Consider the following 130,457-nt stretch of genomic DNA (forward strand, 5'->3'; position numbering starts at 1 on the left):
GAAGGAAGGAAGGTGAGTGGATTTGTTGGGGTAAACACTGAACTATGCTTAATCTTGCCCCCTCAATATCTCCTTCGCCAAGAAACCCCTCTCAGAAGTTACGAGGAGGGAAGGCCCTCTTCCTCTAGTTGGCCAAATTTGTCCCCAGAAAATAAAGCCTTTACAACCAGTCAAGACTTCTAGCCTTCTTGTAATTCATGAAGCTGACCTCACCTACATCCACTCGACACAACCTCCTACCCCAACACAGCCATTCAGCCACCTTGCTAAAGAAGGCATCCTCCAGAGCCCTGCCTGGGCCTTCTACTTGCGAGACCCTGTCAGTGTTTGACTGTCACCTTCAGGACATCAGAGCTCAGCACTGCTATCTGGCTGAGAAAGGTCCAGCTTCCTGCCTAAGCAGTTAAACAAAGCCCTGTGACTATGTCCTACTGGTGGTGTCTCCCTACTCTTCTCTTAATAAGTGATTTTCCCAAGTTATAGCTGGGCACATGGATGCCGAACAAAAGGGCTACATTTTCCAACCTTCCTTGAAGCTTCGTCAGCTATATGACTATATTTTGGTTAATGGAATGTGAGTGGAAAGAAGGTATGTGATTAGCTTCCAGGTCATTCTCTCTAGTTCCACTTTCCTTCTTCCCACTGGTGGTGATGGTGAACCATCTTCAGTCACGTGGACCAAGGTAATACCTCATGGGATGGCAGAGAAACAAGATATAAAAAGCCTGAGTTCCTGAATAACTTCAGGGATTAGAGGTGCTCTGCATCGTGTGATCACTTACCGACTTGTACTTTTAAGTGAAAGAGAAATTTTTATCTCATTTAAGCCACTGTGTTTTGGTGTCTCTTAAAGTGCCATTATCTTAAGCAATACTATAGCCAGACAATTTTCAAACAGAGACCTATCTAGTTCTAAATTTGGATAATTTTCACTACAACTCCCAGTATCTAAACTCGGGATTACAAACTCAAATGCCTACAGATGCTAGCTTGATAATCAATCAGTGAAAAAGTCTAGGTGTGAACTGTGGTGAAGTGGAGAACACATGTGGTTGCTCTGTGGTTACCAAACTCTGTTACATTTTCTTCCTGCTAGACTATATTTCTCAGCTTTCCCTATAATTAGTTGAGGTCATGTGACTGAGTTCTGGGCAGTATAATGTAGACAGAGGAATGAATGCCACATCCAGGCCTGGCCTATGAAAAATTTCCCTCTCAATTATGCACTCTTTCTTTTCCCCCAACTGAAGTAGAGAAGATATCCAGAGAGATCTCAGGGGCCATCCAATGTATATGGCAGAGCCACAGGATAGAAGAAGCCTGGATCTCTGGGTCACCACTTGGAATAAAACTACCTAAATTACATTAGCATGTAAATTTTGACAAAAGTAAGAATCAAAAAGTTTTCCCATGTTGACTCATTACATGCTCAGGTCTATTGTTACCATAGTTTAGGATAGCCTACACTGACTAATAGGAATGCAGACCCCATAGAAATACAGGTCCAATATTATCAAATCTTTTGCTTGTTTTTCTTTAAAGAGAAGATGGAAATCCTGACTATTATGAGGAAGCCGCTGACTATCAGTGTCAGCCAACACTGTGAAAGTCAAACTTGACTACGATCCATCTCTATCCCAAGGACTGCAAGTGTGCCACCTCTGCCTCAGTATTACAGTGGGTTCACTGATCCTGGGACTTTAACCAGTCCCCCCTACTGATTTCAGGTTCCCAAGGTACAGATTCAGCTGTCCCTGAGAATCCATTTAAAGCTGCCAAGATTTCCCCTCCACTAGTCATGCAGGCTTATTAAACTTTAAGCCAATGGCTGTTGGAGTAAAACTGTGAAAAGCTGCCAAATACTTATCTACAGCTAGTCTCTCATTTTGATACAATTAGTCTTGCCAAGCACTTGGTTAGAGCTCCAGTGTTTCTCTTTCCTTCGTATATTCTTAAAATTAAACCTTATAATGTTTACATGTCCAACCACATTCACCAAAACAAAACTATTTCTAAACCTTTCTCTATTTAGCCATCTGCCAAAATTCTTTCCATTCATCAAGGCCCAACTCAAAGGTTATCTCCTGCATGGGGTCTTTTCCATAGAGGTCATTGCCTCTCTCAGGGCAAAACTCACTCATCTCTCCTCTACACACTCCTATAGGGTATTCTTACTTGCTGAAGGTGGATGTTCCCCTTCTAAGGTGTGAAGTCCTGGAGAGACTAGAACATTTTCTTCTTCATAGTATCAGTTCCTGGAATGACATCTGGTCTGGCTAATCATAAGTACTCGATATAAGGACTCAATATATGTGTTAGTGTTTTTTGGTTGTCTTCATGTTATTTTGTTGTTGTGTTGTTCACTCCATGTGCACCTTAATCATAATTGTGCTTTGCATTACATGGAAAGAGGCTGTCAAGGAGCATTGAAAGCAAGGGCATTGTCTACAGTAATTGAATTCAGAAAGGTCAAATATTTTAGCTACTTAGAAGAGCAAACTTTAGAGCCAGACTACCTAGGTTCCTATCATATTTACTAGCTGTACAACTTTGGGCAGGTTACTTAACCTCTTTGTCCTTCATTTTCCTCAACCGTAAAATGGGAGCAATAATAACAGTACTATTGTATTAATATGCTAGGGCTACTGTAAGTATGTACCACAAACTGGGTGGCTTAAGCAAGAGAAACTTATTGTCTAACAGTTCTGGAAGCTAGAGATCTAAAGTCAAGAAGTCAGCAAGATTGGGTCCTTCTGAAGGCTGTGAGGGAAAAATCTCTTCCAAACATCTCTCCTTGACTTGTAGATGGCCATTTTCAGCCTGTGTCTTTTCACGTCATCTTATCTCTATGTATATCTGTCTCTATGTCCAAATTTTCTTTTTTTATAAGGACAACAGTCATATTGGGTTAGGGCCCTCCATTATGATCTTATTTTAACTTGATTACCTCTGTAAATATTGTATCTCCAAAAAGGTCATAGTTGAAATATTAAGGGCTCAGGACTTCAACATATCATTTTGGGGGTACATAATTCAACCCATACCTATGTAACCTGATCAGATTTTTACATGGGCTAAATGAGTTAATACATGTAATACATTTAGAATTGTACCTGGCACACCAAAAGCACTGAAAAACATTAGGTGGTATTACTATGCATCTTAAAATCTTGTTATACCAAGGTGACCCACCCTTTAAAATGTCATTAAAAATTATGCTGTTTGTTTATAGTTATTTTGGAGGTATGGTTGGAAAGAGGTGGGAGTAATTTGAGTCCCTGCTTTCAGAATACAGTAAAATGAAAGAAGTAGCAGTTCCTGACATTAGTAATACAAAAGAAGGTATGACAAGAGATAGCAAGTTATTACACTCACCACAAGCTTAAAAATGACTCAATTTGAGGGGTATATCATACATTGAGAGGCACATCATAATTATAATTTGTCCTTTGGTTTATTATTAGGTATTTTAATTCATTTTTAGCAATAATCACTGAATCAAAAGTACAATAAAAGATTGTAGTTTGAATTTTTCAATTCTGGAATTTGACCTCTCTTAAGCATAGAGATTGGTTTCAAAGTCTTCTAGATATTTTAGAGTTAGAATTTTAAAATGAGTCTCAGCCTAGTTGATGGTTGCGTGATTCAAATAGACTGAAATATAGCCCAACAAGCCATTCAAAGCATAAGATTTAAAACATTGGCATTTATTAATAATGCCCTGGGATTCCAAAACCGGAATCATAAGAATTCCCACAAAAAAGAGAAGACTCTTTCTGATAAATGATAGTTATCCATCTTTTAACAAAGGAGAGAATACAAAAAGCCACTTTCCAATGTTTTGCTCCCTTTTTCTTGAGAATATATCAAAACTTTACTTTTAGTCCATATCCTAGATCATCCATGAATGCAATTCTGTGGCAATGTGGTTTATACATTCCTTTCAATCCTGACAGCATTATAAATTCCAGCCTCTGAGTAAAAATTTTAACACAGGTCCCGTTGAATTTGCTGATTTTACAAATGAATAGATGTGCACTAGGGAGAAGTAGGCCTCCTCTCAAAAGCCCTCTTCAAAGCAGAGGCTGCTTGGGTGGTATGGGTGATCTGAATATTGCCTGTTTAAATGGGCAATCATTGATGCACATACCATTCAACCACATGTGTAACTTATTTTTGAAATATTATACCAGGTTAAGAAAACTAGCTCATTAGTATGCACCACAGTAATCCTCAAAGTTCAAATGTCTAATTTCAATTATTTTCCATTTGCAAATCCAGACTATTTTTTCCGAAGCCATTCCTCCATCATTGATGATATTTGAGAAGGGCAAAAAAGTACACTTGTGGCCTCTTCTCTCTGCTTTTACCTTCTTCCTTATATCCTCCCAACATTCTCACCCTGCTCCCCTCCACATCTCTTTTCCATCACATACTTATCCAAGTATGTTGGACCAAGTGAATTACGGAATTTAGTCTTTTCATCTTAGCTATAGCCATCAGCCTGAGGGTAAAATTGCTTTTTACTTTATTTTGTTTTATTTGCTACTTTCTGTTATGTTCGACATGGTAAATGAAGATTCAGAAGCAAGCTTTATACAAATACATTAAAAGTAAATTATTTTCTTATTACAGAAGAAATTGTGTTCGTTGTAGAAAAGTTAGAAATACATATATGTATTCTTTAAGAGGAAAAATAATGTTCCACATCTTGAAACCCAGAATTGAGCATAGCTAACTTTGGTACATAGTTTGTCAATGAGCATATACTTTTAAAACTCTGAATATTCATGCAGTCAGATTACCTGACGGTTCTATTAAAAAGGTAGATGCTAAGAGGGCCAACTACCAAGTTAATAAGCTTTCTCCTCTCCCCTTCCACTGCATCCACCTTCTAGGAGCACCCTGAAGAGCCTCATCAGTCAGTTTCCAAACTCTTGCAAGTGTTTCTGTTCTGGCTGATAAATCTCCTTATTTGGCTCCTGTCGAACTTATCTCCAATATTGGCCACTTGGCCTCAGATCATCAACTGACATGCAGAATATAAATATACAATAAAAAGTAAAAGGCCTTCCAAATTTTTGAAAGAGAATAACAACTTTCACTAAGGCTAATTCAATGCAGCAGCTGGCCTAGTTAAGTGAGTAAGTACATATTTTGAACATGTGGACTCCGTATTTGGAAAAATCAGCCCATGCTAAAAAAATTTACATCTACCATGAGGAAAAATAATGTCTCTTGGTAGATTTTACAAATGTCAACAGTTGAAAAATGTATGTCCATGGTCATGCCCACACTTATTGTCCATGCAAAACATACACAAATTTGTACATTTTAAGAACATTTACTAGAAAATGATATTTTTAACTAAGTTATAGTCTCAGAGAGAATAAGTAAAATATTGAGGCTGTAATTCAAGAACTGGGTGTTATAAAAAAGACATGACCTAAGACTAAAAAACAGTTCTTAGAAATTAAAAATATGGTAGTTTAAGACGAAATTTCAGTAAAGAGACTGAAAGATAAATTCAAAGAAATCTCCAAGAAAGTAGAAAATACAAGTAGAATAAAAGTGTGAAAGAAAGGCTAAATTGTAATGTATAAATCCAAGAGGCTAATATCTAGTGAATAAAAGCTCCAGGGAGAACAGACAAAATAAAAGGAGAAAATAAACAAAGAAATAAAAAAGAGAATTTCTCAACTGAAAGACATGAGTCTCTAGATTAAAAAAAGATGAAAAGGCATTTTTATAATGCTAGACACAGTGAATGAAAAATGACCCATATGTAGAATGGTGAATTTCAAAATATTAAAGTTTTTTTAAATTAAAAAAAAAAATTTCAGAGAGAAAAAAATGTCTTTTTTTAAAAAATCAGATTGGCACCAAACTTCTTTTTAACAACGTTGTATGCTGTAAAACAATGAAACACTGCCTTTAAAGTTTTGAGAGAAAATGATTTTAAGTGAAAATTTTAACACTCAAATTTTCAACCAAATGAGAGTAAAATAAAAATAGTCTAAGTCATGAAACGGTTCAGTAAGTTTACATCCCACATCCCCTTTCTATGGAAGTGATTCAAAGATATGATCCAGCAAAACACAAAGGTAAACCAAAAAAGAAAAATGTGGAGTTCAAGAAAATATTAAACCAATCCGGAGAAAAATGTAAGGCAGACCCAGGGTAACAACTTTTCACCAAATCTAGAGCACAAAGGTCCAGTTTGAAGCCAGCAGAACAAAGACTTTGGAGGCAAGTACCTGGAAAGAAAATATATATGAGCAGAAAGAATTCACAGATTTGCTACTATCTTTAAGAAGTTAGGATATCAAGCTGTGAAGAACACAGTAATACAGGAATTGGGGTGGGTAAGAGATGATGGAAATTCCAAGAAACATACAAGACTATGTAAAAATATATATAATTATAGTATACTATGTGTCTGAGCTGTAAAATCTTTACATAGTCATAATTTTGTAAACACTGTTAATCAATATTCAGCTCTTGGAATCAACCTACAGGCCAGGCAAAAGGAAGACTTAGGTCTGGTTGCAGAACAAGATCTTTCTTGACAACATAAGTAAAATCAAACATTTGATTATGGTAAGAAGGAATACAGTAAGAACATTTGTATGTTTATCTCGCAAAGTGAAGAATGAAAAGATACTATCAATAGTTGATAGAATTAAAAGGATGTGAATATATAAAACTATATATAGTTAAAAGGCAACTAATAGAAAAGATCTAAAAATAGTGGCATAATTTTATTAGAAAGTGGAGGAAAACAAGGTCAGGTTTGGAAGATGGAAGATAAGTGAACTAAATCTATATCCATCATCAGAGAAATCAACAGATAATGTCTAAAATTGTTAAACAAAAAAATAGGAAAATAATAATAACATATTGAAGGGTTTATAATAGGTAGAAGCAAAATGTACAACACCCATAACACAAAGTCTGGGAGGGAAAGTAACAAAGCTATACTGGAAGTTTTTACACTATATATGAAGTAGTGTGGTATCACTTAAAAGAAGATTATGATAAGTTAAAGAGGTATGCAATATTCCTGCTTCCAGTCAAATGAAGTAAGAGGGATCCTGCCTGGAACAACTAAAACATCAGACAAAATATATGAAACAATGGTACTCAAGACCATGGACATTACATAATAAAGGATGATTATCATTGAAAGGGAAGAGAGAAGAAAATATAAGTCCATAAAAACATTAGTGAACAAATGTTCATAGCAACTTTATTTCTAATAGGCCCAAACCGGAAACACTAATGCCCATCAAAAGATGAATGTATAAACAAATGAGCTACATATGTACAATGAAACATACAATTTAGCAATAAAAATGAATTAAAGATATACAAAACTACATGGATAAATCTCAATTTAATTATACTGAAAGAAAGAAGCCAGAAAAAATAGTACACACTATATGATTCTATTTATACAGAGTCATAGAAAATAAAACTAATCTGTAGTGATCGAAAGCAAATCAGGGGCAGCAAAAAGAGATGGAGAGGGTGATTTTCAAGGAGCACGAGGAAACTTTCCGGGGTGATGGGTATATTCACTATCATGATTGTGATGATAGTTTTATGGTACATACAAATGTCAAAACTTTTCAATTCGCTTAAATATAAGCCATTTATTGTATGTCAATTATATACCTCAATTTAACCTCAGTGGTTAAAAAAAGAAAGATATGACATGAACATATTATGGCAATAAACGATAAAAAAATAACAAATACATCACATATCTTTACATGTATATTTACATATAATAATGAACATATAAAAACATAACAAATAAATAGCAAATAATAATAAAATATATCAATAATAAAAAATATGGCATAAACATATTATTTTAAATATGTGGAAGTAGCTGCCAAAAGAACTAAAAAGAGAAACTGTTAAAAATGGTTCCCCATGTGAGGAAGTGGGGAGAATAGGTTAATCAAGGGGAAGGGGCAGGAAACTGTTGCTTCTTAATATAAGCCTTTCTGGATTTGGTTCATTTTTAGCAACATACATGTATGTCAGTTTGTATGCTCACAGAAGCAGGTGCAAAGAAGGAATTTGATATGCAAATGATCTACTAGGGGGATGGCTGTGAAGAATAGAGGGAGAAGGGAGCAGGAATAGACATAGAGCAGTCAGACTGTGATCAGGTCTGCTGCCTGTGAAGTGAGAGAGAAGCAAAGATTGATAGGAAGAGCCTTAGAATTCAGAGACGTTCTGAGAAAGACTTACCAGGCAGATGGGGAGATGCTAGTTGGAGGAATCCTTTGTCAGCAGGATGGGCCAGCACTCATACTGTTCCTGGGCAGCTACAGTTGTTGTCTGGGAGCAGCCCAGGAAGATGGGGACTGCAGTGGTTCCAAAAGCGTGGCAGCTGGGCTTGTCACTCTGCTATGTATGGGAAGCAGGTTTTCTTAAACGAAAAAGTGAACAGCACATCTCCATGGCTGCCAAAGGAGATATTAATTTGCTTTTTAAATTTTGAAACGTTTTTTAAAAGAAGAATAAATTCCTCTGATCACCAGGTGAAATGAATAAACATTCAAAGAATAACACAATCTTTTATAGTACCTGGTTGGTACTATATTGCATGTTTTGTTGTTATTGTTCAAAGGACTTGCACTGAGTAGGCTGAATTTATTTGGTTCTTTCTTAATTGAGGGGTCAAAGTGGACAACTGGAGAGGCAGCCATTTTCTTCAAAAAGTATCCATAAGTCAAAGAATGGGGTTCTGTGAGCATAAAGAAGAGGGCCTCTTGAAGACCCGTGGATTCTGCATACAACCATTTAGAATAGCCTGAACTCATTAGAAATCCTTTAATTCTGTAACTCTTATAGTTCTGAGATTACCAATGACTTAGCACTGATTAAAGTTTCTTACTTTTGCAAATTTTGTAAACATATATGACCATTTGAACACATTGCCAGCACCCCTCTTTGGGCCTTGGGATGGTCCCTGACACTCATGCTACATCAGCATCTCAGTAATCCACATCTCTAAGCAGTCCTGTTTGAAGAGGAATGGAGAATAAAGGAGTGTAGATTCCCTTAAGAAGTCCTTGATATACATATGACTTGTTGGGGGGAGGAAATGGCCCTTTACACACATGTTAATACTGAAAATAAAAAGAATGTGCACAGAGGCGACTGCTAGTTGGTATAAATCATCTTCCTTGTGTCTGGTGCTTTTAGGCACTGATCACTTCCTGCCAGGGCCTGGCTCCAACCTCTCAGGCCTTCTGCACACCAAGGTCAAGTTGAATCTGATTTTCCAGAGAACCTGTCACTCTGAGCAGAGAGTTGAATGACAAGAATAAATAAGGCACATTATTGTGTTTTATTATTAAAGAATTTGGCTTATTGAAAACGTGGCATACAATATATGCTTACAATTTCTTTTTAAACACCCTGAAAGAAAAATAGAAGGAAGTACACTCAAATGTTAACAATAGTTTTCTTTGAGTGTTAAAGCTTTGGGTAATTATTTTTTAACATTTTTTTATAGTTCACTTGTATTGTCTTTAAAATAGAAAATAAGTTTTGAAATGTTAATAAAATGCTTTAACTTCATGTGTGTTTGTACATATATGCATACACATGGATAAATGTACTGATTAGTGCATGTTAATATATAGGGCTCTAAGGAGATTTAAAATTTCCCGAGACTCCCAATAAGAATATTTTACATGGCAGATATTAACAGTGTGATATGAGAGAATCAATGAATCTCATTGAAAGGCCTTGTATTAGTTATTTCCTTTTGTTAGTTATATATTGCTGCATAACAAATTACCCCACAATTTAGCAGCTTAAAGCAAATTATTATTTCATACAGCTTCTATGGGTCAGGAATCTGGGTGTGACTTAGTTAAGTGGTTCTGGCTCAGGGTCTGTCATCAAGCTGTCAGCAGAGACTGCAGGCATCTGAAGTCCTGTCGAGATCTGGAAAATCTGCTTCCAAGATGGCTCATTCATATGGCTGTTGGCTGGAAACTTCAGTACCTTGCCACATGATGATTCACAGGGCTGCCTGTGTCCTCACAACACAACAGCTGATGTCCTCCAGAAGAAATGATGAGAGAGAGAGAGAGAGGCAAAAGCCACAATGGTCTAGCTTAAGAAAGGACATACCATCACTTCTGCCATATTCTTTCGTCACACAGACCGATCCTGATACAGTGTGGGAAGAGACTACACAGAGGCATGGATCGTTAGGAATGCTTAATGTCCCATCCCCGTAGCATCCTTGAGAAACTAAATTTTTTCCATAAAGCAATAAATATTGACATTGTTAGTCAAAGTAGTTTAAGCCTATCAAGGAAATAGGTATTTGAATCCCATCAGAAATGGCTCTTCTGAAAATTTACTATATTTCTGGTTATGAGTATAAATGTGACCTTTTACAAATTTAATTGTTTTTCACTTCTTGGAAAATTATAGACGTTTCCCCTCCTTGGTTTATAGAGGATTGGGTAGGACAAAGCAGAGGGGTTTTTTTGTTTGTTTGTTTTTTTACAAATCTTTATATTTTAGTTGTATGGCTGCCAGATAATATTCTTATAGGCAAAGCAAACAAACAAAAGCCCTTTAGTCATTATTTTCAGATTGGCTAGATGTCTAACTGATAAATAATCTATCTTCTCTAACAGGTCAAATCTTTTGTGTTATTGATGGATTTCAACCTATGGAGAAGGAGACTCATGAAATCAATAGAGAAATCATATTATTAAAAAACAACAATCAGAATGGAAGCTTTCTCTGACTTGGGATTTTCTTTTCTTTTCTTTTTTCTCTCTTTATCCTGATCTACCTCCCTACCTCCATCTTTTCCCTCTGATAACCTTAAACTGTTGTCCATGTCCATGAGACTCTATCTTGTTCATTTGTTGCTTTCAGTTTTATATTCTATATACGAGTGAAATCATATGGTTTTCAACATTTTCTGACTTATTTCGCTTAGCATGATAATCTCAAGATCCATCCATGTTGTTGCAGGGATTTTCTTTTCTAATGAATTAATTTATTTAGGAGAAGAAGCCTTATAAATAATATCAACATTAAGCCCACTTTTATACATTTAATGAATTACCTTTATTAAAAAGAGAAAAATTATGTGAAATGAGAAATGTCTTGAAATTAGAGACATAAAATTATAGAAATATGAGGCAGTGCATCACTTTCTCAGAGCTGCTTCTCCTATAAGAATGGAAATGAAAAGTAAGTCAGTATTTCAAATTACCACCAGACTCTGTAAAAGCAGTGATTCTCCTGTATTTACCTTTGAATTCCAAATGCCCAGCAGAATACCAGGTACAGAGAGACAGTCTTGAAGTATTAACTGAATGAATGAGGAAAGGAAAAGCAGCAAATGTTTGGGAGAAGTGGTAGACTACAAAGCCAGTTCTCACCCTAATTCCCATTTCTTCCTTCACCCCACGCTGTGTTCCCAACATCTTCTGACTTCAAAGAAAGTTCCCAGGAAGAGACTGGCCTTGGCATCAGTAAGTCACCAGATTCCCTGATGGCTCCTGACTCATCATTCCACCAAATCCAATTAATTCTCTGTTCAAACTGATGTTTTAAATTCTAGTTCAAATTGCTAAAGGAAAATGAATCTGCCTAAGTTCTTGTTTTTTGTCATAAATTTTCAACACCATTTCATAAATTTTTCTGCATTTACTCTCTTCCCCAGTGTACGAATTGACCATGGATTCTGGAGCCAATGTGTTCTGTTTCCTGCCTTTTTGTGCAACTAGAAAACTACTTACGAATTCTTTATCTTCTTTTAGTAAGAGATCTTCTCCTAGGAATCTGCACTCTTACTGTTCAACTTCCCAGCAAGCTCAAAGGCACTCTCATCTCCCCAAGATCTTCCAGTTAACTTACTGCTGCTACACGGTACTGCCTTTGATAATTTAGCCCTTCCCAGAATCAGGATTTTCTCTGTCTCAAGATTAAAATCAGATTTTATCAAGCTATCAAAGCCCCATATTTTGGCATCATCTCCAAAAGTGTTAAAACATTCCCAAAGGATGTACCCTCTTGAACTAAGGAATCACTGAGGGGAAAGGAATGCAAGCAAGTCTGACAGGATCTGCAGCTTTCCCCTGATTTATTGCACTTTGCTTTATAGGAACTAAATACTCATTCTGATGAGTTCAGTAAAGATGAGACACTCTCTGTGGATTGAGGATTTCACCATGTGCGATTGGGTCATGCTTATCAAAACTCAGGTGTGCTCATTACTGAGTTAGTAATCCCATTATTCATTTAGTTTCAAAATGTTTATCACAGCACGTACTATTTCGCTCTAACATTTTTTGTTTTAGGGCTGAGATTTTTATCAGGCACCATTACAGTTTCTGATGAGCTATTCAAAGTTTAAAGTACATATTTTTTAAAAGTCAGAGGGTTACATCTCCAAGTACAGGCTGGTCCAGGACAAATGAGACTCGCTAAAAATATAAGGATGATGGTTGGTCTTTTTTGTTATTGTTAGAAAAGCAATTGTTCCAAATTATAGAAAGGATAAAAATAGAAAGAAAAACTATACGACAAAATAATTCTATGCTATTTTCTAGTATGTTTCTTTCCAGTTTTTTTAAAAAACATAAACTTTTAATGTTTTTTCATGTAACCATTTTATTCCCATTTTGCTACCATCTGCTTTTGGAGGTAGCTTTTGACAGGGATGGTCAACAAAATTAGTGAACAAAATTAGGCTGGAAAATTTTTTAAGAGAAAAGAAATGGAAAGACATTCAGGCTATCACAAATTTTTCATTAAATTATTTTTATCTTGAAATTATTTTTTCTTTATTATGCTTCCTATGTATTTCAGAGTATTGCTGTTCAAGTAATACTGGATAATGCATTGTACGCATTTGAGGAGAAATCTTGAAATTTTATTCAACCAAGTAAAAATGAAATTTTTTATCTTTTTTTCTTAAAAATTAAAGAATCCAATTATATCAAAGACCATGAATTTCTGAGTTCTATAGGAAACCAGTTAGTTTGAATGTGTCCCCAAAGGTATAAAAATGTTTTGTAGGTTCCAGGGTGAGATCTTATGACAATCTAATGAATGACACAATGCAGATAGCCCATTCTGAGTCCCTCAAGCCCCCAAAATTCAAATGCAGCATTTTACTTGCTCCTCTTTAAAGTTTAATAAAGAAAAATAAGGTGGTATGTTGGAAGATTTTGGTAATTGAGCAAAGAGAAAAGGAGCAGTGTTTTACGTTTGTATTTCTGTTACATTTGATATTCTCCCATATTAGAGAGGGAAAGAAAATATGCAAGAATACGAAGGGCAGTGTTTTTAATAAAACCTTGGCTGCTTTTCTGTAAGAATCAGTGCAAGTAATTTTATCTCTTTGGGGATCATTTCTAAAGCAAAAGGAATAAATAAATTGACAAGATCCCATAAGGTACTTGGAAAAAGCATTCTTTTTGTGCTTTATTTAACTCAGCTAGGGAAAAAAACTGAGTGAAAAGGCAAGATTTCATTAAGATCTAGTTCTGCTTCATATTACTTTTAGGAAAAAAGGAAAGAAGGAAGGAAGGAAGAGAGAGAGGCAGGGTAGGAAAACCCCTCTCAAACCCTATACCCTCTGTATCATAGCATTTACAGTGGACTTTAACCAAAGTAAACATATTTCAGTATTTTATCAACTAAAGTTTGATTAACTGTACAAATCTGAGTTATGGATTTCTTTACTGAAGGAAAAAATTATATTTAGATTTTTCTGACGTGATATGAAAACTCAAGTGAGCATAGAGACCTGGCTGTCAAGTTGGGCTGCCATTTGAGTTCTTGAGGAAGGAAATTCTTGAGAAAGATTGGATTTTATGGTCCTGCCCTCAACAATTCAGCTGTATTTTATTCCAAGGTGCATTTCTGCTTCATGTGTCATAATAACCAGCAAAACTTCTTGCTCTTTGGAGGGGCAAATTTGGAAGATCAAGAGGAGAATATACTTGGGCCACATTCTCTCTTAGGACAGCTGCAAGGCAAGCTGCCTAGAAACAGGGCACATCTGACCAGTTCTGAGTTTTCTTCTGAAGGCAAGATGTAGAACAAGCTTTCTAAAAGGGTCACTGAAGTTTGCAAAATTTTCTCTGCCCCTAGCTGATTGAACGAAACAAAGCCAACTCATATTTTGGATTGGAAATCATATAACTTATTTATGCCATTTTTTAAATTTTCTCTCTTTAACTCACTATCAGACACTGAGCAGAGGTTGCATCCAAGTCTAGAGCTGATTTACAATCATACTGGAAATAAAACTGAATACAGGGTGAGAATCCAGGTGAACCGAAATAAACATGGACGCTTTGTGAACCAAATCACCAAATCACTCTATGCCCCTCTTCAAAGTCTACAAGCTCCTGAATAGTTCCCATAAATCTGAGCTGCATTGAAAGGATTTGCTCCAAGCCTTCCACCAGTAGCTTGCTCCATATGCATCAGATTCAGCTGTCTCTTAAATCTGCAATACATTATCTGCCTCACTGTGCACAAACTACTGTCTCGAACTGTATTCAATTCAGATGGGCAGCTTTGCCAGTTCCTGATTTCCCTTCTATTATAAGTATGAATATTTTGAAATAGGAGGCATATATTATTTGAGGAAAGTGTTCTAGTGGCCATCAAGAAAATGAGGAAATTGTGCCTCCCTAACCCCCAGGAAGTCTGAAATTTTCAATCCCCCAGAATGTGCATCAGATCACAGTTGCAAGAGGGCATTCCATGGGTGTGCCCAGGATCACACTCAATTCTCAGTAAACCAGCTTGATCTCCATACCTTTCCCTCTCATTCACAAAAGCAAATTAGAATATTAATTTGATATCACAGGAATAAGTGATTATCATAGGAATAAGCTATGATAATTTTTTAAAATAATTTATAATTTATAAAAATAATTTGTAAATGCTAGCACTTTATTAATAACAATAATTTACTATGACAGCTGATAGACATGCTGATATTACAGCTCTGATCTACTCAGACTACCACCACTCCCATAAGTACCTCCATCAGGGCACTTATCAATCATATGGTGGCAATTGGTTTATGTGTCTATCTCTTCTTCAGGGAAAGGGACCAAGTCTTGGTTATCACTTATATAAACCAGTGCCCATGCTACAACAAGGATTCAATAACAGTTACGGAAACCAAAGGAAAGGTACATTTATGCCTTGAATATCTTGAGAAGGATCTCCAAGAAATTGGTAACAGTAGTTGTCCTTAAGCAGAAGAACTAGTGAACTGGAGTGAGATACTTGCTTTTCACTGTATTATTTTGTACTATTTAAATATGTGCTCTGTATTTTGTATTTAAGCAAGATTTGAATAAATATTTATTGAATGAATAAACAAATAGGTGAATGAACAAGCTATATCCAGGAACACAAGGTTGTCACTCGAATATTTTTAGTTGTATCAATTTAACAGCTGGGGCTTTTCCTGACCCTAAGTCTCGAATCTTTTAGTGACTCATGTTAAGTTGTGTGCCAGGTCAAAAGAGTGCTGACACTCTGACTGACTCAATGTGTCCAGACATTCTTTACAGAGGAGGAGACAAAGAACTGTCACAAAAGCTAGACTTTCTTGGTCCAAATTTAATTCATTCAGTAGAAATGGAAATGCTCACTATTTTTCTCAATGTTAGATGTCATATCTTGTCTGCGAGGAGCAACTATGTTTACTCCTTTAAGATAAAGCTCTGTTTAATCTAAGCTCTAGGAAAACTGGAAATTTTTAGGAAAAAAAAAAAAACACATTTGTTTCATGTCCTTAGATTTGTGTCTCATTTTAACCTCAGAGAGGCATTTTAATACAGAACACTGGCTTTTGGATCAGGCAGAACTTTCCTAACTATCCTGGGCCTCAGAATCCTCAGCTGTATATAAACTGAGGATGACAGTATCTATCTGTCGAGGCTGCCATTAGTTCTAAATTACCTGTGTTTTTAAAACTCTGGAACATAGTGCTCAAAAAGTAGTAGCTATCATGTTTATCCTAAAATAGTCTCCTAGCCCCTTTCACTCTTTAAATTGGCTGAGAATCAATACGAGTCTGTTCTGAGACAAGATTTGTGGCTTACCTATGAGTGCAACTACACTATGCATTTAAGAATATTTTGCTCCCTCCTGTAATGAATATATTCTGGGTGTGATGTTTTCAACATGTCACTTCATTTGCCTATAGTGTAAAGATTGGCAATAAGCTTACTACTTCCAGTATTCACCAGGTCATTGTGACACTGCCTGTCACAATCTCCATTCAATCACCTTTGCTAGCATCACTTTTTATCTTACCAGGTCAAGATTATATAGAGTTTAATGGCTGCCCCAGTGCTGCTGCAAATTTGTCAGCCCTGTCATTTGGAGGATGGTAGAAAAATGTCGGTGCTACAATCAGACTTTATAGCAGTCTGCCATGCCAAAAGAATTTTTAATGAGGTCTTTTTGGTTTTTGTTTTGTTTTGTTTTGTTTTTTGTAGTTGGGGATGAGGGCGCAACGACCAGACTTTTTGAAACTACAATCCCCAAATTCCTGAATGTTTGGCAAGTTTGCCAAGAAGTATAAGCTCTTGTCTCACTAGTCAGACTGCTCCTGTTGTCTAGGCCACATGATGACTTGAGAGGCCACCAGGGGCCCTGCCTTTCCCATCGTGAAAGTGTGTGGCTCTCCCCACACTCCCTGCCCCGACAATGCCAAGAATCAGAACAAGGGCTGTGAGTGTTAGCAGGCCCCTCATGAGTGGCAGCTTAGAGGGCCTTCATTGTGCTTGGTGCACCAAGAGCAGATTGTTATTCTGCAGGCATCAATTAGAGCCTGGGCAGAAGGCGCCAGGCTCTTGCTCCATGGTGTCTTGCTGCTGCTGGGGAGGAGAAGGGGCTGCTGTACAGAATTTCTGTGGGCCAAGTTCCAAAAATTGTCTGTGGAGGGCCAATCAGAAGAGAAAAACATTTGTTTTCTGAATTCATAACACCCTCAAATTTTATTAGTTTATATTTCCTGCCACCTTTCCTGCCCGACTCAAGTATGATTATATTCTCACTAATTCAATATATCATCATTTGAAAATTTACACTTTACATAAAGCTTTATTAAGTAAAGATGTAAGTTGGAAATGATTCTTCCCATTTTCTGTTCAATTGCCTTTCAGATAATACTCCTTGGCAGGTTAGCTGCTATAGTTTTAACCCACTTGCTGAAAGAATGAAGATAGTCTATTTTTACAGACCTTGTTTTGGACTAGATTGTTCTGAGGCATCAGTCCATGAAATGACTCCCTCTTTCCTTCAAGTATTGAAAACCTAGTTCTCCATGCTTTCTCATTGGCATGAACACATACAACTAAATTCATCTAAAAGATTTCAACTTTAGAGTCACCTATGACAAAATAATCCATTATACTGCAAAGTTAAATGATCACTTTAAAAAAAAAAAAGACTTCCTGAGTTCTCTGCCAACAGAGATATGCTACAATCAATTTGACACTATTCTGGTAGTGGAATGCTGAATGGCTTTCAACAATCAGAAAATGTATAAATGGATGTGGTTCCATAGTGTAGTGGTTAGCACATCTGCTTTACACACAGAAGGTCCTGGGTTTGCGCCCCAGTGGAGCCATGGTTCATGGTCTATGGCCATGCCACCCTGGATATGCCCGATCTAGGAAGCTAACCAGGGTTGGGCCTGGTTAGTACTTGGATGGGAGACCACCTAGGAAGACCAGGTGCTGTAGGCATAAATAATAATAATACATAGGGGAAAAAAAAAAAAAAAACATCTGAGACAGGGTAATAATAATAATAATAATAATAATAATAAGTGTAGAAATACATCTGAGCAAATTGAATGGCAGGAAGTGGTGACCAAAGATCTGAAGAAACCATTTTGGGAAAAACCTGTAAAGGACTTGACATGTGTATATTACCTCCTCTACCTCACCCTTCTTCCTCTCCCCACCTCAGAAGAGGAATTGATCAGCTTTGAAAAAATGAGAAATATCAAGTGCAACATCTAGGATTGAGTCTACAGCATTTTCTACTCCCTTTCTCCTCCAACTCACCCCCCTACCATTCTGAGCCTGGAGTATCAAAGACACCAAAGGTATTGAAACTCTTTTCCACTGACTCAGCCTCACTATCATGGGTGGGGATGGCAGGGAAGTTTGCATGAATTTCTCTAAGCCCTTTTTCTGGTTCAAGCAAAAGGCAAAGGAACTGAAGGAATCTGTCTACGCACAAAGCAGACTATGATTCTCCTCTAAGACATGTACCCGCAAGTAGGGTATCATTATTTGAGGCAACTGTGAGTATAATTAAAAACCTTTCAGCACTCCAGTCATATTTCCTGTCACAAGGACAAGATGACACACTGAGAACTGATCAGGCTTAACTCTGTCGGCAATGAAAGTAAAGAGGATGTTGTATGAACATAATCCCTTGTACACATTACATGTATATTGACAAAAACGAACATCCTTCTATCATTCTTGAAAAATGTTACATTTAATTCAAATAATTTTTAAAAGGAACAGAATTAAGGGGATGTAGACACCTCTCACTCATGCATTCACAATAAATCTTTTTGGAATATGTAATAAAGGATAAGTATCGTTGAATGAATAAATGAATGGTTTCTATAACTCTTTAATTCTACTCCTAAATCATGTATTTAGTGGCTCTATATTTTAGAGTGATATTGAAAATCAGTCCCAATCAAAGGGAATGAAATCGCAAAGTAGAAGTAGATTTTATTCTTTATTTTGTCCTGCTCAGCATAAGAAAAATTAATATGAAGAATAGAAAAAAAAATTGTTTGCTTCAGGTAGCCTTTGCTTGAGAAATCTGATGTATGGTTCTAATGGTCTTCTCTCCAAAATAAGCTGGACGAAGGCATAGCCTTTGGGAAAACTCGCTCGCCAGCGTTCTGATGACTGAGTTTGTAAAAAGAGAGCTAGATATCATAGGTAGAAGATGACAGAACAATGTTAATAGGAGCACCACAGAACTCCAAAGCTGCTTTCTGCCTCTGCCAGTCTAGGATCCAAATCTAGACCAACATGCTTTGCTTGGAATGTCTTCTCTTCAAAATACCAAACTAAGACCCAGGAAATCTAGTTTTAAAAACAGGTGAACTAATCAAAGGCGGGATTTGTTTATCTGCCGCCAAAGCAAGGGCTAACAACAATTCCTTCCCCAGAGTATGAAAAACTACATATAATTCAAGGCCACTTAGTTACCTCTTCTGTACTTGACCTAATTATTAATGCCAAAATGTGGTAAATCTGGTAACAATGGGGATACTGTTGCATAATATTCACTGAGCATTTAGTATTTTATTAGTTGGAAATAGCATTTTAAAAAGCATGACCCCTACCTTGAAGGAGTTCACCTAATCAGAAAGAAAAAATATTGTTTGCTGGCTAGATGCATGATTAATTATAATGATTCACAGTTTCTATTCTGGGCTCTACCACCCGACCCTGGCTAGCCCTGGGAAAATTGTTTACATCTCTCCATGCCTCAATTTTATCATCTGTAAAATAGAATTAAGAATACCAGTCTTCCTCAGCTATTCAATGAGAATTAATTAATGTTTTAGATCCTCAGATCAAAGACTCTCTGAATGTATAAAGTGCTATTACACAAACAATAAAACTGCTTTTACATACAGCTGAGCATGATTCATCTGAGAAGACCCAAATTCTTGTAAGCTCAGCATCCTGTCAAGACCAAGATATATATCTGCCACTTGATGGTGTAAGGCTTAGACTCTGTCCGACAGAAATATAGTGTAACCCACATATATAATTTTAGACCTTCTAGTTGCTAAATTTAAAAGGTAATAAGAAACAGATAAAAATGATGTTAATAATATATTTCATTTGCCTAATATATTCAAAACATCATTTTAACCTGTAATCAATGAGTTATTACAGTACTAATGAGTTATTTTATGTTCTTTTTTAAACAAAGTAATTGAAATCTTTTTTGTATTTTACACTCACAGTACATCACAATTCAGACTAACCAAATTTCAAATGCTTATTATCCACATGTGGCTAGTGGCTCCCATATCAGAAAGTTCAGATCTAAGAGCTCTCACAGCTGCAGGCTGTAAGTGTCATCCACTGATCCATACACTTCTGGTTTCTATTAGGTGGATAGGTCGGCACAAATATATTCCACTTTCATCATCTGTACTGTGGGGCTGCAGAGAAGATGAGGCTAGAAAGTCCCTGCCTCTGGTAACACTCAGAAGATTAGCAAGATGAGAATGGAAGACACTACAGATAAAAAAATGTTCCCTACTTTTCCCATCCTCACAGAGGGATATCTTGAGACATTCAGGGCAAGTTCCCCGTGTTTCTTAAAGTGACCACCAGCACACACTTGGCATCCTACAGAGAAAACAGAATCACAGCATCACCTTGAGTCTTCACTTAAGTAAGAACATTCAGGCAACTTTAAATGATTCCCAGTAAAGATGATGAGATTTTGAAGTACAATAAACAAAATCTAAGTTGCGTTGTTTTTGTTTTGTTTTGTTTCATCTCTTTGAATATTAATTTTATATCTTGCTACTTTACTGAATTCATTTAACAGTTCTGATAGTTTTTTGGTGAAATCTTTAGAGTTCTGTATATATAGCATCATATCATCTGCAAATAATGACAGTTTTACTTCTTCCTTTCCAATCTGGATGCTTATTATTTCTTTTTCTTGTCTAATTGCTGTGTTTAGGACTTCCAATACCATATTGAATGAAAGTGGTAAAAGTGGACATCCTTGTCTTGTTCCTGATCTTAAGGAAAAGACTATTAGCTTTTCCCCATCGAGTATGACGTTAGCTGTTGGTTTGTCATATAAGGCCTTTATTATGTTGAAGTATAGTACTACTTTTCCCACTTTGCTGAGAGTTTTTATCACAAATGGAGGCTGGATTTGTTTCATTTCTTTGGAGGGAGACTGTCCTCATTATATTTTTGTTTGTTTGGCTCATCGTTGTCCTTTTTTCTTCTTTAAATAGAATTTAATCAAATTATTAGGGACCTAAACCATTGTTAATTTTAACCCTAAACTTATTTACTTGAGATAAATTCTAACTCAAAAACTATAAGGATTTTTTGTTGAAATAGTCAAACTATAATGCAATCTTGGATAATGGCTAGCATAGTGCAAAATGTTCAAGAAAATACATGCATTACATGGATAGCTGGCCATTTCATTCTTTACCGTGATCTTTGGGAAACTGTCCTTTCTTTGTAATCTCCAAATTTCATATCAAAACCATTCTGTCTGTTTCCACTTAAACTCATATCTTGATTTGCTCCAGGATTCTGCCTAGTATTTTGCCCTATGATTGTTTTCTTTGGCCCTCTTCACACAAATTGCTGCATGATCTTGAGTCTTTACAAACTGACTTCAGGTCATAAGATACTTACTAAATATCTACTATGGGCAAAACAGGGAATGGCTGGGAATGCTAACATAAGTATGATGAAAGACCTGACTTCAAGCTAACTATATCTGAAAATGGTAGTAGGAAATGTACATTATTAGAATGAAAGAAGGGCCAACCCACAGGAGAAATACAAAGAATCCTTTATGCAAGAGTGTTAGTCAGCACAGGCTGCCATAACAAAATAGACCGGACAGCTTAAACAACAAACATTTATTTTCTCCCATTTCAGGAAGCTAGATGTCCCAGATCAAGGTCAAACAGGGTTGGTTTCTGGTGAGAGTTCTCTTTTTGGCTTGTAGTTGGCTGCCTTCTTGATCTGTACTCACGTGACCTTTACTCAATGCATATGGAGAGAGACCTCTCTGGTGTCTGTTATTACAAGGGCACTAATACCATCAGAACAGTGCCCCATCCTTATGACCTCATCTAATCCTAATTACCTTCCAAAGACCTCATCTCTAAATACCATCATATTGGAGGTTAAGACTTAAACATACATATGAATTTGCAAGGGATATAAAAATTCAGTCCTTGACAAAGGATCTCAGAGCAGAGATCCCACCCAGATCAGAGGATCAGCAAAGATTTTTGTGATGGAAGTTATACTTGAAATAACCTTTAAGATATTCTCTCTTTTGGATACTTAAAGAAGTCATGCACCAAGGACCAAATAGATGAAATAATTTTTGTACAGCAGCACGGCTTTTTCTAGTCAGTGAGTCTGTTACCCTAACATTTGGCTCATGTTGCATTCCCCTCTCCTTCCTGAGCTCCAGGCCTGTATATCTATCTGCCTTCTAGACTTCTCCACTTTCATGACCTATGAATATCAAAAACTCATCACATTCAAAACAAAATTGACTATTAAACCTATTCTTGCTCCTGCCTTCCTAAACTTTTTTGGTACCAATACCAACATCTCCTCCTTCCTCACCCCTACATCTAATCAACTAAAATCCTGTCAAATCCACTCTTTATCTTTCTTATCCCCTCTCCTTCTCACATTTTCCAGTGCCTGTATCTTAGTTCAGACCATCATTATCTTTCTTTTGAAATATAATTTTATATTATAATAATAATATCTGACATGGATTGAGAGGTTTCTATATGGCAGCCTCTGCCCTGAGCACTTTTTTTAAACTTCACAGCTATTATGATCTGCATTTTATAGGTGAGAAAACCAGGTCAACAGAAAGGCTAAGGAGCTTGCCCAAATAAACAGCTGCTAAGTGATAGAAGCAGGTGCTGAATCCCACTCAGGAGTCTGAATTCAGAACTTGCCCTCATTATGACCCCAAGGTTTTCTGCCTTCTCAACAGTAGACTCCCTCCTTCCGGACTGCTCACTTTCAATATTCCTCTATACTGCTGCCATAATAATCTGTCTAAAGTGCAAATCTGATGTTTCCATTTCCTGGCTTCAAATCCTTCAATAGCTTCCATTTCACGTAGTATAAAATTCATAGGACTCAGGGTCACAAAGCTCTCCAGACTGTGGCTCTTCCTTTTCTCCAAGTTTGTCTACTTTCATTCCCCCTACCACCACCACCACCACTCTTTTTACTCTAGCACTTCTAAAGAGTTGTTGTTCTCAGAACATGCCTTCCATTCCATGCCTCCAGATGACACACGTACTATTCCTTTTCACAGAATCTTCTTCAATTCACCATATTCCTTCTTATTTAAACTGTTGTGCGTTCCTTATATTCCACTTTGAACAGAGCTTCCCCTCAAAGAAGTGAGCTAGTTAGTTAAAAATCATCAGAAAATGAATTCCTGAATGCACACTCTGTCCAATTTACCAAATTTATCAAAAACTTAAAAAACTTAAAAACTTTAAACTATTTAGAAAGTTTATAACAATTCATCTTGGATAGGATGGTTTCTACAACTTTTGAAGATTTCTGTAAGATTATAGTTGAGTAGGTTAATTAATCGATCTCAAGATCTTGAACTACAGATTTTTACTTCCTCTCTGTGGTTTCTGTACCTATAACCACACTTGACTGATACACTTATCACCCTGTGCAATAATCACTTTATATATCTGACATCCCTAGGAAACTGTGAGTTCCATAAGGGTCTGGCTATGTATTTTTGCCTCTTGTCCTTGTACCTAGTGGAGTGTGGAATGGTAAAACTTCATTAAGTAACATTTTAATCTGAATCTTAATTCATCAATAAGTAAGCACTTTTATACACCCATAAGGAAAAGGTAAATTATCAAACAAAACAAACTATGCATTCTAAAAACTTAAAAGTCATAGAATATGCATATGCAGGCCTGCTCTGAACATTTTTGAGGCCTACCTTTAGTATAAATGGAGGACGCATATCGACCATATGCAAAATGTATAAAAGCAATCTAACAAACTATTAATTTAAATATATTCTATCTTTTACCTTGAATAATATAGCTTCAAAATTATCTAGAAAGCAGGATTGAATTTAGAGTTCCAATAGTAGTGTTGGTTTAGTTATCCCCAGACCTTGGGTCTTTGTCCTTGGCCCATGGCCTGTAGTCTACAACTCTTTCTACCCCTAGCTCAGTTCCACAATGTGAAGTGCCTTCCCCCTCTCCCCTCACCTCACCCCTACACACATATAAACATCTAGCCACTTGAGACAGCTGCCCCTTGGCTAATTATCAATGCCACAGTGACCTAGCCCACTCCCTTAGGAGGCTAGACCCTGGGGGGAACTGAGGTCTTTGGGACAAAGAATTCTTGGTCCCATGTAACTAGAAGCCCCTTGGGCAACAGCTATTAAATATTATGTTAGAAATAGAAAAGTATTTATGGTATATTAAAATTTAAAAGCAAGGTTTGAAGGTTTTAAGATATCTGTATGATAATCTATTTGTGTGAAAAATTATACACATGTATCAAGGTACATAGAAAAAAATCTAAAGAAGAATACATCAAATTCCTTATGGTTGTTATTATCTCCTGATGGGGGAGTAAGTGTGATATTTTTCTTTTTACTTATCTGTATTTTATATGTTTCCACTATAAAAGTGCATTACTTACATTATTTTTAAAATAATAAAAGTTAAAATCAAAAACATAAAAATAATGTATTTATACAGGGACAATTCTTACACCATTTAAGTGAAACATGATATTTATTAAACCCTCAGAAATTTAGTACTTCCTATCCAGGAGTAGCAGAGGATTTCTAAAATATACCAGAGAACTCACTAGCTGGTGAGGAAAATGCATGAAGCTATTGAGACACTCATATTACAGACATGTGCTCAAGAGGCTATGAATGTATACATTTATCCTGAGTCATATAAAAATACTCAAAGTATACAGTGCATAAGTGTTCATCCTAGTGCCTGGAATGCTGTGGACAGAGAAGTACTCTGTTCTCCATAGAGCCTGTCACTAGCTCACTGTCTGAATGTGGGCAAACTGCTGTGGGCCTCAAACAGTAGAGTCGGGGTATAAAACTAGTTATTAGCAAGATGCTTGCAGAGTCTCACAGAACTATCTATCTGGCTAATATTACTGCACTACCATGGAAGGGAAGGATATTATTTGTTAGTATTCCAGATAATTTTAGTGTGTTTATGTTTTTGTGTGTGCATACCATACCCTACATACATATGCAAATTGCACAAGGAGACCAGATGCTTATATGCATGGCATTTCAATAACCTTAGATATTGTTGAGGTTTGTTTTCCCACTGAGAGTAACCTTCTGCTTAGAGATAGAATCAGAATAATCATCATATATATTTCAACAATCTCAGTGAATACCAAATTGACCCAAATATTCCCTTAAAGTGGTCAAGCTATAAATTAATTCTAAACTAAGCTTCTCTGAACTCATTTTTAAAGTTAATTTTAAATTAGCATTTCCTGCCATATTTGTAATAAATAAGTGTTACATATAAACAAGAATGTGACATTTCTATTTTCAAAGGAGTCTATATAGACCACAAATATTCACTCTAGGACAAATGTCTGGCGATGGGGAAGGGAGTCTGTTTCCAAAAGAATTGTTTATTTTCTCCACATTCCGAAAAATTGATCTGTTCTAAAACAAGTAAGTATTATACATCAGAAGGTTTATTCATGCTATTATCAATTTTGTTTCTCACAATACTAAAATAGAAATACAACTGCCTTTATGAGAAATCAAAAGAACATTCTATGGTGAAAGAGAATTAATAAAAACATTGAACACATTGCCATAACATACAACATTCACAATCAAAATCTTATATTTATCGATTATATTACTTGTCTAGGCAGTTCTCTTCTGATTGTAAGGATGCATCCCAAAAGCTAGGGCATTTTGACATTGGAACACATATGTACTTGGGATCTGTACTAAATTTGGTAGTTGGATTTACAAGATAGCCTCAAAAGCCTATACCTAACCTATAACAAAATGGGCTAGTCTTGGAAACTCACCATTTTTTATAACATTGTCACCATGGGAAATACATTCCAAAACATAGCTCAGGAAGTCATTTAACCAGCCTTTCCTACACTTTTAAACACAAGAATATGGGAGCATAGAAGCTGAGGAAATGCTTCTGGCACTCCAGGGTTATAGGTGGTCTGTCTCTCTGTGTTTGCTGGTGGTTTTTGTTTTTTGTTTTTAGTAAATGTGCTTTGTTTTTCTAATTATAAAATAAATGTATGCCTGTTACTATAAAAACTAGTGCAGAAGGTAGAACTTAAGAAGTGAACAAGTACATGAAAAAATATTCAACATCATTAGCCATTAGGGAAATGCAAATTGAAATCACTTCATACCCACTAGAATGGCTATCATCAAAAAGGCAACAAGTACTAGTGAGGATGTGCAGAAGTTAGAACACTTAAATACTGCTGGTGAGAATATAAAGGGGTGCATCCACTGTGGAAAATAGCATGGCAGTTCCTCAAATAGCTGAAATCGAGTCGCCATATGATCCAGAAATTCCAGCTCTAAAATATCCAAGAGAAATGAAAACATATGTTCACACAAAACTTGTACACAAATGTTCATAGCAGCATTATTCATAATAGCCAAAAGATGGAAACAACCCAAATATCTATCAACTCATAAACAGAGAACTAAAATGTGACATATACAGATAATGGAGTATTATTTGGCAATGAAAAATAAATGAAGTCTGATATATGCTACAACATGAATAGTTCTTAAAAACATTACCCTAAGATACCAGGCACAAAAGGCTACATATTGTATGATTCCATTTATGTGAAAAGTCTAGAATAGGCAAATCCACACAGAAAGTAAGTAGAGATTAATGAATACCAGGGCTGGAAGGAGGAGAAATAAAGATTGAAAGACGAACATGGAAAAGCTTTTGGAGGGGGTGATAAAAATGATCTAAAATTAGATAGTAGTAATTCGCAACTCTGAATTGTGCACTTTAAAATCATAAATTTTATGCTATATAAATTATATATCAATAAAGTATTATTAATATATATATACTAGCTGTGTGAGCTTAGGTTATTTAATCTCTCTATTTCTTATCTCTATAGGGTTCTGTGAGGGTTTATTAATATATATGTTTAGTAAAATTGATATATAATCATTGTTATATACACAGTCACTGATATATGTATATACATATGTAATATGACTATTTTAAGTGATATATCTATATTTTTATATATCACTTAATACTATGCTTGGCACAGAGCAGGCCCTCTGATAAGGATAGTTATTACATTAAGTTCTTTATACTAGAGTAAACCTCCTTTTTAATGTTTTTTAATGTCTTTTCTCAATTCTCACCCATATAATTCTTCATTTTACATTTGAAAATCATAATTACTAATCTACTCCTTAGCTCACCTCTCTTCTTGATTAAAAAACTGAGATTTATAACACCTACCTGACTGGTGATTTTATATTTATCTGCTTGATTTCATTAACGTGTGTCCTGTACTAAACCATTCCAAGAAGGTAGGACCCATGCTTGTTTTCATTCAACTCTGAATCATCAGTGCTAACCGAAGGCCAGACATATATTTAGAGCTCAAGAAAGTGTTAACTGAATTAATGCATAGATAGATATTATATCTGCACATGAGTGGCCTTCCTATAAATGGGTGGTTCTCAGAGAAGGATGGGGTGTGGAGAGAAGGCAGGTTGTCATACAGGATACAGGCTGTCATGTCTGAATCACCAGGGATGATATTTTAAAAGTTATCTGACATCTTCTTTCCAGGGCATACCATACCAGAGCTTACCTTGTGCTACTTAAGGTAAGAAGGCCCACTTCGCCCTAAATACACTTCATTCAACCAATCCAAGTAACAGAAATTTCTTTACTAGGGCACAAAACCTTTCAAACACAAGCAGAGATAAATGTTAAGGAACAAATACCTCAGTCAGTGTGATACGATAGAAACAACCAATGACTACACCAGGAGTCAACAAAGCTGGCCTTTAGACTGGCCTTAACTTTGGATATGGGTATGTGACAGGAAGGGAAGCTTATTATAAGTACATAGGCTGCTGAATGTCCAAAGAAGGTGTGGAGAAGTGGAACACAAGTGGGGACAAACACAAGTGGGATGGGATAAGGTGTTTAAGGCTTCATCTTCTTTGTAATTTTGCTAGCGTCGAGCCTACCTGCTCTTAGGCCCATCTACCTTCTGCACTCAAGGTGAAAAGCCAATAAATCATACTACTAAGGTTTAGGACCTGCCTTGCCAATCAGGATCTGATTGCTGGCCCACCCATTGATGTTTTCACACATAAGCTGGGAGGATCGTTTCTTGTCTACTGTGTGCTAGCTTCATTCTTATTTCCCAACATGCATTAATTGTTTTTGATCTGAACCTTAATTGTTAGCTCATGTTCACTTTGGTCCAGTCTGATTCCCAAGATCTTCTCCTGTATTTTAACTTTTAAACTATAAAATATAACACACATATAGTGCCTAAATATAACTGTACAGTTTAATGAATTATTATCTGTGTAACTAATATATAGGTTACGTTATATATCACATGCACATATATTATACAGATGTAAAATGTTGCATTAATTTTCTTGTATGTAAGTTAAATCTCAAGGAATCATTTTTAAAAGCAGAAACAAAAAGAAATGATATATTGTGAACACCTCTGAAAGTCTTCATCCATGACTCCTTTCCAATCACAACTCCTACATTCATCCTTAAATAAACCATTATTTTTTACTTATGGTATTCACTTTTCTTAATGGATTTATCATCTTACTATGTATTCCCTAAAAAAATAGTTTAATTTTGTTTGCTTTTTAACTTTCCACAGGTAGAATTATGTAATATATACATATATATATATATACACGTGTGTGTGTGTGTGTGTGTGTGTGTATAATGTTCCTTTATGCTGGATTTCTTCCATTCGACCTTGTTTTTAAGATTCATCTACATTATTTCCTGTAGCTGTATTTTGTTAATTTTTATTTATATATAGTGTTTTAGTGAATGAATGATTCATAATTTGTATACACATTTTACTGTTGATGGATACTTGGGTTGTTTCCAGTTTTAGGCTATTATGAGTAATACTGCTGTGAAAATTCATGTGGTTCTTTTGATGTATATGTGCACCTCTTTCTGCTGCCTGCATGTCTAGGACCAGGATACTGATAACTTATCTGGTGGTATGTGTATCATTAACTTTATTAAATAATGTCAAACTACTTTCTGAAAGACGACCAATTTACATTCTGATTAGCAGTGTTTGAGAATCTCAGTACCTGGTATTGTGAGAATTTTTACTGTTAAGTGATTTGGTAACAAGAAGGATCTTGTCATTATTTTGATATGCATTTCTACCCCATTTTTTTGGTCTATTTCTATGCTAGTATTTGTTCTTCCATAACATTTTTCAGATAATTTCTTTCCTACCTACCAGCATAAATTCATTATCTATTGCTGTGCAACAGATCGTATCAAAAATTAATGGCTTAAGGAGCTCAGGTCAAGTTGGAGAAGTAGGTAAACACTGTGTTTGCCTCCTTTCATGACCACATCAAAATAATAACTAAACTACAGAACAATCATCATTGAAAATCACCTGAAATCTAGCTGAGCAGAAGCCTCATGACTAAGGATACTCAGAAGAAGCCACATCCAGACTGGTAGGAGGGGCAGAGACACAGAATTGGGTGGCACCACATCCACATGTGATGGTTAAAAATCAGAATGGATACCTCAGCTGTAGAGGTCTCCCTGAGAAGCGAGGGGTCCCAGCCACACACCAGGCTCACCAGCCCAGAATTCCAGTGCTGGAAAAAGAAGTCCCCATAACTTCTAGCTGTGAAAACCAGTGGAGATTGTGGCTGAGTGAGACAGAGGGCTGCTGGAGTCCCAGGCATTCCTCTTAATGGGCCTGCACATGAACTTACTCGATGACAGACTCACTCACTCATTGACGGACTCACTCACTCTGAGCTCCAGCACTGGGGCAGCAGCACAAAAGGTGCCAGGGACATATGGAAGGAAACTGAATTATCTGGCTTCACGGGGCAGCTTTCTCTCAGACAAAAGTGCTGGCAGAAGCCATTCTTCCTTTTTTGAGCCCTTTTCACAGCCAGTGTGCAGACAAAGGCAACTGCCATATCTGAGTCTCCATCAAGCTAACACCATTGGCCTGGCCCTGGTGATTCCCTGAGACCCCACCCCAACCAACTGGCAGTCCCACCCAAACCACTTTCAGTGGCTTTTCATACAATTGGCCTGTCTTGGATCATGCTACAGACTTCCTTAAAATCTTTCAAAGTTTCATGAACCCCACACAGAGACTGAAAGTAAAGGAATGAAAAAGATATTTTACAAAAATGGAAACAAGAAAAAAAAACCTGTTGGGGTATCAATACTAATGCCAGACAAAATGGTCTTTAAAACAAAGGCTATAACAAGAGACAAAGAAGGGCCTAGTAATCCCACTTCTGGGTATTTATCCAAAGAGACTCAAACACTACTTTGAAGGAACATGTGAATCCATATGTTCATTATAGCATTATTTACAATAGCCAAGTTATAAAAGCAGCCTGGATATCCATCGATGGATGAATGGATAAAGAAGTGGTACATATATACAATGGAATATTACTCAGCCATAAAAAAGAATTAAATCTTGCCATCTGTAACAATATGGATGGACCTAGAGGGTATTATGCTGAGTGGAGTAAGTTAGACAGAGAAAGACAAATATCATATGATTTCACTTATATGTGGGAGGTAGATAACAGGATAAACAAACAAACAAAACAGAAACAAGATACAGAGAGCATTTTGATGGTTGCCAAATTGGAATGAGAGTGTAAAGCAAATGGGTGAAGGAGAGAGAATTAAGAGGTATGAATTGGTAATTACAAAATAATCATGGGGATGTACAGTATAGCATAGGGAATATAGTCAATAATATTGTAATAACTATGTATGTTATCAGATGGGTACTAGATTTATTGGAGTGATCACTTCATAAGTTATGTAAATGTCTAATCATTGTGTTGTACACCTGAAACTAACGTAATATTGTATGTCGACTGCAATCGAAAAATAAATTAGTGACTTAAAACAATAAACATTTATTATCTAGCACACTCAGTTTGTAGGTCAGGAATCCAGGAATGTCTTAGCTGGTAGTTCTGGCTCAAGGTCTCTCATGAGGTTGCAGTCTAGGTGTCTACCAGGGCTGCAGTCATCTGAAGGCTTTCTGGAGCCAGAGGATTCACTTGTAAGGTGACTCTCTTATTAACTCTGCAAGTTAGTGCAGGCCATTGGCAGGAGGCCTCAGTTCCTCTGCACAGAGAGCCTCCATAGAACTGCTTGAGTGTCTTCATGACATGGCAGCTAACTTCCCTCAACTTCTCTCAAATTCCCTCAGCTAACTTCTCTCTTGAGTGATCCAAGAGAAAGAATAAAGAGAAAATCACAATGCTTTTTATGACCTGGTCTTGGGAGTCACTTCTGCCATATTCTATTCATTAGGACAAAGGCACTAAGTGTAGCCTACACACAAGGAGAAGGGAATTAAGCTCTATTTCTTGAAGAATGGGGTACCAAAGAATTTTTAGACATGTTTTAAAACCACCAAGCAACACAATTCAAAATCTCTTGATTTTCACCATTTGGCCAGTACCAAAACAATCAATAGTTAAAATGACTGAGCAAAAGTTTGATTAAAAAAAATAAAATAAAATAAACAGAAAATGTGCATATTATAAAAGTATCTTCTCATAAAATACTTACTAATTACACAGGGAATCAAAATAAATTTCCAGTGAAAACTTAGCAAACCCGACCTTGACCAAGTTATCGAAATTAATATCACCAATAAGACATATCATGTGACTTCCAATACGATGCACTGAGGACACATGAATATTAGGTGGCAGGGATCATTGGAGCCATCTTAGAAGCTGACAACAACAGTTTCACTCAGGAGGTCAGATGACCCAGGAGTAGACTTCCTGTCCACTGAGAATTACCAGAGTGAGTTTTAGATGAGCACACCTTCCGTGTGCTGCTGAATTGTTTAGAATGTCAAGTTTTCTTCTATTGTTTTAATTAAAGGGAGATTCATGGATCTAAGGGATGACTATCTCATAGAACATCAATATGTTAAGACTTTCCTTTTCTAATTTTGGGATGAGGCACACTTTCCAACTACACCCTAATCTCAAATATAAAATCAGAACAAATAACTGGCCATCCCTGCAGATTTTTACAGAAGGTCCTCCCATTACTTAATAGATGTGTACGTGGCCTTATACACTCATCTTGTCTTTTTGTCTCACACTAGTTCTCTATATAGATTGTTCCTTTCCTTAATTTCTAACATCAACCTATTGTAATTCTGGCCAGTTCTAGTTCCAGCCAAGTATCTGCTCCTTCAATAAGTTTCCCTGATTATTCCATCAAGGAGTCAGCTTTCGTACTGAACCAATCTATCTCCTAATTTGTTTTACTCTTACAGCATTCGTGGGGTTTTTTAAGTATTTAGGTGCATGTAGGACATGTCAGACATATTTCTATTCTCTACTTCTCCAAAACAAATATTTCTTAAATGAATAAATACATTTGATTTTCTTTAATAGAATAACATCTTAAAAGGGTTCTTTACCCTTGAAAACTCTAAAGTAAATACTTTTGTAATATTCAAACTATTTTCCTTTTTTGTTGTTGTTGTTTTATAGTTTGTTTTTGCTTTTGGTTGTGATTTCAAATTTTTTACAATTACACTCTTGAAGGCAGGACATCGATACTGTAAAATTAACCAGTTACACATGTGCAGTGTTAATATGCTTCTTCTTTAACAAAATTAAATTCAGTAATCACATTCATTTCTAAAGCCCTTTGAAAATGTGTGTCGTGCTTATGGGTGGCCACATTCCAGAGAACTGAGTATGTGCTATGAAATAAAAGGAAGCTTGGGGGTGGGAAGAAACCCTTACAAGGCAAGAGAGCTGAGTATGTGCAAAGCTCTGTACTAAATGAGGGGAATGAAAAGAGAAAGGGTCCTAATAAGGGAGAGAGAGTTGTTTGCCCACATTCAGGAGATCACTTAGAATCCACGAATGAAGAGGGTCAGCTCAAGGAAGAACGGAAGAACATCTCCTAATCAGAGTGCTGCTGACTTCCAGGACCCTTCTGGCATCTCATTTCCAGGCCCCACCCTTGGGGGATACCCAGACCTAGATAACACTCCTCACACTCAGTGACTCCTGAATTCCCAGTCCTTTACCTGACATATATTCTGGCACCTGCATCAGAATTGTAGCTTTGGATTTTTGAAGGGCACTGTGGTATGGTGGAGTTCAATGGATTTGGAAGAATTCTGGCTCTGCTGCTTAGAAGTTGGCAAGTTGTCTCAATTCTTGTAGCCTTGGTTTTCTCATCTATACATTGGGGGTGATAATACCTATAATGTAGGTATTATCGTGGGTCACAGGTACCAAAGGTATCACAGGATTGTTGTGAGGGTTACACATTAGTAAGTACTCAATAAATAGTAGCTATAAAAAGCAGTGCAGCATGGTGGTTAAAGGCATGGAATCTAGGTCTAGATCATCTGGATTTAAATCCTTGTTTCATTACCTACTCTCCATATGACTTATTTTCTCTGTGCCTCACTTTCTTAATCTATCAAATGGGAATAATAACAGTATAGTTTCTATCTCACAGAGTCAATGAAAGGATATGACAGTTTTAAATACAGTGGCTATCACATAAAAAGCATTCAGTAGATGGAAGTAGTAGTGGTAGTAGTAGTAGTAGTAGTAGTAGTAGTAGTAGTAGCAATTGTTGTTGCTATTATTACTATGAAAGATGCAGTGGTGGGCAACAGTTAAGTGGTGGGCAACGATGTAGTATAGTGCTGAACTACCTGGGTTCAAGTTCTGGTTCTACTCTTTACCAGCTATATGATCCCAGAATCTTCATTTTCTCATCTGTAAATTGGGAGTAATAATATCTACTTCATACGATTAAATAAATTCATATATATAAAGTACTTAGATAATGCTTGTGCATAGTAAACAATAAACGTTAGCCATTATAAATTTCAATCAGCTATAGCTCCAATTTTTTTTTACAATTCTGTGGGTAACTTTAAAGCTTTATATTTTATACAATTAAATAAGCTTATGTATTCTGTCCTTTATGTATGCCATGACAATTAACATAAACTACCAGTGCTCTTGGAAATGAGCCAGGTTTTTAACCATAAAAGATTTTCAACTGGGTCCCAGCTGACTATCTCTTCAGTGTCTATGTGTATAGCATATGGTGAGCTGCATTTTTTTAAAACAAGTTCCTTCAAAGAGAAGACTATAAAGTTCTCAGAAAAATTAAATGCCCTCATTACAAAAGAGTGCCATTGTCTCAGCGCTCTCACCCCACACATTAATGACAGGCACTGTGGAGTCCTACATAAAAAAAGAGACGTCATAATTAGGCATGTTGGAGAATCTCTCCATGTGTTCCATACTGCAGTTTTCAATGACACACCAAAAGCCACCCATTTCAACTTACATTTTCACTTTGCTCTCTGGCTGTACTGCAGTAACTCTAAGAGTCATTTATTCAGATACTGGAAAGGCTGACAGTTCAAGAAACTTTTTTCGTTTCTTCAGCCAATAATCTTGTAGCACAGTGATGTCATCCAACAGTAATGCAATATGACTTAACTGTTGGATAGGTGACAGAAATTCCACTGACACCAAGATCACAATGAAACTGCTTAGCTGCTAAATTAGTCATATTGTACATTACTGATAAGTCACTTTTAAACCGTGATTAACTGCCAGTTCAAACAACACTATTGTCTAGTTAGGGAAGTCAGAGCTCATAGTTTAAATGATCACATCCAGTTATTTCAGTGTCTGAATCATGCAAGTGAGGTGATTGTTGAACTTCACAACAATTCAGGCCACTCGAAAAGGGACACTGTGTAAAAAAAAAAAAAAATCTTTCTATTTCTATTTTTTTTTTTAGTGGGAAATTTATACATTTCCTTGACTGTATCCTAAAATTAGTCATTTCCATCTCTTGATGATTTTCTCAATCCAAATAAAATGATAATAGGATCCTGTTCCTCAGTGAAGACAGAGATTATTTAGTGTTGTTTTCTTTTTCTTACACAAGCTGGCCTCTGTCCTGCTATTCAACTACATTGTGAAAGGGACTTTTTATTGACCACAAACCACGAGGTAGATATCACATATTTCACAAAATCAATTATTAAATAATGCTTAAATTTTCCCACTTGAAAAGTACACGTGTGTTAGAAAAAATTTAGGAAATACTGAAAAGTATGAATAAGAAGAAGAAGGAGGAGGAGGAGGAGGAGGAAGGCCCCCATAGCTTCACCCTCCCCAAAACAATCATAACTAAAACTTTTTTTATTTCTTCCATTCTCAGTAAAGAATGACTACAATTTCTTCCAGTATCAATAAAGAATGACTACAATAGCCTAACAAACTCCTTACCTGGCAAGTGTGGTCGCTGCTAAGCACAGAAAGATAAATAGGATTCCATCCCTCTCGCTTAAGAAGTCCACAGCTTAATGTAATGGGGTATTTGAACACAAAAGAGGCATTTAGAGCCGGCTGTAGAGAATGAAATGTAGAGTGGAAGAGATGGAAGAGATCATCTGGAGAAATTCTAGAGCCAGGCTACTCAAAGTGTGGTCCACAAGGTGAAACCAGATTTTACATGCAAACTACAGAAATTGAGGAAAAGCATTTAAACCTTTTGGAATAATTTGTATATCTTTTGAATCTAATAATTTTTTTTTTACTTGGACTTGTATTTTGTATGTTTTTTTATTTCATTTTTGTTGTTTATTTTTATTCCTTTTTTAAAAAATCAATTCACAATGGGTTAGAAATTAAAAGTGAAAAACTCCTGTCACTCTAGTTAGAAAACCACTGTCCTCAGGGACACAATAGCTGAGCTAAGAGTAGGGTAACCAACCATCCTGGTTTTTGATAAACCTGGCAAAGCCCCAGGCAAACCAGTATGAGCTGGCCACTTTACAAGTATTTAATTTCAAGTAAAAGTTAGCTTCATAAGAGGAGAGATCAGATGAAGAGGAAGCAATCATCGAAGAAATAAGAGAATAAAATTTCCCTGAGCCAAAGACAGCTTTTAGTCTTTAGGTTAAGAGGTAATGGCCAGATAAGATTATTAAAGAGAGCTACAGCTAGCTATGTCCAGATGTACTTTCTAAATTAACAAGAGAAAAATTCTATAAGATTATACACACATAAAACAGAGTGAAATGAACAAAATAAATTGTAAGGTGATAAAATAATATTTATAATATTATATTCTTTTAACAAAAAGGTACTTGCTTTAGCTTTCTAAGTTAAGGGGAAAAAAGAAGAAAGAATTGTCCTTTATATGCAAATATAACAATGATGGTAATAAAATGGAAATAGAAAACAATACCACAAAAGAGGAAAATGCAAACATGTTAACATTATTAACACAATGTATTTGATTTGACATCAATTTTGGCTTGATGTTTCCTGGTTGTTGATGGGGATGTTAGGAATCGCGATCATTCAAATTGCTGTTATAATGAAGGAAGAAGTATGTGATTTTTTTAGCAAGACATTTTTTCCTGGCACTAAAATTTGAAACAAATTCTCTCAGAGTTTAATATTGGGAGCATCAAGTGGTGTGGTAGACACTATCCTCAGTATATTTCTTCAGCAAGTGTAGGAGCGAATTTCACATACATGCTTCCTATAGGGTTTCTCATTAAAATCAGAGAATGGTTTCAAGATGTATAAATACATGACAGCCTAAAGACCTTATTTGATCCAAGGATAAACTTCAAGTACCCTAGAAGATGAATAGCATGTCACTTAGCTTTCTATGAAAATTATTTCTCTCAGCCCGACTAATGTAGTAACATTTTGAGGTCTCAGAATATTTGAAAAGAAGTTACTCTTGTGGTCTTTATTGCTGACTGAGGGCATATAAAATTTCCAGTTTCAAAGAAAATACAGTTAGACTTCATGTACCCAGAACTTTCAGCCTTGAGATTAGCATTGGACATCAAATTTGTGTGAGATTAGACTAGTATGCTTTGGATAATAAATATTATTTTAGTATATATAAATAGTGTTAACACTCATTAGTTTTGCTTCTCCTCTGGCATGCTCAGTAAATTTAATAAATATTGTAACACTTTCATTAATGCAAATGGAACAGTTTATCAAAATATTGTTATAATATCAGTCCTAATTATTTTAAGGTACAAAAATTTCTTTCACATGCCATCTGTTTGAGTGAACAAAAATCAGTTTGCAAATCAAAGATGTATGTACATTATAATCATTTTTTGTAAAAAATATTTGTATAAACCTAATATTTATAAATACATAAACACGGGAAAAAAGCTTTAAAGAGATATAACGAAAATGTTAACCCTGCTTACTTCTGGGTGGCAGAACTTGGGCGACTTTTATTTTCTTCTTTTTACTTGTTCTTAGGTTTGAATAACGTGTATTATCTTTTCAGTCCAATAAAAGGGTTAAAAGAATAAGGAAGCACAGTCTCTCTTTCCCATGTTCACTAGTTAGGAGTAGAAAGGGAGAAAAGAGACTTACTGAGGATCTACTATGTATCAGGTAGTATGTGGTATGTGTTATTTTGCTTAAGGAAAGCTCCATATTTTCTAAAACACTTTAACATCTGTGAAGTCTCAAGTTTCTGCCTTACTATTAATGCATTTACCTCTCGTATAATATAAGAACTACCTTACATTATACAATCATTCACCCTAAAACAGCTTCTTTATTTCTGTTTTTATTTTCACAAACTCCTAGTTGTGACAAAGAAGTTTCGTTGGTCATTATCACAGGTCACATTTTCAGAACTTGATTTAATAGCATTTGGGACCCTAGAAATGTAAATTGTATTTTTGTATCACTTTCTCTACATGTCAAAATATCTCTAAATTTATTTTTTACATTAATTGGTTTGTAATCAGTCTTTCTGATAGATGTTAAGCATGCAGTTCTTAAATAAGCTTTATTCAATTACAAAATTAGACAGAAACATAATAAAATGGATATCTCTAATAATCTCCATCTCCAGTTTTGAAAATTTGACAAGGTTTACCCTTTTATAAAAAACTGAACCTCGTCAAATTTATAATGCAGACGAGCATTCCAGTAGGAGAATGTTTCTGGGTCTATGACTTCTCTTTATAACTTTACCTCAATGTTTCAGACAGAAATAGATAAGCCGTCGCAGAGAGGCCCGCGAGACTTGGGAATGAGGCCCTCCCTCTGAATGATCTATTGCAGTTGTATTGCACATGGATTGCACAACAAAGGTTTCTATTTTCCTACTTTTTTTCTTTATTGTGTGTCAATTAAGTCTTTTTTTCACAGAGCCTTAAAACTTCATCTTTTCTCATCTTGTATGCTTTTGTTTCCCTGACATGAAAACTCAAAGAAGGCAAATTGCTAATTGTAACCCTCAAAGCCTCAAATAAATATGATATAATAAACATGACCTGCATCTTCTCTGCTAAAAGCTTTCCTAGCAATTTATCTACTAGAGCTTGGGTTTTCTACAAATACATTTCCTAGGAAATGTCCCCAGATGGCATGTGATCTTTCCATTTTAGACAAGCTGCCTTGATCAGGTGTCACCCAACTGACCTGCTTTTCTCCGCCTTTATTCTTAGCACAATGTTGTCTCAACAAACTATCCACTAAGTCTTGGTTTTTCTGCACTGAATTCCATTCTCAGCTCTATCCCTAAACCACACCTGCCACATGCACTGGTTGCTGACATACCTTTTGTTAGTTCCTCATGACTCTCACAGGGCCTCTGGGAGACCTTGAAGCTCCATAATCATTTCCCCAGTGTTCTCCTCTAATACTTTGGCTTTATGGAGCTTGACTCCGGCCTTGTCGTCACCTCAAATCCTTCTTTTAGTTTTCAGGTGGCTAAGAGCCAGCCTTCTGCACTCTACCCCATCCTCACCTTGCCAGTTACCTATCCAGGTCATCTTTATTCATATTTCTTTCACTATGCAAAGGAGTAAATCCAATCTAAAGCAGTAAAGACAAGTAACAGAGGGAGAAATTAGTGGGGCTCTGGGATGCTCTTAGGTCATAGATCAGAGAGCAGAAAGGATCCTTGATAACATCCAGTCCAAATCTGCCATTTCACAGATGATAGAGTTAGGACCTTAGAGTCTAAAGTCATAGACCATTCAAATGAATCAGTGTCACTTGCCAAGAAAAGCATTCCTAAGTGGTTAAAATCATTGATTTTGGAATCATATAGACCTAGGTTCAAATCCCTAGTTGTGTGGCCTTGTTCAATTAATTTAAATTCTCTAATCCAGAGGTCTCCAACCCCCAGGCCATGAACTGATACCAGTCCATAGCCTGTAAGGAACCAGACCATATAGCAGGAGATGAGCAGCTGGCAGGCCAGTAAGCAAAGCTTCATCTGTATTTGCAGCTGCTCCCCAGCACTAGCATCACCGCCTCAGCTCCACCTCAGATCATTAGATTCTCATAGGAGCGCAAATACTATTTTGAATTGTGCATGTGAAGGATCTAGGTTGCACACTCCTTATGAGAACCTAATGCCTGATGATCTGAGGTAGAGCTGAGGAGATGATGTTAGCACTGGGGAGCAGCTGCAAATACAGGTTAACATTAGCAGAGAGGTTTGACTGTACAGAGACCATAATAAATCAATTGTTTGCAGACTTACATCAAAACCTTATCAGTGGGTGGCAAGTTACAATTAAGCTGCATCTGGTGGCAGGCTTTATAGTGGCAAGAGAGTCGATGTACTCCAATTGCACAGCTGCATCTGGTGGCAGGCTTTAAATCAGAATCCAACATTTATGTTAGTCCGTGCATGGCCTGCCCATTATTTTATTTGCCATTTCTGTCTGCACCTCTTTCCCGTACTGCGCACTTGTATCGGTCACAGTTTTGGTAATCCCACAAGCTAACCCTAGTGAGTAAAAAACAAAAGTCACTGGAGAGCTTCTTCAAAAAGAGAGAAAGACCCAGTGATGAGACAGGAGAAGAGTCTAAGACTGCCAACAAAAAGAAAGCTGCATTTAAAAGAGCTGAAGAGTTGATCCTGCCTGTTGCTAAGGACATTTGTCAAGAACTTTTAGGAGACGCTGCAGTTCAAAAGGTGGTACATGTTCCTCTTTTGGCTAGCACCATAACTAGACAAATGAATGAAATAGCAGTGGGTATTGAGGCACAATTGTTAGGGAAGATTAAGGATTCACTGTGGTATGCAATCCAGGTTGACGAGTCTACTGATGTTGACAACAAGGCAACAATGCTTGTTTTTGTGCCATATATTTTTCAGAAGGATGTGCATGAAGATATATTATGTGTACTTTTGTTGCCAACCAGCACCACAACTGCAGACCTATTCAAGTCTTCGAATGGTTATATATCAGGAAAACTGAATTGGTCATTTTGTGTCGGTTTATAGTGGCTGCCGTGACCGAATAGCTTTCTGGTTTCACGACTCAGGTCAAAGAGGTCACTTCTGAATGTGAGACTACACACTGTGTCATTCATACAGAAATGCTGACTAGCCAAAAAATGTCACCTGAACTTAACAACATTTTGCTGGATGTGATTAAAATTATCAACCACATTAAAGTACATGCCCTTAACTCACATCTGTTTGTGTAGCTCTGTGAGGAGATGGATGTAGAACACACAAGTCTTCTCTTATACACAGAAATGAGATGGCTTTCTAAAGGTAGATAACTGGCCAGAGCTTTTGAGTTATGAGAGCCGCAACAGAGATTTCTTTTAGAAAAATAGTCACCACTGCAGCACACTTCAGTGACACAGAATGTGTTGCAAAACTTGCTTACTTGTTTGACATACTCAACCTGCTTAACCGACTCAATCTGTCACTTCAGAGGAGAATGACAACTGTATTCAATTCAGCAGATAAAGTGGCTACATTCAAAGCCAAACTGGAATTATGAGGGTGACAAGTGAACATTGTGATTTTTGTCATGTTTCAAAACATTAGTAGAGATTTTGAAAGAGACTGAGCCAGGGCCTTCTTTCTCCCAACTGCTGCATGATCATTTATCTCAGCTTTAAAAGAGTTTGAGCATTACTTCACAACCAGAAAAGATCCCTGAACTGGGAAAGAATGGATCCTTGACCCATTTGTGAATAAGCCAGGTGAATGATTTTGTCCGTGTTAGATAATGATCAACTGCTTGAGATCGCAAATGACGGTGGCCTTAAAGTATGTTTGAGAGAACTTCAAATCTTCGTACGTTCTGGATTAAAGTCAAGATGGAATATTCTGAGATTGCCACAAAAGCACTAAAAAGCCTGCTTCCATTTCCAACATCCTACCTTTGTGAAGCAGGGTTTTCTGCAGTGACAACAACCAAAACAAGATTATGGAGTATAGTAGACTGGACATAAGCAACACACTTTGGGTGTCATTGTCTCCCATCCACCCCCAGATGGGACCATCTAGTTGCAGGAAAACAAGCTCAGGGGTCCCATCAATTTTGCATTATGGTGAGTTGCATATTTATTTCATTATATATTACAATGTAATAATAATAGCAATAAAGTACACAATAAATGTAATGCACTTGAATCATCCCAAAATCATCCTCTACCCTGAACCTTGGAAAAATTGTCTTCCATGAAATTGTTCCCTAGTGCTAAAACGGTTGGGGACTGCTGCTCTAATTCACAATATCCTCACTATTAAAATAGGGATGATAACACCTATTTTACTGGATTATTGAGTTGGATATATGGTCACTATTAATTATTAACTAGAATCCAGCTCTTTCAACTTATAGTCTAATGCTCTTTACAAGATATTGCTGTTCTTGTGATTCTGGTACCAATCTTCCAAGATTCCACTTTTAATCTTTACTAATGGCGGTGTTTCTTTGAACAACTTAATTTATAAAACTGTGCTTCAGTTGATTAATTCATAATATAAAGCTAATAATAATACTTAGCATATAGGTAGTGATAAGGATTAAATTGGTAATCCTTATAAATACAGCATTTCATACAATGTCTGGCATGTGGAAAACAACAAAACAGTGAATAGTTCTATATAGTCTCAAATGCCCAGTCTGTATGTATGAATGATCAGGATAGCCTCCTGCCATGTACCCTCAAAAACAAATCCAGGGTTACATCTTCATTCTCTTCAGCCCAAAGTGCCCATATTCATTCATTCAAGCTGGCCCTTAAATAATAAGTGGCATTAGAATATGTGGAGATGGAAGAAGATGTTTTCTACCAAAGCAACAACTATAAGCAAAGGAGAGAAAAGGCAAAGTACATGGTACATCTCTTAAAGACTAATTGCTTGGTTTTGAGGCTTCAAATTGGCCTGACCTATAGTCTCTTATTGTTGCTGCTGCCAGAAATAAAATACTAATTTGAACAATACAATCCTTCCAATTTTACTGTTTCCCATAAAATTCAGAATAAAGTCCCAACTCCTTAACACAACCTTCCAGTCCTGTCACCATTTCCTCCTGCAGGACTTGCCACCCTCGCTTCCTCTACTCTGCCAGCTGGCCTCCCTGGATCACTTGCATTTATCTGAACCATCTAACTCGACTTCAGCTCTTTGTGCTGGCCATTTCCTTGACTAAAAACATTGTACATCCTACTTGGCCTTTAAGACTCGGTTCAGAGGTTGCCTGCACAAAGTCTTCTGTGACACCTTTGCCCAGGCCACCACTGCTGCCCAAGAGCAGAGTCTTCCCTGGAGGTCCCATGGCACCCTGTGTTTTCCTCAGGACAGCTGGTAAACATAAGATTCCATGTTTGTATCTCTCTTCCTTTAGAACATGCATTCCCTGACCACAGAGGCCGGGCCCTTCCTAGGGCCCACTGTGTGTCATGCACAGTTATAGGAACTGGATATACAAATAATAAGACAGACAAAGTTCGTGATGTCTTGGAGTTTATGGTCCAGTGAGGTAAATCAGACAATTAACAAATAGATAAATGCACAAATAAATATTTTCAGAATATTTGTGCTACAAGTGCTACAAAGATAATAAAATGACGCAGTGCTAAAAGTAGTAAGGGAAGGGAAGAACAACATAAAATAAAGTGGTCTAATCATAGTTCTTTGGCAAAACTGAATGAAGAGCCAGTCATGCCCAGAAATATCAAAGGCAAGATTGTTCCAGGCCGAGGGAAGAGTAAGAGCTCATAAGTGATTGTTGAAGAGGAGACTCAAACTCCTCCCATAGAAACCAGAATTATCCAGACTTTTCAGTCCCGGAATGTAAGGCAGAGAAAAGCACCAAAATTATTAAATCCATTTTAGACTTGGGACCTTGCAGTGTTAGGGGGAGTGGTTAGGAGCTGGGTTGAACTGTTGACCTTAGGGTGAAGCAAGTTTCTATACATCAATATTTCTTGAAGAATGTTTCAGAAACACTGTATTAGACCTTGGACTGCTTCTCTTACACTACTCCCTACCCTCTACCCCACTACTACTCATATGCACATTAGCATATTAAAGGCTCTAAATAATTCAGCATTTGGAAAACCTGGTTAACTTTTATTTTCTAAATTAATTCGAACACTGTTTGTGTTTCATTTTATTTTGTTTTGTTTGAACATAACACTGCTTAAATTCTGTGAGACAGTATTTTGTGAAACACACTTGGGAAGCTATGGTCTAAATCACTCTCCACAGCCCATTTGCTGTGGTAATCTCTAGCTTCCAGTTCCATTTTGTTCAGTGGCAGCATTAAATAAATAAAGAAATATGATTTTTGAAAACATACAATAGTTTAGTTTGCATGTGTGAAAGTAAAGGATGTAAGAGTTTCACTAAATCTAATTTCACTACATTTATTCACCTTAAAATAATCTCAACAGAACTAAAAATGGTTAATACATGTAAAGATAAATATGTGTAAATATGTACTAATATAAGTTCTATGAAAAATAAAAAAGTCTAATTAGTAAAGGTTAAAATCCAATTTGAATGCATTTTATGCACTGCAGATTAGATTTTTTAAATTAAACTTAATAATTTCTGCTCAACCAAGTGCAAAAAAAATTAAACTTACTCATCAGAAACCCATTTCGCTTATTTTGATTACAACTATTATAAATGGCAGAACTATTAATCGCTTTAAGATTAACTTTTAAAAATCAAGTACATTGACTTCATAATAATATAAATACTTAATAGAGAGGGGAAATCTATATCAAAAGTTAGTTAATACCACTGACACTATCCCAGTAGCTAAAAATAAGACTAATAGCAAGTTCCTCAAATACCCAGCTATAATATATGTAAAGTCCACTTAAGAAACTAACTTTACGTTTCCTGATTGAGTTTATTCTGATAAATCTAACCATGCAAAATAGTTGTTCTAACCATATGAAAATGTTAAATTTCAATCATAAAGTTCATACATATATCATCAGAATATACAGAACTCACTTTCTAGCTAAGTTTTGATCATAGCCATCATTGTCAAATAACTTCATAAGTTTCCATTTTTCTAATACCTTTAAAATTATGAGTCATCTCAAATAAAGTGATCTCAAAATAAGTCACTGAGGAAATGAATGTTAGTAATGTAATAACAATAATTGTTAATAGTATAATTTATTCTCAAACCAAGTTTCCTCTACTAAATATCAAATCATTTGTTATACTCCTCAAACTTGTCTTCAAAATATAAAATAGTAACTTAATTATTCAGCTGATTAATGTACCTCTAATAAAATAAAAACAGTATCATTGTTAACTAGAATTAACCCAAGGCCCCCCAAAATATTGATGTATACAAGCCTCCAGTCAATATTCACTTTTCAATTCGGCTTGTAACTGTCAATTCAGAATCATAATTAGGAATTTTTATCATATTTTAACAAATACTTGGCTGTTTCTAGTATCTCAATATTTATTCTTTATAAAATAAACTACTTTAGCACTCATTCCAGTAATTTTTTTTCTTTTTGGAAGTTACTCGGGTCAAATTTCAAGGAAGAATATACAAGAAAATGATCAATTAAAATGCTTTCTCAACTGATGAAATGGCACATCAATATGGATCCATGTAAAACTCATGTTGTGTAGAGAGAGAATGGTCTTTTCAATAAATGATACTGCATCAATTAGATACATACGTGAAAAAAATTTTTGATTCTCTACTTCAAACTATGCATAATAATTAATTTTCAATGCAGATTTAAATGTGAGAGGTAAAATATATGACTTTTAGAGAAAAACATAAGAGAATATCTTCATGATCTTGAAGTAGGCCAAGATTTTTCAAACAGGACACGGAAAGCACTAACAATAAAAAAAAATATATTGATCAATCACACTACATTAAAATTAAAAACTTCTATTCCATGAAAAGTCACCATTAAGGATAAAGGGCAAGCCATACTGTAGGAGCATATATTTGTACTACATATCTGACAAAGGACTCATCCAAGGATATAAAAAACCCCTGCAAGTCAATATGAAAAAGCAGACAACTCAAGAGAAAATAGGCAAAAGACTTGAACAGGCATTTCACAAAACAAAATATCCAAATGGTCAATGACCATATGAAATGAAAAGTAAAACCACAAGATACCACTACCACCCCATACAAATGACCAAAATTTTCCTGGAATTCTTAAGTGAACATATCACCATGGTAATAAAAAAGATAAATATAATCTATATTTCCTGTAGAATTTATACAAAAACATATGGTCCTTATCCGTCTAGATAAAAGACGGATTTCAAGCAATGGCCTGGGCTTTTTAAATTCAAAATAACAAGAGTTGGCAAGATTGTGAAACAAGTGGAACTCCTATACACTACTGACGAGAGTGTAAAATTGGTATAGCCACTTAGGGAAATTGACATTATCTAGTAAAGTTGAATCTACGCCTACCAAATAACCCAGCAATCCATTTCCTAGGAGAGAAAGTAGTGCATATGCCTACTAGCAGATATGCACAAAGATGTTCATAGCCACACTATTCATAATACCAATATTATGGGGCACACAACACAAATGTACATAAAATATAGAATGGTTAGATAAGTCGTGGTGTATGCATACAATGGTATACACCTCAATGAGAGTGATCAAACTACAGCCAGGCACAAAAAAAATAAATGACTCGCACAATCATGATGAGGGAAGCTAAACCTCTCAAAAAACCCTTACATCTGTAATCCTTGTAAATATACCATTTATTTTATAAATATACCTTTTATATAAAGTTCAAAACAGGAGTGGAGTTGTGGGAATGGAATTTGTGTTTTAGAAGTCAGATAGCATTATCACTTGAGAATAGAGCATAGTGCCTGGAAGGGGGAGTGAGGGACACTTTTGGGGTGCTGATATGTTCTGCTCTGGGGTACCTGTTGTGTTCTGTCGTTAACATGAGTGTGTTTACTTTGTGAACAATCATCAAGCTGCACATTTACAATTTGTGCATTTTCTGAATGTAATACTGCAATCAAATTCACACTTTAAAAATTCTATTGTATACATAGAATTATATCTATGGTGTAGTGTTAAATAAAAAGAAGGGTACAGAGTGGAATAAACATCATGGTCCCTATTGGGGGAGAGAGAGAAAGAGGGAAATGGATATGTGTATAGAAGGCTATCTGAAATGGACATACACCAAATATTAATAGTAATTACCTCTGAGCATTGGGCCTTTTAATTTTCTTTTTTTTTTTTTTTGTACTTTTTCTGGATTTCCTGGATTTCCTTAAGTGAACATATCACCATTGCAATAAGAAAGACGAATGTTATCTAAATGGTCCTGCCAAGAATTATACAAAAAGAATAAGTCAAATTTATCAATACATAAACCTCTCTGTATAGGCAAAAGAGAGTTTTTAAGCAATTACCTTCAATGGCCTGGAAAATTGAGTCAAAACATCATCAACCTTGTATAAAATATATATTATATGAAATATATTATTGAAGAGCTGTGAAGTAAACTTGGATAAATATGGTCATCAGATGATTGTCTCTTCAATATCAGGAACTTCTTGCTTAGGAAGTATCTGAAAAATTGCCTCATTTTGCCCATAAAACCCTAGCATATCAATAGCTCATCCACCATTGCGACATTTTAAATATCTCCTCAGAAGTCTGTGAAATGCATTTTAATGAAGTAAGGCACAGGATAATCCAGTTTTCTTCTAACAGGAAATAGATGAAAGAGTAAATACTTTCCTCTTCCTCTCCCTCTTTGCTGGTCTCTTCTCCCACCTCTCTCTCTCTCTCTCTTTCTTCCTCTCCCCACCTTCCTAGGACTGCCTTGCATTGCCCTGGTGCCTCCTCTTTTTCTTCCTTTCCTCTATTTGGTCTCAGTCCTGGGGGTGCAGGTAGGGCTAGGAGTACCTAAGCTGAATTCTCCTAGTGTCCTTGAAACACAAGTTGAAGTGGAGGCCCTACTTACAGCAGGAGATTTGCCCCTAGTCGCTCTAAAATTGGAAGTGTAAAGAGAGAAGAGAAAGTGAAAAATTATCAGTTTCTTCTCCCCTCTTCCTGCTCCAGCTCCTCCCCGCCAGTTCTCCAACCCAGGCCCAGCTGTAGGTCAAGACGAATGTAGCTGCCCACACTATGATGCTAGCTTGTTCACACTGACCAACCCTTTTCACCTGGTAGGTCACAGAGCAGTAGGAGAAAGGGAAGTGGTGATGCAATATCGAGTAGCCTTGGAGGACCAAAAAGTTGTTAGGAAAAAACAAGATCCAGACAGGAATGAATGGAGGGGCTGAGAGAGGCCCTTCTCAACAATAGTCATAGAAAATGCAAAGCAGGTGCTGTGCACATGACAGAAGAACAATAAATGATGGTACAAAAGAGATTACATATGTGCAGGTTATTTGAAAAACATGAAATTCTCCAAATATCAGGGTTTAATTACAATAATGATGGCAAATGCTTTAGGGACTTTCAGAGCAACTCATATTTAAAAAGGGCATAAAAACTTAAGAAAATTAATAGGCATCCTAGAAATTCCCCCAACAGAAACTCTGAAACCTGCATCTACACTTTCCATTTCATGGAAACAAGGAAGGGGTAGTTTCCACTGCACATAGCAGAAGGGAGCAGGAAAGTCACCTCCCTCTAATATGTGAGTATCTGAAATCCCCTCACACATGATTGTGACATGAGGCTGGAAGATGCAGAACACATAAGGTGAGACTTCAGGCCAAAGACAGGAGATCAAGAACGAGCCCACGAAAGAAGTGAGAAAAGCTGCTTTTCTGGCCCTACTGGCATATCAGCCCTCAGAACAAAAATAGCAGAGGATTGTGCTGTGGCCAAGCTCTCTGGCAAAACTAAGTGGCGGGATGAGAAAATGGCCTGAGGTCACTGACTAGGTTCAAGTATATGATGTCTGAGGGAGATTTAGGGTGAGGCAGAGAACAAAATGATTTGATAGGAAAACTCTATAGGCAGATGGAAGAGACAAGAGAAGAGGGGGTGCTAACTGTAGGAGAGTGATGGTCAGCAGGTTGAGAAACAGATGACAGACATGGATGGAGGGGAGGAAAGTGAGTAAGGATAGAGAAGAAAAAGAAAAGCAGTACCAGAAGGAGCCGAATCACTGCAGGACACAATCTGAGGCCCATATCTGAAATTGCTCAGGCCTAAGTGCAGTGGTTTGAGACACCCTTATTATACTGGGCTGAGGGTTTTCTTTTTAAACAAATGAAGCAGAAATGATCCAAAAGATTTTTTAAAACTTTTCATTATAGAAAATTGAATATACAAAAAAAGCAACCAGAATATAATAATGACTTTCATGTACCCATTACTCTGAATCAATAATTGTCAATTATTGCCAATTGCCAGCCTGTCATGCATCATCTAACCTCTATCCATTTCCCCCTTCTCATGTTAGTTTTTTTTTTTAATTATTGTGATTAAATATACTCTTATATTAGTTTAAGATACATTTCATCCATAAATACTACAGTATGAATCTCTAAAAGATAAAGATTCCTTTTATTCTTTTTAAATAACCATAGTATCATTGTTATACCTTAAAAACAATTACTTAATATGAAGAGATATTTTAAAGGCATTTCTACATTAAAACCTCTCCTTCTGCTGCTGTCTCCAAAAGTGCTTGTGCATTTTAGAATAACTTAGAAGGGTGAGAGAAAATTTTACTACGAAAAGGAGCCAGGAGGTGAAGTTGTATCAGGAACTCTGGAAAGGGCAGATATCCAGCAAGAGAGACTGTATTCTATGGTTTTCATATAATACTGCTCCTTCTGGGGCTGTGAAGTAGAAGACAAACATCTTGTAAGACTCCATACATAGCTCTAGGATACTCTGCAGCAATCAGTAGGAACAAAAGCCAATATTTGAGCTGCTCTTGGTGACAGCAAAGAATTGAGACCTAAGTAATGAGAAAAAGAATGTTATGTGTTTTGCCTTTCTCAAAGGTTGTGAACATTTTGATAGTGCATTCCCAGCTACAAAAAAAAAAAAAAGTCTTTTGTACTAACTAGTATGTGCACCATAAAATATTCTAAAAGCAGATATCTTTAAAGAATGAGAATAAAAAATAGGAGTTCACATATTTTTCTCATACCCTAAGAAATCATCTGGAGCCCCTCCCTTTAAGACCACTGCTCTTGATTGTCACAGTTATCTCAAGAGCAGCCCTTAAGTGGGTGATGGAGAAGTCATGTTTGGCAGGTAAAATGAGCCTGCGAATACCTGTACAAAGGACAGGAGAGCTCAGTGATCTCAACTTTGCTGTTCATTAGAGTCAGCCTGAGAAGTTTTAAGAAATATAAACACCTAGGCCTCATCCCATACCAATCAAATCAGTAATTCTGGGGGTGGAGTCTGTGCATGTGCATTGCTTTTTTTTCTTAAGTTTTCCAGGTGATTCTAATGCACAGGTAGGGTTGAAAAATCACTGGTACAGGTGTTTGAAAGAAACAGTTGCTTACCATGAGAATATTAGTTCTGACTTGAAAGCATTCTATTATTCTACTACTTTTCCATTTAAGAGTGGGAAAAATGTTTCACTCTCCAATAAAGGGCAAAGCGAAAAAAAAGAAATGCAAAGAAACTTTAAAATAAACTAATAAGATAATAGTAAGTTTCTCTCAGAAAAAAGATGATTTTCATTTCCATCTTCCAGGTTCTAATTTACCATATCTTTAACTGCTCCAATTTTGACAGATCTCATTTTCATTAAATCAAAAACACATATCCTATTAGATTATTAAAATTATCTAATCACTATTTCATATTACAATTATGGTTATTTCGTATGTCAAAATAATTGACTCTGGCTACTTAAATCTTTTTTGTTTAATCAGGTTTATCTATCAATCGGAAAAAAACAAATAAACAAACAAAGCTGACCTAAAAAATAAAGAGACATTTTCTATTTCTGAGGAACTGACTTCATCAAATTATCCTAGAGGGAAAAGCAAGTACAAAAATGTGAATTACAGGCAGCTGGAAAGCAAAATTCTGCACAATGAATGACACACCAAATCCTGAAGGGAAATATGTACCACAATACATTATTTCCTGTGGCTTCCTGCCTGAGGAACACAGAAGAACAGTAAAAATTCTTCCAGAAATTATTTCCTCAGCTGTGTCATTGATGGATTTAGCATAGATATTTAGTCAAATCATTGTCAAATCCAAACATGTCTATTTACAAATGTTTACAGTTTGAGCCATAAGTGCCACTTAGTTTCTTAAAATGAAGGTTAAAAAACAACTCGAACTTGATTCCATTTTATCACAAGGCTGGAATGCTGAAATGCTTTGGCAAAGCCATTGATTCAATTGTCTAAGTGAAAAATTATGAAATCACGGGTGTCTTTCACAACATACTTAAATTTTACCATTTTACCAATTCTACAGAAGTTATAATGCCATTATCTCTTGTACTAGAACCAAAGTTAATCAGCTTCTGCAAGATACTTAAAGAAAACCAAGTGGGCAATCTAAGTTTGTTTTATGATGTTTAAAGAGACTAAAATGAGCTTGTTCCACAAATAGCCTTCATAATAAATTCTGGGAAGTCAGGAGGAGACTGTTTGATGCTAGCGCATACCTACTGTACATGGCATTGTGCATTAGATAGGCCACAGAAAATATTTATTAAACTGGAGATGGGTTCTCCCAGCAGACTCCAAGTTAGGACAGATAATAACGCCAATAATAGATGTCTTTTATGATTTTACATAGTACTTTACATTTTTAAATGATTTCTAATTACTTATCATCTCCTTCTTGACATGCTTATCATACTTCAGAACTTTTTAGTCTCTCACCTGGACTACTCCTACCTAACTAGTCTCTCAGCTCACCCCAGCCCATCTTCACTGTCAGCAATGTTCTTGGAGCCTGTCATTCCTGTTACTCATCTATGGGATGTTCTACCTTTTGTTTCTCACCTCCCACCACCTTCCCATGTGTACTTCTTAACCGAGCCACACACGGTCTCATGACATTACCTAAATATATTGTTTGGTTCCAAACCCTATTCCTCTATCATATGCTGTTCCTTTGCTATCCTTCAGAAATGTCTTTAATGTCCCCTTTGCCTGACTGGCAAATTCTTACAAGGCCTTTGAGACCAAGCCAAGACTTCACCTTATCTATGGAAGCCTTTCTGGAAAGTTCTAGGGTTGGCCTTACTAGTTTTTGTGCTTTTTTAACCTTTCTACATATTTTCATTGTCATTTTTACCATCATTGCCTATTTCCAAATCTATGTTCCTCTCCCTCCACCATCATCCCTAAATAGAAAATAAGCCTCTCCAGGCCAGCTACTCTGTCACAGTCATCTGGTATTCCTGGAGTGCAACAGGTGCTCAATTCAGGGAACTGATGAATTCAATTAGTGAATGATTGAAAAATATTTTTTGAATTTTTGTAAGTGCTTATTTGAGCCAAACAGAAGACTTATGCCGGGGAGCAAGATCTCAAATGGTCCTGAGAATAACGGTTTTGCAGCTTCTTTTATGCAACTGAAATTAAGGAGGGAAGTGCATGGAGGAGGGAGAAAGCAAGGTGAGGATTGGATTACAGGATAGTTAACAAGATTATGTGCTTTCTTGAGAGTGGTTACAGTCTATTTCAAAGATGTATTAACCTAGATGCACAGAAACAATTGGCAGGACTTGCTTAAAACAAAGATAAAACTTTTATTAAAAAATTATATTCCTGGGGAGTGACTACCCACCATGACCTGTCTGTCCAGTTAGGAATTCTGATCAGATCACCTTGTGATGTGACCTTCCATAGAACCCATTTTTTAATTCACAGTTTCTGATTTTGGTCATAAATCAGTCTGAAGGATGCATTGATGATCTTTTAATCAGATAATGTGGTCTCACAGCAGTAAGAAGACTTGTTCCTAGGAAGTCTCAGTATCAACATCGTCTTCTTGACCATTGGGGGTGGGGCAATACCACACCTGGAATATAAGTTGAGGCCGATTTTTCTCAAAAAGGGAAGGACAGGTAAATGGAAGGCAAACATGTCATATGGCCTTCACTGAGAAAAAAAAGCACTCTGGATTATTTCTATCCTATGAACTATCATGATCTGAGTAGTTTTGCCATCTCATTTTGCTGTATTTGACATCTAGGACAATATTTACATAAACCATGAAAAGAGTATTAACAGTTATCTTATATATGTTCAGTATTGATAAACACTTGGACTACTTAGAAAAACTCAAAGAACAAGTATAACCATTATTCTGATTAATATTAGCAGATAGGTAAAGACAAACAAAATGGATTCTGAATTCAATATCAATCCATAAGTGTATAGCCTTGAGATAGCTGATTGAATGGATTTTTGTTACTGTTTTAGGTAAGGAAAATGGAATAATACAAAGTAAGAACTCAATGCTTTTTTACCTAGATCAAAAGTGAGAAATATATTTTACTGTGAGCTGATTCTGAAAAAATAAAAATGGTTACTGGCTGCGTTATTAAAAACATATAAGATGAAAATATTTTATTGAATAAAAGAATTTCAATGTGAATATAGGTACTCATTCCTGTTATAGGCACTAAACTGTTAATATCTAAGTAGATTTGAGAGGCAGCAACATAGAGTTGATTTTTTATTTATTTATTTTTAATCTTTCATCTGGAAATCCATTTTGGGCAGAATCACAAAACGGGCAAGTTGCTCTTCAACCAGGATCATTCATTCTTGGCATCTGGACTATGGAGGACCATGGAACCACATGGTCCTTGTTCCCTAGGAAGATTTTTCTTGAAAGGCTCACTTCTCTTTGCTATCCTCTCTGCAAGGGGCCTCTTCAGCCTCTTTTCCTAAGTAGATTCTTCTCCACCCTCCCATCCCTCTGCTTTGTGACCCAGGTGCTAGAGTTAATACTTAGCAAGACAAAAAAAAAAAATTGCTCTTTAGCAGCCTCACATAAATAATACCCTAAGGGAAATACCTGTATCTATGAATAGTTGTTTATAAACCATGATTCACAAGGTCTCAGGGGTTATGTAGCAATTTGGGAGACTGGCTGGATGGGGCATGTGTTGACTATTCCATCACCTACAGGCCTTGAGTATTTCTGAAGTCTTTTCACGGTATTAGCATGTAACACATAAACACTGAGGTTGTGTCTACAAAACATCAAAATAACTATCTAATTTGAGTAAATCAATTCTTTTTAAAGCACATCCATCTAGGATGGGAGAACTAGTTGCTTTGCATCATGTAAAAGGTAAAACATATATTTAAAATATACATCTTAATTCTCTACTTGATTGTGTTAAAGTTGAACAGACACCATTATAATACGATTCAAATGATTAATGTTCTGAACCTGAGGGAATTACTATCTCAAAGGGGAGGGAACTGATATTTTTTTGAATATCTGCCAACTACTTTATAAACATAATTTCATTTAATCACTTAGTACTGCTTGCTATGAGATGGGTATCACATAGTCCAATTTTATGGATGAGGAAATTATGGTTCAGAGAGGTTAGGTAAGTTTTCTGAGGTCACATAAATAGCATATGATTGAGCTGGAGTCTGACCTTAAGTCTGTGTGTCTACAAAGCCAGTGCTCTCTCCTTCACACCTCTGCCGGAGGCACACAGAGTTATGAGGAACCCAGAAGATGAGCGAGGGCAATGTACTCAGGCCTTATTCCATAAGCCATGCCAGACTGTTGAATGTGGGTCGTTAGTCCCACACAGCTTCAGGAAAGGAAATGCCTCATCTGTCTAGAAACACCTAAAGAACAACCCTTACCATAACACAGCATTAAGCAAAATCTTGACTTCACAAATACAACAAGCAGTTAGTGATCACCCTGAGAAAAGACAAATTTCCCCACATTTGGGTATTATTAGCTCACCTCTAACTTATATTTTTATTTAGTTATATAATTTGGTTTTTTGTTTGTTTTAATCAAAGCTATACATGCATGTAGTTTAAAGAATCTGATTTATACAGTTGGCTGTGAAACAGCAGTCCCTCCTGCCTCCCCCAGCACCTTTCTTCCCACTCCAAACATACTTAATGTTTTTAGCTATTTTGTTTTGTTGTTTGATTAATCTGTTAACTAATGTTTTGGTGTTTACTTCCACAACTTTAAGTATGCTATATTTTCTCCTATTGCTAATTTGATTTTTCAGGCACTTTCTCTGACTTCTCATTTTGGAATATAAGGATATAGCTTTCTTTCACCACCCTTTCCCTCCCCATCACATACAGCTTCCCTTCTCATCTCTTCATCTACTCAATATCATTAGATAATAATTTAGGTTAGATTAACACCTACTGCTTATATTATAGTGGGTATATAAATGTTATTTATAGCTAAGCTCTGTCATATATATACTATAATTCTTCTTATTGGCTCAAACATGTTTCTTTGGAGTTGGTTTTTGTTTGTTTTGCCAAAAATTCTATGTACTATCATGAATTTCACCCCAAACTCTCCATCAATTGTTTAACTTTTTTCTTAAAATGTTCAAATACATCAGGGTTTTTTCATGTTCATCTTCTCAAAGATTTTCCTCGCACCTTGCAATGTGCATCCACCAGATGGATAGTCCTGGACACCAGGTTCATATTTGCCACCTGGGATTTCCCTCCCTTTTCTCCTGAGAACACCCTTTGCCTGTACCCTGTATTCATTGTCTTCCTCTGTTTCACTTAATCTCCTCCTTTTGGTGGAGCACATCCTGGAGTAGCTTCTGAGAAATGGTATTTGAGAAGTAAAAATTTTTGAGACCTTACATGACCAAAATTCAACTTATTTTCTATGTTTCACATTCCCAAATTTCCAATCTTCAATTATTTTCTATATTCTCCGAATCTCATACAATTTGTTACAAATCCCTTAAACTGGTAGGCCCTCGACCAACCAGAGTATTTCAGTTAACAGTATAAAGAATGTTATACAAGAATTACTTTGTGATTAATTTGGTACTCTAAATTCCTTCCTGCCACAGTTGCATGCTACAGTTATTATACATTTGTTTTTCTGGCCTACATGTGTCCCTCTTTAGGATTAACAACTCTCAATTTGGCCAAGATCATTTTCAATTCCATCCTTAGTGCTAATAAGCCTGTATCTTAGCATAACCCATAAACTGAGCTTCATAAATATCATCTAAATTACTAATAAAGCACACAAAGTACTTCTAGACCCTCATACTTGCTGCTGTCTCTTCTAATGGCCAATGAAAAATTATTCCAAACCATTAAACAATAAGAAAGGTCGATACATGTGACATAATTGTTTCTTCATAAAGAGAAAAATATTTTAACAGATCCGAGTCCTGGGAGATTTATCCTGGTGTTTTTGTAAGGGTGTTCAGTTTTTGCTTTTCAAAAGCAATCTCTTTCCTTCTTTAAAAATTAGGTAGCAGATAATTCTTTTTCCAGACCTCAAGCATTCATCCTGTTAATACTAAACAGACATAATTAAAGAGGCGGCAAGACATAGTAAGAGAGCACTTGCTTGAAGAATGAGAAGACTAATGCTACTAATGCTTATCGGTAATTCAATAATTCTTGGATGTATTAATAATATAATATTTATTAACCCATCAAATGTGTATTGAGCACCTTTTATGTTCCAGGTACTTTGCTAGGCACTGGGACTACAGAGTAAAAAGGATTGACATGACAAAGTCCTAGAGTTTTCAACAGGACAACAAATACTGAGCAAGAAATAACAAGTTGACTATTACAATAACTTAACCTCTACAAGACTCAGTTTCCTCATGAGTAAATTAAAGAAAATAATACCATGCCATTGGTTCAAATGAGGTAATATAATAGAAAAGCTATATAAGCTCTCTTTTTTCCAGATGAACAACAAGCATGTTTTACTAGCTTTTATTTTCCTCGGACAGGGAGCATACCTGACTTATCTGTGTAACCTCAACAAGTCAGCAGTGCTCCTTGAGTTAATAGGAACTCAACATATGCATGCTAAGCAAATGCCACTCCAAAAGAAGATGAATCTATATTTTCACACAATTAAAAGTATTTTCATTTTCTTACCAAGATTATCCACCCATTTGTAAATTAATGAACTTTATACAGTAGAAAAGTATGAAGTAATATTACAGTAAATTGTTTCCATTTAGCAGGTATTCCTCATTAAGGTATACATATTTAAATAACAAATATTATAATATTTTAATTTTCATTTATCTTTCATGTAGCAAGCAGTTCTCCCTAAAATAATTTCTAAGGGCAGAGAGTGAATTTTAATGCTTGACAAAATTATTTGAGATTTAAAAAGCACCTAAGTAGGACAACCAAATAAGTCAATTATTTTAAATTTCAAAATGAACTATCAAAAAAAAATTGAATTAACTCTTAGCAAAGTTTCAGCCTACAGAAAAATTATCTAACAATGTTAAAACACGTTCAAATGAGTGTATGGAAATGTCAGCTGATCTGCTTCCTGATGAGTCTACAGAATTAATGAACTTTAAATCTTCAGACACTAAAATTTGAATAGTAGACAGAGAGTTTTACCATGAGAGGTAATTGTTTTGGTTTTATTCCCCTAGGGTGCCTAAGGGATAAGATGCTATTTCTGACTTCTCGTGGAACCACAGAGCGGAAGAGCTGGAAGAAGGTCTAGGAACTGTCCAGTTCAGCCTCCTTATTTTTCAAAGGAGGAAAAACAGAGGCAGAGAGAGGTGAGATGATTTGCCAATTGCAAAGCTGGGACTGGAACCAGAGACTCCTCTTCTCTGGGACAGGAAGCAGCAGCAGCCTGCTGAAAACATTGCCTGGTATCCCGGGAATTTGCTTGTCTGTTGTGTGGAGATAGTCTGACCCTGGAGCATCTAATTCCAAAACAGTTACACACACATTCCAACTAAAGATGCATCTTCATTTTAATTGAAATAGAATGGCACACCAACATTTCCAGTTTTCTTTTCTTTTCTTTTCTTTTTAAGACTATAAAAATAAAATTCTTTATCTCATCTTATGAAAGCTCTACTCCTTAACACAAGTGAACAGAAAGTCCTCTGGAGAGACTTATTCAACCACAGCAGTGGTTCCCAACCACCAGACTAATTAACTGGTCCACCCCAAACTCTGCACTGGTCCCTTGCTTCTTTAATGTGGCAAGCAACTACCTCCTGCCCACATCCTTCCCCACTCAAGAACCTCACTTCATCAGCCCTTCTCCTTGAATTCACCTGTGAGAGGTTCAACCCCTTTTCTCTTGGCCTCTCCTTCCACCACCATAAGATCTCACAACAAAACAAAAACCCACAAAGTAGTTCCTCCTCACAAGCTTAGGAACATCTAATCTGGTGATTCATAAATCATTAAAAGGAGTAAATGGAGAGAACATGGACCTGGGAAGCACTTAGGTCCAGTTTAAATGTGGCTGATTCTGAACTCTTGAGGAAGTCCTTGATATGTCTGAGGTTTAGTTTCTTCATCTCTAAATTGGAGATGATAATGCTTATCCCATGTTGTTGTATAGACTAAATGAAGATAATTTAAGTGTCTACCACACTGCCTGGCATATGCTAAACACTCATTCTTTTCCATCTTTCTGCTGCTTGCTTTTTTTCTCCATTTTCTATGAACCTAGCTGAATATGTAAGTATTGTCATTCATTATACAGTTCTCTCTACTTTTATATATATTGGAATTTTCCATTATAAAAAATTTTAAATAAAATAATTTAAAATAATCATTTTCTGATGTTAGCAATCTTTAATAAGTACAAGTAATCTATCAATCATGTGGATTTGGGTAACAATATATTTTTAAAAGAATAATTTAGAAGCTAGAGAACATGATTTCCTATAAATTGACGCACCTTATAAAATAGTTAATGTTCTTAAGGAGATTTTATTCTAAAAATAAGCTATATGACAAGGCTATTGTAGCTAATCATCTTAACTTGCTTATATTTTTCTGATTATATATATGGAAAATACTATTTTTATCAAAAATACTACCTATTTCTTCATTTTATATGTCATAGTAATTATGGGATTAATTACCCTAAAATTGAGTATCTTTCAAACAAACTGGTTTTGTCATCAGTTGTCATATGTAGCCTTAATGTTGAACAATAATTGGTAAAATCATCGTCAGTTTGATGAATTTAAATAAAAGTAGTGAATTTATAGTTCAGAATGAATATTATGATTATATTTTTTAGAAAGCACTATTCCCATTGAAGAGGCAATATTTTGCCCTTTGTTATAAAATCTTATGTTTTTTATCTAAGCTGTAAAATATAAACATTATAACCCATGGTTTTATGTGTTTCTTGTGATCAATGTGGTTAAATACTTAGAGCCAACTCAGTCTCTCTAAATTTGTTTCCCAAATTAGATGAATAATAATACCTTACATTTATAATAATACCTTTGTTTTAAAGAGTTCATAATGTGTTGGACAACTCTATTATTAATTCTGAAACATTCCTGTAGACTTCATAGAGGGCATCTGTTAAACGTGGCTTACCAAATGGGAGCCACGGCCATGGGCTGAGTGACTTGTCCAAGGTCACACCAATGTAGAATTCTGACACATGGCAAGAGTTATAAAACCATAAAGTGTTACCAGAATGCAGGATATGACCAGAGATATGAACAGATCTGTGTTGAGTTCTTACAGTTATTGATTGCTATTCTTAATAGTCTTTTCCTTTGACTTTCTGGCCAAAACTAGAATAATACTTGCCAGCAAAAAATCTCATGGAGCATAGTGAAAAATAAGGAAAAGTTGGGAAGTATACAGAACTCCTGGGAAATACGAACCATTGTTATTTTCATGGATATTAATAGTGACCCCACTATTGAAGTAACCTCCACAATTCATTCATTCATTCATTTAAAAATAAAACAATTAAGTTTGGAATTCTGACCAAATTCTAATTTGGGGATTGACTTTCAGTACCTCTGAATCTCTCTTGCACATCTACTCACTTTCCTACTTGGCCGGAGAATTATTGAAAAATCTTGTAGTGCATTTTAAGTACTTGCTACACTATGCTCTCTATACAACTACAGAATATCAGCAAAACTTGTGTATTATTCTCCCTTATTCTCAGAACTGTTCCAGAGTATAATAATCTGCTTCAAAGGGGTCTGAAGGCTTCTAATGAAAGGTGTTTAGGATGTGCCAAATACAATGGTTGCTATGAAAATTATCAACCAACTAGAAACATTAGCTATTTTTTGCCAAAAAACAAAAACAAACAAACAAAAAACAGTGTTTTAACAATGATTTCTTTTTGGTCATTAGCTGATTATTCTGAGTTCTCATTATCTTGAAATTATATTGGCCATCAGAAAAAATATGTTTTCAGATTTGGCTACTTTTATGTGATAGTTCCATCTCTCAAGTACCAACCATAAATTCTTTGCCTTTGGGACTGCAAATGCTTCAGAATGTAATGGAAAGTTAGTATCACATGGCAAGACATTTGTTCCCACTGCAGAGTGAGGCCAGCTCTGAAATTCAAACCCTAATGAGAACAAGTATGTAAATGAGAGCAGCCAAACCAAACAGATGAAGAAAATAAAGCTGGAGGAGTCTATAAAAGACATTTTTTTTTTAAGGCTAGGTATTTATTAATCCAGAGCATTTAGATTATGTGAATTCAAAATAGAGCTTTTTTTCCCTAGTGGTTTGTGACTACAGTGACATATCTATAGATCTACATTTAAAAAACTAAATAACTATTTTTTTACCCCCAAAGTGGCTCTGTTCTCTAAATTTTTCTATGTAAAAAAAAATGCTATTTAAACTAGACTATTACACCAAATAAAAAATTTCAATAAAAAATATTTGAATGCACCTTGAATGAAATATGGTTAAGAATGGCTTGTGTCAAAGGAATGTGTACTTTGATCAAAATTTCAATCTTATGCTTTCTACAGAATATACAGTGCTGTATTCTCAGAATACTAAAGATGCTTTCTATAGAATACTTCTACATATGATCTAATATATAGCTTGCATATTTTCTGATATTTTTGCAAAGGTTTTAAAAAAGCTTTGTCTAATAATTAAAATGACTCTTTTTTTCTCTTAAAGATAAATGTTTATTAAAATATCTGGTTTTATAGGGAATTGCCCACTGTAACGATGTTCCATGACTTGGACCCAATTTATTGCTTTATTTTCATATTGAATGGAAATGTTGTAGGATCTTATAAAAATGGGAAATTTATTTACTGATACAATATTTAGTGATAATCTAATATGTGCCAGGCTTTATTGTAGAATACAAGAATGAATAAGACAGATTAAAGTGTATGAGCTCCTTGGAGCAATCAATTTTAGTGTGGGAAGATAGACAACAAATAAAATGAGTTAATAACATATTAGAAAGTAATAAGTGCTCCAGGAAAAAATAAAGCAGGAAAAAGAGAAGGGAGTGAGAGAGACTTACAGTTTAAAATAGTGTAGTCAGCATAGGTCTCACTGAAAAGGTGACATGTGAGCAGACCGGAAGTAGGTGAGGGAATGAGGCAAGTAAATATTTCAAAGAATAAGCAAAAGGAACAGTAAGTGCTAAGGTCCTGAGGCAGGAAGGTACTTTGGGGGATCAGGCAATAAATAACAAATTTGAATATTACCAAAGCAGAGGCAAAACATTTTGTGAGCCCATTTGTATGTTGGCTGTTAAATGCAAAACTAAGACTTTAAATTTGTCCTTTGGGAGTCTAGATTCATAAAATTTTAGAACCAAAAACAGCTATCTTCACTAACTCCTTATTTTACAGATTAAAGAATATGAGACTCAGAGAGGTTATGACTGGTTCAAGGACACATAGCTAGCTAAAATGCTGCAGAGCCTACAACAGAACAAAAGTTTCCTGACACCCCATTTTCTTTCAACTTTCCTTCTCATATTTTAATTCTTTTTCTGTCCTTTATGTCCTTTTAATTCCTTTTTATTTCATAAATTAACTCTTTAAAAGTGTACTTGCATTAATCTTATTCAACTGAAAAAGCACTCATTATTCCTAATATTATATTAAGGTGGAATTAAAATACATACTATTTCTGAGGGGCAATTTATCTTGGGATAGCAATTATGAAGTGTCATCTATCACATAGCTAAAATTGTAGTCTCATCTATTGTGATACCTTTAATTTTGATTTAGGTGATGTGTGTGGATACATTTTTTTACATAAAAGTAATACATTCAGATAAAAATCATATGTGATCATTGCAGAAAATTTGGAAAATATAAGAATATCAAGCAAAAAAAAAAAAAAAAAAAGCCTATAATCACCCAGAGGTGGCCACTATTTAAATTCTGATGTATTTTTCACAAAATTCTTTTTCTATGTATGCATACATGCAATTTTCTTTCAAAGATAAAATATAATTTGAGTATTTTTTAATTTGATATTTTACCATATTTATAATTTTTAAAATATCGTTAAGTGATAAATGTTCATCTTCAAAATGTTTTTGATTTTTGAAAATAGAAGTCACCTAGAAATAAAAGTCATTAATAAGGTGGGCTATAAAGTTTGGGTAATATTTTCAACCCATAATAAGGTGCTATTATAAACTAATATGATCAATATTCAAAACTTTCAGAATTAAGTTATAAAATAATTTAAGTTTTAGAATGATATTTAACAAAAATGCTACACTAGAACATGTATACCCCTCTAAAAGAAAGACAACTCACCAATACCAAAAGGTATCACCTTGCTTCCTACCTCTTCCACAAAGTTCCCTGCTCTGTGGCCCTTTTATGACTAACTGAATGCTTTAAAGTATCACTAGATTTATCTATGTATATTTTTATCTCATTGCAAAAATGAGGCTCAGACTGAACCTCCCTAAAATTAGCTCTAAGTGTTAGAAGTTCTCCTTGTCAAGTGGTTCTATCACACTTATCTAATAATTACATTTAAACAAAATGGTTTCTTTTTTCACAGTTGTTCAGAGTTGTTTCTTTTTTAAGTGGGCCATTTCAAATTCTTCTTAAATAATAAAAATCACTGCCATTTAGTTACTTAAGTTTTCACTGAGAAAAAGATTTCTTACAGATCTTTAATCAGTTGTTTTGCTACAAAGTTGTTAAATTTCTGTATAAGAAATGTCATGTAGATTGTTAAATATGTCTACAATTTTGGTGTGATACAATATTATAGCCCTATAAAGAGAAACTTATCTTTGACTATGTAAAAGAAGTTTTTTTTTTCTTACACCTGTCTAAACATAATACACAACATATTCTTAACTATGAAAGGTCAAGAAAATAAAAAGTTTTCTTTTTAAATGTAAATCAGATGATGTTAATTCTCTGCTTATAACCCTCCTATGGCTTCCCATGAAAAGAAAACACAAGTTCCTTCATCTCGCCAACAGGGTCCATAAGATCTGGGCCCTGATCCTTCCAGATACCTTCTTAAATGCCCTCCTCTCTCCCCTAACTCACTCCCCACCAGACACTAGTTTCTACCATAGGGCCATTGTCCACACCAGTCTCTCTTCCTTAAATACTAGCTTTTGACCATGAGCTTGCCCTTGGCTGAAAGAGCCTTCCCTCAGGCCTACCTGACAGACACACCTAAGATGCCCTTGCCCTCACCTTCCGCTGTTATTTTGTTTCTTCTTAACACTTATGAATATTTGAAATTGCCATATTTAGTCTATTTTTTTTTTGTATCTATTCTCCTATTAAAACATAACACCTATGAGAACAAGGGCTTTTTTTTTTTCTTGTCTAGTTCATAACTGTTTTCTCCAAGTCTAGCAAAGAGGCCTGCACAGAGGAGACTTCCAAACTTACGTTGAATGAATGAACAAACATATTTGGAGTGGTTTGTTCAAAATATAAGGTTGATGTTACTAGGTAAATTTTTTCTTACACCAAAATAAAATATTTCAAATAAAATATTAATAAGCAAAATTATTTTAAACACAATAGTTAAGCTTAAATAAATTCAATGGAGAATACTCGACTAATATGAATGAATTATCACCACATAATTTATCTTTTTTGAAAATACACATTTTTGTGGGATGGATTGATTTTTTTCCGTAGAGAGTAAAACCATTGTATTACTGGAGAACCTATAAAACAAGTAAGAATGTAATATTTACAAACTAAAAATCTAGAATTAGATCAGTTGTTGAATATACATATGCAATATGCAAAAAAGAAATACTAGTTTCAAAATCCAGAAAAAAATGGGGTGAAGATGGAGAAAATATTCTAAATATTTGAAGATGAAAATATATTTGTAACTAGTCAATTTAATTTAAAAATAGTAAGTGTCACAAAATGGGTGTCACAGTAATACTGTTCTGTTTATTCATTAGAGATCTGATGGAATGACCCTATAGTTAATATTTCACCAGTTTGTATCTTCCTCCTATTTCTTTATTGCTTATCAGCTTCCTTTTTCTCTAAAGATCCCAGGTTATAGATGGGGTTGGGGAGTAAGTATTAATTTGCAGAGAAGCAGTTTATTACATGGCCATTTTAAGTAACTCCCAAATCCTTGTGCAAACATGGATCACGGGCTGAGCTTTTAATGAGTATGAATGCTGTCAAACTAGGATTTCAAGTATTCTCAAGTTAAATGCTAAAAGTGTTTTATTTCCAGTGACTAAAGAACTAGTTATTTTGGAATTATATATAACTCTGAGTACAAAGTAGTCAAGATTCTATCTGTGCCTTTCAACCCTTGGTTCCTATGAATTAAAAGTAGTCCAATCAGCCAGGTTAGAATAACTTTCGGATTATCAATCAATAACACTTAGACCATGCTTCATGTCTAAATCAGTTTATACAAGTTTCTACATTCAAACACATTTTTAAAAATCTTTAAGAAGATTTTTAAATCTTTAAGAAGCTGATAATATTAACATTCAGAAAGAACTATAATCCAGAAGTCTAAAAATTGGCAATGTCTTTCAAATTTCTTTCGTGTTAAAATTACAACTTAAAATTACAGGTACATTATCTACCTCTTAAATGCAAAATCACACACCTGCACATACACCAAATTTACACAGACAAGAAATACAAGATAGATAGTGATGATTCACTTTACCAAAGGACATGCCACTAAATGTCTTATAACTACTTCATGTATGACAGGATATAGCTTCTTCACAAAATCATGTACACCTAGAAACTGTTTTCTTTTTTAATTAATGGTATTGATAATATTACTGCCAATAAGACCACACTGAGTTATGCTCTGTTCTCTCAAAGATGCCAAAACACGGCCACATGTGTTATCTTTTTCCATTCACTCTTTCAATGAGATTGGTAGTTTAAGACCTCATCACCACAAAGTTGCTTCATTGTAGTAATGGCAAACTGAGCAATTAATAGACCTGTCAGCAGTCACAAAACAAGTTTATAGAAAAACTGGAGTGTATTTGTGATCTCATTTTCTCCAACTAGGCAATGTAGCTTTCTTTAATTTTATCCAAGTGATCCCATAAAATATAAACATTAAAGTCTATGGCCATGCTACCCTGAACAAGCCCAATCCCATCTGATCTTGGAAATTAAGCAGGGTTGGGCCTGGTTAGTGCTTGGATGGGAGACCACCTAAGAAGACCAGGTGCTGTAGGCGTAAAAAATAAAAAAATAAAGGATTATAAACTGACAAGGTCCTTGCAATCCGTGAGGTCAACCAAGGGTTGCCTCACCTAAAAAAAAAAAAAAAATACACACACACACACACACACACACACACATACATATACATATATATATACATACATAAAAAAGTAATTTGGTCATTAATAGATAATCTATTGAAGTTGCCTTACATTGCAGCATTTAAGCTAGATTCCAGAACCACAGAACTAATATTTTGGATTCTAAATTAAGTTCCATAATAAAAGAAACCAAGCTTTAATAGGATATTATATTATTAGTTCAAAATGCACCCTTTCCCCACCCCTCACACCAAATTGCTGTTTTGCCTGAGCTTCAAAGGTCTTTGGGACTCAAGGAAATCTTCTCTATTAAAAAAAAAAAAAAAAAAGAGAGAGAGACATCATTGCTTCATAGTATGTTAAACTCTAGAAGTGTAATAGAACTTTTCTTATATGTGAAAATTTTACTTCATTCTCAAGTAAAATTTGTATATTTTAATCAGATTATATTTTTCTTTATAAAAATATTCACAGAATTTCATTAGCCTTAGTCTTGCTTTCATTGCATTTCCTCTCTTCTTGAATAATATTAGACAATGGTCTCACTGCAAGGGGTTAATAAGATATTGTTCCAGAAATGGAACTCCAGGAAAATCATACTAATAAATCAAGTTCTACTTGTTTGGACATCTGATATATATTTCCAGCAAACGCTTTTTAGAACCTGAAAACTAGTTCTCCATTTTTTATTTTTCTAGCAATTTAGTGATAAAAACATAAAAAATAAACATAAGCTATTTCTAAATTCCAGAAAAATTTGTTGGCTGGGATTCAGGCTGTTCAATTCCTAATGCACATAAAGAGTGCTCTATTAATGTTACTGTCTGACTGTTATTGTTAATTCTAAAGGGTTATTTCTCTTAACCTAAGCAGTTGCTTAATTTTTGCTGAAAGTATGATTTTCTTTTCTTTATTCCAGCGTGTTTAGATTAATATGCCATTACTATTTTAAGTTTAATATGCATTCATTGAAAAAAAAAAAAGTTTTTGAGTATCTGTAGTTCACATTCCAGGATCTTGTGACTGTGAAACAGTTTACCATCTGGCACTGATATGGTCAGATAATAACTTAGTAGAATTTGGAGGTATGATGCTCTTAAATGATGAAAAGATCTTCTTACAGTAGTTTTTTTTATTTTTCATCAATGGAAACAGTCAGTGCCTCCCCCCACCCCTGCATTGTTCTTCCTAAATGTACTTCCTATACATTGTTTCAAATAAAGTATTTGAAGAAAGTACCGAGTGTAGGACAGTCAAGCTGGGGACTCTGGAGCAGTAATCAAGGATTCCTACATTTCCACCTAGGATTTCTGGGTGCAGGCATGGAACCAGGGTAGCTGCATTAAGACCCCTGGTCTTCAGATTTGAGATTCGAGGGATATCCCCCAATTCTAGTGAGTTAGGCTACCATGTTAACTTACTATCAACTCTCCACACATGAAGCATACATACCTGCATGCACATCTTGCTTTTTATCATTTTAATTAGTTATGTGAAGGCTTTTAATCCTTTGTGGACCAACCATGAATTATGTAGCTTTTTGTAGCATGATGATAGTTATACGATTTTTTGTCTTCTGTAAAATGATTCCAAACTTAATTGCAACAACCAGAATTCTTATTTCTTCGTAGGAGTTTTATGCAATAAATTCTCTACATTTTTAAAGGGCAAATGTATAAAAGAAGCTAGAGCCTTTAAAACTTTTGGAAAACGTACTTTTGAAAGAATTATTTTATTAGTTTAAACACACACACATCCTTAAACATAAATAAAACACTTAACTTTATCTTATTTTTTTAAAGATCTCTTTTGACATCTTTAATCCCATCCTTTCTGGAAATACAGCCCACTTACTGATCTCTTCTAAATTATCTTAATCATCACTTTCATTTCATAATAAATCCTTTCCAGTTCTTTAAGGAGAAATGGTCTTACGGATCAAGATTTTTCCTTAAAATGTGTGATTTGAGAGTACCATAACAAGTAATCAAGAACTTTATGTAATAACATAATGTAATGAGACAAGCAAGTATATGATACTATTTTTCCAAAAGCTGCATGATCATCCATTGATCACCACTTTTAACAATCTGGTAAATCAAATCTAAATTAAATTAAGCTTTTAAAAGTTCAAATTGAATTTAACCAGTTGATCTAATTTGATGGAAAACTGTCTCTAACTAAAATTACAGATTTAGAAATGAAACATTTCCATTAGCTATCTCTGCCACAATAGCAGCATAATGTTACACATTGTTCCTTTACTCTCTCCCACCCCCTTAAGAAACAAGGATGTTATTATATGGTCTTATTTCCCACCCTGGCCTCGGTTACCTGGGTTTGGAAGACATGGTTTCTACTAAGGTTAAAAGACATATTTCTGTATATTATTTACAACTAAGGACCTAAAAAGTTCTCTGTAAATTTTAATTATCAAAACATCCTTTAGGATAAAAAAGTATTTCTACTCTTCAAAGATTAGAGAACTGAGTATAATAAATACCTGATTTATGTAAGTGATCATGATATGACTGATAAAGCTATAGATGACATTTTGATTTCCAGCAAGGCTTCTTAAATTTTACCTAAATTATATATTAAAATGTCAAAGTTCAAGAGCTTCCTTCCTCATTTTTCTTAACTGTTTAAAAGAATGGCCTTACCACTTTCTTTTGCCAGTAAGTAGCTAAAAGATAATAAATTTGTCAGCACTTTCATAGCTACTATCTGTACTGGGACAGGAAAGGGTGCTTTCTGCATTGTTCTGGTTTTCATGGCTCAATCCAAACCATATAACATTCTGGCTCCAACTAAGAGTTTCAGAATAAACAAAAGAAAGAAGTGTAACTATTTAACGCAGTAGGTTCTACATTTATGGAGCCCATAAGCTGATTTCCTGGGGAAAGTAACAACAGTCTCAAGACTTTAAATGAACTCTTGGATGCTGGAATCACAGCAAATTCAAGAAAATTAGGAATATGTTGGTAACCTCTACTCTTTTTTTAAACTGACCTCACCCTGGGCAAGTAACCATCTCCTGATGCCATTGTTGGAGGCGATTTCTGGCTGAAAGATCATTTTTCTGACTCAATCTGGCTTGCTTTTCTTGGTTAATTATCCCCATTTCTCTCAACATTTCACTCCTCTGACTATAGTTGTCAACATTTATCTTCAAGAAAGATTTTTTTAAGGGATTCGGTTCCTTCAGCCGTCTCCCTCTTTATCCTAGCTAAATTCCCCCAGCCCCCACGCCATCGCCCTTGTTTCACTAAGATTTTGCTAAACATTAGACACAGCACATGATCTCCAGTCTTCACTGTCTGGAAACAGATATAAAAACATTCGATTGGCGAGGTTGTAAGCTTCCCTGGGCTTGGAATTTGAGTTATTAGCTCTTCAACTCATAAAACCCTATAGTGCAAAATTTAAATTTAAAAAATTTAAAATAAAAAACCGCTCCCCCTTTTTTAACCTTTAGCCACGCCCACTGCCTCCCCTCAATCCTCCACGCGAAACTGCAGGAAACCGGAGGGGGCGGGGCGGTGACGTCATGACGCCGGTGCGTCACGGAACGGCGGCGGCTACGGCGCTGGCGGTGGCTACGGCAGCGGCGGCATTTTAGTCGACAGCGGCGGCGGCAGCCGGGCTGCTGCTCCTCCCAGCATCCCTGGCGCGGCCATTTCAGCCCCATCTTGGCCGAAGGGAGGGAGCTGCAGCCGCCGCTTCAGCAGTTTGAATTTCAGTTTCTTCAGGGTCTGCGAACCCGGCGCACCGAGGAGGAACCGAAGAAGTTCCCGCTGCTACCTCACAGCAAGAGCGCCTCCGCTCGCCAGCCAGTCGGCCGCCGCCCCTTACTCTCTCAAGAGCCGCGAGGGGAGGCCGGGACTGCCGCCGCCTGCGGGGGTGGCTCCCCTGTGAGGGGAGGACTGAGCCGGCTTTTCCCTCTTTCCCCCGGAGTGGGTTTCCGCCAGAGACAGTCAACATGTCCCTGGGGCTGAGCTCCGGCTAGAGCCGGGGAAGGAGGGCCGCTCGCCCGCGCTGAAGCTCCGCCGCCAGCCCGCGACCCCTGGCAGGCGCTGACGCCGGCACCGGCCTGCGGAGCCCGAACGGGGCAGCACCGCCCCTCACGCCGCCGCCGCCGCCGCCGCCTCCCCTTCGCCCTCGCATTCCCACCCCCAGCCAAGGCCTGCTGACCGCGCGGAGCGCCGAGCTGGACTGACCACGGCGGCCTGGAGACCTGAGGAGGAAGCAGCTGGCCCGCCCCTGGGATCACGCTCTCGCCGCCACTGAGTGGATTGAATTGAGGCGCCGCCGCTGCCGGAGGCGAAAAAGAAGGAGGAGCCGCCGCGCGAGTGAGAAGGGGGCAGAGCTGAAGAGACCGACACAGAAGGAAACGGGGAGGAGGATGTCTCATAGAGCGGCCGGCGTTCAGATCCTCCCGTGACTCTCACAGCGGCGGGCCTCAGACCCCAGCGCGGACTCGGACTTTGTCTTTGGGGGCCCGTGCTCTGCCCTTCCTGGTTTCCGGCAAAATCGCGGAGAAGCCGGCGTGCCTCTCCACCCTTCAGCCTTCCTCACCATGTCCAAGATGCCGGCCAAGAAGAAGAGCTGCTTCCAGATCACCAGTGTCACCACGGCCCAGGTGGCCACTAGCATCACTGAGGACACCGAGAGCCTGGACGACCCGGACGAGTCACGCACAGAGGACGTCTCCTCTGAGATATTCGACGTTTCTCGGGCCACGGATTATGGCCCTGAGGAGGTCTGCGAGCGTAAGAGACGCAGAGTCCCGGGACGGTCTCCCCAAACCTCCTCCTGGACGGGCAGCTGGCAGCCGCGGCGGCTACTCCCGCCAACGGAGGAGGAGCGGTTTCAGCCCGGAGCGTGGTTGGGGCGCTGGCCAATACTCTGACGGCGGCCGCCACTTCAGCCACCTCCTCAGGAGCATCCAGCGCCCCCCCGGGCCCATCTGCCGGGCCAGGGACTGCAGCGCCATCGCAGCCCCCCACCACTTGTAGTTCCCGTTTTCGCGTGATCAAGCTGGACCACGGGAGCGGAGAGCCCTATAGACGTGGCCGATGGACGTGTATGGAATACTATGAACGGGATTCTGACAGCAGCGTCTTGACCAGGTCTGGAGATTGCATTAGGCACAGCAGTACTTTTGACCAGACTGCGGAGCGAGACAGCGGCCTGGGCGCCACCGGAGGGTCGGTGGTGGTCGTGGTGGCCTCTATGCAGGGGGCTCACGGGCCTGACTCGGGAACAGACAGTTCCTTGACTGCTGTGTCACAGCTACCCCCTTCGGAGAAAATGAACCTGCTGGCTTCGGCCCCGTCGCGGAGTTTTGGCATTGGGCCGCCCCAGCCGCCGCCGCCTCCCGTAGGTGGGGCTGTGGTTGCAAGCTCCGCTCCGATGCCGCCGTTCCCAGGAGCTGCGGCCGGGCCGCAGCAAATTATGGCAGCCCCGCAGCCAAACCAGCCCCAGGGAACCGGGACGGGCGCCGTCCCTCCGGGGCCCAGTGCACAGGGTCTGCCACTGACGAATGTAACCCTGGCGCAGACCGGCATTTCCCTGCAACCGCAGCCGGGCCCGGCCACCGGCGCTTCTGCGACGCAACAGCCCCAGCAGTTCGCGTATCCCCAGCCTCAGATTCCGCCGGGGCATTTGCTACCCGTCCAGCCCTCTGGTCCGAGTGAGTACCTGCAGCAGCACGTGGCCGGCCTACAGCCGCCGAACCCCGCGCAGTCCTCTGCCACCGGCGCCGGAGCGAGCCCATCCGCGGCGGCCAGCTTTCCGATGAGCACGGGCCAGAATGCCTCCGCTGGAGGCGCGCAGCTCATGGGTGCCTCTCCTCTGCCCAGTGAAGCCGTGGCCCCGGGGCCGGGACCCGTGCCAGGCGGACACGCCGCGCCTTTTCAGCCGGCTGGAGTCCCCCCGGCTGCTGTAGGAGGCGCGGGGCAGCCGGGCCTGGTTCCTACCGGGGCCGGGAAGCCCCATTCTGTGCCTCCATCGCAGATGGGTGGCAGCAGTACGCCGTCAGCCGGGCCTGGTGGCCCTCACGCCCTGGTGCCCGGAGTTCCAAACGTGCCTGCCGCCGTGCCCGCTCCAAGCGTGCCTAGTGTGTCTACCACTTCTGTTACTATGCCAAATGTACCCGCGCCTTTGGTCCAGTCGCAGCAGCTGAGCAGCCATACACCAGTCAGCAGAAGCAGCAGCGTAATCCAGCATGTTGGGCTGCCCTTAGCGCAAGGCACACCCAGTGTACCAACAAGTCTACCACAGTCTGACCTAAGCCAGTTTCAGACTCAGACCCAGCCTTTAATCGGGCAAGTTGACGATACTAGAAGAAAATCAGAACCCCTACCTCAACCACCACTTTCTCTCATTGCTGAAAATAAGCCTGTTTTGAAGCCGCCTGTTGCAGATGCCCTGGCAAACCCACTTCAGTTAACACCTATGAACAGTCTGGCCACCTCTGTATTCAGCATAGCTATTCCTGTCGATGGTGATGAAGACAGGTATGGAAATCTTATTTAAAATATTTGTTGGGATGCTTGGCCAAACGTTTAGGATGCAACTTTGGGAAAGTGTTTTTCATTTTGAGGCCCTCAGCATTTTTAAATATAAAAATTAGTTTGTGTTTAGTAAAGTTAATTTATCAGTTGTTGAAGACATTAGATTGCCGACGTGTGTAATGGTAGAATTATCTTGTCACAGTTCCTTAAAACTGAAGTGGATAAGGATGCAACGTTGTTTATTTTAAAAAGTGGATTTTAGCTTAATCCTCTCAATTTAGAGCTGGTAACTTAGTAGGTTATACCCGGTAGGATTGATTGTCCCTTTCTTAGATGTCAATCACACTTGATCATTTATGGCAGAGGCTTTTGTCTGTGAGTTTTGAGACAGACATAAAATTAGAAGTTTCCCATTCTGGAAACCCAGAAGGCCCTCCAGTAGAAAAAGATCCAAGTAAAGTATCTACCTCCTCCAAAGTATCTGGAAAGGCTGGAGAGAGAGTGGTGAAATGTCAAATCCAGCTTTGAAGAGCATATCTTCATTCAGCCTTTTAATGAAAAAAGCTAGAAAGTCAGGAGGCTTCCCAGTCACTCTAAGATACTTTTTTTTAAAGCAGAAGTGTATTTGAAGATGCTCTTATCTTCCATTAGTCTTTTTATTATAGGAAAGGGAGGTCTGAGATAAACTCTTTGGCAGTAGTAGAAGCTGTAGTTCTTGAAATTAGAGTAATTTTATAGTAAAAGGATAAATGTCAACAATTGGCTCCCTCAATTTAAGGGATGCTTTTAATAGTTTAAGTGAAAGTTGATGTATTGCCATATCAGTTTTACACAGTTGATATTTGGTTATGGTCTGATGAGGATTTTAAATAGTTTTGAGGAAAATATTAAAACTTGACATATCTAATGCAAATTTTTTAAAAAACTGACTTGTTACAAAGCTTTAAAATTATATTTAAAATTTCAGAGAAAGTTTCAGGTACTTCATAGACAGACATTTGCTGGGGTTTTTGAGAGGTTAATTTTAGATGTGCTAAAAGATCAACTATTTTATGGGTTTCTAGAATAATTTATGTAAAATACAGTGATCTGTTAAAGCACTTTCTTATGTTTCTTCTGAGTTTCCTTCACATTCTTAACTTTTCATTTCTAATTAGCCTTGTATTTTTGTTATATACTTCTGTTGGTTTGAAAATGCTCACTGAAATTCATCTTCTCTGCTTTTTGTAATTCAAAGTTCATCTTTTTTTATAGGTAATTTGCTTGTGGGGAGTCTTTCTTCCATTAGAGAACTCTTAGAGAATACCACGTGTCTATAAGTGAGCTCAGCTAGCTAGTCATTGAGAAATTTTATATGGATGGGACTACCAAGTAAAGAAACTGATTCCGCAAGCCACTCAGAAAAATTCCTCTTTACATTTGCTCCCATATTTTACTTTTCACACTTAAGGGCACACCTGAATGTGGATTGAGTTTAATCGTTCACCTCTGTAATAGTCAACAGGCCATCTTCCCTTTTCTACCTGCCAGAAGCCTTTTTTTTCTGATGGGTTCGTTAATAACCATTTGCTTACTTACCTCTCTGTTCCTTTTGTGTACTGCGTCCATATTTCTTCAAGAAGTAATGACTGGTTTTCCAACCTACCCCCACTCCCAGAACACATGCACACCTATGAATGAAGAATATTTTCTCTCCACACCTCTCTCAGTTTACAGTATATGCAGTTAAATTCCTCATAACTTTAATATGATATGGTGTGAAGCACATAGATCTGTTGACAAATGGAAACTCTGGGATATATTCTTTAGGGTATGACCTCAGTGATGCATTTATATCCCCTATCTTTATTAAAGGAGTTAATAATTTCAAGAATCTCTAAACATGTGAAAGTTTGAACTACAGATACTACTGTATCAGTGTCCTTATCAGTCGCAACAGTTAATCCAGTGCATGGGTTTTGATGGGTGTGTAGTCCTATTTTAAATGCTGCACTTCCCTCCTCCACCCAGTCTTTTAAAATCTGCATTGCTTACCAAATGTACATTTCTAATTTTTTTTAAGTCTTTCATTGCTTTTTAATTTAACATGCTAGTTTCCAAGATGTAATCTTACACATTTGACTATTTTGTCATTGGACCAACACACCTGGTGAAGGAATAAATCCATTGAGTAGAAACAGTTTTGTTTCGTTTTGTTTTTTAATGGAAAAGCCTTTGTAAAGGGGCGTTTTAAAGTTATATGCTTAAAATTAAATTTTTCCAGGCGTATGTTTAAAATATTGAGTTGAGTACTTCTGAGGAGGTGGTACTAACAAAATTGTAACTTTACCATAGTGATTTTGGGTTGCATTATTAAATTCTGCATACAGTTTTATTTGCAGTCATTCAGATGTAAAATAAAACATTGGAGTGAGAGGTCTTGAGTAATTATGACTTAAACTCTATGAATAGGTTGACAGATTTCAGATCTTAAGAAAATAATTGTTAATAGGATGTTTACTTTTTTAAAAAAATGTTGAGAAAAGGGAAATGGAAGATGAACAAAAAATGATTGAGGTGATTTAGGTCGATATATTGAAAACTGTCTTGTGATTTTGGTTCCATTACCTAATACAAGGTTCTGTATTGGCTCATTTTGAATTTTAAAGAATCAAAAAAGACCTTGTATTAATACATCTTAGTATTATACCTTTAAAAGGGCTGATAGTTGTATATACAAAGTAAGCAAATGTCTTAAAGTTCTTAGTTGACTTTGCCCATTGATCATATATTATTAATTACCATAAAGTTAATATATCATTTTAACTTTTCTCTTTAGAAAGACTAATGATCACTTGAGATTCATCAAATTGATTTTGTGTAACTGGGGTTATAATGATGATTGAAAATATAGTTGTGTAGCCACTTTTACAGTGAACGTTACAAAATTTGTTTAAACTACCTATACACCTAACAGACTCTTTTTTGGTAAATGGGGGAAGTGCAAAATATTAATGGCCCTTTTTTGAAAGTTAATGCAGTACAGATCATTTTCCATAGATAGCTGACTAATGCAAACTCTGTAGGTCACATTCCAGAAACTCATGAATGGCTGCAATTGTGAACTTTCAACCACAACCAAAAGACTGTTGAAAACCTGATTGTAAGGATCTCTTATTGGCAAATATCTCTATCTTGTTAATGGTTTTATTTGTGTAGTTTGCTAATGATTACTGATAAAGTATTATAAATTATGAACGGTTAGTGGTGTGTTCTGGTATATGCTATAAACACAAATTTTGTTTGTAGAGTTACATATATATGAGATACACATACATATCTAAATATATATATATTTTTTAATGGAGTTAGGGGTTTTTTTTTACTTGACTGGTTAAGTGAGAGGATTATGTAAATGTGTATCAGGAGGCAGAACTGTAACTCTTACGTTTACTGTAAAATCCATAGATACTTTTTAGATCTCTGAAAGCCTTACATTTTTAATTTAGTCCTTAAAAATGAACGCTCCTTAAATCTGTGTTTCTTAGGAACTTATGTTTCTTTATATTGAATTGTGGAGATAATTTTGCCCTTTCAGCTTTACAGTTGATATTTAAATCACACACAAGATACCATCTTATGCCTAAGTATCAAGGATTTTGTAATCAAAGTGTAAAATCCTGTGTATGAGTGACATTATTTACTATAAAAATTGATGTTGGTGCATTCATCAGAGAGCTATGTTGATGACTAAAGTATGAAGTTGGTGACTTTAGTTATCAACGTAGTTCTAAGTAAAGGAAATTATAGATTTCCAGAAAGGCTAATGATCCAAAAGTGCCTGCAATTCCCAAAATCATGTTGTATGTATAGGACTATGGCCTTTTTTTTTTTTAACAGCAACATACTGTTTAAAATTTTGTGTGAACTAAATCATATAGGCTGAAACTGGTTGACTTTAGAAAACTTATGGGTTTGTATGTGTGAGCATAAGACATTCCAAGTAACTATTTTAGTTACCCATGTTTTTTCCTTGTAGAGGAAGGAAGGTATCTTGAACTAAATCGCCTTTATGAGAAGTCATTTTTTATAGTACTGGTCGTGAGGTATATATGTTTTCTAATTCCTGAGAATAATTGTAATAGCAGTCTATTTGATAGCACTAATTTGGAAATAATAAAACATGACACTGGATTTATGGCTCTGGTACTTGCTAATTTGGAATGGAGTTTAGTCTTTCTCTGCACCAAAAGAGATTAGAAGTAGTCATGCTCTCTAGTGTTCTCCAATAACAAAGAGCAGCCCCACCAATCAGATGGTAAAGAAACGAGAATGAATCTCTTTCCTGAGGAGTGCTCGATAGCGGAGTGTAAAAGGATCTTGACTTTTCTTTCCTAAAATGGCAAAATTTGGGGGATGTGAGGTTAAAGAGGGATAGCAGATAACTAAGACAGAGAAAATATAGCGAAATGACAAGAAATGTGGTCTCATAAGGACTGGGAAGACTTGTTACTAGTGAGGAACAGTGGTCTAATACTTTTAATCATTTTAAATGGGTATGCATTTCCCTTTCTAAACAGATACTGTTTATTTTTTAATTGCATTACTCTTTCAATACTTGTATGAGGAAGAGAGGCTGTACAAAACAGATCTCTTTGGTTAAATGTAGCCTGAATCATAATGTTCCCTAAGTAATTTCTTATTAATGGGAAGAGCAGATTTTTAATAAGAAATCTTCATAATTCAAAGTATGAACGGGTATGTATAGCAAAATTCTTGAATTGGAATAAATTCTTTAAGTTTTTATGTTAAACCAGTGGACTTGTAATTTGAAGCTGCCTTTTTAGATATGGTATAAAATACAAATTACTGCAGTCACAAAGAATATGCATACCTGAATCATTGGTATAATTTAGGTCTTTCCATAGCAATTCTAAACATACCAAATTACTCAATATTTATTATATTCTTAATCTGGCATTGTTTAGGACAAAAATTGGGACTCCATAAAGATTTAGGAACAGTGACCAGTTTCGATCATTACCTGATTTTCATGATATATTTTAATACATGCACTTCAGATTTGACTGACAAATATGTTGAGTCCCATATTGTTGATTATCTGCTTTACCTTTAAAAATATGCGTAATTTCTACTTTTAAATCAGGTGAATTAAATTTAATCTATGCTGCTCTGGGTTATTTACTTCTCAAATTTAAAGCCCCAAATCAGATAGTTCTTTGTACCAAAACTAACATTTGCTTAAAATAATGAACTCTCATGCTTTACGTTATACTTTTACATGTGACGGTTACGTGAAAATTCTACAGATCATTGGGCTGATTTTTAATAGTGATCCCCTAGGACAGTGGTCCCCATTACCCTGGCTGTGGACTGGTACCGGTCCGTGGCCTGTTAGGAACTGGACCACACAGGAGGTCAGAGCGGCTGGTGAGTGAGGGAAGCTTCATATGCATTTGCAGCTGCTCCCAGGGGCAGCATCACCACCTCAGCTCCACCTCAGATCATCAGACATTAGATTCTCATAGGAGCACCGGTCCCTGGTGCCAGAAAGGTTGGGGACCGCCAACCTAGGACACAGACTATGAATGAATGTCTTGCTAATTAATATGTTACTAATCAGAGTAGGCAAGACACATAAGTCTGAATTTTAAATTGCGTAAAGCCTCTTTTCCCGTAATCTTTCACTAAAATTTGACTAAAGAATATTGATGTATAGAAGAGAAACTGTGATTAATGGGTCAATTACTATAAATGCTGCTGGTGTATTTCAAATGTTATTTTTAATGTTTTAAGCTATTCTTCATTATTACACAAGTAAATTGTTTAATTTGTGAATGAAGGATATCCAAAGCAAAGTTTAAAGCCAACTGGTTTCTAAAGTAGAATTAGAATTCAGTTTTACTAAATGGCTTTGTAAGTTAAACCAAAACAAATTGTTATTTGGTGTATGGTCTACCTAGCCTTTGAAAACAAAACAAAAACAGAGGAGAGGGAAGCTCTTGTTCAAATAAAATCAATGGTGTGTTTAATTATGTATTAGCATGTTATATGAGTGACCATTACAGACAGTGGAGTCAGACATGTTGGCTGAAATCCAACTATGCTGCACACTTGAGGCATTTGACCTTGAGCTATAGCCTTCCAAGCCTCTTGTTTCCCCATACGAAAAATGGGAAAACCTGCCTTTGAGAGTTTGAGAGGATTAAATGAGTTATGCAAGTAATTTGTGAACAATCCGTAGATATGGCAGTTATGTATGACAGAATAGTATTTCAATGTCCATACTGCTCTCCCAGGTTACACCTTGACAAGCTACAAATCATATCAAGAGTCTTCAGTTTTGATCTGAAAGTGTAATTGAATGAAATGGATGTAATCAGAGAAAAGGAGACATTGTTTTAAGACAGGAAAGTCTTGAGATAGTAAGAAGTACAGCAAATTGTATTCTAATCCTGGCTCTTCTACCACTTAGCTGGTTTCTTTGGTCAAGTCATTTTACTTCTCTTAGTTTTCCTCGTTGGTAAAATTAGAATTTGAGGCTTGGTCAGATTTTAAGGTTCCCTATGTAAGAGTTCATACATTTAGGCACGTTATGTAAGAGCTGCCCGCTTAAGCCTTCTCCTTGTCAAAACCGTTTTCCTTCCACTCAACTATTGTGTGACAAAAAATGAAGTTTACGGAAACTCAATAAGTAGGTTGGATGCCCAAGAAAACATTTAAAGTGAATCTTAATCAACTTTCTTTGTGCTCTCTGAGTAGTAAGTACTGGGATAATCCTTCCCTTAACGATCTCAGGCTAAATGAAAATAATTAGCAAATAAATATAAGATGCTAATGGGAACAAGTTAAGATATCATGTCAGATTGATATGGGGAGGAACTAGTTAGACCGACTTAAAATTAATTTATTCTCTGCATAGGTAATACATTAATACAGTCCAAAATATACAAGAGTATAGATTGAAAGCCTTGCCTCTTTCCTCCATCCAAGTTTTTGACTTCAGATGCAACCCATTATTATGTGTGCGTTCTCCTGTAAGTGTATGGTTGCTATTAAAGGTGTTTCTTGAAGCTTTTATTATTAAAATATGTATCTTGGTACCATTTCAGTATCCTTTTTAGTGATTATTGTATATTTTTAATTAAAATCTTGTGATAAAGTTATGTGTAAGGAAATCCTGGGGGAGCTCGGAGTCTCAGAAGTCAGAGTTCTCATCCAGTGGAATGTACTAAATAGGTTGGTATACCTGGCTCTGTTTATGTTAGCCTTAAGTAGTTTGTTTGCCTCAATATTACCTCAGTAATGATGAAACATTTTGGTATATATAAAGATACTCTACCAAAAATTGATTTTTATACAGCATAATTTGGAAATTAACTCTATGTTAAACCAAGCTTAATTGTGTTAGACCCTATGTATATATAATCTGGTTTGACCTTTTAAGCAATTCTAAGTGTTTTCCTCCCCTTTTTTATGAGTTAAGGAAACTGATGCTCTGAGGATTTGAGTTACCTAGCTGTTAAGTGACAAAGAAAGCATGGATTCACACTCAGGCCTTCTGACTCCAAAGCCAATGACTGCTCTTGGATATTCCCAGAATTAGTTTTGTTGTATTATATTGCTAACTATAGGATGGAAGAAAAGAAACCTACTATAGCCACTGATCTGTTGTATTCTAATTCTTTACCTAAAGGATGTTTTTAATCATTTATAATCCCTAGATAATGTTGGACATGGTCCTTGTTCCTCTCCTTATTGCATTTCCCTGGTTTCTATTTAGAGATCTCTGGAGTTGAGTTTTGACATAAGAGAAGATAGTGACTGAGTTCAGGCCTCCTATACCTCATCCTTTAAGCTTCAATGATTTTTGTAGCTTAATTTTGAAGTATAGTATATATGTGTGTGTTTTTTCTCTCTGCTATAGTTACCCTACATAGATAGTATCTTAGTAAGGCAGATCACATTTGAATCACTTTGTGATGTAGTTTTTTCATGTACTTGGAAATTAATATGACAGACTAGTACATAAAGTCAGGGAGAAAAGAATATATTTTAATATATTTTATTCATTGGTTTTGAAAAATGTCTTCAAATAGGAAAACAACATTTTCATTTAGGTGGCTGAAATAAATTCAGAATAAACCATACCTCTTCCTAAGAAGTACTTCATTGGCTCTATATTTAGATTAGTAGTTTACATTGACAGTCAAATATGTTGTTAGGAAAATGGTTTCAAATTTTATTTCTTGGGCAGTAGAGAATTTGTCACCAGTGCTGCATAAAATTTAATATTTCTAATAAATGTTTTAATAAGTTGCCTCTTGGTTCCTTCAGATTTCAGAGACTGTAACCTTGAAATGAACCCCCATTAACAGCATTTTTCTTGGGCTCTTAGTTTCCTCAATTTTGTCATTCTAAAACAGAAGTCTTTGATAATCAAGCCCTTCAGGATTTACAAATGAGTCTTTTGAAGTTCTTGATCAGCTAGGTTTCACAGACTTGACTCCTTTAATCTATGCCCATTACTCTATGTTTTGACTAATTATTGTTGCTATTAGCTAAAAATCCTTCAATTTATGGATACCATCCCAACTGAAGTATTCTAGAAACCAAAAATTTCATATTTTATGAGATTGTCTTTATCCTTGGAATATAGACTATTTACGTTTTTCTTCAGTACATGATTGTATAACTCCATATAGCTTCTTCACTTTGAATATATGTAGAAAGTGATTGTTAACTGAAAGCTTTTGCATCCTAAATGTGTTTGTTCTGACATGTTCTAAGGACTTTAAGTCCACGTATAGTATTTTATTTCACAGATTTTTCTCACCCCAAAATATACGACTAACTACAGATAAATTCTTTTTTTACTTCTACATTTAACTTACGAGGAGCATTTCATTAGTCCGTGCTGTAAAAATGCTGGAATTTCAGAACTTAAATCATATGACTTCATTTAAAACCAATTTATTTGGTATATGAATTTGATTCAAATTAAATATATATGTATATGTTTTTCCAGAGTCAGGGGATCTGAGGTTATTTTAAAGAATGCCATCCTTATAAATATATTAATACTCTAATGAATTTTAAATTTCAGACTTATAGAATAACTTCCAAGTTTACTCTTTGTTATTCTCTTATATTTACTACCTTCCTTTTTGAGTCACTCTGTTTATTTTAAATCCAAGGTCTCCAAACAGACCTGTGTGAATAGCATATTTGTTCCCATATGGTCCTGGATAACCCTTGTAAAAAAGCCAAATTGAGTTTTCAGTTGGTTTAGTCGGCTTTCATTTAATTTGGCAGACTGATTTCTAAGTATAGTGAAACAAGGGGCCTGACAAATATATCTTGAGAGGGAGGATACAAGCTGTTAAATAAACAGTAGTTAGCAGCCTCTTAATCCTTTCTTGATATTAGTAGGTCTAATCAGTGCCTTTGATTGCCTTGGACATAGTCAAGAAAAAAATAGTTAAAGGAATAGAAAGGAGTTGAAGAAGGATAAGCAAAGAAGTACACATACTGAAAACTTCCAATTAATCAAACAGTTGCTTTGGTGACACTCTGGCATCTAGTGTCTGTCTGCCTTTCCTAGTTTTGTATCATCTAAAAGGTACCCTTACTGGTTAAAATTAAAAATGCCTTTTAAAAATGTTTTTAAGAAATTCAGTAGATAACAATGAGTCTTAATCTGAGTTTTGAAGTCATAGAATTCTATTGTGTATTTGTTTTGTTTGTTGGTATTAATACTTGATTGCTATTCCAGTAGAACTTAAAAGTAGTTTTATTATTGGGCTAATAACACTGCAGAGACTCTTAAGGTACTTGTTAGCATCTCATAATTGCTGTATTGTATCTGAACCTCGTTTCGATGATGATAACTCGTTTATTGAGCATTGACTATGCACCAGGAGCTCTGCATATAGTCTCAGTTCTTGAACCACTCTGCAAGACTAGTAATATTATGATTTAACTGATGGAGACAGACTGGGACCAGATTGCTACCTACTAACTCTGTGACATAAGCAAGTTATTTCTATCTGACCCAGTTTTCTTATCTGTGAGATGAAAATAATAATAGCATCTACTTCTTAGGGCTGTTACAGAATTGAGGTAATAAATGTAAAACACTTAGAATAGTGTCTGGTATGTAATAAGCACTCAATATCTGTAGCTTGTTACAGTTATTCTACAGCATGGATCAAGAATTTTAGGGTATTGTTTCAAGTTTTTGTGAGCTCCTTAACGTACGGGTTGGGGGTGGGGGAGACTTTGGAAATATTCTGAGGTGGAGGGGGAGCTGCTAGAGAGCAGATTTTTCAAAAGTTTAGTCTCCCAGAGAAACCACTCCTGAGATATGAAGTGAATCATGCATGCTGGAATCCTCCCCCGATGAGCCTATCAGTGGACATTGTATGGAAATATCTAGGGAAAGTGTCCCCAGGGAATTGTAGGAATGGATGGTGATTAAGGTATGGTGAATAAGCTCTTACCTCCTAATGTGGGACTTATATTAATACAAGAAGTTAGCTGCCATACAATTGCAATATCATTTTTTATCTTAACCCAGAGAAACCACACATGAATAAATAGATTCTGAAGGTTGAAACAGTGTCAAGTCCAGGGTTTATCATCAAACCCTATCGAATAGATCCAACAAAGAATTTTTCTATTATGAAGGTACTTAGCTTGTTTCGCATGTACCTCAGAACAGCTTTGTTAAACTGCTAAACATATATAGGCATTTATAAAGTCATCTGATATAGAGTAGTGTTGATTAGCCTATAAACTGGTCACATTCATATGTATAGAGACATGTACACACAATTGAATACAAGTTAGTATTTAATTTGATCTCTATTACCGCTTTCTTTTAGAACTATGATCCTGAATTGTGTTCTGGGTCTGCTGGATTTTGTCCAGTTTTAATTTCTTTCAGAATGCTTTTAAGCAAGCTATGTGGCTTTTTCTTTTTATTGAAGCGGTTACATTATTTAAAAATCTAAAATCTTTTATCTTTTTTTTTGGAAAAGTAGTTATTTTACTATACTTTCTCAATCTCATTTCCATTTGATTCTTGGATCTCACAGGAATCCTTCATCTGCTTTCTACCAAGCGTTCCATTTGAACACGTTTCAGGAATCAAAGAACCTCTGGGATAGGTATGAATACTTACATATGGAATGCATACATGCAAAAGTGTATGCATGAATTGCTTTGCACTGTACTTGTTTCTCATCACTAAAACTGATCCTTGTTGTAGGGGGGTGGGGAATCACCTATCTAGCATGGGACAAAGCAGCAAAATAAACCAAAAGAACAATCTATTTTAAATAGAATATAAACTTTTTTTTTAATTGAACTTCTAATTATATTTACTTTTTGGAAGGATTTACATATTCTGTTGGATTTTATTATATGAAATATTTAGTCACCTATGTGTATTTTAATGTAAAAATATATTCTATACACTACTTATAATTATTTTAATTTTATGCTATTTTATATGATTTTCCGTAAGAGCATTAGTGACTTAAAACAAAATGTTATTTTATATTAAGAAATTGGAGAAGAGACCAGACGAGAATATCAATGTAGTAGTCATTGTTTAACTCTTGGTGAAAAAATTTAATATCAAGCTCATTTGCTAGAATTTACTAGATCTGTGTAACTGTTTTGTAAACTCCTAAAATGGTTTATTTTCTCACAGAAATGTATAAATTTTATTTTTAACTTTTTAAAATATTGAATGAAGTTGGAGTTCATTTATGGCAAAAGATACTTTGGTTTATCTTTCTGCTTTTAAAATACACATTTTAAGTAGTATATGCTGTGTTCAGTTATTTTGCTGAATATTTATTAGCACTCCATCATTCTGTGTCTAATAGAAGTTGAGCACAAATGATGTTTTTAAAATTCACACAAAGCTTTGTAAAATTCTTTTAACTCTGCCTGGCAACGCATTTGTGTCCTCTGGCATAGTTTGGATAACACTCATGGACTCAACTCTGTCTCTTTCATTAGAAAAGAGTATTGCTTAAGTGCATGTACATATCATGTTAAGACCTGATCTACATTGCCTAGAAATGGTAACAGTCTTTAAATTCTTCAGCTTAATTTGCTGTGTTTGTCACTCTAGAGAAATTTTCTAACAGTTTTTTTTATTATTATGTGTTTCTTACTAAAAATGTTTTTAAATAGCTACTTGTAGGACAAGAAGTTTTAAAATTTACAGTACCATGTTTATAAATTCAGTTTTAAAATTATACGGCTATAGCAGTATAATTTAAGATATAAATGTAAATTGTGACATGAAACAATCTTGAAGGTTTTATCATTCAAATGGCTTACCAGATTGTAGCCAGGGTGAATATTTTCAGGTGTACTTTTACTTTTAGAAAAAGGAAAAGCACACTGTATTTAGAAATGTAATAAGAACAGTTTTCAGATATGTGATAATTTATTTCAAATAGTTAACTTTAACGAGCTACCATGACATTAATATGAATGATATCCATTGTTTTCATCAAATTAATGTAGAAAGGTTTGAGCTTTATTTTTTATAATTTGGATTTAATATTAAAAAGGTTTCTTTTGTTTCATTATAAAACAGCCATAGAAATTGCCTGCTCCTCATTTGTTGTTACAGCTAAATACTCCTTATCTGTTTTCTTTTTTAGATACCAGAAACATTTAAGGTATCAGAAATGAGGCAAGTTGCTGTATCTGTAGTTTTTCATGGGTTGAAAATATTTTCTCTTCTTCTTGGAACCTGTTGTCCAGAGCCAAAGACGTTAATGGATACTTGTCTATAGTATGTTAAAGCCAAAATATCATCAGAATTTATATTCTAATTCAGCCATTCTTCATTAAAGTTGGCCTGTTGGTACCAAAGTGACAATCTCAACCCAGTAGAAACTGATTAGTGGTTTCCTTTTAACTTTTTAACTAGTTTATTAAATTTTCAATTTAGAAGATCAGTGGTGGCTAGCTTTTATTAGTTCCAACTATCTGCAACTTCAGCAAAGATCTAAAGACTTTTTATAATAAGTGTGTTAGCTAGTAAACTATTCTTTTTCATTACAAATGGGTTGAAGAATTGTGTTTTAAGCTTTAAAATATATATATAACTCTGACCTCTTGTGTTAGATCTCATCAAATTGCCTTTGTTCATTTTTGACTATTAATTTAAAATTTCTAAAAATTGTACTACTAACTTGGCAAACAAATATTTTGCGGTGTTGATTCTTTTAAATAGAGCCATTCAGGAGTTTAAGGGACTTTAAATCGCTTAGTTGCTTTGAGGTATAAATTTACCTTTCAGTGTTGATAGATCACCATATTTCAGGCTATTTATAAAATCTTGGAAATCATTTTCAGTAGAGGCAGCTTTTAAACCCTGTGCCAATTTTCATTAAACCTACCTTAGACATCTGAAGATCCCTAGTTTTGCCTTACTTGAAAGACTGGAATCTTTTTTTCCAGGATTCTTTTCACAGAGTATCTTTTAACCAAAATATAAGTAACTAATATATCTTTCTCACATTGACTTCTTTCATGGCTCCTTTGTTTCCTTCCCTAATAAAATTAGAATTCGCAAGTTGAGAAATTTTTCACCAGTCTGCCTATATTTAGATTTTCTCTCTTTCCGTTGATATTTGAAGCTTTATTCCGTTATGGTACTAAAGTTGAAGCTTTCCTTTCCCTTTTCCTGTAGGTGCCATCATTGTTTTCTGGCTCCCCCACTTGTCATTTGCAGAATTCTCAAGGAATCAGCTGAAACCATGAACAAATATAAGGACAGTGTGTACTGATAGCTCAAAAATAATACAAGCCTTTCTTAGGAAGCCTCATATTTGTGTTAACTATTTATTAAAATGAATATTATAGCTTCCATAGTTAGCTTTCTGGGGATTATTTTACTATGAAGGAGTTCATTTTTAATACTATCATAGCCTATTGGCATTTCATTATAGTAGCTTTAAATTTTGACATCCTATTTTTAGCTTTAAAGGACAGCTTTCCAAACTTAGTTATTTATATTGCTTTGTTAAATCAGCACAGTAAGTTTAGAAACTTATCTTGATGACCACTGGGGAGCAGGTGATTGTTGTGAGTCCTTTGTCTGCAAAAGCTCACAGTGAGAATTTATATTTTACCCTCTGGTAAAGATCAGGTCAGTAAGGTAAAGGAGTACTAGTGGGAAGAAGCTTTAGCTCAAGTAAACTAAAAGAAATCAGGTAGCTTGTAAGGATTAAACTTATTGATAAACACTTGCAGTATTTCTGCCTTAATGAGGAAAATGATAAAATATAGTTAACAAATGAGAGTAACAGTTGCTAAGTGCACCATCCCTTTGGGTCAGCTTGTCTTTCCTTATTGATCAGCACCAATATTTAAAGAGAAATAAGTAGTACACATGACTTATTAACTTAAAATTAATGTCTGTGTGAGTTTATGGTGTGTCTTTTACTAGATACTTGATGATGTCATTTAATTTTTTTGCAGTAATTATTAATTTACATCTAGTTTTAAAATTACTGGGTTAAAAAAAAAAAATTCTTGTTTAAGTAACCTAAAGTATTTTTGTAAGAAAAGGCTTCTGGAGTTTCCTGTCATTATTCCCTGTGAAATTTTATTTTTGAAATTAGGAGTAAATTAGAACTAAGCTGCTTGTATGAGACTCTTTTGTTTTGTTTTACTCATCCTCCAAGAAGCTTGGATACATCATTAACACCCACTAGTACTTGTTGACCCAGATGGTAAAACTGAGGATTCTGAACTTGGCTAATCTGGTTTTTGAATGCTCAGTAATATGACTTTTTAAAAATCTTTTCATTGAAGTATAATTTGTATCAGAGAATACACCATTCATAAATGTACAGCTCAAACTGAACACACTTGTGTAACCAGCACCCAGATCAAGATATAGAAAATTATAAGCTGCTTCATGACCTGTTCATGCTGCTACTTCCTTTCCCCTATACTAACTTCTAATAAGTGGAATCATACGCTATATATTTTGTGTCTGCCCTCTTTAAACCAATATTATATTTGAGATTCATCCATATGATTCAGCATAATTGTAGATCTGAACTACATAATTTTAAAGAATCACCCTAGTGGGTTACTTGTAGGAGATTGTTACTGGTTTAATGTCCTCTCCTAATAATTATATTGTTAAGAGCCTTGAGGGTATGAACCCAGACTGTTTTGTAACCACCCCAAATATATTTTCTAATAATTTGTATCTAGAACTTACATAATTTATTATCTGATTACATTTTGACCATATCCAGTTAAGGATATCTAGTAGAGGATAATCAGAGATGCTGAAAATTAGAGGACAACTTTTTAATGACCTGTCACCATTTAGTACTGGATCTCAGATTTAGATGAAAACCTAGGGACAGGCTTATAAAATGTTCAGACGACATTAAAGCAGGAAGTCATAGCTATCATTGGCCCATAGCATTTATAAATTTAATCTGAAGCATGTACAGAAATTGAGAAATTGAAAGAACTTGTATGTAAATTCAAGAAGATTGAAACTTAGGTTGAATATTTAGAGTAAAAAATACCTAGATATATTAATTGACTGCATTTTCTAGTATTGGTTAGCAGGTGATGGTCTTGCCACAAAAGCTAATGAAATTTTAGGCAATGTTTATAAACAACTAGAATAAACAGAAAAAGCTGATGACAGACCTCTTGTTCTCCATTTCTATAGGATAGTTACTCTAAATACAAAGCTAACTAGAAAGTCTTTCTTTGTACTCTACCTGGATAGCCAGGTAAGTATTTCAATAGGCAGGCTTACTTTCTGAAAGTAGATGGGCCCCCTGGAAAATAGTCTTGCCATCACTAGATAAAAGGCTGTCTTCCTGGCTGTTAATCAGGAATGTTAACTTTGAGCAAGGTTTAGAGCCAATTACTTTTAAAATCTCTACTCTATGGAGTTTTATTTCCCTTACTCAGTTCTAAATGGAAAAGAATTGAGCTCCTTTACATCTATTTTGTCACCGTTGGCCATGATTATCAGAAAATCTCAAAGAGCTGTGTATTTGCTTAAGGAATGGAAAACTAGCAAACTGTTCTCTGTTAGAGAAGAATCCCATGTCATAGGCAGTTAAGTGGTGGTTCTAAATAGGGAAACCAATCAGCTGGGTCTTAATATGGAAAAAGGTAGAAACATCACATGATTGAAAATAATAGCTACTGCTTAAAATTCAAGCATTTTATGCCTCAGGTACAGCCGGTCAAGGCTTCATTAGGAGGTGGCATTTTGAGTTGGAAACTAAAAGGTGGGTAGAATTTGGTCATGAAGAGTTAAAGAACTGAGGGAAAAGAAGCATTCGAGTTAGAGGAAATACTGTGATCCATTATGAAAGGGCAAGGCTTAGGTGATAGGGATGGTTAAATTTGCTTGGTGGATAAAACATTTGAAAACAATAGAGAACTTAGATTAGATAGAAACCAAAGATACTAGAAAGGTAATGAAGGCCTTAATTAGGCAATGGAGATGAGGAAAGAATGGTTATTAGAAAGTAGGAATTACACAATTGCAACTGATTGTTTATGATAGGGAAGCAGTCAAATTTGACTCCAAAGTGTCAAACCTAATTGACTGAGAGAATGGTAGTACCATTGGACGTTTCAGTAAAAGAATTGCTTTGGCAGGGAGAAAATAGTGACGAAATTCTGTTTTTAGCTACTTTTGGATGAGTCAAAGAACTAGTGAAAAGGTAGAAATATTCGGAGTACAGCTGGAGCTGCAGAGCTGCAGACCTGCATCTTGGTAGAGAAGTTAAGGCTAGAAGAGATTGAAGATTGGCTGACTGACTGACTGACTGATGACTGATTTATAAGTTTATCTATAGCACTTCTCCTCTCTTAACTTTTCTATGGCTAGCTGAAATGGGATACCTGATGTGCTGACGTTTTCAGCACATGACCAGACTTCAGAATTGATGATAAGAAATTACTAACTGCTCATCCTTTATTATACACTTATGCCTGTGTGGTTACCATCTTCCTCTTTAGTTAGTAAATGTCCTCAGTGTAAGTCACCACAGCCTACTCTGACAGGTCATGTTAATTATTTTCAGGATTAAGTTTGAAAAATAGTCGAAAAGGTGGAAATAGTTGGTAGCTTATCATTATTTTTGTTGTTAAATTATTTTATTTTTACTTTTTACCAAATGGGTTTTCAGTAAACCAAGCCTTTGAGTAGAACAGAAACTTGTTTTTTTAAGTGTGTAAAATAATTTGCTAAATCAAATTTACTTTTTTCTACAAAATCTAGAACTGTAGCATAGCTTTTTAAGAAAAAACTTACTGAATTTGTTCAAATGAGAAGGAAATTTAAACGCAATCTGGGGTTATTGAACCAGAACAAATATATAAATCTGTTTTGTTTTGTTTCTATTCTAGTCCTCAATAACTTAAAATTTTAAATTCACATTTCTTCAATGTATTTAAACCAGCAGATCGTTTGGCAATCTTTTGGGAGGAAAGAAATATTAAGTGCAATTTAATTTTTTGTTTTCATTAAGATTTGAGTTGGTAGGTAGTTAGGTGAGAGAAATGACTATATTCTAGCTGACACTCATTATTTGTGTTTGTGCATGCACACATATTAATACTCTAAATCACTCAAATCAGGAAATATATTAGATTTTGTGATTGATATATGGGATTAAAATGTGTTAGCTTGCCAAAAATTAGCTTCCATGTTTAGGTTTCAGTTGACTACTTCTACAATATTTTTCATATTTGACAGAAATAAATTTAAACAGATGGTGATCATTTAGAATGTGTATTCGTTGATAAATATCCTTAAGAAATAGAATTTTTATGCTATTTTGTTTCCTGATTGTTTTCAAAGTTTGAAAATCCTTCATTATAAATACTAAAAAATTCAAAAGGTATTCATATTTTTTATTGTTGTTTTTAATTGTGATATTTGGCCCGGAAATAGTGGTATACATAACCTGTATCCTGGAATCCAAAAACATTTTCTTCTACATATTTACTTGGCATGTAGATATGTAGAAAATATGTAAATAAGGTAGTCTCTTCCCAGACCTACACACTACTAGATTGGGGGAACAAGGAGGAAAAAGAATTGTAGTGTCTGACTAATCTCATTCCTTTTGTTCACAGTGACTATTAACCATTGCTCTTCAGAAAATTTATTTGCAGCAGCTGTTTCGGTTTTAGATATTGCTAATTTCTCCAGAAAAAAATGTTGTTGATTGTATGTCTGGGATGAAATGAGATATCAGTTCTTCAAAGCATAATACATGAGTATATCTTATATTTTAAGAACAATTATTTATATTTTCTAAATGATAGTTTTTATTAATAAAATTTCAGTCAAATATGCAGCTTTCTGTTAACAAAGCCTGCAGGCCCTTATTGTATATATTTGAATAATATATAACTGGCTTCTACTTTGTTGTTCCATTTTTATTTTCCTCCTCTATCCCTAATTTCAATTTTTTTTTTTTTTTGTATCTCTGTAAGCTGTTTCTACTCCTTTTGAACGAATGAGAAGTATAAATCATTTGTGAATAAACGTGACCTATTAAAAATATAAATAACCTATCTCGTTATAGCTGTTTTTTAAAGCGGTACTAATGAAATTCTTTAAGCTATACATTTTGCATACCTTCCATTAATAGGTGCATTTGATAATAACACATAACACACTAAACATCTTTTTTTATATTTAGTATCTTGACTCAACCACAGACCTGTGAGATTTCCTGTAATTGTGTTTGTCTTTTTATATGTCAATTTCTTGGAACACACTATTTCCAGTATTCTCATGCTATTGGATATGTTTGGACTAATTTTTTTCTATAAGTTTATCTTTGATATTTCTAGCATCATTTCCCCAATACATAATTTATGGAAATACTGTATGTAATTTCTTGGGGGTATACAGGGTTGCCCGATTTCCACCTTTCTCTATTCAAAAATAAGCATTTCTCACCTTTAAAGAAGCAAGCATTGATCTGCCATGTTTAGGATTTCTCAAAACAGTCTTTTTAAAGAATGTGGTTTACACTTGAAATTTTGTATCAAATGAATCTAAGCACATTCATTCAGATAGTGAGTTCCTTTAGGAACTCTTGTAGGTTTAATTTTGTGTATCCATTTCCAAATAATGACTTGGAAATTTCAAATCATCTACTTTTTTTTGCCCTGTACTGTTTTGTTCTCTTAATATAAATTCACCATAAAATTAGCTAAACTTAAGCCTAGTTCTGGCTGGACTCCACTATAAGAATTTTTAATAGCATATTCTCACTTAAATGGGATTTTTCCTCCTCACAAATTGAAAAAGAATGAAATATCTAAGGAAATAATCAGGATTTGTTTTTGATAGCAGTCTTGCCAGAGATTCAAGATTATGATTGAGATATTAGAACAGGTTTCTAAGTAAATATTCATTTTTAGGAGAATTCTAATTTTAAATTAAATTTAAAGGATATATAATTAATCTTAACTCTGTTCATCCACAAGCCCTTCAGTTACCTAATTTTATTTCAGATTTTTGATAAGGATTTCTTACATGTTGGAATTTAGTGACAAACTCTTCAAGTTTGACCCCTATACTCGGTAGCAACTAATTTTGAAAATGCATGCTCAGAAAAATTTTGATATAGAAGTTTTTAATATTTTTAAATGTACATAGCTCTTAAGTTTAAATTTTACCATACATTTGTATAATGCACACACATTAAAAAATTGTTTTTATGAGCTTCATAGTGAAATAACTAAGTTTGCTTTATATGGCTGGTATAAATTCTATCTTCCAGAGTCTTTCCAGGTATTTGTCATAACAATGCTTGTTGTAGCAGGCCCTTTAACAAAGAGTCTGGTAGTCTGCCTTTGAATGACCAGTTCATCAAAGCCTTACAGACATACACATATTTCAGGAAGCATTTACTTTGCTTTATTGCCTGGGTATTGTATCTTATCATGAGACTTGTCCTACAAGAGTAAATCATCAAAATAACATTTTTTTAAATTATGGAAGTATTTTTGTTGATAGGAGACAAGAGTTACATTAAAACTTTCTAAAAACATTTTGGTAATATGTTGATGAAATGGCCACAACTTTATTATTTAACCTCATAAGTATGGATTTTTGCCTTCACCAGGTGATTACATTTTAAGGCTGTGCTTTGACAAACAACATTAAAGTATGATTTTATTGAAGTCAAATGTGTTGTGAGATTACATTTGGAAAGATTATATTTGTAAATTGGAAAATCCTAATAGTTCTTCAGATTGTGTGGAAGACTTTTAAATAACCATGTGTAATAGAAAAAGTCCATTAAAATTTAAAATGAGTAACAGCATAACTCCAACCACAACATTTCGGTCAAATATCTCTGGAGATGGCTGCAGAGTTTCCTTTACAATGCTGTCTTTGACTTTTCAATAGCTTCACACATATTGATCTTCCTCAGTAATGGCCTCCTTCTTCCCCTCTCTCCCTTGCCCCGTTATGTCATTAGGGGATTAATTCAGGTAAAAATATACCCATAAATATGTGGGTTGCCTTTTCTGTGGATTATTGGCAACTGAAAATATGAGTATTCTTATCAGACAGAAAATTTCATTAATATTACCCTTCAGCAATTAAAATAGATGCACAATTCAAAGCTTTCTTAAAAAATTTAATGAATTTAAGATTATAGTCTTAATTAATTTTTACCATTATTAAATCTTCCTATTCCTAATTTTCTTATGTGCCCATACACAGATGAACAGTAGGACCACTTCTTAATAGGACACATTGTTATGGCTATTATATAAAAATAACATTTTATTTTTTCCATCATCTCGTCTAATTTTAAAATGGGTGGTAGAGACAGACTAGGATTTAGGTATAAAAATTGCTGTCTTGAGCATTTTAATAGTTGGTATAGATTATTACTGATCCAGCCATCTGTTCAATAAGTCTAGAAACTCATATGGTTGTGGACCAGAAAACAGAATTCCAGTGCCACTCTACAGAACTACAAAGCTGTCTACAGCAAGTTATGGTGTTAAATCAATTTCTGGATCATGATCTTAAACTTATAATTGATTCCATTTCTACTTGACTCTTTACTAACAAGTAATAGCCTGAAAGTCCATGTTGAAATTTAAAGTTTGAAGTATTCAGATCAAATATGAAATTATTTTACATTAAAAAAAATACTTAAGTACAAAATATCAGTTGTGTATCATGGTAAAACATAAAACTTTGCTATAAAAGTTTTTAAAGGCTATTTGATTAAAACACTTATTTACTTAAACTCTTTGCTAGAATTTTTTTTAGAATTCAGCATCGGAGGAGGAATGTGACATAATAATGATCGAAAGCCGAAAGTTTAAAAGTTGTGATGCCCTCACATGGTTGGAGGGTTATTCTAGCTTCTAAGGACTGAATGTTGTCCACAAGAGTGTCTCATCAGGTCATAAATTGGTAAGACTTAATGGATTAGATTTTATGTATTATACCTGATGTTATTGTATTGAGATGAATATTTATGAACAAAATGAGCACATTGTATAACTAAGAGTATAGTATTAAATATAAGTTAAAACTTGGAATTTTAAATACGTGGAAGTATGTACTCCTTTCAAAGTCTCATGAGGCTAAAGGCCATATCTTTGCATTGGTGTTTAATAAGTAATTAGTTTAAAAAATAAAGTTACATTCTGTATTATAGTAAGATTATTTAAATATTGATATTGCATCTGCTGTAGATGCTTATAGTATAGGTAAGGGCCCCAGATACTTTCTAGTTATTATCCCAGGAGATACTTGAGAAATAATATATTAATCTTTTATTTCTTGGGGAAATAAAAAAACTTTCATTTTCTTTATAAAATAGAGTTTAAATTTTATTGCTTTGGGGATTTTATTTTTCTTAATAAAAGGCTTTTTTCTTCTAGCTGTCTCTGTAAATAAAGCCAAGAAAATTTTCTCAATTCTTACATTGAGAACACCTAGCATGCCAATATCAAATGAAAATGATATATTAGAAGTCGGTATACATTTTTGTATACCCTGAAAATTAAAACATTTCCTTTCAGAATTATATTCTGCTTAGAAAACAAAAATTTTAACCTGTTTTGTATACCTTTTTATTTTGCTTTGTTTTTCCACAGCCGTATTTTGTAGGGGGTGGTTCTTGGAATAATACAGTTTAGATTAGAATGAGATCTTATTCTGCAATCCAAAGATATATTTATTTTGTAGATGAAGAAAAAGAACCTGGGTTAAGATATATGTCCAAGGTCATACATTTGTAGAATTAATATTTTTGTCAAAATATGGTGTAAAATCCTACAGGTCTATCAAAGATTATTCAAAATTAACATCTAAACAGACTACCATATCTGTTTCTGACTTTTTTCTTAACCAGAGATATGTTATTCTCTACACACACACTCACATCCATCCTTCCTTTTGAACAATGTTCTAAATTGTTTCTGATATGGGATTCCATGACTTCGTATTGATCATATTCTATACACTTAGATTTCTTAAACCAATAATTGCAATCAGTGATAGTCTGGAAAGAAATACAACAAAGAAACAATAGTTGTCCCTTACTCTGTATACTCTTTTTTTTTCCATTTTCCACAATAAATCTACATAACTTTGGTAATTAGAAAATAATTTCTAATTTTTTAGTGTAGGATATTCATATCTAATAATCATTGGATGAGCTTCAGAGGATCACGAACCCTATGGAATTTTGGATGAACTTTATGTATGTTCGGTTTTCAATGAAAGTTTCAGAGCATCTGTCAGATTTCCGAAAACAGTCGAGTAATATGCCTAATGAATGTGTCTAAGAGACAAGCCTTGTTAGACACCTAAGTGTATAACTTATGAAAAAAATTTTTAATGAGTACACTGATTCTATAACTCTTACTGATATTTATCCAAGGCTAGTTCATTATAAGTGACCAGTAGACTGATGGAACAAATCAGAGCCTAGCCACTTTAATTTAGGAATTTCATATTATTGAATCTCTGCTCCAATTGTTTATTGATTTCTCCACAGAGTAGTTGTGTTTTGAGTGATTACAATGTGTCATATACTGTGCTGAGTATTTTTAGCATGTTATCTCATTTAATTTTTATAACAGCCATGTTATAGAGGTACTATCAATATCCTCAAGTTTGTAGAGAAGGAAATTAATTGAAAGTTTTACAGACATTAAGTAACTTGCTCAGGCCACAGAGCTGTTTAGCTATGATTCAAATCTAGCTTTCTAACAGAAACTTGGGCTCTCAATTTAGGTATGCCAGTATGCAGAGTAGTCCTGGAAAACTTGAAGAATAAGAGAGAATTTATGCTGTGTGAAGATGTGAATACATAAATTCGATTTCCTTTGACCTTAAGTAGCAATGGGTCATCTCTATTATATAAAATGTATTGGACTGATATTTTGACATCTGCGAAATTACCCCTTCCAGTTTTTCTTTCCGCTTCGCCGATCGTTTCTTTTCAGTATCCTTGGCAGGCTTTTCCTGTTTGTTCAAAATATAAATTTGGTCAGTTGCTATCTAAAATTAAGTATTTATTGCATTAGGAGATAATCTCTTCAAATTTAATACTTTTCATTATAGGGAAATTTATTATATGTGTATGATAAAAGGTTTAGTACTTACTAGTAGAATTGTACTAAGTGTAATCATTAAGGAACTCACCCTTTAATATTTAGGATTTATAAATAGCAAATACTGAAAAGTGGTTTAAAAAACTGCTTTAAACTGCAGATGTTTCTAGGGTGAGGGGGAAGAATCACGTATAAAACCCCCTACTAAGTGCTACATCAGTTTCCCATTTGTCCTTAGTTGAGAGTAATTCTATTAAGAAACCTCTTTTATGTCTACTTTTAAAATATTTATGCAGCAAATTTAAATTTTGGTTATGTGGAATTTTTTATCGAACACCTGCTTTGTGTGAATCCTTTGGTTTAATTTTATTCTCAAATGAGCTCCAAACCTTATAATTGTTCTCTATTTTTAAGTGTTTATAAAAATGTTCTTTTATCTAAATATGACTTAAAGTTAAATCCACAATAATAGTACTGCTTAAAAAAATAAATAAAACCATAAGAATATGTTTATTCTTCAGTTAAATTGAAGTAGTCTGCAGATTAAGTCTAAACTTAATTTCTTCAGGGCCATGGTTAAAAATGTACAGATGATAGGTCATCAGAGTATGAGAATCCTATCTTAAAAGTCTTCTTTTAGATAATACATTTGTACCACAGCTACTTTAGTAGTAATGTATTTGCCTTTTCAAAATTAAAACTATGGAAAGTTTGGGAAATAAAATAAGAACAATCAAACCTAATCCAAGTTTTTTTTTTGTTTTTTTTTTTTTAAGTAACACTATTACAGTCTCAACATTCACATATTCCTTCCTGATTTTGAGTATATATGCATAGATATTAATAGTTACGATCATGGTTAAGTAGCTTTTAAGTCGTTTTTTAGTGTTCTAACTATTTGTCCATTTGTACAAAGCTAATACTGAGATGTCATAGATTTTGGATTTTGGACTGATATTTTGACAACTGTGAAATCATCCCTTCCAGTTTTTCTTTCTGCCTCACTGATCATTTCTTCTCAGTATCCTTGGCAGGCTTTTCCTGTTTGTCCCTTTAAGTATTATTGGTGTCCTCAGGATGTCATCCAGACCCTCTTCTCATATTCTTCATCACACTAAGAGCATATAGATGGTGTTGGGTTTCACTTACATGTTGTATGAAGCGATCTATATGCTCTAGGTGCTCAAATTTGTTACCTAGGCTTCTCTCCTTACATTCAAACTCCCCCTATCTCTCATAGCTAGTTAATCATACAGTGCTACCATGTTTGCCTCCTGAGTATTTCCTCAGCTTTACCATCTCTCTCATCTCCATCCAGGGGACTCTCCTTTCTTATGTGGAAATACAACAACCTTCTAACTGGTCTTCATTATTTGAGTTTTCTAACATGAATAACTGTACCACTGTTCTTTTTACTTGGAACATTTTTGTGTATGTCTCTTTTCGTCTCCAACTTCAGAGGTACATCCTCCACTAAACATTTGTTCCTGACTGTGCCCCCTAAACACCCTCTAAAATCTTGCCCTGTCTTAGCATTTATCAAGCCTATAACTTGTCTGTCTCCTGCACTAAACTGTAAACTCATAAACTCTGGGATTATGTTTCTTTGATATTGTAACCCTATAACAGCATTTGATAAATGTTTAAGTACATTAAAATCCCTCTGCAATAGCATCACAAAATTTGGTATCTGAAAGGATGTTAGAAATTATTATATACAGTTAAAGGCAAGAGTCAGATGTAGAAACCAGATCACCTAATTCCTAACTCAATGCTTCTTGTGTATTTTGTGATATTTAGATTTTGTCACTATACCTTACTAATACAAATGATATAGTTAACATATTAAGTGTTTACCATGTGCCAGACACTAATGTATTATCTCACTGAACCCTAGTATCTGGTCCTAATATCCTTTGGAGAGGCTAAATAACTTGGTGAAGTCGTATCATAAAAGTGATGGAGTTGGAATTCACACCCGGGTATGACTCCAGAGCCAAAACCTTTTATTCAGGACCACGTCTGAGTTTATATTCTGAGTCTAAAATTATAAATCTGGCTTGGAAGGGGATTTAGTGGTCATTTATTGCAGCCTTTTTTCTCATACTTGAATCATGTCTACCACACACCTTCCAAGTGGTAATCTAATCTTTGAACACCTCCAGTGATGTTTATCTTGTCATCCTGGTCTCCTTTTTCCATTTCTCTTTTGTACAACAGAGAATCTGTAACAGGAAGCAGAAAAATCAGATGATTGCCATCACTTAAAGCATTTAGTCAAGAGATTAGGTTCGTGTAAAAACACAAGCTGCACTACAAATTCTGTGGAAACATTGAGCTGAGAACATTTTCTAGTTATTTCTGTGTTTTCATAGCTGCCATAATCAAGAATATGGGTTCCCATTCATTGCCATAAGTCATTGGTGTTAATACATATTTCTAAAGTTCTTTTTCAAAAACTGGATAAGGAGACATTGTTTAGCATATTAGAGATCACAAGGATGTTTGCTCCGTAACTATTGGTTCTGGTGATTTCACGAGACTCCTTATGTATACTTTGATCCACTCTGTAAAAAGAGTGAAATACACTTGAATTTCTTCACACTCCTGGATCTAGTTCACTTAGAACTTCTACTTGTTCATGAGGCATGTTTAAAGGCATAGCATTTTGAATTGTCTTCAGTAACTTACTAGACCAAGCCAGTAAGCTTTTAGCCTCCCCTTTCCACCTTTAGGATAGCTTTTGGTTTCTTCTTCCCTTTAGATGCAGTTCTAATTGTCTATATAGTATAATATTGGGCAGTTGAAAGAACCCACAGATGGATATTTATGGGTATGATTATACAATTAAGCCTTTTACTAGGTTTACAAAATGATTTCTCCCTAGATCTGTGATTCTAAGATAAAAAGGTCTTTGTCAGGATTTTTATCTAAAAAGGATCGTTAAGAGATTTTAAAGTCTACTTTATTTTCCACAAAGACTTTGTCATCACCATGATCAGTATATGGAACTGCTAAGTTTTACTGGTATAATTTTGTCAAAAGTAACCTGAAAATCCATAGAGCTTTAGCTTTTCTGTTCCTCAAACCTAAACAGTGTTTCTCCTTATTTCAGTTACCTATATTATAGAAACTGCTAAATTTCTTCCTCCTCAATGAGTAACAACCAAACGCAAGGAACATCACAAAAAGGTTTATTGGCTTTGTATTTAAGCAATCTTTGTCAGAAAAAAAAATTCTCAGGAGGTCTACCCATTTATCTGTGGAAGAATCAAAGGTGTGGGGCCTCTTGGCAAGAAAGGAAGAGCACAAAGAAAATGTAGGTGAAGCATCTGGTTTCAGATGACAGTCTTTAGAATCTAAATTGAATTAACAAATTTTCAGGTCATGACTTAAGTCTAAAATTCATTATAAAAGATTTTATACAAATTGATGTGTACAAACTATAGTAAAATTCTGTCACTATATTAGAGAATTGTATTGCCTAGATTCAAGGACACAGATCTAGATTGAAATGAGAAAAAATTGTTAGTTAAAAATTTCTTGTCAATGAAAATGTACCTAGTTGAGTACACAGTTCTCCTTAAGTGAAAAAACCTTAAAACCCTTTAGATTTTATAGTAGTGCTACTTTGTTCTTTTCTCTATTATCTTGTACCAGAATCTCTTTGAATTAGGTAATTCTAAAGCAGTGATTTTCAACTAAAATATGTGGTTTAGAAGCAAAGCAACACTTTATCCCACTCTTCTGATTTGTTTTTCGTACTATTTATTGTTGAAAACTCATATAACACTAAAGGAAGACATGGAATATTTTTAGCTAAACATTGTTTTGGAAATTTTTGTTTTAAATTAATTTAGTTATATCTCAGTGGCCTTTGGAAAAAATTCCCACAGTAAGTTAAGATTATTTTTATCCTGCACAATGAAACATTGAGATCCTAAAGAGGATCAATAAGAACCTTTAATGTTCAATCCACAGGACTGCTGTGCTAATAAATATTGATGTAAGTTTAAATCTCAAGTCAAACAATTTGTATGGCGTATATTTGGTGAATACATTCAATCTTTAACATGTAACTGAGTACATAGAAATCAAGTAAATTTAAGGTATAACTAGGATTGTTTCATTCTTTGGGTGAGGCATAAACACAAAAGCTGTTTCTTAATACTAATTATAATTGATTTTTATTTGTACCTCACTTTATCACTTGTAATTTAAGGTACATTGGGTTAGTCATCCTTCTACAGTGTCTAAATCCAAATTGCTCCAAAGAATAGAAGGAACTAATTTATTTTAAGTGCTTGCTATTGTAAAAAGTCCATAATCCTCACAGTAATCCTTTAAGGTAGATATAACCATGACTCCATTTTATAGATAAGGAAACTGGTTTCACTGTGTTAATTTGCTGTGATCACCCAACTTGTGAGTAGCGGAGTTGGAATTTAACGCACGTTCATATAATGCTGAAGCCTGTGCTCTTAAACCACTTTATTGGTCCTTGAGAATTCAGCCTTTTGCTTAGGCAGCTGCTCAGAGGTAAGCTTTCTTACCCCAGAATGTCTGCCCCCAGAATGACGTATACAGCAAAAGAGATTTAAGCCAAGGGGTAGTAACCTGATAACCTAGAAGACTAACTCTTCGGGGTATTATTTCCAGTACTTTATATTTGTCAAAGATGAGCAGTCTAATTCTTTGCTCAAACCTAAGGCAATCTAAAACTTTAAAATTTGCCAAATGCAGAACATTCACCAACTTATTAAAAATAAAATAGACCAGATTTTTCCTTCTACAGTATTCCCTTCATTGTATTAAGGGGTGATGACCGTGCTTGGTGTGCTGCCCCTTTGGTCTAAATCAGAATGAAGCAACTACATCTATTAAAACCTCATTGTACTCTTTCTTCTGGGTTTATCCCTATTTTAAATAATTCCTTCATAGCTTCCGTTTTATTTATTACTGTCCTTGGACTTTGGGGACAAATTGAGAAGGGATATAAAGTAGAAAGGAAAATTAGTTGATAACCTAGGAACAAAAGCTAAGTTTTAGTCAGATAATCCTAATGGCCAGCCTAATATAATTTTAATTTGTCAAATACATTGTCCATAGAATTATGCTTTTTATGTAAAGCTGTTTTAAGAACATCTCTGCACCTTCAAGAAATGGGAATAAATGAAAAGATTAGCTATGAAATGAGCAAAATTATCTATGTACTCTTCACTGGGAGTTGGCATTTGGTATTCAAGGGGATAGTCTCATTTTTACTCATTTGGTTAAGCTTCATTGTGGAAATGGGATTAAGAAAATTTGTTTAAGAATCACTGTTTAGTTGGGGGGAAAAAATAGAATGCTTGAGAAAGGAGGGAATTATAAAACCAGTCGATGAAATAATCAGGTTTCCCAAGAAGAGTAGTTTCTTCCCAAGCCCATTTCCATAACTCTTCACATGTTGGTGTTCTCCAGTGTTTTGACTCCATTTGTCTTCTCACTGTTTAAGCATCATCATCTCACACAGTTTTAGCTACCTACCACATTCTGACAACTCTCATATCTAGACTTCTAGGCTAGATACTACTCAAGTTCTAGAGACCTATTTTCAGCAAATTTCTTCCTATATTTTCAGGATCTACATTTCAGATGTCTCAAAATTCAACAGTCCCAAGTGAAACCTGGAAGTTTCATTTTCTCATCTTTATTCCCTGGTTCCTCTGCCACTCACTCTTCACTCAAAAATTTAGCTTTCTTCGTGTAACACATTAACCATCTCCCCAAGTCCTATTCGCTCCAAGCTAAAAAAAAAAAAAAAAATGCATGCTTCCTTGGCATTTTTTTCCTCATTATAGGTGAGCCCCTTTATCATCCCTCTGATCTCTCACAGATTCTCCATGCTTCAGTTGTAAAAACTATATCATTTTACCTTGCTTAATGCCCATGACCAAACATTTTGCAATGTCCTGCTCTCCCTTCTTACCCCTTGCTTGCTTAGGTAACTTCTTTTCAATGCATGTCTTGAATGTACTATCTTTCCTTCTCACCACCCTCTCCCCACCTCCTTACACAGAAAGTCACATTGGAGTGATTACACAAAGTTCCATAAAAGTCTTTGAAACTAATGATGAAGGGAGAAAGCCCAGTGAGAGTAACTTGCCGCAGGACATGGCTAATCTAAGGTGAGGCCAAACTACAAGATGTGTTTGCTAATTTCACATATAGAGATTTTCCCACTAATGGACACTGTCCAACTTTGTATTCTTCCAACCGACATTCATTGAGTGTTGGGCCTTGTGCAGAGGAGACAGATGGAGATTTATCATTTTTTACAAAAGTATCACCTAGAAAGATAAATGTTACTGAGACTCGGCTATATAAGAAACAGAGGCAAAGTTCAGAATTTATGACTCGATGACTCCAAAGGAATTTAGATTACCTAGATGTATGAATTAGATAGTAGGCATGAAGAATATATGGCAAGTTCAGTTTCAGATCGAAAATGAGGAATGAGATAAATATTTCCTTAATTATTTGTTTTGAGTTTAGTTAAAATCATAGCATTACCCATGTCCTAGGACTGCTTGAAAAAAAAATACACTGTCATGTGTAGGAAGTAGCTCTGGGGGTGATCCAAAACAGCTTCCTCATGTTATGGTTAGAGAAAGTACAGTGATATATTTAGGACTCAGATTCCAAGTATACAGTTCCTGAGTCCAGACTTCCACAGCATATGAATTCTTTAGTAGATAGCTGCCAGCCTTTTGGTAGGTATTGTATAGCACACATACCTTTGTCTAGTAAGAGATAGATGCAACAGTTAAACACAGCCTATGTAGTTAGTGCTATAAGAGTAGTATGGGGCATGACTTACTATACTATTTACTAGGAGAGAAGCCTTTACAAAAAATATATTAGCTGAAAGCTATAAAAGAATGGTAGAATTTCCATGGAAATATTCAGAGAGTAAGAAACAGTATAGGCAAAGAGAGTGGAAGTAAACCGTGGAGGGTCTCAAGGAGTTTAGGATAGCCAATTTAAAATTTGAGCTGGCATTTGGAACTGGTCAATGTTAGGAATCGATTAGTAAACTCGGTCCTGATTCGCCCCTCTCCCCCCTGCTTGGCCCTTCTTTATGTCGTTATTGAAGAGTTCTGAATTACTTTTAGGAATGTTAGATGGAGTTTGCTATATAAGGAGGTGGTTTTTATAATAGGCCTAGTGCTGGGTAAAAATTATCCATCTCTAAAATGAAATACAAATTTTAAGAGCTTTTGTTTTCATTTCCTTTAGCATTCTTTTCTATCATGTTTCTTCTCCAACTTTGTTCATCTTCATACATTACACCATGAAAATTTCCTTAGATAGTAAAAGTGCTATTTCTTTGTACTCAAAGGGAAGGAATGCTGTTGTCAGCCTTTTGAAGTAGAATTGATCTTTACAACAAAACAGCTGTTAAACAGAGTCCTTTCCCTGGAAGGCTTTTTCTAAATCTTTATTCTTTTCCTACTACAGTTAAAGTAATTTGAACTTTTATTTAGGTTTTTAATGTCTTCATTTATATTAAGAATTCTTTAATTTTTCTCTCCTGTTTAAATTTGTTTAAATTTGTTTAAATTTTGTACTGTCTAGGAAAGATAGTCTTTAAAAATCAGTATTGAAAAACCTAGATCTTTTATTAGATTAAGGTACCTTTAATCACTGAATTCTGATGTTTTTAAAAGTTGGTTGCCATCAGCTTCTATACCAGAAGATGAAAGGAATGGTTTTAGAATATCTGGAATAAATATATGTAACTACATTCCCTTAATTCTTTATCAGTGTAACTACATTTTTTAGATTTTTGTCATGTATTCTGAGCTAGATATCAGTCGGCAAAATTTGAAATCCTTTCTGATCACTCTCCCTTTTTTTACTCTTAGGTACCAGTGTACATCTCAGTCTAGATGATTGTCAGTCATATACTGTTTCCCCAGTCCAGGAAGTAATTTAAAGTAGCCAGGACTATAGTGTCAAATTTTTAATTTGGGCTTAAGCCCCTTAGTATGTATCCTTCATTCCCCAGTAATGAATTGTGCTGTCATCAAATTACCTATGGCTGCTATGTAAACAGTACAGTGAAATCTCTTATAAGAGAGCTTGCTCTCAATGTAAGCACTCCAACATTGGGGAAATGCCACCCTCCTACCCCTTTCTCATTTCTTATTTCACTCTGACTCAGAGGAAGGAAATAACTTTTTCATCTTGTCAGACCTTGCCTAATGCTAGTCTATTAAGAAATAACTAGCTAGTACATAGCTCATTTATCTTAAGTAGATATGATTCCATGTTCTCATAACGTTTAAGTATTTAACTTGAAATAATAGAATATTGAACTTTCTTAATTTATTTGGAATATTTGGGTTATAATGGTAAAAATTGCTGTTCAGATTTCACTTTTGTATCCATCTAGTTTTTTCAGACTTTATTTTTAACATTTTCCATCTTGAGTGTTTTAATAAAATTTTAGTCCAGCTAATTTTTGAGTTGTTTCCTTAGAGTAGCTTTACAAGAAAAAACTATATCAGACTTTTACTACCAAATACTAAAATAATTCCCCCAAAATGTCATACCTTGGAAATGTAAAGAGATCTGGAAAAAGAAGGTAAAGTTCATACTAATCTTATCCATACCTTCTTTGGAATGCTTTTTTAATGTAACATTTTTATTGTGTAAGTTTATGTAGCCTATTGTATCATAGATGTTTATATATATAAAAAAAAAAATTATTTACTTACCAGAATCATTTTGAACAGAACTATACTGGGAGTTATGAACGTTATTTACACCATATATTTTTAAAGGACTATCATTCACCCTAAGCCAAGGAAATAAATTTTACACATCACAAATATAACTTACATTGATTGTTGTTTTTTTATGTCAAACATAGTACCTTCTCTTCCATAATGAAATAGTTCCTAAAGAAAGCAGAGTTGTTGTCTCCTCTTCCTTCCTTTCTCCCTTTTCTGTCTGCCATTTGTTCATGTCTTGAGTTCACACTGTACAGGGTAATAACTCCTTCATGAGTCACTTTCATTTTGGAATGTTTTTCAGTGCTCTCCAAACGCATTGAAAGTAATCTTGCTTCTCTTCCTGTCCCCCATCTGCCTGCCTTCATTTGTGTGTATCCTTCCAGTTTCTTTGTGCATATACAAGCAAATATAATATATGTATATTATCTCCCCCTTCACACAAATACTAATATACACACATTTGTACATTTACTTTTAAAGCTCTCCAGGATACATTGTTTCCATTGTTGTATACAGAAAAGCATCTTTGTGGTGTTTTTTTATAGATGAGTAGTATTCAGTTGAATGGGTGGCTCATTTAACCAGTTCCCCTGTAATGAGTAGCCTTATAAGTACATTATTTCCCATGTATGTAAAATTATCTATGGGATAAATATCCAGATGTAGGATTCCTGGCTCAAAGAGTGAATAAATGAGAGGGAGAGAGAGAAAGGGAGAGGGAGGGAGGGAATGAGAATGTGTGTCTATTAAATTGTGTTAGCTATAACCAAATTGCTCTCTGTACAGGTTATATTGTTTTACCACTTGCATCAGCACTGTATAAGAAGGCCCATTTCCCACAACCTCACTAACAGTATATTAAATTTTAATGTTTGCTAGTCTGTTTAGAGAAATGGTATTACATTATTGTTTTAATCTGTATTTTTATTGTGACTGAGATGTTGAATATTTTTTCGTGTCATTTCTTTTGAACTGTCCATGTGAATTCAACCCATTCTTCTATTAGGATTCTAGTCTTAGATTTATAGAAGTACTTTACATTTTAGGGAAATTATTGAAGAAGGTTTTTGAGACATAGAATTACAAAGACCCACTTCAGAGTATTAAATCTTCCTAATTGGACTTTTTAAAAGGCCATTAATACAGATGATATAGGAGAGGGACTTTGTATTGATTACATACCTTTTTGTGTACACTCCTTGAATTTACTTTTTACCATGTGCATGTTTCTTTTTTAACTTTCATTTTGAAATAATTATAAATTATAATTTTAGATTCATAATAAGTTGCAAAAAAAAAAAAAAAAGTACAGAGAGGTCTCATGTATCCCTTCACTCAACTTCCCCCAGTGGTGACATCTTGAATGATTGTAGTATAACATCCACAGCCAGGATATTGACATTGGTACAATCCATAGCATGTATCATTTTTTTACCCTTTTTAAGTATTCTTTTCTGGCCAAGATTTTGACCTAAAATTAGATGAATGTAAAATATGCCGAGGGCATTGGTGAGCAAGGTTTTTGTAGATGTTAAAAACAGGTATCAATCTTTATATAAATATTTCACTGGGTTTTTAATAGTTCCTTGGCAAAAGCTTTTTACCACTCACCACTGTAAGACTGGTTACTTGAGCAAATAATAGTTTTGTGATTAGCCATTTTATCTGCTTTGCTTAGCATGATAGCTTTTATCATCTACAAAAATCACTTATTTTGTGTTATCAATAAAAATCATGGTATTTTTGTGAGTTTTTAAATCATGAAATGTAACATTATTTGTTTTTACTTTGGTAGAAGTTATGATCAATAATTAGAATACATAAAATTTTGAGGTCTTACCTTAGTTTATTTTTAACTTTGATAGTTTTTATTCTTAATCACAGAAATTTGCATTTGGCCAGAGATTAAGTCTGCATGAATTTTATCTATCTAGGCTCCTTTTTGGAAGGATAATTGTTATTTGCTCTTAAGTAAGTATTAAGCTATAAATATTTTTTTTAATTCCTCTTACAGAAGAGTGATGATTTTTTTTTCTATTTAACCTTCACAGGCTTGCTGAATTAGGTTCAATAGATTTATTTTTTTTTTTTTTGCAATCAGCTAACAGTTTCCTTATATAAACAAACATGTATTTCTTAGAGAAGAGGCAAAATGTTACCCAGGTTAGAATGAATGCATTTTAGTAGTAGTGATGTTATTTATAGAGCCTACAGTGGAGGACAGGGGTGAAGGTTATACATGATATTGGAAACAGTACATGATTCTTAAGGACTGCCATTTATGAAGAATCATTTTTACCTGGTTTGGATAAGGGGGCTTGGACATAAGTATTTATCAGGTTTGCCAGCTCAATCGAAGAAGTTTGTTCTTAACACAAAAGATTTGATTTTTTAATTTAAGAAAATCCTCTAGTGGATTTTGTGATTGCAAGTCAACACAGAGTTAGAAGGGTCTTTGAGTAAAGCAGGGTAATTTTTTTTTTACACTATTCTGTGTATGGATAGATAGAAACCAAAAGAACATTTTAGTTCTTAGCAAATAGGTAAAACTATACTGGCTGTCTAAAGATCACTGAGCAAGTGCCTTTTCTAAGAAGTTACCTCCCTTGTTCTCACAGCTTGAACCTCATCTAGGAATGTGTTAGATAAGAGAAATGTCATATTATGAACAGTTTTAATCTTTGGATCCATGCATATAGTTTCACAATTAGCATGTGGTGCTTAGTCAAAGCACTCTTCATCATATACACACCCCTTTTTTTTAGATCATTATAGATACTTGCTTTCTTCCTTTCACAGTCTTACTATTATAGTAGATTAAAAAAGCATGTGTTTTGACATTTAATTGGGTCTAGCTTTGAATCCTGACCCTAACACTGTCTTTGAGTAAGTTACTTGACCTCAGTTTCCTCAACTGTAAAATGAGAATGTTGCTCAGGCTTTATTTAATGAGTTTATCAGATTTATGTTATAAATCTAATGTGTGCCTGCTGTAAAGTTGGCAGTCATTTAAGTGTTCTTTACCTGTTGCTTTGTTAATTAGCATTTGTATTGAGGGGAGAACAGAAGAAAATAATCAAAATGTAAAAGAAGAAATAATCAAAATGTAAAAGAAATTTACACTATTTTTATTTTAAACAAGTAGCTATGATGTCTGTCCACATTAATAAAGAAAAAGTTGATTTCTCTTAGTTTCTTTTTCTTTTTTTTTTTAAATGTGAAATCAAGTTAGCATGGCTCTTTGATTTTAACTTTTAGAGAGGAAAGACTAGAGATGGTTTGCTGAGCTGAGAGTATGGATGAAACAGTTAGCCTTTTAAGAAAGATAAAAATATAGGAAACTTGTGAAGCCAGAAGTTTATATCTGGCCTCTTGTCTTCTCAGTGAGTTGCAGGTCATTTATTGTGATAAGACCAGGGAGGACTGGGAAGAAAGGCTGTGGTTGGCAGCCAGTTGAGATGAATTAAATGATGAACAGCAGCATGGAAAGCCAAGCTGTCTTGCTGTAGCACTGATACTTTAAGTGAGTTTTACTTTTCCTTTGAATGTGATTGCAATTTAGTTTTTAAAAACACTAAATTCAAGCTTATTTGGTTCTCTTGGGGCTTCAATTCCAGTAATTAAAAATTCATCATCATTCTTATCTTTTTACCCCTACAGTTCTATATTCCTGTCCGTTTTTCCACAATTTTTCACTCCTCTAGTAAATGCTAATCAAGATATGATTTTATTCTAAAAGAGTGACCCATAGCAAACAGAAAGTTTTCTTTCTTTTAAAAAATTATCCCTCGCCTTTATATAGCACTTAAAGTTTACAAGAATAGTTGCAAAGTCCTAGACAGGAAGCCTTTCCTTAAGAGACTTAGGTTCAGAAACTGCTTAACCATCAAGTTACAGTGTGGTGAATGCAATAATGAAAAAGAAACGGTTATAATAATATAACATTAGGTCAAGGAAGCAAACATAGGAAAATTATTCATTCTGCTTCAATTTTTCTCATTTAAAAAGAGAACTGACAGTTGTTTTGACTTTGAACACAATTGAAAACTTGTTACCCCTCATGGAGACAATATTCTTAAACCATGTTCTGGATCTTGAAGTCAAATACCCTCTTATCTGCTTATTTAAGTGTTCTTTACCTGTTGCTTTGTTAATTAGCATTTGTATTGAGGGGAGAACAGAAGAAAATAATCAAAATGTAAAAGAAGAAATAATCAAAATGTAAAAGAAGAAATTTACACTATTTTTATTTTAAACAAGTAGCTATGATGTCTGTCCACATTAATAAAGAAAAAGTTGATTTCTCTTAGTTTCTTTTTCTTTTTTTTAATGTGAGATCAATGTGAGATCAAGACTACTGTATTGATATCTTTATTGTAAATCAGGCTATTTAAAGCAGTGGTTCTCAAACTGTAGTTTCTATCAGAATCACCTGAAGGAGTTATTAAAATAGACTTCCTGGGTCTCACCTCAAGAGTGTCTAATTCAGTAGGTCTGGAGGAGACCCAAATATTTACATTTCCAATAAGTTTCCAGGTTATGCTGATGCTGCTGGTGCAGGGACCATACTTTGAGCACTACTAATTTAGTGAAACACAAAAATTTTTATTGGCTTTTTAGTATGAACCAGTAATAGTTTCAAATCCATTTACTATCATAGTGACTCTTTCAGCATGCATTTGAACTCTTATGTGCCAAGTACAGTATTCACTTCCTCAGAGGTGAAGAAGATAAGGGATCTCCCTCAAGGAGCACAGAGTTAACAATGGTAGTGTTATTTAAACTCAGTTAATCCTCACAGGAGTTTATGAATTGGGGCATACAATTCTTATTTTAGATGAAAAAAAATGAGGTTTAGAAAGGTTAAATAATTTCCCAGAATGTACACAGTGAGGATACGGAGAAGCCAGAATTTGCTATTCCGCTTTCATAAAAAGTTTGTGAAGGTTAGTGGAGCACAGGAGGGTATGGAGTAATTGGCTCTGCCTTAGGAAATCAGAAGGCATCACAGAAAAGATGGCACTGGAGCATCTTAAGAAACAAGTAAAAGATTGCCAGATGAATTTGAACTGTCAACATTTCCAGATGAAGGAGCAATTTCTGCAAAGGCATAGAAACCTGAGAAGAATGTATGGTCCACAGACTGAAAATAGTTACAATATTACACAGGCCAGATGGAGTATGAGAGGAAAGGAGACTATAGAAGGCAAGATTCAAGGTCATGAAAGGTTTTGTATACCAGGCTATTAAGATTTTTTTTAAAAAATAGAATTACGTTTTTGTTACTCATTCTCTTAGAACTTTCATTTCTGTAAGCCAGTGATTCTCAAAGTACTTATGGTCTGACAGGCAGCGGAATCAGCATCACCCGGAAGCTTGCTAGAAATGAAAATTCCTGGGCCCCACCCTAGACCTACTGTATCAGAAACTGAGGTGGAGTCCAGCAGTGTTTTAGCAAACCTCCAGATGACTCTGGTGCATGCAAAAGTTGAAGAACCACTACAGATTATAGAATTCTTGAATAACAGCCTTCAAAGTAGCCAAAAGTCACTATAGTGATAGCAATTGTACCTGTGACTGATTTAATTCCGTTAAAGTGTAGTGCTTAACAAAATTAAAATATTAATCCTTTGTTTTTCCTTGACATAGAAATAAAAAATATGGAAAGTATAATTTATAATTCTCAGGTAAACTCTAAATGCTTATCACTATCTTTTTTACCAAGTTGTGGCCAATATTTAGTGAATACAGACACATGGCATCTGGCCTGAACTTTACAATGAAGCCTTAATGATTTATGTGGTTATTCTGTACCTTATAGTTATATATAGATGTACTTTGCACAACTCCATATAAGCATTAAAAGGCTAGCATATATAAGTATTTATTAAATGTGTGTGTGTATCCTTTCCAGTTATTTAGGTATACAGAAGCCCCTTTTCACTCAGAAATAGCAGCAAGAAGTGAAGTAGTATGTTGTAATTAATGTGGATAATGCTCAGGTAAACAAGCTTAGTATTTCCCTTGTTTTGATTCAGAGCATTGAGGATTTAGAAATGGAAAGCCCATTGAGACATTGACACCAGTCTCTTCATTTTACAGTTGAGGAAACTGAGGTCCAAGGAAGTTAAATAGTTGATTTGCTGATGGTCACATAGGTAGTGAGTAGCAGAACCAGGAATATAACCAGATCTACTTGGATTATAATATAAAAGGCGCCTCTACACCAGACAGGATATTTCTGAGCCTCAGTTTGATATAACATTGAGGGTCCACATCATCTAAAATAAAATAGTCTTCAGGTATATTAGCACATAAATTTTCTTAGGTGGGGTATACTTTATGAAAAGTATTTAGTAAAGTCTTATATAAAAGTTATTTAAACACTTCTTTTTGTATTGATGCAGTGGATTAAAGTATCAGATTTGTTTTTACAGGAAAACCTAATAACTGCTCTTCAAAATTTACAAAAACACCAAGAAGAAAATATAGACCTTCACTACTCTTAGTGTTTAAGTTAATACACAGGAAAATGTAAACTGCCAAAGAGAACAGTTATTCAGCCTTCTGTGTCACTATCATACAAATGCTAAAGCGATATTTGAACTTGGGATGTACTTACCAGCTAGACTACTTTCAATTATTTCCAGGAAAAACTAGTCCAAACTCATACCTTAGATGATTTTTGCCAGTGAGTAATCTACAATCAAAGCATATAGGTCTGCCAGAATGTTGAGTTCCTTGTTAACCAGTCCAGCAAGTAGTGTTTGCCCTAAAGGCCTCTGAATCATTTTTAGAAGCCAGTTCTAAAAAAATTTTAAACTAGATCTTAAAATATAAAATCTATAGAAGAAAAGTCATCATCTGAATTTTAATGCAATAAGTAACTATTGGAATTTCCACCTGAAAGGCAATTAGAATATGTAGTTGGTAAATGAAGTTTAAGATATGTGGAGAGGGTACTGCTCATTTAAAATTTATCTTTTTAAGTTTACTGAATTGAGAACTCCTGAGTAGCATTGGAAGTTAAAGTAGCGTATTTTGTCATAGGCAAAATAGAAAAGGAATTACAAAGGATTTTTAGAAATCATCTATTTGCCGAGATCCTTATTTTCAAAATGAGAGCTCTGAGGACTAAAATTGTGAGAACAGACTTAAATAAGCTATTTTAAATTACTGTTTTTGTTTTAAGTAAAACACAAATGTTCTTAATTATCTTAAGAGTTGGAAGGGAGAATACATTTTTTAGAATAATTTAATGAAATATTCTAATTTTTTCCAGTGCATCTGGGGGAGGTGGTGTAGCCATTGACAACAAAATAGAACAAGCAATGGTAAGTAAAAGTTTATAGTCCTCTCATTTCATAGATTGTTGGTTGTATAAAGCACTTGGTTTTTATCAATTCTAAAAAAGAAACACCTAATTTCTTTAAACCAAGATGACCAAAGTTTGTTTTTGATAATGAAATTTAGTTGCAGATGCTAGAACATTGAGAAATTTTAGTGTAGAGATACCAGTGAAGTAAATATTTCCCCCATTTGAACATCTCACATTTAATGCATTACCATTGATAAGGGCCATTTGGGGGACAGGGGCATACAAAATCAAAATGCATGGTGTTCTCCCAAATATTTCAGCATCAAAAACAGTTTAGAGATAAAAGTATTAAAATGAAAACTTCAATAGGAAATTGTTCTCCTTTGGTCATTTACAGACACTGCTTTACTCAGCTTTAATAAACAGACTTGTTTCTGTTGATTCTGGTTCTGATTTCTGCTATTTGTATCAAATTTTTTTGTTCCCTTAAAGATACTCTCTATTTATATTACATAAAATATTTTGATTCAAGCCTATTAAAACTGTAGGTAGGCTAAAAATAAGAACCATTATTCTCAAACTATTTTTAAAAACTAAAGTTTTTAAGTTGGAAATTATAGATCACTTTATCTGTTAAAGCAGTACTATAACTAGTTTAATATTAGAAAGTTTACTGTCCTTTGTTTTCTTAGTCCAACATCTAAACATGTAATTTTAAACTGATTTTGAATTCTAAGCTTATAATTGATAATTTAAGGAGCTCGTATTTTTGGAAATAACTCCAAACTTTTAAAAGAAAATCATGGGCTTGCTATCCTAGCTAGGAACTGGATTTTTTCCACCGCATTTCCCTTAGGGCCAGTCAAGATATAGTAGAAACATTAAAAGCAAGAGTAGGAAAACCAATAGAAAAACATCTGTGTTTATAAGGCACCAGGTAGGCTAGAACCAAATAGCAATACTTTTCCCTTTCTCTCTTTTTGACATTCCCAATTTTGTTTTTCACAGGATCTGGTGAAAAGCCATTTGATGTATGCAGTAAGAGAAGAAGTGGAAGTTCTAAAGGAACAAATAAAAGAATTAGTTGAAAGAAACTCTTTACTTGAACGAGAAAATGCACTGTTAAAATCTCTTTCAAACAATGATCAGTTATCCCAACTCCCAGCCCAACAGGCCAATCCTGGTAGCACTTCTCAACAGCAAGCAGTGATAGCACAGCCTCCGCAGCCAACACAACCTCCACAGCAGCCGAATGTCTCCTCAGCATAAACCTTTCTTGCCTCATTAAGGAAAAAAACTGAAAGCAGTCTATCCTTGTGTGCCACTGGTGTTCTTTTCACTTTATACGAAAGCAAGTAGCCATGCTTCGGTTGTGTGTTTGGCCTTTCAGTATTAGACAATCATTCTACAAGAGCTTTTTTTCTCTTAGAGATGTCTGCATCACTGTTGATGTCCAGTTTTATGTCATCAGTACACAAGGAGAATAATAGGTGGGGTTTATTAAAGCAAGCAAAGTCTGCATTTTACCTGGTGCACATGAGTGGGGTCTTTTAAGAGCTTTGGTGGCTCTCCCATTTTTCCTATTACCCCTGGATTTACCCTGAGCCTTCCTATCACATTATAAATAACAGTTCATCTAAAGAGCCACTTTTCTTTCAATATCAGTAACATTTGCCTACATAAGTTTTCATTTATTTGTGTTTTATTTATTACAGGGCTGCTATTTTCATAATGTACATGAACAATGTCACAGAACTTTTTTAATTTTTTTGAATAATTATAAGTATCAGTAAAGGAATTGAAAGACAGGATTGCATTTAATAGATAAAACGTTTAGGCAATAATTGAACAAAAGAATCCTGGCATATTTCTAACACTAATGGCAATTTATCTTCGGTATTTATTTTTAGTAAAGACCCAGCTTGAATGTAAATTTTGTATAGTGTAAGTATGAAGAACATAGTGCAACTGTACAGGTAGTCACCAGTTATTGTGATATAATAAATAATTGGGCTATTTTGATGAAGAAAACTTTGTTCATTTGTTTCTACTTTCTAATAGAGAAATTGCCACGATTCCTCTGCTTTTTGACATTTCGTATGACTTTTTTTTTTTCTTCGGGTGGGAATAAAAAGCTGTGAAATTGTTCAACCTACTTTGTAACCAAAGAAGCAAAGCTGTGTAATGGAGGTTTTTTTGTTTTGTTTTGTTTTTTTGTTTTTTTTTTACAATGCACATTCTTTATGTATTTTTATTTAGTGTTTTCTCGGTCACAATTTTCTTTGCTGTCTAGCATGATCTGCATGACCTATGCTCTTTGAACCACTTTCGTACCTCATGTTTTTATCCAGCACTCTTATCGTAATATGTACTAGTCTGTGAACAATGTCAAATAAAAAAGAACGAACAGGTAGTTATGGTGGAGCTGAGCTAGTGTACTATACACTAGTTGTAAAATACAAGAAAAAATGAAGTGAGCCATCTTTTGTTCATTTAAAATGGTGTTTTGAATTTCGTATGCAGAAAACGTTTTGTTACATTGCAGATTTTAATGTATTTAATAAATGCAACATGCAGATTAAGTGCAGTGTATACTGAGTATTTAAATTAAAATGTACATTTCATAAATACAGTTTCAAGAAAGCATCATTTTGTGTATACTAACACATTAAGTGTATGTCAGAAATTGATGTATAAATATATATTTTAACACATTTTCTGAAATTAAACTGCAGTTTTGTTGAAATATTTGGCTCTATATGTGTTCAAAATTTAATTTGATTAGATTTGTATTTTCACAGTTCAAAATATTCCTTAAATGAAAACCTGTGTTATTAATAACCTAGTGATAGTTACTAAATTTTCAAGGTAAAACAAAGAATGCAAGAATATTGAGCAATATTTGTACTCAATATTCATACTGTGTCAATGACATTTAGGTAGGAAATCCTTTTCTACCAAAACATTTACTTGAATTCAGAAAGGTGCCTGTAGAAATTAACATGCTCTGTATCTATAGCCAGCTAGCTAATCAGGAGTTAATGAGAACCAGTAGTTAGCTCTATGCGTTAAAAACAGGATAAATAAGGTTTTTTTTTAAATAATCTGATTAGCCACAAACTGAATGAATAAAATCAGGATGTACATGGGATCACCAAATATTTTATATTCTAGTGCTATAGGATATATTGTTCAACATAAACTAAATTTTAATGTTAATGGATAACATTAAAAATAACTAAAAGAACTAACTATGTAGGCTTGAATAAGCAACTCCAAAGATGTGGGTAGAGTGATTTTAAGTAGAGTCATCACAGGTGAGATAGAAAGTGAAACTTTCATGTTGGAATGTTAACCAAAAGGCTCCCCAATTGTGCCCCTCAAGTGCAAACTGTGATATTTAATGACAGGTGGAGAAAAACTAATTTTAGAAAAGAGAATTTGTGAAAATACAAATTTTGGTTCTGGGGATAGAAGAACACTTTATAAACCTAAAAGTAATAGTCACAAAGGAAATGATTAATGTATTTTAAAACAGTTACTATTTTTACATTTTGAAAAGCACAGAAAAGAAAACGTGGATAGTTCACAGAAGTAATAGATGGCAATTTCTAAAGGTTCAACCACTGATAATCTAAGAAACTATTTAGCAAATGATTACTTGTCTTTTAAATAGCAGAGTCTAATGTAAAAGACAAGCTTTCCTGTGTACTTTTAGAAAGTAGTTTGGCAATGTGTATCAAGAGCCTTAAATATTAAACTTTTTAGTTTAATGACCTGAGAAGATATTCAGCTCATGGTGCAGTGTTAAAAAAATGCAAAATTATATAGTAGTGCCTGTCCTCTGCTTTCCTATCCTTCCTTCCCTTTGGACCCAACCTCCCATTATGTACACCCCCAAAGATAACTGAAAAGAAGCCTTTACATCCAAACCTACTCTGATGAGGCACAGCCCCACTCCAAAGTCAGGGCCAAACTTAAGAGTGGGAAAGCTGCTGTTTTTCAGCATCAGATACACTATTTGGAAACGTGGCATTCCCCCAATTGATAAGTTTTTTACGGTCTGAAGTAAATTTCAGTTTTACCTTGGAGATTTAGGGTCTCCTCCACATCACTGGAATGTTTATTGAGATGCTAGTTTGGGGCCACTGTCTCATAAGAATGCCATCTATTATTTTTTCAGTGCAATGCTCATAGACCAAGGTGCCACATAAGTTTTCTGTTGGTTTACTTTTTAGCCAACCAGAAAATCATAGAAAATTTTGTTTCTGATATAGCAATGTGTCCGTAATACAAATCTAACTTTCCCCAAAGAAAATTCGTTTTAGGTAAAATGTGCTTTTATAGCTTGCTTGCTACACATCCCTCCCCCCCCCAAAAAAAGGGGGGGATGGTGGTAGTTAATGAGGTGTTAATGTGCAGTGAAACTCATAATTGCATGTTCAAAATAGCTGGATATTTCCAATTCTATTTCTGAAGTTCTGAGCTAAGTAGAAGTATCACCACAAGAATTGCTTTATCATTAAGCCCCCAATGATGGATAATCCCAAGGAATTGTCACAGGTCAGAGATTATGGTATTTCTTCAAGTTCCAAACTCTAGTCACTCTTGGACCTTTAAAAAAAAAATGTTGCAGGGGAGGGGTCCTTTAGAGTAAGCAAAATACCTGTTCTTCATGGAGGTGTATCTTGGGAGAACCAGAAATATCAGCTAATCTTCTGGAAACAAACTTCTAAGTTGAAGTGGCAGGTACTTTGTGATATGACTCAATTCTCTTGAATAATCCTGCTAAAAAGACAAAACCCAGCCCTCAAAATTCAGTTTAATGAAGGATATAGGCAAACCAACAGATAAAATGCAATAACCGAGACTTATACAGTCAATGATGGCTTCGTCAGGGAAGGCTTCCTCAAAGAGGTCACAAAAGAAAACTGCTCAAAAGCTTAAAGGAGAACATAAAGCTTGAGTAGCCACAAAATTGTTTCACCAGAGTCAGGCAATGACTGCCTCACTGACCTTAGTAGTTTGGCATCTCTTCAGAAAGCAAGAATGATTTATTGAATGATTTTAAGCAGTGGCATTGTGATCAGATTTGCATTTTAGAAAAATTATTTCAGTGGCAGATGAGAGGTAGATTGGGGGCCTGAAACTGGAAGCCAAAAAATAATTTAGGAGGGACAACAGTAATCCAGAAAAAATTATATTGGCCACCTTGTGACACTCATGACGGAAGTTTGTCTTTCATCTTTCTGTACCATTTTTTCCTCCACGATGAACATTCAATCCCAATATCAGGTTCCTGTTCTTTCTTGCTCCAAGGATAGGTCAGAGAGCCCCAGGTCTTAGAGAGTTTGAGTCTGACTTTTCCTTCCAAGAGCCATATATCGCTAAGAAAAGAAAGTCTGTTTCCCGTTAAAGAAATTTGAAGAATTTAGCAAAAGGAGAGGAGGATAGGGGAGCCTTGGCTGTGTGTAAATTCAGCCCTAAAGGTAAACCAAATTTGATCTTTTTATGGTGACTAAGATTAAAGTGACCCCGAAACATAGGTCCAAAGCCTGTCCCTTGGAGCCATCCCTTCCTCCCCAGAAAAGATAGTGTGGCTTCTGGACCCACTGCAGATACTGACAGCCCAAGTCAGAATAGGTTTTGCTAGGCTTCAACTTTCCAGTCTTTGCCACAGTTCAATACAGAAAGCTTTTTTCTTCCCTGTAAGTCTCCTGCCTAAGTGAAATTGAACCTTTTTTCCCACTTTCTTATGCCTCAAGCCTAGTAATCCATGTTTCTATTTTCCAGCAATACTAATAGTTTATTATTTAGTCATGTATATTTGCACCCTATTTTCTCCTTTTTGACATTCCGGAATGCATTCTTGTTTCATACATTTCTGTGCCAGGTCACACAATTTCTATAGCAAGATCTGTTTTTGAATGCATATATTCCCTTTGTCAGAGGAGAGATTACTGTACAGTGCTATTTAACAACTTTCTTAGTGGACTACAATTGGTATGACATGCTGTGTTCACAGATGAAAAATGCTAAGCGAAGCACTATACAAAGCAAGTTAAAGGTCTTAAACATTCCTTTTTTAAAAGAAACAGCATTGTCATAAAGTAAGAGCCTTTCAGGACTAGCAATGGTAAAATAAGAAGCTGGTATTTTGTACTAGCACATTCTACTTGATCATAAAATTTATTTAACATACTTATATGATGAATGAGCTTTATTTTCCTTCTCACCAGGGAAACTGATAGATTAGGCAGTTTGGGGAATTTTCCCATGGTCTGAAATCATGGGCTGAGCTATAAAAACAGAGCATCTAAGTTGTGGACTAAGACATGTCCACAGAAGCAAAAATTATTCCTTTGAAACAGAGCAGGAAAAGGTGTGCTAACTTAATCCATAAAAATAACTGAATTTTAAAACAAAGCCGATGCCACACTTCTTTCTCATAAAAAAGCTGAGTTTATCTTTGCATTTCATTCTTTTGCATGCCTGAGGTATTTCTATATAACTGTAAAGTACTCTTGCCCACTACACTCTAAAATGTTTTCCAGGTCAACTTCTTGCCATCCTTTCACAGCAAGAATGCATCTTGCAATAGATTATACCTGAGGAAGTCCATGGACAGACAGCAAGGGAACATTTTCCCCACATTGGGCATGAAATAATATCAGATCAGTGTATAATTCTAGTGTTCTTACTAAAAAAAAAATTACATATATAATTTAATCAGGTGACAAATGGACAAAAAAATAATATGTGTAACTTTATAAAGCCCCTAAAGTGAAGATTTTGTTTTTGAGAAATTTGAGTTTTATTTTTATTTTATAGAAACACTGTTGAAATGCAATTCAATTCTATTCAGGTGCTGCACCCTGTACTAGATGTTTGGGGATAGAAAGATGAATAAGACATGATTTGTGCACTCCAGGAGCCCATAGTCCAATATAAAAGTAAAAGCTTAAGTGCCATATTATTTATTCCAAGTATATGTCATACTTTGTGGACCTCAAATCATTTGTCAAATGAAAGGTTCATATAAATCCACAGTAAAACTGCCATGTCACGTGAAACGCTTTGACATTGCCAGTAAACAACCTGAAATCACCAAAAAGCTTTAACATCAAATAATACTTTAAGAAAGGGGGGACCTGGTGAAAAGCTTTCCATCTCTACATTGAATCTGTGAGGTGTCCCCTAAAAAAAGAGGAACCAATCTGAGAGAAGTTTACACATTTTTTTAATTCTCCAGGTTTGTAGATAATGGAACTGATTTACATCAAACTTAACTAGAATAGGATTTGTGTATCATGAATTATATCATCTATTGTCTCATAAGCAACACATTATCTTGGCTGACAAAATCACCTATCATTCAAGGAACCAAGTTAGGAATAACTCAGGTGCCTGATGCCAAAAATAAATCTGATAGAGCTGAGAATCCGGAAACAAACACAAATATATATTCTGTAAATTATAAAAGTGACATTTCAAATCAGTAGAGGAAGAATGGTTTATTTGACAAATAGTATTGAAACAACATAACCATTTGTGAAAAATAAATAATTTAGATCTCTAACTTACAAAAACTAATTCTAGCTAGACTAGCAGTGAGTCTATGCGTTTTGATTACGTATCCCTTTTAGAAATCTCCCTGTGAAATGCACATAGGCAAAAAGTTTTACAAATAAGTTATGAAGAGATGCCCAATCTCAGCAAAATAAGAGAAATGCACATTAAAACCCAAGAAGCTATCTCAGATCCAACTGGCAAATATTTAAAATATATATAAATCAAGAGCTGGCAAGGGTGTGGGAAAATAGGAATCCTACATTTCAGGTGAGTATATAAATTGGCTTAGCCACTTTTAAATGCAATTAAGTGATATCCATTAAAATTTAAAATTCACCTGTCCTATGACTCAACAATTCCAATATTTAATAAAACACACTTTCTTCACAAGGTGGCTTATATAATGATGTCAATTGCACCTTTGTTTGTAATAGTATAAAACTGGGAAAACCAAAGTACCTATCAAGAGGACGGAGCATGGTATACATTATTAAATACTAGGCATCAATGAAAAAGAATAAGTCCTGCATGTACTAACATAGAAGGATCTCTAAGATACAATGCTAACTTTTTTTTAAGTTTGGGAAAAATCGAAAGACAATACATGTACTACTTATGACACCATTGATGTTAAAACACACACCACAAACATTCACATACGCAAATACTGTATAGTGTACTTCTTAAGTACCTATTTGTGTATTATAAAAATGTATAGAAAAGGTCTGGAAGGATAAAACCAAACCATTAATGGTAGTTTGGTGGAGTGCATTACCTTTAACTGTAATGTTTGATGTTTTTGAGTATGCATTTGTGTATTGTTGTGTAATGACAAATTAATAAATTAGAAATAAAATGAAATAGAAGGTGTTTTCTTCTTATCTGCTGCTAATGCCTCCCCTGGTGCTCTGGGTCTCATTGTCTTCAGCCTTCAGGCCTCCCCAGATTTGTTTTTCCCTCTTGCTCTCATTTCTTCCCACTTCACCCTCTCTTCCGGCTCCATCTCATCATTATTTATACAGGCTCAATAAGTGAATAAATGATAAATAAATAACCCCCCTCCCCTAACTGAGAATGTACTCCCTCCACTAGCTCTTTCTGCTACCTCTTCTTCCTTTCCACTTCCGCATCCACTCACTGCTTATCACATGCATTCTGGTTGGGGCTCACACTGTGCCCCAAAACCATTCTCATCATGGTCATCAATGAGAACTATGTTTCTAATTCCATCCAATATGTTTCAGTTTCTTATCTTATTGAACTGTTTTACTTAATTTCCGTTTGTTGTTTGTTTAGTCTAGAAGATTGTTTTCTATCTCTTTGTTTCCCTCTTCATTTTGTTAAGGGTTTCTCTTTTTAAAAAATATATGTAGCTGAAATTTTTAGCCCAACCTGTCTTTTAATAAATTACTTTGTTCCCATTTTTTAATCATTACTGGCATACTTGGATGTATTTCTTCCATCTTATTTTATCTCTTTAAAATGCTTTCTGTGTTATTTTTCCTTTTTCCTGGCTTTTATTCAGTTTATTGTTTTCTTACTCATTTGTTATCCCTCTAATGGTAGGGAAGTTATACAGTCCATGTCCATTCTTCCAGTTATTAATCTTATGATTTATCATTTGCTGTGGAAAGTTTCAATCATATACCAAAGTAAACAGTATAATAAACTCCTATGTATTTATCAACCAGCTTAAGCAATTACCTACTCATAGCCAGTCTTGTATTATTTAAACTCACACCCATTACCCACTATCCTCTGGATTATTTGAAAGAAATTCAAGATATCATAATACTTCATCCATATATATTTTATTTCAGTATGTATCTCTAAAAGATAAGGATTCTTTTTTTTTAATAACCATAATAGGATAGCCCACTTCAACATTAATAATTCCTTAATATCATTAAAAATCTCATCAATGTCTATATTTCCCTGCTTGTCTTGAATTTTTTATAGTGCATTTGTTTAAGTTCAGATCAAAATAAGATCACACATTGCAAGTGATTAGTATTCCTCTTAATTCTCTTTTAATCCCCTATCCTTTTTTCCCTTGAAAGTCTTTAAAACTTTGAGTTGTTTGTCCTACAGCTTTTCCCAAGAATTTTCCTATTGCATTCTAGTAGAACCATCTGTCCCCGTATTTTCTGTAAATAAATTATATCTAGAAGCATAATCAGATGTGGTTTCGTATTTCGTCAAGATAAGTAGTGGTGTATACTTCCATCACATAATGTGTGGTTGTCTCTATTTTGTTATTTTGGCAGCAGTGATGATCCTTGCCTAGACACATTAGCCTATTAATTCTATCATTCATTCTCAATCATTAGTGAAATACTTCTCTAAAGAGAAACTCGCCCTCATCAACTGCTCAGTTATCTCGAGGTACAGTTCCTATAAGGAAGGCAGAGATTTAATTCTTTCCTTTGTTTCTAAGTTTATTTCTGAGTTGAGTACCTAGAAAGGAATAAAAATAAATAAGGAGCAGTTGAGGAAGTTTTACTCTTTTATTTTATTCTGAGAAGAAAGAAGGGATAAAGCAAATTGTTTTAGGATGCTATATTTCAAATGTTATTGGGGAGAAGCCAGGAAATTATAACCCCAAAAAGTTGATGACAGGAAATGACAAGCTGAAGACTTTGTTCACTGCTGAGTCTGGGAATAACCTCTGAGTCAAGAGTGCCTTGAGGGAATGAGGGTAGGAAATCCATATCTGAGCTGAGCAGGGGCTGCTTCAGAAGCAACATCTGGACCACAAAAAGCAGGTCAGGGTGCCCTGATGATCCAGGGAGTGAAGAGTTACACAAATGAGCAGTGAACTTTTGTGTGCTTACTTTCTGCCAAATGGAGACTGGAGATATTCGCCTGGCAAGCTGACAACAAGCCAGGAAGTTTGCTAAGAAACACAGCATAAGATGAGTAACAATTAACTTATGCAGCATTACTTGTAAGCAAAGCAATAAAGATCAGCAACACTGGTACCCATGTATTCTGCTGCGTTTGTTAGGTATGCCTTGACTTTCCATGAGAGTTGGTTTCTTTATCATTCTTATCGTCTTGCCCTGGACCCAAGAAGAGGTTTGAGTGTCAGGACATCAGCTTAAGAATCTATGTGGTTAGTACAAGAACCTAGGTTTGTGTGGCCCTTCTAACAGCCACTCCTCTCCTATCGCCTTTCTACAGCCCGCATTTTCTCCCTTTCTTCTCCCCTTTCCCAACCTCATCCTGCCCCTAGTTGACTGTCCTTGTTTAGTGCTCATTGAGAAAGACTGAAAAGGAGCCCCTTTCCCAGGAGTATCACCCTTTCTTTAAATGAGACTCTTGAAGGCCACTCTGTCCTTTTTTGCTCCAGAGAAAATGATCAAGTGTAGACTTGGCACCAGCTGCAGAAACACAGCCAGCCCCTTTCGACTTCGAGTTCCAAACCTGTGAGTCTTAGCTTTTTCACTGACTTCAGCTTCCTAAACCCGTCCCAGTTCAGCATTAGGTAATGGCTATGATGACAGCTGACTCATCCAGAAATTCAGGTTTCCTGGAAGTTTTCTTTGCTCAGATAATCACCTTGGGAGGAAAAACTGGTTAATACAGCCTTTTACTCCTGAATATTCACGAGTGTTGGAGCAAGGTGGGGAGTCTCAGGGGGGAAGAGGAAAAAGGGCATCAAGGTTCTGGGACCTATCTGTGGGACTTAAAGTGAACAGTCTAGGAAATATGCAGCGGGAGGGTGCCAATGCTAGAGCCAGAAGCTGTGTGGTATAAAACTGAATGAGAAGTCTTCCTTTGCCATTTGATAGCTGGGAAACTTCAAACCAAGTCACCCTTGAAGGCAAGTTCTGTGAAAGCAGGGACTTCTACTTTTTTATTCACAGTTGCATTCCTGGTACCTAGTACTATTATTAAATGGATGAATGAATGAATGAGGGTTCACATTTATGTTACATATTCTTTATTCTTAGAGTGTTCTGATCCATAAATGTAGCCTGAGATAACTAAATCATAGGTTCGTTGAGAAGGTTAAACAAAATAAAATATCTACGTCACTTAACTGGCACCTGGACCATAGTAAGCATGCAATAAATGCTTGTTCTTGCTTTCCTTTTTACCTCTTGCTAGTCATCTGGTTGAGGCCCTGATCTCTTTCGTCATTGCTTTTGACCAAAAGTTCTAGGGAAAAAAAGACTGGGTGAATTTTAGGCCTTGAGAATAGCAACTATGGTAATTTAGGTGGCCTAAATAAGTTAAACCACCTTCTCAAAAATCCTTTTCCCCTCTTAATCTCATTAGATCCTCACAACTACCCTAGTAAGTCTCGGGAAAGCAAGTATTTTGCTCATTGGACAGATAGGGGAACAGGTTCAGAGAATCCAGAGAGCTTGTAACTTGCCCAAGATCTCAGACCTGGTTAGTGGTGCAACTAGATTCCAGGCTGTAGGACACCATATCCTGTTTTTCCCCACATTGTACTCAAATGGGTTAGAGGTCACAGGAAAAAATAACTTCTTTTCTGAAATAAATTACATTGAAGCTGTACACAAATCATTTCTAATCATTGATTCATCTATTAGATTTCATTGATTCAGTTCTGTGAGATGCGCAAACGAGAACAATATATGACAATATATCCTCCTTGGAATGAAGAAAGGTAAGTTGCCATTTATAGAATATCAAACAGATTGCAATCATCTTACTGACATCTCTGATTTCTGCAGCCTCAGTGCAGAGGAGAGGTGCTGACTGTTTACTTGTTAGAAACGTGTATTTTCTTTAAAAGTAGCACATACTCATTGAAAATTTTCAGTAAAGAGGTTTTGGGTTTGTTTTTTTTTTTCTTTTAAAGCAAAACCTCTCCTTCCAACTCATCCTCGACCCCACTCTACAGAGTTTATCTCTGCTAACAGATAGTTTTCTCTGCATATAATACAGATACACATGCATATACACATTTTTTTTACATAAATGCGATCATACTAAACATATTCTTTGACTTGCTTTCTACAAATCTACAGTAATCATGGACACCCTACCATAACAGCACAGAGATTCTTTTAAATGGTTGCATAGTACTCTATAAAAGCCATACCAAGGCATTCCCATACTAATGGACATTTAGATGGCACTAGATTTTTTCCTGTAACCAAACTTATTTCTCCATATATCTTTGTCCAGTTGTATAAGAGTTTATTGAGAATAAGAATGGCATTAGCCAACATTTCTTGAATCCTTTGCTTTTACATCATGTGGATAAGACAAGAGAATAGGTATACAGTACATCCCTGTGACTTTTTAATATTTTATAATGGAAGCTTGTGCCTCTCTTTCCCCTTACTTTAATTTTAAAAAATTAAATGAATAAATATTTTTTTAAAAAGCAAGAGTATGGCTGAGCCATGGGTGTAAGTTCATTTCACTGTAAAAAAAGTAGGGAACTAAGTCTCATGAAGGATAAAGCCAGAGTGTTTTGATAAGCAATTAAAGCAGAAACACAGTTTCCTAGTCCCAAAACCCAAATTCCCTTTATCCTCCAAATATATTGATATTCTAATGATAAGATACCAAAAGGCTGTATTGCTTTTATTTGAACCTCTTGTACCTCTCCATCCCACTTAGCTATAAAACCACCTGCCTCCAGGGGAAAAGCAAAAATGGTTAAAATCTAGATGCTCTCAGGGAGGGTATGAATTGAAGCAGAAAAACATTATTTAAAATAACCTCTTATTTTAATATATTTGTATCAACTTATTGAGATATAATCTATACAATAAAATGCACCATTTAAAATAAAGTTTGATGATTTTTGACAAATGTGCAGTCATGCAACTGCAACCACAGCCGAGATGAAGAACAGTTCTGCCACTTGGAAGAGTTCCCTCCAGTCCCTTTGCAGCTGAGTCCCACCTATTTCCTGCCCTAGTCTGTTTTTTTGACACTTCATATATCCCATTTCTTGAATTTTACATAAATGGAATCATGCAGAATTAATCTTCTGGGTCTGGCATCTTTTGCTCAGCAGTGTTTTTGGAGATTTCTACATGTTGCTCCATCACTAATTCCAACCACCTCAGCTTTCCCAGACTCCAGTCTCTGTCTTCTCACTTCAGTGACTGCTCTCTCCTATAAATTTTTGTATTAGACTTCCATCCCTGTGCAGTGGTCTGGGAATCATCTTTATGCAGAAAGCTAGGATGACCATGGGCTCATCTCGTTTATTTTCCTTCGGTCAGGGATCACAGTTCTGCATTGTTTTTTGCCCAGTGTTTGGAAAGAGTTGTTTCACCTATTTTGTCCAGTTTTCTACTTGTTTATGGCAGAAGGTTAGATCTGGCTTCAATTACTCCATTAAGGCCTGAGGTAGAAATCCAATTTTTTTTTATTTTGAAAATTTATAAATTTATCCTAACTAAAACCTATATACGTTCATTATTCAAATTTATCAATTATCAAGGTAAATACATTCTGAGGATCTAATATACAGCATGGTTACTATTGTTAATGATACAGTATCATATACTTAAACATTTCTGAGAGTAGATATAAAATATTCTTACCACATGCACCCGCACAGTTAACTGTGTGCGATGATAGACATGTTAATTATCTTGATCTTGGTAATCATTCCACAATGTATATTTATATCAAGTCATCATGTTCTACACTTCAAATACAATTATATTTTTCAATTATTCCTCAATAAAGTTGGAAAAATAAATTAATTAACTGAATTAATCAATTATCAGATTGTTCCTTTCATTCTGTAGTAGGCTAAGTGGTGCCCTCCACCCCAGAAGATATGTCCATACCCTAATCCCTAGGATCTGTGATTAATATTGCCTTACAAATGGCAAAAGAGTGATTATAATGTGGCAAAAGATGTGATTAAGGATAAAAGATGTAAGTTAAGGAAATTGAGAGGAGGCACTTATCCTGAATTACCCAGGCAGACTCTAAATGCAATCACATATATCCTTATGTAAGAAAGAGATAAGGAGTTTTGACATAGAAGAGGAGGAGGCAATATGACCATGGAGGCGGAGATTGTAGGGATACAGCCACAAGCCATGGACTACCTGGAGTCAATGGAAGCTGGAAGGGGCAAGAAATTGATTCTCCCCTCCAGTCTTTAAAGGGAGTGCAGCTTTACCAACATTTTGACTTTGGATTTTGGCCCTCCAAACCTGATAAAGAACAAATTTCTGTTGTGTTAAGCCACCAAGTTTGTGGCAATTTGTTACTGCAGCCACAGGAAACTAATGCATATTCCTTTTACTTCTTTTTCCTTGCTGAAGTATTTTGAAGCAAATCTCAGCTCAAATGTTATCATTTAACCTTTTCTTCTCTCCTCCCACCCCTATTTCCTGTAAATAGTTAACTCTAGAGGCTGCTTAGATTCGAGTTCCACATTATTGGCAAGAAGCTCCTATATGGTGCTCTGTGCCTCATACTTCACCACATTAGCAGCACACAGCATCTGATTGTTCCTTAATGCATTTAACCAGGCCCAGTTTTCAAATAAATTATATGATCCCTGCCTAAAGACAATTTCTGAACTAATTTTAAACCTACATTTAAAATGTGTCTTCTAATCCAAGTATAAAAATAGCGTTTCAAATAATATTTGGTTGAGAAAACTATTCCTATTCACACTTACCAAAATTATCCCCAACTTTCTTGCTTCTAACTCCAAATTACTCAAAGCATGTCTCCAGCTATCATTGAGTAACTACTCATGCTGTAAGGCCCCCAGAATGATCAAGGAATAAAATAGACAACTATCCATTAAATAGCTATCCATAAAATAGTAACTTCCATTTTCCAAGAGGCCTATAGTTTGCAATTTTCAAGTATAGAGCTTCACTTTTCCTCCTCAATGACATTGTAATGATACAATAGAGACTGCAGTTATTTTTTCTGGTCACTGTCTCTCTCTTTGGCACTTTACTCTTGCTTCAAATCTCCCTGACCTCCTCCTGGAAACTCAAAAATGTGAGTTTCTTTCTCTATTCTTCACCTCAGAATGCTTCTCTGACAACCACCAAACTAACAGAGGGCTACAGGGCTCACAGTTTATTTTCTGGTCCAATACCTAAGGACCAGGTATGATTATTTCAAAATAAAAATTCTTCTGTATTGTAAGGAAAGTATAGTGGACTAAGAGTCAAAGGATCTAGGTTCAAATAGTGGCTCTGGCTCTGTGTGGCTTAAACCTTTTTCAGGGGAGACTTACCACATGATATAGGGTAGAGTTTCCCATCCTGTGTAGACATTTATCCAGCAAAAACATAATGATAATAATAATAATAATAATATTGAGTCATATAAAAAATTATTCAAATTTCAATAAACTCCCAATTTGTGTGATTAGGTCACCTCAATTTTGTGTCATTGTGCCTTTAACATCTCTGTTAACATTAGATATTCTCTTTTTCTTTTTAATTGTGCTAAAATACACATCATAAAATTTACCATGTTAATCATTTTTATGAGTATAGTTCAGTATATTCACATTGTTGTGCTACCATCACCACCATCCATCACAGAATTCTTTTCATTTTGAAAAAACTAAAACTCCATGACCATTAAACAGTAACTCCACATTCTCCCTTCCCCCCAGCCCCCCTTCTGCTTTTTGTCTCTTTGAATTTTAGTACTCTAAGTACCTCACATAAGGTAGAATCATACAGTATTTGTCTTTCTGTGACTGCCTTCTCTCACTTAACATAATGTCCTCAAGGTCCATCCATATTGTAGCATGTACCAGAATTTTCTTCCCTTTTATGGCTGAATCATATTCCATCATGTGTATATTCAATATTTTGTTCATTCACTCATCCATCGATGGACACAGGGACCTTTCATCTATTGCAAATAATGCTGCTAGGGACGTGAGTGTAACATGGCTATTTTCCCCTTTAAAGAGAGAGGCTCAGGCCTATCTTCAGTAGGCTCCTAAGCATTCCAGCTGAAATTTAATGACAGAACATTGTTTTATTGTTCATTGTATTTGTTTTTATGGCTTTATTTTTATGGCAAGTATATTAGCTTATGAGGGCTGCTATAACAAAAAAAACCATAAACGAGGTGGCTCAAAAAACCAGGAATTTATTGCCTTCAGTTTTAGAGACGAGAAGTCCAAAATCAACGTGTTGGCAGAGCCATGCTGCCCCTGGGACTCTGGATGGAATCCTTCCTTGCCTCTTCCTAGCTTCTTGTGGTGACCAGCAATCTGACATCCTTTGGTTTGCAGCTGCATCACTACAATCACTCCCTGCCTCCATCATCACATGGCCATCTTCACATTGTCTTCTTTCTGTATGTGTCTCTGTCTGTGTCCAAATTTCCCCTTTTTATAAGGACACCAGTCAGACTGGATTAGGCTCCACTCTAATGACCCCATTTTAACTTGATTACCTCTGTAATGACCCTATTTCTAAATAATGTCATATTTTGGGATAATGGAGGTTAAAACCTCATTATATATTTTTGCAAAGTGCAACTTAACCCATAACAGCAAGAAAAACTGGTTTTCTATTTATCTAGTGATACACAGCAGTAGAATCAAAATTCCGTAGGGACTAGGTATCCATTACCAACTAAAAATGAACAAGCTATTCTTTAACAGGCAGAAATTGCACATGGTTCCTTTTCTCCTTGAATTTCCATTTTCTATTTTCTCTCCCCACAAAATTATAGCCTAATGCAGTGCTTCTCAACCTTGCCTGATTTTGCCCTATATGCAACTTTTGACGATAACTAGACAGATTTTTGGTTGTAATAATTTGGAAGGAATGGGCGCTGCAGGTATCTAGTTGGTAGAGGCCAGGAAGCTGCTAATTATTCTTAAGAATGCAGGAAAGCACTTCCCTAAACAACAACAGAGAATTAACTTGCCCCATAAAGGATTGTGGTTAAGAAACATTCACCCTCTGTAATATATCCTTAAGCTTGAAAGTCTTAAAAACCCTATTCTACTTACTGCAATGAAAATACACTTAATATTTTATTAATAACAAAAATAAGAATCAAAATAAACTTTTGTATTAGACTGAATGTTTGTGTTCCCCCAAAATTCATATGTTGAAATCCTAATTCCCAATGAGTTGACATTAGGAGATGAAGCCCTTGGAAGTGATTGGGTTCATAAGAGTAGAGCCCTCATGAATAGAATTAGTGCTCTTATAAAAGAGACTACAGAGAGGTCCCTTACTCCTCCCACCATGTAAGGACAGCAAGAAACACAAAGGAGAAAGTTTTCACTAAACAGACTCTGCCAACAGCTTACTTTTAAACTTCCCAGCCCCCAAACTGTGAGAAATAAATTTCTGCTGTTTGTAAACCATCTGCGTCTAAGGTATCATTGTTATAGCAGCCAGAACAGACTAAGACAATTTTTATTACCCAAGACATAAAGTTCTAAGTGTTAAATTTTTTCTCCTATATATATATATATAACATGCTATTGAATAGTATACTTGAAACTTATTTGATTTTATTACTATCACCCCAATAATTTTTAATAAAAATTTTTCTCAATTAGTTGTCATTATAGCATTATAATTATACCAGTATACAATTGATCAAAAACCTAAATATATTCAAGGTCATGATAAATTTCAAACTTGAAAAGAAAAGCTGTACTGGAAACACATATCTTAATAAAATGAATATGGCTGATGTTTTTAAGGTAACTCATGTATCCATGGATGAAAATTACTTACTGGTTGAATGAGACAGATTTAGCATCTATTCTATTTCTATTTTTCGTTTTTATAGATGTCAGCTCTGAAAAACCTTGTCGACATAAGTACATGGGAATCCGAGTTTTGTTACAGCAATATCGATCTTTGAATTCATTTGAGTTCCATCCCAAAATCCACATAGTGATCTCTCCTCAGATATTATTTTTAGTGATCAATGAGCTTGAAAATTCAATTAGGTCTTTCTTTGATTTTGCCAAAATCAAAACTCGAGAAACTCCTCCCTCACAAAATGACTTGTTACGTGTCAATACTTAAGCTAATGTTTTAATTGTACATTTGTTTGGCCCCCAGCGATGTTTATCCCTCAGGGCAAGGCCACACAATAAAAATGGAATGGGAATAGGGGTTAAGGGAGGAGCGCGTTGGCAGGCAGCCCTGTGTTAGAAAAGTTAGGAAGTTGAGGATCTGAAAATCAATTGCCTTAAAACTATCCTTGCCTGGTTCCCTTTGTAGTGTCTTCATTCCCTCCTTTGAAGATCACTGATAAAATTTCTTTTTACAATATGCTTATGTAAAAACCAAAAGCAAAAAGAAAGAGTCAATTTAAAAACATACCTTAACCAAAAAATAAAGCAGCAGTACGTGTGGCAAAATTTTAATGGTGGATAAATGACTAA

General features: G+C 35.4%; 1 protein-coding gene, 1 non-coding gene and 1 pseudogene across 2 annotated transcripts; all 3 read left to right on the top strand.

Moving 5' to 3' along the window:
• Nucleotides 1–17,686: 17,686 nt before the first annotated feature.
• Nucleotides 17,687–17,795, top strand: LOC112474471 (annotated as a pseudogene).
• A 47,241-nt stretch (nt 17,796–65,036) lies between these two features.
• On the top strand, nt 65,037–65,155 carry LOC112474534. Its single transcript, XR_003044385.1, has one exon. It is a non-coding gene; the product is annotated as a 5S ribosomal RNA (ribosomal RNA).
• Nucleotides 65,156–69,319: 4,164 nt separating this feature from the next.
• Nucleotides 69,320–114,260, top strand: TSC22D2 (TSC22 domain family member 2). The gene is given in 5 exon segments (XM_006926215.3): nt 69,320–70,015; nt 70,018–71,764; nt 82,861–82,932; nt 111,479–111,530; nt 112,523–114,260. Coding segments are annotated over 5 exon segments (2,325 nt in total). The 5' UTR covers nt 69,320–69,822; the 3' UTR covers nt 112,784–114,260.
• The last annotated feature ends 16,197 nt before the right edge of the window (nt 114,261–130,457 follow it).

The sequence above is a fragment of the Pteropus alecto genome, unplaced genomic scaffold, assembly GCF_000325575.1.
Source record: "Pteropus alecto unplaced genomic scaffold, ASM32557v1 scaffold239, whole genome shotgun sequence".
Taxonomy (NCBI): Eukaryota; Metazoa; Chordata; class Mammalia; order Chiroptera; family Pteropodidae; genus Pteropus; species Pteropus alecto.